The sequence below is a fragment of the Pseudochaenichthys georgianus genome, chromosome 22 (assembly GCF_902827115.2).
Source record: "Pseudochaenichthys georgianus chromosome 22, fPseGeo1.2, whole genome shotgun sequence".
Classification (NCBI taxonomy): domain Eukaryota; kingdom Metazoa; phylum Chordata; class Actinopteri; order Perciformes; family Channichthyidae; genus Pseudochaenichthys; species Pseudochaenichthys georgianus.
The window spans coordinates 5,120,130-5,264,308 of NC_047524.1; the positions used below are offsets into that span (position 1 = coordinate 5,120,130).

General features: G+C 40.6%; 7 protein-coding genes and 1 long non-coding RNA gene across 12 annotated transcripts; 6 read left to right on the forward strand and 2 right to left on the reverse strand.

Annotated features, from left to right (window-relative positions):
• Window positions 1–1,625: 1,625 nt before the first annotated feature.
• Window positions 1,626–14,481, forward strand: manba (mannosidase, beta A, lysosomal). Its single transcript, XM_034112022.2, has 17 exons — window positions 1,626–1,921; window positions 2,802–2,896; window positions 2,969–3,074; window positions 3,592–3,765; window positions 4,506–4,629; window positions 4,959–5,128; window positions 5,269–5,379; window positions 6,133–6,284; window positions 6,402–6,519; window positions 7,614–7,700; window positions 8,099–8,266; window positions 9,008–9,226; window positions 9,664–9,828; window positions 11,345–11,489; window positions 12,305–12,447; window positions 12,836–13,093; window positions 13,779–14,481. The coding sequence occupies exons 1-17, from the start codon at window positions 1,724–1,726 to the stop codon at window positions 14,001–14,003; spliced, it is 2,658 nt and encodes an 885-aa protein (XP_033967913.1). The 5' UTR covers window positions 1,626–1,723; the 3' UTR covers window positions 14,004–14,481.
• A 2,132-nt stretch (window positions 14,482–16,613) lies between these two features.
• slc39a8 (solute carrier family 39 member 8) lies at window positions 16,614–41,286 on the forward strand. Its single transcript, XM_034112252.2, has 8 exons — window positions 16,614–17,169; window positions 19,213–19,375; window positions 23,598–23,767; window positions 23,859–23,981; window positions 25,105–25,275; window positions 28,551–28,758; window positions 33,715–33,899; window positions 40,883–41,286. Exons 1-8 carry the CDS (start codon window positions 16,945–16,947, stop codon window positions 41,027–41,029), a joined length of 1,392 nt encoding a protein of 463 aa, XP_033968143.1. The 5' UTR covers window positions 16,614–16,944; the 3' UTR covers window positions 41,030–41,286.
• A 1,070-nt stretch (window positions 41,287–42,356) lies between these two features.
• Window positions 42,357–45,464, forward strand: LOC117468201 (probable N-acetyltransferase camello). Of its 2 annotated transcripts, none has more exons than XM_034112228.1 (2): window positions 42,357–42,497; window positions 44,114–45,464. In XM_034112228.1, exon 2 carries the CDS (start codon window positions 44,123–44,125, stop codon window positions 44,795–44,797), a length of 675 nt encoding a protein of 224 aa, XP_033968119.1. In that variant the 5' UTR covers window positions 42,357–42,497; window positions 44,114–44,122; the 3' UTR covers window positions 44,798–45,464. The 2 variants fall into 2 exon arrangements, with proteins under 2 accessions (XP_033968119.1, XP_033968118.1); XM_034112227.1 differs by having other exon boundaries at window positions 42,358–42,497; window positions 44,108–45,464.
• A 740-nt stretch (window positions 45,465–46,204) lies between these two features.
• On the forward strand, window positions 46,205–48,417 carry nat8 (N-acetyltransferase 8). 2 transcript variants are annotated; one of them, XM_034111160.2, is made up of 2 exons: window positions 46,205–46,389; window positions 47,156–48,417. In XM_034111160.2, exon 2 carries the CDS (start codon window positions 47,165–47,167, stop codon window positions 47,828–47,830), a length of 666 nt encoding a protein of 221 aa, XP_033967051.1. In that variant the 5' UTR covers window positions 46,205–46,389; window positions 47,156–47,164; the 3' UTR covers window positions 47,831–48,417. The 2 variants fall into 2 exon arrangements, with proteins under 2 accessions (XP_033967051.1, XP_033967052.1); XM_034111161.1 differs by lacking the exon at window positions 46,205–46,389 and adding an exon at window positions 46,400–46,532.
• On the reverse strand, window positions 47,874–51,135 carry LOC117467513 (uncharacterized). The gene is made up of 2 exons (XR_004554393.1): window positions 50,836–51,135; window positions 47,874–49,626 (listed from the first exon to the last, which is right to left on the reverse strand). It is a non-coding gene; the product is annotated as an uncharacterized lncRNA (long non-coding RNA).
• Window positions 51,136–52,647: 1,512 nt separating this feature from the next.
• On the forward strand, window positions 52,648–91,695 carry dctn1b (dynactin 1b). 2 transcript variants are annotated; one of them, XM_071207227.1, is made up of 31 exons: window positions 52,648–53,017; window positions 58,464–58,715; window positions 59,041–59,119; window positions 60,885–60,916; window positions 62,255–62,275; window positions 66,012–66,029; window positions 67,993–68,013; window positions 69,039–69,209; window positions 71,091–71,141; window positions 71,984–72,181; window positions 72,740–72,944; window positions 73,500–73,578; window positions 74,341–74,500; window positions 74,721–74,825; window positions 75,156–75,347; window positions 75,429–75,545; window positions 75,716–75,868; window positions 76,155–76,315; window positions 76,520–76,688; window positions 80,012–80,080; window positions 80,163–80,375; window positions 80,698–80,859; window positions 80,985–81,116; window positions 81,194–81,322; window positions 81,415–81,557; window positions 81,634–81,800; window positions 82,773–82,900; window positions 83,668–83,854; window positions 85,032–85,105; window positions 86,654–86,743; window positions 88,604–91,695. In XM_071207227.1, the coding sequence occupies exons 1-31, from the start codon at window positions 52,985–52,987 to the stop codon at window positions 88,739–88,741; spliced, it is 3,849 nt and encodes a 1,282-aa protein (XP_071063328.1). In that variant the 5' UTR covers window positions 52,648–52,984; the 3' UTR covers window positions 88,742–91,695. The 2 variants fall into 2 exon arrangements, with proteins under 2 accessions (XP_071063328.1, XP_033967050.1); XM_034111159.2 differs by lacking the exon at window positions 71,091–71,141.
• Window positions 91,696–91,745: 50 nt separating this feature from the next.
• Window positions 91,746–109,993, reverse strand: alms1 (ALMS1 centrosome and basal body associated protein). The gene is made up of 18 exons (XM_034111623.2): window positions 109,903–109,993; window positions 108,799–108,958; window positions 108,412–108,532; window positions 106,503–108,321; window positions 105,250–105,409; window positions 103,911–104,951; window positions 103,012–103,127; window positions 101,335–102,349; window positions 100,013–100,135; window positions 98,587–98,742; window positions 97,280–98,208; window positions 97,039–97,156; window positions 96,697–96,885; window positions 95,657–95,901; window positions 95,326–95,491; window positions 95,080–95,137; window positions 92,917–93,016; window positions 91,746–92,026 (listed from the first exon to the last, which is right to left on the reverse strand). Exons 1-18 carry the CDS (start codon window positions 109,915–109,917, stop codon window positions 91,982–91,984), a joined length of 6,576 nt encoding a protein of 2,191 aa, XP_033967514.1. The 5' UTR covers window positions 109,918–109,993; the 3' UTR covers window positions 91,746–91,981.
• Window positions 109,994–111,160: 1,167 nt separating this feature from the next.
• On the forward strand, window positions 111,161–131,129 carry LOC117467621 (uncharacterized). 2 transcript variants are annotated; one of them, XM_034111367.1, is made up of 18 exons: window positions 111,161–111,303; window positions 111,499–111,548; window positions 112,400–112,475; window positions 113,607–113,761; window positions 113,944–114,027; window positions 114,121–114,177; window positions 115,433–115,615; window positions 116,291–116,488; window positions 116,826–116,880; window positions 117,164–117,254; window positions 123,074–123,215; window positions 123,381–123,485; window positions 124,618–124,786; window positions 124,964–125,153; window positions 125,585–125,659; window positions 125,758–125,860; window positions 126,696–126,799; window positions 127,666–131,129. In XM_034111367.1, exons 1-18 carry the CDS (start codon window positions 111,276–111,278, stop codon window positions 127,799–127,801), a joined length of 2,001 nt encoding a protein of 666 aa, XP_033967258.1. In that variant the 5' UTR covers window positions 111,161–111,275; the 3' UTR covers window positions 127,802–131,129. The 2 variants fall into 2 exon arrangements, with proteins under 2 accessions (XP_033967258.1, XP_033967259.1); XM_034111368.1 differs by having other exon boundaries at window positions 124,618–124,729.
• Window positions 131,130–144,179: the final 13,050 nt, after the last annotated feature.

Genomic DNA, 144,179 nt, shown 5'->3' on the forward strand with positions numbered 1-144,179 from the left:
TCAGCTGTCTTACTTAATAAAACCTTGTTTTGGTGATTTCTTTTTATTTTATTTTAAATGTCTTGTAGGTCATTGCTTTTACGAAATAATGCCACTAACTAGTAGACAACTCAACAACTGCTTTGATGAAAATATAATTCAATGGTAGTGGGTTACTGTAACTGCATGTAAATAATCATTTGCAGGTACATTGGACAAAGATACACCTGTGTATTGATTTGTAAAAAGCAAGGAATGTCGGTACCATGAGATAAACGGGGCAACTGTGACCGGTTGCTTGCCAAATCGTGAGCCCACATTTATCTGTACTGCTAAGCCTTATATTGGCTTCCTAGCTTAGTCTTCATCAGCCAGCATCCTTGGTATCTGTTGTCCACTGAGTTGATTCTCACTAAGTAGTCAATATAAGGCTTAGTCCTCTTGCCAAATAGTGAGCCTGTGTTGTATTATAAATGGTTCTTAATGATTAATAAAGTTTTTACAACCTAATTCATAACTAATTCATTTATTAATTAGGTTGTGAACACTTTATAAATCATTAATAAGCTTTTAAGACATGAGATAAACGGGGCAACTGTGACCGGTTGCTTGCCAAATAGTAAGCCCACATTTATCTGTACTGCTAAGCCTTATATTGGCTACTTAGCTTACTTCATCAGCCAGCATCCTTGGTATCTGTTGTCCACTGAGTTGATTCTCGCTAAGTAGTCAATATAAGGCTTAGTCCTCTTGCCAAATAGTGAGTTTGTGTTGATGTATGAAAACTGTTAGAACTGGTTTATAAATGGTTCTTAATGATTAATAAAGTGTTTACAACCTAATTCATAGCCTAATTATAAACCCTTTATGAATCCTTTATAAGGGTAGTCTTATTGTAAAGTGGTACCGGAATTTCACTAGTGTCTCAAACGTCCCTTCTGTGATGGCCCTTGCATATTTGGTTTTATTTCCAGCAAAACTGATAGTGAAATAAAAATAACTGCAGATGGTGATTATTTATACAATGAATACACTCAAATCAACTATTAAATATAAAGATGTACTAAATGTTTACTACACACTTACAGAGAATGCCCATTTAAATTAATTGTAAATAAAAAATCCTATATTTTACGTTTTGACATAATGCCACAAGTGAGAAAAGAAAAATATTTTATGGGAATGCTATGACTCCCTACAACTCGCCTAAATATAAAAGTAAAACTTATTTTTTTAAGAGGTTTGGATTTGAAACTAAGAACAATCTTAGAATAAATCAACTTTTGTTTATTTATTACATATAGCCACATTTATGAAAACCCCACCTATAGAAATACAAATCTAAATGATGCAAAAATAATTGCTAATCAGTGTAAATGTAACATAATTAATGATTTCATGCATTTTTGAATGTCATTCATTTTAAAAACATGTGTGTAGTAATTGTTTATATTCATTATACACACATATGTCCGTTTACTGGGTTATTTTGTATTGATTTATTTTAGCTATATTTACAATTTGTTGTTATAAAGGTTTTTTACATGATTTAAACCTGGTTTGTTTTTTGTTAATTGTTCAATAAAGAAACTCTTGCGCCAAGACTTATGTCACCTGACTGCCACGAGGGGTCACATGACCAAGACGGAAACGGCTGTCAGGGAAACAAAAACAGAACCTTGATAGCACACTTTTGAAGAGTATTTCAGTGATTTACCATGACAAAAACAACAAAGAAAAAGCCATGACTCTGTGTGAGAACTGTAATTGTGTTTCCGGTTTTTTGTTGTGTTTATTGTTCGGAGTTTTACCCCGGGTTTATTCAGAAACGTTAAGTTTAAACGGTAAGTGGAGTCTTTCAAACTCCAATGGTTCCGTGTCGCTGCCTGCGGAAGTACCCGGATGTGTTCATTCAACGCTACAGAAACAGGGATACATCCAGGTCGGTTCATTATGTGATATACAATAAAGAAGTATTACTATTTCCAACTCCTGATTCAGAGATTTGATGCTGGTTTTCATGATAATTCCACTTAAATTGTGGATTTAAGTGCATTTACTTAAGTACACTTTTTGGATATTTTACTTTCTGCTTACTTCTCTAAATTATAGTAGCCTATACTATACTTAAATTGTAAAATTGAGGTCATTTAAATTTGAGGTAGATTATTATATTATATTATGTTATGATACTTAACAACAATTTAGTTGGAAATGTCCTACTTTATAATATTACTATATTATATTATGATATATCGCATGTTAAGCAGTTTGTGTACCCAACTACATCCCATTGGCTAATGTTACACTTTTACTTTATTTTTCCGACTTTTAGGATTAATACAGTTTCCTAGTATTTTTTTTGAGCGTTTAATGAAGTGGATTACTCTCAGGCCAAAAACAGATTCATTATTTCACAAAAGAAAGCCAAAAAATAATAATGCATTTAGGGAATATGTTTATTTTTAGTGTGCCGAGCAAAACTTTGCAGTGAAAACCTAAATTAAATCCAATAAAATACAACTTTTACAATCCAAAAAGGTTGTGTACAATCAAAAGGTGCTGATTAAGACTATGTTGGTCTGATGGTGAAGTTGTAATGTCATAATAAAGCAAAATAGAAATGAAAATACGGTACTCTACATGTCAAATAGACATCTAAGTATCTCAATATTTCTTAAATCCTGATTTACTGCTCTTTTCTTGGCATAAAAAATGTAAACAAATGCTGCTCTATCAGCAGCAGGTAAAACAAAACCAATACTTTTTAAAGTATTTAAAGTAATTTCTACCAGCTAAATGTTTTCCATACTTTCTTTTAGGATCCATATTTCAGGTTTAATGATGTGTCTTATCGATGGATTGCCTTTGACAACTGGAATTACACAACTACATTTACTGTTTCTACCCAGCTCAGGTCAGTAAAACATGTATATTTATAAAGTATTTTCTGTATCCTGTTCCTGACTCCTGTTTTCTGCATTCACAGATCCAAACAGAAGGTGCTGCTAGTCTTCGACGGCGTTGACACGATAGCATCGATATGGCTCAATGGGATTGGTGTCGGGGAGACAGACAACATGTTTCAGAGATATGTAAGTGTTAGAAAAACATCACTCGTCAGTCACCGGCTTGAGCTTCAATATCAGGATACATGTATTTATTATCCTTGCAAGAATGGAAGTAGTCATCACATACAGAGCTGCATGGGATAAATAGTTCCCTGAATAGTGTCCTTGACATGCACTCACAACATGCAGAATACCGGTTCAAAGCAGTATTCAATGTTTAGTTCAGATTAGCTAAAGCCTGCGTAAGCAATAAACATGACAGTCATATGCCTATCTCCATAGAGGCTGAATCATCATGTTAATCACATAGCTATCATATTCCTAAAACAGTCCTGACGGTCTTCCAGCTAATCATTCATCCTGTTACGTACACAGCTACGTAGGGTCTTTGTTATCATGTGCTACTCTGATATTAGAAGAGTACATTCAGTATTTTCCCAACATTAAGGTTAATAGGAAAATAAGCATTTGACTATGCACTGTGCAAATTTTCCTAAATGCATTATTTCAATCATGCAAACACGTCCGTTTCCTGGTGCAGGCCTTCTCAGTCAGAGACGTTCTGAAGGACGGGGATAACGTGCTGAAGGTGAGCTTCCTGTCTCCAGTTCTCTATGCGTCCGATCAGAGGAGAGCGCACTCTGCATACAGAGTTCCTCCGGACTGTCCTCCAGACGTGCAGCACGGGGAATGTCACGTCAACTTCATCAGAAAGGTGAGTTTACCTCCTGCAGCGTTTCACATCTCCTCTGGGAACCTGACAGTTAAACAACCAGAGTGATTACACAAACATTTTCATCCCAAAACAAAGGACATAGGGTGTTGATATGCTGCACAGATTGTACATTTTTTATGTAGGCTACATTAGTGAATAAATAAATGTGTAATTCTTTTAGACATCTGCATCTTAAAGCTTTTTTTTTTTTAACAATTTGCCGATTCTAGCAATACTGATTTTTATGGTGTAAGTGTTTTGTTACATTTCGCCTCAGTCATATTTTGGCCAAATTGAGATATCTGCCTAACTCTTGTTAGTCATCTCTTTGACTGAGGCATACAAAGATGGCGCCCCCATGAAAAACCGGGCTCGGCTGACCACAAGGGAAGCATTAGCTCTTCTCTTTGATTCAAGTGAGGAAGAAGACCGGTCAGGAAGTGAGAGGGACACCGGGCGACAGATTGAAGAATGAACGGGAGTTAAAGCTTCAAGGGCATCTCCTGATTCATGGGCAGAATTTCACTCTTTGTGAAAACCTTAAAATATGGCTTAGGCAATGATGCGACGAGGCTTACCATTTAGTTGTTTGAGTTTTACCCCTTCACTAAACACTGACCTTTATCGCAGCCCAACCAGAATGATCTCCGCATTGTCTTTTAACGAATGATCTAAGCATGCAGAACAAATCACTTCAATCTTTCACAATAATAACACATTTAGCCAATGTTTCTGTGAAGGCGCAGAGCTCCTTCAGTTGGGACTGGGGTCCCTCGTTCCCCACCATGGGTCTGTGGAGGGGGGTCCGTCTGGAGGCGTTTGACGTCCTGCAGCTCGTCCTGCTCTCTTCTGTTCCTCTTTACAGTACGTCTACCTTAACCACCAAACCTCTTGTTGGATAAAACCCTAAATACATAAAGAACTTATTATTAACGCATTTAAACAAACTACTAATAGTAGATGAACTACTTTATTCAAAAGTTTACAGCAATTCTGGACACAGAATCAGCACTTTTGAAACAGGGCTGAAACAGAGGATTATGGGATGCTGCAATGATCTGTTTGGTGTTTGGAGCCAAACACTTGAGAGACATGTTTTGTATCAATCTGAGAGCTATAATATATTGTTGAAAAAGAGTATAATAGTGTACCCTTTTAATTTATAGTCTATATATATATATATCTCTGTCTAGGTGTGAGCAGCTCTCAGTGGAGAGTCCATGTTGAGCTTCGTGTCGATGCGCTTCAGACGACAAACGGTACAATCTCGCTCTCCGTACCGGAGCTGGAGTCAGAGCAGATCTTCCAGATGCAGTTTCTCCGAGGAAGGACCAAGAAAAGCTTTGACTTACACGTCAACACGGTACTCCATACCAGAGTTCCCAACTGGTCCAGCCTATATAAATACTTGACAAAATACAGAGTTAAATCTGATAAGTAAAATCTGAAAATGTGTTTCTTAACACTTAGAAGTTTTAATGCTTTTTTCTTCTTTTCTCTCAGAGCAGCGAGGTGAAGCTGTGGTGGCCCAACGGACACGGTGGGCAGCCATCTTACCTCCTCACTGTGGGAGGCTTTCAGGACGGATTCACAATCCTGAACACAGAGACTAAGGTCAGAGTTCACCTTGCTCATGTGCTACAGTATTTAGACATTTAAGTGATACAGTGTACTCTGACAATTTTTCAGTAGTAGAATTGGCTGAAATTACTTGTTTGCCGAAATCTAAATCCCCAGATTCCTACACATTTTCACTCTGAATTATGAGCGAGATGGACCGTTTTTCATTTATTTGTAGTTGCTTAATTTGACATGAAACAGGAGATTAGTTTATACCCATGATGACTAGAAAAGTAATCAGGGTCAAAATTAGGTGTAGAGTTAGAGTCACAAACACTTATCTTAAAGTGCTTTCTTTACCTCACCATTAAAATGTAAGCTCTTCAATTTGAAATGTCTAAATCTTGGGTGTAACTTTTCTTGGAAGTTTTTGAAAAGTGACTGGAGACTTTTCAACCATTCTTCTTATTGTGGAACATCATCAATCAGTTTTAGTGTACTATATACCTAATGATGCTTTCCATAAAGGAAACACATTTTCTTATCCAAATTGAAATGCTACTTCCATGTTGTAAACTACATCTGGATGCTGAGATTCAAATTCTTGGCATATACATGTTATTATACATTTTTTTCGCTTGAGGTTTTCAGGACACAAGCTTAAAATCGTATTCAAATGTACATTTTCACACTTTCTCTCAAGATATTGCTGTCCCTTTTGTTTAAAGGATTGTCACATTTTCCACGGAGATTAAACTGAATTCCCAAATGTGAGTGTTTCTTGGTCTGACTGAACAACTCCTGCAGGTTTATTTCCGTACAGTTGAGCTCGTTCAGGAGCCGGTGGTCGGGTCTCCGGGCTTGAGCTTTTATTTCCGCATCAATGGAAAACCAATTTTCCTGAAAGGCTCCAACTGGATCCCTGCGCACTCCTTCCAGGACCGAGTCACCCCTGATGTGTGAGTTTAGTGAGAGCTTAATGCGCTCTCTATACTGTCATATTGCTCAACCCTAGATCACTCATTGTTGTATTGCCTGGTTCTTTGTACAGATTTGTCTCTGCTCCCTGTTTGCAGCTTAAGGAACTTGTTGCAGTCGGCCGTGGATGCCAACATGAATGCCCTCAGGGTGTGGGGGGGGGGAGTGTACGAGCAGGACCTTTTCTACAGCCTCTGTGATGAGATGGGCATCATGGTAACTCAAAAATAATATCAATGTTTCTTTATTTAAAGTGCAGCTATCATGCTATTTTTAAGCAATAGCATAGGTGTCAGATATATAAAAATATATAAAAAACATATCTATGAAGTGTTTTGCTCAAAATACCAAACAGATCACCCATTCTAGCCATGCCTCATATCCCTCTATTTCACTTCCTGTTTCAAAAGTGCTGATTTGGGGTATAAAGCTTTACAAAAAAGGAAATTTGATTTAAAAAAAGGAGGGGGCTGAGCTCATGCGGGAGATTCTACCGGCAGCTACTGTCTAAACTAAATACTGCCGTGATGAAACGCCATATCATGGATTATCAAGGATTCTCTCTGAAACAGTCTGGAGCTCAAAGGCTTTCTCTCTTACCGGTTATACCACAAGGTGAGTTCCTTTGTATTTCCTGCTTCTTCACACACATGCTCTCCAGTACAGGAGTGTTAGCGATGCTAATGTAAACACCGACCATATTACGTCCAAAACAGTCGGGCATTGTTTCTGATAGCAACGTCTCTGATAGGGCCGTGGGTGTAAAGCCAGCCTACATTTCCAATATTACGTCATATCGGACGCAAATCTGGATCAGCTCCGTTGTAGCCCCGTTTTTAGAGATTTGGGTACGGAGGAAAAGAGAGAGGGCTTTATTTTCTGACGCTGCGTGAGTTCCCCGACACACCGGGGACACATATGTATGTATGCAAGACATCAAAAAGTGCATTTTGCATGATAGGTCCCCTTTAATAATAATACTACCAGCAGAAATGTTAAAATCAGAAAATCACTGGGGCTTTTGGAACATTTGGTTTTAAAGCCAACAGTATATAAAGTAAACAAAAATTATATTTTATTTATTGATGGTATAAAATACATAGTTGGCTTTTATTAAGCAGTGTTTTAATTGTATCTTGCTATTTCATTTGTTTTTCTTAATAGGAAAAACAGATAGAACCTAACTCTATAACACCGTTAATAGTACATCTATAAGTAATGTTTAAGCACCACTATCACTCATGAACATCATGTTGTATAACAGATGGATATTTTTGTAGATATAGCATTTAGATGTGTTTTTATTTCAGGTTTGGCAGGACTTCATGTTTGCCTGTGCGATGTACCCGACTGACGAAGACTTCCTCCAGACAGTGAGAGAAGAAGTCCTCCATCAGGTGAGCGGCGTATTTATTTAACATCATTTCAGTTTCATTTATATTGAGCAATGAGTCTTTTCAATGTTAATTTGACCGTGATTCAAGTTTTGTAATTGAAATTAATTGTAATTTGATAATTTTTACATTCAGTTATATGCGGATCTATCTTTAGATTTGTTACTGTGATAGAAAGTATGGATGGAAATTGGCTAAAAACTGCATAAATCATCTCTTCACTCTTGAGAATAATATTTGTTATGCCTGGCCCTTGTTTTATAAGACTAAATAATAACAATCAAAACATATTTTACCAAAGCCAACAAAACGAATGCGACTAACAGCATCTGAAGGTAGCTGAAGCATCCTAAAAGTTGGTTAAAGGTTGTTGCTTTTGTCTTTGTGCTTTCACTCCTCAGGTTCAGCGACTAAAGTCTCATCCCTCTATCATCATTTGGAGCGGGAACAACGAGAACGAAGCGGCTCTGGCCACAAATTGGTTTGACATCCCAGAGGCCGAGAAACCGACATACCTGACTGATTATGTGAAGCTGTACGTGGATAACATAAGGGGGATCGTTCAGGAGGTGAGAGGCCAATCGAACGCCATTTATCCCGAAAATACTTTGATCGGAAAATAGCTGTTGACAACAAGGAGCACAATATGTTATTTGTGAAGTTGAATATAAAAAATATATACACAATAACTTTTTTCATGTTATATCCCACCATTATTTTCAGTCTGCCTCTAAACTCTTTACCGTCCTAAAAAGGCTCACAAAAACAAAGAATCAAAAAGTAGAATGTTCTATCTTATATGTATGCATTTTTTATATTCCTGCATCCAACTTCCACCATTTCGTCCTATTATTGTCTTCTTTGAGGTTTTATGTTAAAGGCTTGTGTAACCGTTAGCCAATCAGCAGCCAAGGTACCCCACCTTATCACCTGAATCTCCTCCTAGAGCACCATTGAGTTCTTTGTAACCAAATGTCTCTCAGAGGGGCGTGGGGAGGGGATCCTTATTTTAATCTAAAGTCACAGACAGAGAATCAGCACTTTGGAAACAGGGCTGAAACAGAGGGGATTATGGGTAATGCTGGAATGATCTGTTTGGTGTTTGGAGCCAAACACTTCAGAGACATGTTTTGTATATATCTGAGGCCTATAATACATTGATGAAAAACAGTGTAATAGGGGACCTTTAAGGTTATTGTATGTTTCCATATTGGAGGAGCCAGAGACTCTAAGCTATGAGAAAACAAGCCTTTGAATCCTTTTAGAACCCTTAAAAAACCCTTTAAGTGATTATTTAATTTCTGCTTCAGGAGGACCATAGTCGCCCGTTCCTCGTCTCTAGTCCCACAAACGGCTTTGAATCTGAGCAGGAGGGCTTTGTGGCGAAGAACCCGTACGACGCTCACTACGGAGACACACACTTCTACACGTACACGGAGGACTGCTTGGACTGGAGGACTTTCCCTCGGACGCGCTTCGCCTCTGAGTACGGCTACCAGTCCTGGCCCTCCTTCTCCACGCTGCAGCCGGTGACTGGGGAACCTTTAAAATTAATATTTAGCTTTTCTTCTTGGTTGTTTTATCAGTAGATTGTTATCTAAAAAAGGTATAATGAAAAAGAACGGAGAAATAGATTGAGAAATAGTACAGTTAAGTGTAAATAATCACTAGTTGAAAATAGTTTCAGAGATTATAAAGTCATAACTCTAGGAGAGAAACTGATTTTTTTATCTGAAATTACATTTACTGTTTTTGTGAATAAACCATATCACTTTAGTTGTGATGAGATTTATGTAATATGTATCTCAAACACGTGAGTTTTTTTTTCTTGTAAGCTATTAATTTAAAAGCAGAGACTATCCTAATTTCTATTTTTGTAAAATGTATGAATACATTTTTTCCTCAGAGATATTTTAAGTGTTTTTATTTTTTACATCGTCTAAAGTTTCCCTCTGTTTTTTCTTAGGTTTCTATAGAAGAAGACTGGAGCTACAACAGTCCTTTCTTCGAGCACCGTCAGCACCATGACAGTGGGAACCAGCAGATGTTGCTGCAGGCGTCTTTACACTTCAACCTGCCCAATGCCACCGACCCCCACCGACGCTTCACAGATACTCTCTACATCACTCAGGTACATCACATAGACCTCCCAACGTTTGATAAACAGGTTTAAGAAGTATTTAGATCCTTCACTAGAAATCCTTTTATCTCAAAATAGTCCAGTACAAGTAGAATTCCTGAATCCCCAATGTGACTTAAAGGTCCCCTATTATACTGTTTGTCATCAATATATTACAGGTCTCAGATATATATATATAAACATGTCTCTGAAGTATTTGGCTCCAAACACCAAACAGATCATTGCAGCATTACCCATAATCCCCTCTGTTTCAGCCCTGTTTCAAAAGTGCTGATTCTCTGTCTGTTACTTTAGATGAAAATAAGGAGCCCCTCCCCACGCCCCTCTGAGAGACATTTGGTTACAAAGAACACAATGGTGCTCTAGGAGGAGATTCAGGTGATAAGGGGGGGGGGGGGGGGGGGGGGTTACCTTACCTTGGCTGCTGATTGGCTAATGGTTACACAAGACAACACATCGTTATGACATCATAAAGTGGCCAAAATCTGATCAGCTCATTTTCAGACAGGTTTTTATAGAAATGGATCAGGACAAAAAGAGAGAGAATCTTTTTTCCTGAAACTTTTAGAGTCTCTTTCCACAGAGGGGACACATGTTGACGTAGAAGAGACATGAAGAAGAGGGGACACATGTTGATGTAGAAGAGACATGAAGAAGAGGGGACACATGTTGATGAAGAAGAGACATGAAGAAGAGGGGACACATGTTGATGTAGAGGAGACATGGAGAAGAGGGGACACATGTTGATGTAGAAGAGACATGAAGAAGAGGGGACACATGGTGATGTAGAAGAGACATGAAGAAGAGGGGACACATGTTGATGTAGAAGAGACATGAAGAAGAGGGGACACATGTTGATGAAGAAGAGACATGAAGAAGAGGGGACACATGTTGATGTAGAGGAGACATGGAGAAGAGGGGACACATGTTGATGTAGAAGAGACATGAAGAAGAGGGGACACATGTTGATGTAGAAGAGACATGAAGAAGAGGGGACACATGTTGATGTAGAAGATACATGGAGAAGAGGGGACACATGTTGATGTAGAGGAGACATGGAGAAGAGGGGACACATGTTGATGTAGAAGAGACGTGAAGAAGAGGGGACACATGTTGATGTAGAAGAGACATGAAGAAGAGAGGGACACATGTTGATGTAGAAGAGACATGAAGAAGAGAGGGACACATGTTGATGTAGAAGAGACATGAAGAAGAGGGGACACATGTTGATGTAGAAGAGACATGAAGAAGAGGGGACACATGTTGATGTAGAAGAGACATGAAGAAGAGGGGACACATGTTGATGTAGAAGAGACATGAAGAAGAGGGGACACATGTTGATGTAGAAGAGACATGAAAAAGTGGATTTTGAATAATAGGTGACCTTTAAGTAGAAGTAAAGTAAGTACACTTTTACGTGTAATTTACTTTGTCACTGTCCACCACTGCTGATTAACAGATCATTTTAAAAGTGTTTGATGTAGGTTTGATCGTGTTTCTTGTCCAGGTGATGCAGGCTCAGTGTGTGAAGGCGCAGACGGAGTTTTATCGGAGAAGTCGGAGCGAGATCCTCGAGGGCAAAGGAGGCACGATGGGCGCTCTCTACTGGCAGCTCAACGACGTCTGGCAGGCGCCTTCGTGGTCGTCCATCGGTGAGTGAAGCCGCACTACGCAGCAAACTTATAATAGTTTTAAATGTTTATTTTATATCGCTCTTCAATCGCTCTCAAGTTTCATACTGTTAACCTTTCACATTTTACTATTTTGCACATTTATGCACCATACTACTAATTGTAAAATGGCACAGATCTTTCAATTTTTTTATTAAATTGAACTGTACATTTCTCTTTTCAGTCATTTGTATTGTTTTAGTTTTCATTTCTTGTTTTTTTTTAACCAGGCAATATCTTTTCATTTGAGTTTTTCTTAAAGGATATCATTTTTAATTTATTTTAGTGTATTCAAATATTTTTCACAGCCCATTTTCACTCTAGTTTTAGTTTACAATAATAAGCCAACGCACAAGTTTTTGATGGCACCTTGTTATTAATTTATATTTTGAAGTTATTCATACTAATTTGAATAAAAAATAATAATAATATAATTGGTGATGAGCATTGCTAATCCTTAGTTTGATTAGACAGGGTTGTGTCAAAATATTTCATTTGAGGTAAATACCATTGTTATATATTAAAATATTGGATGTATTTGAAAAAGCAGTTTAAAAAAAGGTGTGTGTGTGTGTGTGTGTGTGTGTGTGTGTGTGTGTGTGTGTGTGTGTGTGTGTGTGTGTGTGTGTGTGTGTGTGTGTGTGTGTGTGTGTGTGTGTGTGTGTGTGTGTGTGTGTGTGTGTGTGTGTGTGTGTGTGTGTGTGTGTGTGTGTGTGTGTGTGTGTGTGTGTGTGTGTGTGTGTGTGTGTGTGTGTGTGTGTGTGTGTGTGTGTGTGTGTGTGTGTGTGTGTGTGTAGAGTTTGGTGGGAAGTGGAAGATGCTGCATTATTTTGCACAGAGCTTCTTCTCCGCCCTCCTGCCGGTCAGCTTCGAGGACGAAGGCATGCTGTTCATCTACGCCGTCTCCGACCTGAGTCACGACCTGAAGCTCAGCGCTGTGGTACGTTTCTTATTTAAACTCTGTCTTCACATTGCATTTACAACAACTGAACATGTATTCAGTGACACGAAACAGCTTCTAAGCTAATTGTTTTATCTATTCACAAAGGGTCAATAATGAGGGTTTAAAATCTAACTTAGTTCAAATATTTCAAAGCATGGCAACATGGAAAAAATATGCAATTCAAGAAACTGTAATTCTTCCCAGTCAGAAACAGGTTTATTACCAGGTAGGTTTACACGTACAAGGAATTTGACTTAAAAGTAAAACAAGAATTAAAAACACGGGTAGAGAACTAGAGATTTTTTTTTTTTTAATATATAACAGTATTGCAAACAATCTCTACTATTGAAAAAGTGTGTCATCTATCGATTATCTTGTCTCTCAGGTGTCGGTGTACGACTGGTCTGCTCTGGATCCGGTCTGCAGCCGGAGGTCCGACTCGCTCCTGATCCCCGGAGGAAGTGCGGCGGCCATTTTTAAGCAGCGAGTGGACCCCCTGCTGGGCGGATGCGGGCGCTGCAGCCGCCTCACCTGCCTGCTGGCCTTCCATCTGGAGGACAGCAGCGGGCAGCGCGGACCCACAAACCATCACTTCCTGAGCTCCCCTAAAGACGCTCAGGGGCTCCAGAGACCCAACATCACCGTAAGACTCCCTGCAACCTGGATTTTTTGTATTCACTAATTCCCGGATTATAAATAGTACAATAACTAAGGATTCATTTCTTATCTTTTAATCATTCTGTGATTCCATTTGTGTGAAAAATCACTATTACATAATGTCATCAGGAAGATACAAAAAATATATAAAATGCTTATTGTAATTACTTACCTTATCAGAGTTTAAAGATACATATTTTAAGCTTTGGTCACTTTGTGAGCTTGTGCAATTTTTTTTCCATGACATCTATTTGCTGACTATGGAAAAGAAAATATACGTGGTATCTCGCTTTTGTTAAAGCAGTGATAATTATAACTCTTTTCGAGCTGGGAGCACAAAGTAATTTGAACATTTCTTAAATATGTAGCATTCAAAAAGACAAAACTATCACAAAAAGAGCAACTCAAAATAAATTGCAAAAAGCCAGAACACAGATAAAGAGCTGAATAAAACGTACTTTCACTAAGTTTTCCAAAAGTAAAGCATTTGAAACTTAAAAATACACCTACAATTAGGTCTTTACAACACAGAGCTATACTGTGTTCAAAAGCAAGACCAGTTGTCAGACACAAAGGCAAAATGTGCTGTTTTGCGAGTAATTTTAATAGCCATTTCTACTGATACATCAGTCTCATGCTGTTATAAACTCCTTTTGTGTGTGTCCTTGCAGGCCTCAGTGCAGGCGGATAAAAGCCTCCTCACCGTCACGCTCCACTCCTCCGCTGTAGCTCCCTTCGTGTGGCTCGATGTCGGAAACATCCCGGGACGCTTCTCCTCTAACGGCTTCCTGATGCTCTCTGCAAACACCACGGTCAGTTTTAACGCCTGGCGCCCGACCAGCGCTGCAGAACTCTCCAAAGCACTCACCATCACTTCTTTAGCAGACGTTTACTGACCTGAGAGCAGCAAACAGACATGAGGAGGTGAACAGTATAAAAACATACCATGGACAAAGTTTTCAAAATATATTTTTATTCTAGAGGTGTCGCGAATCGGTATCGATGAGAAATGTGTCGTTTATAGACAACATGTAGTCTGAATTGGGTTATGTCTCATCCAGGGTGTTGTGTCCTGAAAACAGTTGTATTATTGCGTGTTTCCCATCTCTCAGAATAACAGAATGAAAAGTAAAAAAAAATGACTTATTTGATATACCGGTATTGACAATAGTCGTGATGTTTATAAGATGAGATGTTTATATTTTGATCATTTTATACATTGGATTTATTGTATAAAAAATCAAGTGATGATGATGATAATAACAAATATGAACATATTTGTGCAGTAATGGTTACAGACTCTCGTATTTTAAGTGTAATGTATTTGCCAAAAAAGAGACAAATGCACAATAAAATGTAAAAATGATAATTTCAATATAACTTTAATTGTATTTTATTTCTTCTAAATGGGTTTTCTTGGCCAACCTTGCTTGCCTTTTTTTCACACTATATTTCGTAATTTGAATTGGCCACTTACATGTGTACCGTTTGGCTGGCTTGCGTACTGGTGTAAAAACAAAAAAGGCCATGTTGTCTTACTCGTCCGGTTTGTAAAATATTAAGTTATAGTAATAATAACAGTACTAATACAAATCGTAGTTATAATAGGATCTGATTTATAGAATTGAACCCTCCTGTTATCCTAAGATTGACTTTACACCCTTTATCCTCTTGGGTCAATTTGACCCCAATAGTTTAAAACTCAAGACAATGATCATATTCCAGATGTTAACCAACATGTATGTCTCTGGTGCTTTAGTTATCTTAGTTGACTACCTAAATAACTATTTAAATAAAACATTACCCCAACCTTCCCCCCCACAGACCCCTTTATACATCCAGAATTCCTATTATGTGACTATCGAAAAATATATAAATCACCATAAAATCTCACGTACTGAAATAAAATGTTAAAGTAAGATTTTTTTGATGTTGTTAAAGGACCAATAACTAAAGCAGAGGGTAGTTTTTTTTTTGTACAATGATACATTTGTATGTAATAGTCACCTCAATATCATCCTACACAATCAACACAAATAGGCCTATGTGTAAAATGTTGATTTTTTTTTATGTTTTATACTACTAAAACAGCCTGGGGTCAAATTGACCCCAAGGAACACACAAAGCGTACAAAGTGCGTACAGGACATTTAAAAAAGATGTTCATGTTCACACACGGCGGCGTGCCGCTTCAACGCTTCTGCCCATTCACTTTGAATGGGGTGACGTCACGATTCGCCGAACTGCATTGTGGGAGAAAAGCGTAGCTTCTCTCGCGGCGCTCGCTGGAAAAGTAGAGCAATGTTCTACTTTTGCCGCCTCAACGGAGGCGTCAGCAAATCTGACAGTACAAGCGCTAGCCAATCAAACCGTCTGTATGTTGGGAGAGCCAGACCGCAGTTATTTCCCATGTCAAAAAATGGAGGAGAAAATGATCGTGGCGGTAGGGAATCACCCGGTACTATATGACCAGTCCCTCTTTACATACAGGGATACAAACCGGAGGAGCCAGGCATGGGGGGAGGGGGCAGAGACAGTGGGTGAAACTGGTAGGTTGTTGCCTGTTTTGGTGAGTTTGAATGGACAGCTAGCAAGCATAGACACAGTATATTTAGCAAGCATGGATGTAGCATGAATGCTTTGCTTTGTATGTCCGGGGCGGGACATTCATGTGATTGGTTGTTGGTCGCGTTGCTCGCGTTGACTCCCCAAGCTCAAGACACGCCCACCGCCAAGCGGCAACGCACGCCGCCGTGTGTAGGGGCCAAGTCCTCACTAAATTAGGAAAAGTCCTGAAATACTAAACAAAACAAATAATGTGAACCATTTGTTTAGATACGTTGAACATTGAATGGGGTCAAATTGACCCAAAGATAACAGGAGGGAACCCACTGTTTCTCAAAATGTTATCTAAGCAGGTATACTCCCTTAAAACCACAACACATGTTTGATAGTTTAAAACTTACATTACTTAATAGGGCGTGGTTTACAAACAACAACCTTCAATCTGAAAACACAAACAATTTATACTACAGTGCTACATTTTAAATGTGTAAAATCCATCAGTAAATTCATGGTTAACCAAATGTTTGCCATTGAATAAAGTAAACCCTGCTCTCTACTTCTACTCCCAGTTTTATTTTGCGGCTCTCTCGTGCAGTAACCATGATCTGCCTCCAGGGGGCGACACTGGCCTTTAATACCACCCTCACATGTCTCGTGTTTATACTTTTTTTCTTTCCAGCTGTTTCATAATTGAACTAACGGAGTCACAGCTGTACACCGAGTCACAGCCGTGTGTACTCTGCATGTCTCCTCCCAATTAATACTTTTGTGTTACCCTCTGCACACTCATCCACACCCACAGAACTACTTCCAAGCATGTGTGTGTGTGTGTGTGTGTGTGTGTGTGTGTGTGTGTGTGTGTGTGTGTGTGTGTGTGTGTGTGTGTGTGTGTGTGTGTGTGTGTGTGTGTGTGTGTGTGTGTGTGTGTGTGTGTGTGTGTGTGTGTGTGTGTGTGTCAGCACGTTGCATACCAAGTGAGAAAGTGAGCCACAAAAGAAGGCATTATGAGTGCACGCGGTCGGTCACCTCCATGTTTTTCCTGCATGGCTGTGCAGACTGATCTTTGAACCTGATCTCTGATAAATCACTCCGCGCACATCAGAGGAACTGCTTCTCCTAAAATAATGTAATCAGCGAGCAGGAAACGTAAAGGAGGAACCCTTTAAAGTCAGCCTCAGTGCCATGGATCTGTGGACCTCTGCTGGGACATCCTGAGTAAACGCAGCAGAAGGACTAGTTGTTTTACCTCAAGAAAACCCCTACAAACACAGAGATGTTTACTTTAACATGTTTTATCACGTGCATTTTGGTTTTTATACCGACGTGCCTCAGTAAAAAAGATGTTGGCCGGGATGGGAAGGTATTTCTGGAGAATATGTTACGGTATTATGGACAAAATAATTCAATTTCAACGGAAAATCTGGAGAATCTACTGCTTCTAATCTCAGACAGAAGAGCCGAGTTGATAACGGAAGGAAACCCGCTTGCAGGCGAAGAGGTGAGCGCAGAAACTATTTACATTTTATAAACAAATTAATGATCATTTACTAGAGAGTATTAAAGTTATTACATTGTTATGTAATAATATTAAAGGGAACTTTTTATGCTAGAAATTGCTCAAAAATGAACAACATAAGAAGAATGGCATGAAATACAAAGTTTATAACAAGTAATAATATCACCTAATCAAAATGGAATAACAATACTAGTTTAAACAAAGTGTAGTTAACACAAAACAAACTAAACTGGAAATGTATTTTATACTCTTTCTACATGTTCATATGTCTTATTTTTAAGGCCCTTCTAGGGAGAGGCATTATACAAAAGCTCTAAATAGTTTATATAATCTTTTCCATTTGATAATTGTTGTGCAATTCTTTATTTATTTTGCAGTTCTCCCCATCAAATAACGATTATCCTACTGTGTTGTGAAATGAACAGTGTGTTGACACAATTAGCAATTGGTAGGACATTGAGTTAATGAAATCAGCATTGTTATCATTGTTTCTGTTTAACGATGTGTGATTACTCAATAAATGATAAACTTGAGTAATCACCCATTGTTTAAAAAAAACAATCATGGCAACAATGCTGATGTAATCATCCTAATGATTTATGAATTGTCGATTACAACATAGGGATGCATAACAAAATGCAAGAGGAGTTTTATATATTTGGGTACATACAAAAAGTAGAAGTCAGTTACTAAAGTTTAGTTTTGAAATGTGTAAGTAAATATATAATAATTAAAACAAAGGTAGATTATCTGTGCATATAATTCGGACAACATCTTCTTTAAATGTATTTATCATCACATTTAAAACAAAAATATGAAGAATGCATATGAAAGAAGACGCAGAAACATTCAAAACAAATCAAGAAGGATTTTAGAGACAAAAGATGAAAACAATAAAATATGTACACAGGCTTCCAAAACTAAATCCAGTCGAAGCTTAATCTATAATGCACTTACAAAAACATGAACAAACAGTATACCACATTACTCAAGTGCAGTTTTAAATAATGATGAATAAATAATGTAAACGTGATGTAAACAAACACAAACTCCATTAACTGTGTGGATAATTATTTTTTGTATTTAACCAGATAAAAAGCATTGAAATAAAATCTCATTTACCATGCTGACCTGGCCAAGAAGGCAGCAACGTTTACACATTATAACACATAACACAGACATATAAAATACAGAGAACACAACTAAGAAAACAAAAGACGAAAAGCAGTCACTATTGTGCACATTAGGACAGTAAGAAAGGTGCACTACTTATTACTGCAAGAGCAGCTGGTGGTAAGGACTTCAGACAACTTCAATTTAAAACATGCTATTGAGACAAGTGCCGTCAGTTTTAGGCTAATATAATACAGCTGGCATCTACCACGAATAATCATTCTCAATATCAGAAATAAGAAGACTGATGCAAAACAAATGCACAATCAAATCAAAGCAGGAAGCATTTAAAGAGATACTTAAAAACCATGATAGATTATGTGTAATATATATCTGACAACACAAGGGAAATGTTTGTTCACAATTATTCTTCCACACTTGCCCTCGCTAACATTTCAGTAAATGAGCTAATGGATCATTTTAATGCAAATTAATTTAAATGTTATATGCAACACTAATATGGCCAGGATCTGTTGAATTTTCGGAATATTGGGTTGCAGATTAACATTTTCAAAAGGGGGGTTCGTTTAGCATGAAACACTTGAAATAACTAAAGGATCAGTTAAAAAAGAAAGTGAGGTCGAAGAAAACTATTTCTGCTAAACAGTTAGCAATGATTGAGAGTCGGACCCAAACATTTCAGATGTGTGTATCTCACACTGCACTGTAACTTTTAGTCATGTACCTTTTGTTTTATTATCTTTGCTTTTAAATGAGTGTTTTTAAATGCCATTTTATAATATGTTTCTTAATGTCTTTCATTTCTGTAAAGCACTTTGAATTGCCTAGTGTTGAAAGGTGCTATAATATAACTACACGTGCCTTGCCTAATGTCTGCTCTCTGTCCCTCAGTGTCAGTCTACAGAGCAGATTTTGTCTCACTTTGGCTTCAGCAATGAGAGCCAGCTGACGGTGGAGCATCTGGGGAGGATCTGCCCCGCGGTGCTGACCCAGGTCCTGCTGCCCTCCTGCCCCTACACCGGCTCCACGACGCCGCTGCCCCAAGACTACTCCGGTGAGCCGCTTCATCGCAATGTTTGTTTATCTGTGGAGACTCCAGCAGCTCAGATAATTCTCAGAGTTCATCAGGGTTTGTTGTAGAGACTTGGAAGTTTAACGTACAATATTTGTTTTTGTGCCACAAGAGGGCTCTTAATAAGAGCAATGACAACAGACAGTGTTACGCCAAATGGGATTACTTTGTTACGGAAGAGGATTAGGGCCACATGAAACATTTTTTTGGAGGAGAGAAAAGTCAGAATTCTGACTTTTTTCTCAGAACAAAAAACAATATATATTTTTTTCAAATCCTCCAAAAATGGTTTTCATGTGGCCCCAATCCTCTTCCGTACTTTATTGATCATAGTTCAGGATCTTTTTTTGCCAGGAGCAGAATGACCTGCAGAGCACTCCTCTTCAATAAAGTACTCATGCCTGTTAAGTCAAGCTGATAAAAACAATAAATAAAGATGTTTCCCTGGTGGACACTGGGTAAAGCAGCTACGAGTTAAAGGTTATAACGTTAGCTTAGCTTGTATCTTTAATAACTTAATATCCAGATCAAACTGGATAAAAAGTCAATTTATGTCCATAAGTCGACTTTTTAATCCAGTTTTATACCACATTTTGTACATTTGTTGCTTTTAAACTTAACTTAATTTTGAGTCTTCCGACATCTGGATATTAAGTTATTAAAGATACAAGCTAAGCTAACGTTATAACCTTTAACTTGTAGCTGCTTTACCCAGTGTCCACCAGGGAAACATCTTATTGTTTCTTTGATTATTTAATACAATATTAACAGTAAACAAAATCGTAGTGACCTTTTGAAAAGATTACCAATACTCTTTATAAAGAGGTGATACTGAAGGTAACTTTGTCTTAGAACAGTGACTTGACTTGGTAGCTTGAGACTTGATGGCTATTGTTGTACTTTTGTATTTTTACTCGACACATTGACACCTCCACCAAAGCCATCTCACAGTGTTAACCAAAGCAAAACATTATCAGAGTATCCACTCCTACATTTTATGGGTTCTTCCTTGGCCCATGTTTCATCCTGTCACTAAGTTTTTTGAAACCCGGCCGATAGTTTATCCAAAATGCTGCTGATAAACAAACTGTACCATAGATATAACTTCCATGGCGGAGGTAATTATGATAATATTATTACAGACCCAGCAATATTAAAGCAATAACATGTAGCTCCACCTTTACCAGCATTAAAGTGATGGACACATTAATACCTCAATCATTATAATACAATAATAAACATTATTCAAAAAAAATTGCCATTCTGCTTAACCACTACTTTCCGTACTCAAACACTATTGTATGCTGATAGCAGTACTACAGTTAATAAAGAGTTGAATGCAGAACTTTTACCTGTAACAGAGAACTCTTAACACTACTTTTACAAATAATACTTCGACCACCAAAGACAAAAATAATGCCTTCCATGCCAGTTAAATATTAGTTTTTTTTATAATATTATGCTATTCAAAATGGATTTATGTATCAATAATTATGCATATCAAATGTTCAACATGCACTTTTTTGTGTTTTATTAAAAAGAATAACTGGCTTAGTGACTGGTAATCTGTTTCAACGCCAATCAGAACGTTTTTAAATTGAAAGTATACCCTTTGTTTTAAGTAAATTATAATGGTAACTAAAAAGGCATTTGGGGGGTTCCTTTTGTGCGGATTTGAACCTTTTCTCAGGTCGTCACTTTTTATCATCTCCTTCTTATCTCTCTCCTCTCATGACTTTTAATAAACAAAAACCACAGTCATTTACTGTGAAGCTATGTAACGCTTAAACCAGTGGTTCTCAACTGGTCAAATTGGTCAGGCCACTTTTTACTTGGTCAATAAATCGCGACCCAACATTTTGAAGCACTCAAGTCTATTCAACAAAAAAACGTGCTGTACGCTTTTCAGCATACAATATTAATAAAAGTGAAGTACAGTGCGATATCCCTTATATCCCTTCACAGAGCTAAAGTATGCTTTTAAAAAAGGTTTAATGAGATGATGGAATCAAAGTTGAACTATATACACTGAACAAAAATATAAACGCAACACTTTTGTTTTTTCTCCCATTTTTCATGAGATGAACTCAAAGATCTAAAACATTTTCTATATACACAAAATAACCATTTCTCTCAAATATTGTTCAAAAATCTGTCATAGTGAGCACTTCTCCTTTGCCGAGATAATCCATCCCACCTCACAGGTGTGGCATATCAAGATGCTGATTAGAGAGCATGATCATTGCACAGGTGTGCCTTAGAATGGCCACAATAAAAGGCCACTCTGAAACGTGCATTTTTGCTTTATTGTGGGGGTAAAAATGCACGTTTCTGAGTGGCCTTTTATTGTGGCCATTGTGGCTCACTATCACAGACTTTTTCAGATTTGTGAACAATATTTGAGAGAAATGGTTATTTTGTGTATATAGAAAATGTTTTAGATCTTTGAGTTCATCTCATGAAAAATGGGAGCAAAAACAAAAGTGTTGCGTTTATATTTTTGTTCAGTGTAAAAAGACACACATGCTGAAAACGGGGGGGATTCTCCCCCAGGAGATTTTTAGAAATACTAACATAAACTATGCATTCTGGTACACTCTGAGAAGAAAATAAATAAATCTATGACTACCCGACATGTTAATAATATGTTATGCTATTGTTTGTTTTTCACTTTGTTCTGACATCTTGCTGCGAGAAGAGTAAAGAGGAGATAGTCTGTGTGACTTACTTTAAATTGTGGGTAAGGGTAGATAGCCCCCATTGTTCTGTGACCTGTCAATCATCAAACCGGTGGTCATATTTCATTATGTGTTCATTTTTATCTGAAGTTGTACCCATGGATGTATAAAGAATAGTTCTACCGCTAAATTATTCTCCGTGGGGACTTCCGGCAACAATCTTGATTCTGATTGGCCAGAAGACTCGAAAAAACATCAGCAAAGATATTTTATTGAGAAGATGATCACTACGTGACAGAAGTTTTCAAAACCGTTTATGGTCTCCGGTACTTCCAGTCCAACGCCGACTGCATGCACAGCGTTAGAAAATCGGGCCTTCAAAATAAAAGTTTGACTTTCCCCCCCCCATTTATTTTTATTTTTCTTCACTCACACATCCGCGACCCACTTTTGGGTCGCGACCCACCAGTTGAGAACCACTGGCTTAAACAATGTCCTGGACTGACTCAGAGCCGCTGACCGTCAAATGCTCCTCCTCCTCCTCCTCCTCCTCCTCCTCCTCCTCACTGCTGTTGACAGTTGCAACCATCTGTGACTGTTGTTCAGTCAGTGTGTTGATATTGATGCACGCTGTGAGCAGAATTTCTCCTCTGCAAATAAATAAAGAGTTCCTTCGTGTGCTAGAAATCCTTGGAAACACCTCCATCTTAATTTGGTGTTTTCAAGGTTTGAAAAGTGCTTAGATTCTTTATAAAAGGCAGAAACCCCCTACATTGAGGTTACTATTGCAATGCTCATTCAGGGCTTGCTCGTGCCACTGTTTCTGGGGTTTCAAAACAAGTCAGACTGGCCTAATAACATAGAGTTACTTATTGAAAGGCTTCTTTTTGGCAACTTTGGGCACTTATGGATAAGCATGCATCATGTTTAACACCACACACACACACACACACACACACACACACACACACACACACACACACACACACACACACACACACACACACACACACACACACACACACACACACACACACACACACACACACACACACACACACACACACACACACACACACACACACACACACTGATACCTATTGCAATGAAGGGCAACGCAATGACACAAACATACTGGCCAGTAGGAGCCATGGCTGCGCTGTTTTGTAGACTTTAATGAGCGTCTGTTTGCACTTTACGGTTTTGAGCATGCAGTCAGACCAGGTTTTCGCAATTTCTACAGCATCGATCAAATCATGTCATGCAGGGCACCGACTGGACCGTATGCAATATACAAGCCAGACATGAAGTACATCGGTCCAAGGGTTGGCAAGATAATCAAAACTCAGATACACACACCCCAAACATATATATACACACACAGAGACGTCTGTCAATATAGTATGTTATACTATGTGTTTTCCTTTAAATTGCCACCCTTCTTATACTGTATGTCCTTCACATGTTTGAAAATGCTTGAAAATAGCTGTTAAATAACTGTTGATCCATGATGTGTGCCCTGACAGTGTGGGGTTACGGGTTTCTGGCCGTCACTGTGATCAACCTGGCGTCTCTGCTCGGCCTCTTCCTGGTCCCCTTCACCAAGAAGCCATATTTCCCCAAACTGCTGACCTACTTTGTCGGCCTCGCCATCGGGACGCTCTTCTCCAACGCTGTGCTGCAGCTCATACCCGAGGTTAGTAACAGGTGGAACTAACACGATGTTTTTGTGATAATTAAAGGGAGATTATTGTGTGTGCCACTAACGTTTTTCTGTTAATCCACAGGCGCTTGGTTTTGATCCCAAATTGGATAACTATGTGGAGAACGCAGTTGGAATATTTGGAGGCTTTTATCTCCTGTTCGTTGTGGAGAAGGTATTGAAAATGGCTCTCAGGGTAGACGATGAGGTAAGATCACATCTGTGTCTCTGAAGTTGTTGTGTGTCTCTTCATTTTGTGTCAACACCTGATTTGTATGTGTCTCTTTGAGTGACATTTTGTAGGGCAGCGGGGGCAGCCAGGACTCTTTGGGCACATTCCCAAATTCATATCTCTTTTTTTCTTTACGCATGTGCCATGTCCTGGAGCAGACTTCTGATACACATTATTTTTCCTGTTGCTGATAATCCATCATTGTAATTTATTGCAGAGTGATATCCTGTTTTGCAGTTGTCCAATGTCCATTAAGTCATCTTGTGTATTAGCTCTATAGGATGCCACGTAATGACTACAGGGAGGAAATTACACTTGGAAGTCATGCATATATTTTAGATCACTTGCAGGGTCATGAAAACAAAAGTCAAACTTTGTGACCTTGTAAGATGTGGCACATACTCCTAACATTACCCTTCAACCAGGGGTGTTCTAACTTTTTGAAAGGGGACCAGATTAAATAATGTAAAAATAAGTTTAGCTAGCTGCCTCTCATCATATGGGTTATTTTAAAAGATTTACTAAGGTTCTTTCTTTAGCAGTTTAACAGTCCTTCAATCAATAGTTTAATAGCCTATCCTAGCATTTCCTGTACATATAAGGTTTGAAGAGGAATTGCTTCTTTGAAAACACCTTTTTAAAAAGGGACAATGAACGATAATCAACACTCAAACAAATGTACCACAACTTAGTCCGGCATCCTATAGTAATAAACACAAATGTAGGACATTAAGGAAACATAAAAAGCTTTTTCGTGAAAGTTGACAAAGTCAGTGAGATTTCAATTGTAGAATAAAGTTAAACAGTGTGAAAGTCACATTTTATAACAATTCGCTTCCACACATATTCACACATTCACAATGACATTCTTGAAAAAAGCTATATGTCAAACATTAAAGCTAAGACTCAGTTAGCTTAGCTTTGAATAAAACCTTGCAGTAGTAGGAACTTTTAATCTTCACTGTAAATACTTCATGTGTTGAAATGATGTGGTCTTTAAGTATTGCATTGCGGACAATCTTGAATGATCTCCTCAGCTTACTTTAAACCTATCTAATGTTGTTCCTCAGCTGACTTACTTTGTCTCTCTTGTCGTTAGCATGGCCACAGCCACTTCACTCCTGCTGATCCTCCTCAAGAAAACTTTCTCCAGAACGGGGATTTACCGGAGAAAAAGGACTCCATTGTTCTGACCAGCGTCAACACCATCGCCACCGACAAGAGCAACCCGAACGCTGAGCCTGTGAACACAAGCATGACGGCCTCTCAGGTACCAGATCAATAACGCACCTGCCTCATCTCACAGCTAAAGGACACATATAATGTGTAGAAGAAGAAGGAATACATGAAGTGTATCCCATAGGGGAAATTCAGATTCATTTAACATTTCTTATTGAGAAAATCTAAAAACAACTAGACCTATGTTATGGATTTATTAACACAGTTTTCCAACCCAAAAATGTTTCATTTGAATCTGGTCTCCTGCCTGCAAGAAGCCCTCATAAATGTACTTTTTATTGCATTTTAAGCCATATTTTACCAGACACTTTTTAGATCTTGGTGGATTTGTATCTCTATATCTTGATCTGATAAAGAATTGTAGGTTTAAGAATGTCAGAGAAACTAGCTGAGCAATCGTTAGCCTTTAGCTCACGGTAGTAATAATAATAATAATAATAATAATAATGCATTTTATTTATGGGCGCCTTTCAAAGCTCTCAAGGACACCTTACAGAGCATAATTAAAGAAGAGCACACAGTAATACAAGACTTAAAAAATACTTAAAAAACAGAGACTTAAAAACAACAATCAGTTTAGCAGAGATTAAGAAATGGAATACGCCAGGTACACTAGAAAGACAGATTTAAAGTGTTATACTGCTTTATTTACGAGTTTTAATTGTTTAGATCAGCAGTTTGTTTTGGAGAAGGGGAGATCTCGGTGGATCATTTTGCTTTAAAACTGACTGCAATGAAGTCAATGGAGGCTACCAAACTCCGTCCTCTGTTACTGTTTTTATTGAAAGGGCCACGCAGTTCAGATGGGGTTATTACACTCTTAATTCCCACCTCTTTGGCAATCAATCTCTTTCTGCATACATTGCAAACCAACCCTCACGGCTATCACCCTCAAACTCAATGATCTTTAGTCTAATGAGCAGCTACGTCTTATAATAAACGTGTCCAAACGGTGAGTGTTTCCTGACATCTTATCTTAGGTAATTAATAGAGATTTACTATCCACCTCTGTCCGCTGTCACAGATACACCTGACAGGAATGAATCATGGACTATAGATGCAGCACATGCATTAACACATCTTATCATTAGGTGTCCCTGTCCTTCACCTACAAAAGGGTCACTCAATGAGACAAGTAGCTCCTGAAAGAGTTGAAAGGGAACTCAGAAAGTACAAAGGGAACTATAAAGAGGAACAAAATGTGCAAAAAGAGACACAAAGCAAACACTGAAAGACTCACAATTACCACAAAGAGGTACGACTGAATTACAAAGAGACACACAATGTCTACATAGAGAACATGTGACTACAAAGACACACTAAACAACTACAAAGAGACAAAGAACAGCTATATAAGACACTAAAATGACTCCAAAGATAAACAAAATGGCAAAGATTTACAGAGATACAAAATAACTACTATTTATTAGTGTAAGTCTTGGTCTTGTCCATTAGTTCCAGCTTCGCAGTATTTTATCGAGCTGTTATCAGTGACAGGGGGGCGATTAGACTGCTGTTAATATTTAACACTGAAATCTCCCGTGTCATATGGAGGCTCTGAAGGATCAAAAACCTAAACAAACAGAAGTGCTGGTGGCACAGAGGGACGAAGGTTTTAGATCCTTCTCCTCTTGCTAAATGCAGGGATTGTCTGTCTGGAGCACAAAGACTCCTTGTTTGTCTCGCTGGCTGATAAAAGGACCGTCTTGTCGCCACAGAGTATTTTTAACCAAGACCCAGAACCTCTGTTTATGTCCGCTCATTCTCCGGTTTCACATAAAAAACACTGAGGCCATTATATTTGTCATCGAAGAGTTCCTTAGCAAATGCTGCACATTTATAAATATGTTTCCTGTAATGTCATTTATTGGTATCTGATACATTTTGTGAATCCAAGAGGGGGACACATTTACATTTTTGGCATTCATGATGATTAGCTCATTGGTACTCAACCTGGGGGTCAGGAGATCATTCCTGAGGGTCGCCAGAGAGAAAACATTGAATTAAACCAATAAATAAAATGGGATTTTGGAATGGAAATGGGCTTTCATAATACGTTGCATTTACTGTAATAATATTTACCAGAAAGCCAGCAATCTGAACCACTATAGCACCACCATGGGGTTTACTGGGAAATGTCTCCATAAATATTGGATGGATTCCCACTCAACTTTGAACAGACATTCATGTCCCACTTAGTAAAAGAACATTGTTTGCCATTGCATTGAGGTCCATTGTTTGACCTGGCCCACAAATCAATTCAGGTAAAGGTCGGACCGCCTGGTTGGAGCTGAATGAGTGAACTTTAATCAGTTAAAGGTGGGGTAGGTAATTTTGGAGAAACCAGCTCGAGTGCGCTAGAATTTGAAAATACACAACCGGAAGAAACCTGCCACTTCCTCACAGAGCCCCTCCTCCAACACACACGAACGCGCACATGACCAATGAGGGCGCGAGATAAGTTTGTGCACAGATGGAAGGCTGACAGGCAGGTAGGCCATCCAGTTACTTTAGCCGGGCCGGCTCAAATGATTGGTCGTGCTTTTTACAGTGCTACGGCTTCCACAGATGACATTTTGTTATGGATTTTTTGTCAAAGCACTTCAGATATTCATTGCTATCGGGATGTTAAGAGCATTCCATGGAATATAACAAAAACTGTATCTCGAGCCGGTTTCTCAAACCTACCTACCCCACCTTTAAAGGATGTCAGGTGTCTTGAAATACGTCTCCATTAGGCTACATTGCACGCCAACATTATTCTGCCATACATAGGTTTGTTGAATAGGCTGCATGTGAGTTTTACTTCAATAAACAGTTATTTTTGTTTATTGGGGTTATGTGCAGATGTTGCACGCCAAAAGGATAAACTTTGCACACTTAAGATCAACGATCTTTTACTTTTTTGGTTATTAAATGTCAAAAAAACACTTGGCTTTTCATATTTAGGTTCTTGTAAGTTCTTGAATATAAGCCTACCTGTAATAATGTCATCATAATGTATAACCTTACTTAACTAAATGCTGTGATGTCTAAGCAATAACAACCAACCAGTTTCATAAGAATAACACAACAAATTAAGAGACACTTCTAAAATAACAGTGGAAGATCTGTGAGTTTCGTTGGGACATGAAGTAAAACTTGATAATATCCTTACATTTGTGGAGGATTTGAGCTGTATTTTCACCATAGATATTGTTGTTTGTCTTTGTGGCTCCCTAAATTGACATTTGTTTGCATGTCACTCTTCTTCTCTAAATTCAAATGATAGTCGTGTGTTTTTAACCTGATTTATTCCTCTTGCAGGACATCCAGGTATCAGGCGTGATGTGCCACTGGCTGCGAGGAACTCGTGTCTCCAGCATCAAGACGGTGGCGTGGATGATCACTCTGAGCGACGCGGTGCACAACTTCATCGACGGCCTGGCTATCGGCGCCTCGTTCACCGTGTCCATCCTGGCGGGCTTCAGTACGTCCACCGCCATCGTGTGCGAGGAGTTCCCCCACGAGCTCGGTAAGGATGTTATCCTGTTCATATTACGCCAGGGTAATATTACTCCAACACAGAATTCAAATGTCTAATTCTGGTGGAGATCCCAAACTTACTGAAGCTCCAAGGCAGGGGTGTCCAAATCTTTTTCATCGAGGGCCACATACAGACAAATATACGAAGGGCTGGGCCACTCAGAGGTATATTGTCTGATAAGTTCAGTTATAAGTTAGCAAAATCAATCAAATATAGGTCAATGATGCTTGATACTTAAAAATGCCTTAAAAAAAAAACAGCCTACATCACAGCTGTCCATTTATTTTGTTACAAAAAGTGTTCAGCTCAAAACAGAAGCCTCAGACTGATTATAATAAGGGGAATAGGAAGGCAAGGCAAGGCAAGTTTATTTATATAGCCCCTTTCAGCACCAGGCAATTCAAGGTGCTTTACAAAAATGAAAGACATTCAGATAAAGGCATTTAAAAACAGTAAAAGATAATAAAAGAAACATTAAAACAAAAACAAAAAAAAGAAAAACATTAAGAGAAAATACATGGATAAAAGTTACAGCGCAGTCTAAGATATGAATAGTTCAATTAAAATCAGCGACAAACAGAAAAGTCTTCAGCCTGGATTTAAAAGTAGTCAGAGTTGCAGCGGACCTGCAGGTTTCTGGGACTTTGTTCCAGATATTTGGAGCATAATAACTGAACGCTGCTTTACCATGTTTAGTTCTGACTCTGGGGACAGAAAGCTGACCAGTCCCTGAAGACCTGAGAGATCTGGATGGTTCATAATTTAGCAGGAGGTCAGAAATGTAATTTGGGCCTAAACCATTCAGTGCTTTATAAACCAGCAGCAGTATTTTGAAATCTATTCTTTGACACACAGGAAGCCAGTGTAAAGACTTCAGAACTGGAGTGATGTGATCCACTTTCTTAGCGGCGTTCTGAATCAGCTGCAGTTTTCTAATAGATTTTTTAGTGAGACCTGTGAAGACACCATTGCAGTAGTCGAGTCTACTGAAGATAAAAGCATGGACAAGTTTTTCCAAATCCTGCTGTGACATTAGTCTTTTAATCCTAGATATATTCTTTAGGTGATAGTAGGCTGATTTAGTAACTGTTTTAATGTGACTGTTGAAACTCAGGTCAGAGTCCATGACTACACCTAGATTTCTGGCTTTATCTGTTGTTTTGAACATTGCAGACTGAAGCTCAGCGCTCACTTTTATACGTTCTGACTTTGCTCTAAAAACCATTACCTCAGTTTTATCTTTGTTTAATTGGAGAAAGTTCTGACACATCCAGTCATTGATTTGTTCAATGCACTTACTCAGTGTTTGAATTGGAGCATAGTCTCCTGGTGAAATTGTCATGTAGATTTGTGTGTCATCTGCATAGCTATGGTAACTTATTTTGTTGTTCTTCATTATCTGAGCCAGTGGTAGCATGTAGATGTTAAAGAGAAGAGGCCCCAAGATGGAGCCTTGAGGAACCCCACATGTCATATTTGTCAACTCAGATGTGTATGTACCTATAGAAACAAAGTTGTTTCTGTCATTTAAGTAGGATTCAAACCAATTTTAGAACTGTTTCCGAAAGTCCCACCCATCTTTCCAGTCGGTCTAGTAATATGCTGTGGTCAACAGTGTCAAACGCAGCACTGAGATCTAATAATACTAACACTGAAGTTCTGCCACTGTCTGTGTTTAAGTGGATGTCATTAAAGACCTTTACAAGAGTAGTCTGAGTGCTGTGGTTTGGACGAAAGCCTGACTGGAACACATCGAAACAGTTATTTAAATGCAAGAAATTACTCAACTGTTGAAAAACCACTTTTTCAATGTTCTTACCTAGAAATGGGAGGTTTGATATGGGCCTGTAATTGTTCATTACTGAAGCATCTAGATTATTCTTTTTTAAGAGCGGTTGAATGACCGCAGTTTTCAGGGCCTGTGGAAAAATACCTGAGTGAAGAGATTTGTTTACTATATGAAGTAGATCTGAGGCCATGCAAGGCAAAACATCTTTGAAAAATCCTGTTGGAATAATATCAAGGCAGCAGGAGGAGGATTTCAGAAGTTGTATAATGTCCTCTAGGTTTTTATCATTAATCTGATGGAATTGTGTCATGATGTCTGAATTGATGTTAAGTGGACACAGAGACAACACATTTGCTGTTCCTGATGCAGAGGCACTGACTGCTTGTCTGATTTTCTGAATTTTGTCAGTGAAAAAGGAGGCAAAATCATTGCACGCCCTGGTGGATAGAAATTCAGAGGCTACTGACACTGGGGGGTTAGTTAGTCTGTCGACGGTAGCAAACAAGGCACGTGCGTTGTTTTTGTTTTTGGTAATGATGTCAGAGAAGAACGATTGTCGTGCGTTTTTCAATTCCAAATCATAAAGGCCAAGTCTCTCTTTATAGATTTCAAAGTGAACCTGGAGATTTGTTTTTCGCCACCTGCGTTCAGCTTTTCGACATTCTCTTTTTTCTGTTTTCACGGTCATGGGCTTTCTCCATGGAGATATTTTCTTCCCAGACACTTCCCTTACCTTAGTTGGAGCAATGGCATCTATAACATTTTTAATTTTTGAATTAAAATGATCTACTAGCTCATTTACTGAGATGTTAGCAGGGGCAAGTGTGGAAGAAAAATTCTGAGTAAACATTTCCCTAGTATTTTCAGTTAAATATCGCTTTGTGGTTACCTCTTTTTGAACATTTTTGTGAACAGAAATAGAGCTCTCAAAGAAAACACAGGAATGGTCAGAGAGTGCAACATCAGTCACCACAACCTTAGAGATATTCAGACCCTTTGAGATAATTAAGTCCAGAGTGTGCCCCTTATTGTGCGTGGGCTCCGTCACATGCTGAGTCAGTCCATAGCTATCAAGAACACAAAACAGTTCTTTTGCCCCTCTGTCCTGGGGGTTGTCAACATGGATGTTAAAATCACCAACAATGACGAGACGGTCAAAGTCAATACACACTATAGACAGCAGTTCAGTAAAGTCATCAAAAAAGCTTGCACAGTATTTGGGTGGCCTATAGATATTTAGGAACAGAGCTCGAGAGGAGCATTTCAGCTGAAGGGCCACATATTCAAAAGAATCAAAGTTTCCATACGATGTCTTCCTGCATTGAAGGGAATCATTGAACAGAACTCCAACCCCTTTCTTATGCATTCTTTCCTGACTCATAAAACTAAAGTTGGGAGGGGTTGAGTCGATAAGAACAGCTGCACTGTTATTTTGTTCAATCCAAGTTTCTGTTAAAAACATAAAATCGAGATTGTGCTCAGTGATAAAATCATTGATTAAAAATGTTTTTCCTGACATTTAATAAAGCTAGTTTAAGTTTGTTAAACACACTATCAGTCAGGTTTTTTGTAACAAGCTGTGGCTGACATGGAATCACTGCTAAATTAGATAAACTCACACAAACGTTTGAGCACTTCCTGTATCTAAGATGATTCACCGCTCTTAATCTATTACCTATCAACACAGATATCGGCAAAGCTATAGGCAGGCAGGGCCCCGGCATGTCCTGGAAAGAGTTGAGTGCCATACGCCCTTGAGCCTGGACCCATCACATATCAGTAAGAGTTTGTTGCGTTTTGTACACACACATCCTTATCAGGAGACGGGGGAGATGGTGCGGGGGTAAAGGACATGCTGCCAGGGGGGGAGGTGGCTGACGTAGGCGCGGCGATGAAGACGGGGGAGATGGTGCGCGTCTCTGCGGTGATTTTGGTGGGCGTCGTTGAGGAGCGGGGGTAAAGGACATGCTGCCAGCCCTGCGTATCGCCTTAGTTTGGTCTTTGAAATCCAGGAAGGAATCGGTGCCAGCCCTCTGTATCTCCTTCATGTGTTCAACGATCTCCAGGATGGTGGGCGAGGGTGAAAGGGTGAACGGAGTATCCTCAAAGGGGGGTGACGGGCGGTGGGGACTCCTCCGTGTGTGGAGACTCCTCCGTGTGTCTCATATGTCTCCCATAATCAGAACATTTCTCAGGCGGGTGCAGTGATAATTCTTCAGGGTTTTCTGAGCGATGTGTTGTGTCTTTCTCCTGTTTTGAGGAAGGGTTTATTTCAAGCTTGTTATGCAAATAAATTATCAATTTACAAAATGTTTCCAACTTTAATTGACTGAATTTATTTGAAAAGTTGACTTATTACTTACATGAATACTACTGTGTACTATATGTGTACATATATATTGAAGAAGTACAATATAAGTTTCATTTGTGGCACATATTCCATTATACTTTTCGAATTTGCTGACGGCCGATTCCAAATGGGCCGCGGGCCGCATTTGGCCTCCGGGCCGTAGTTTGGACACCCCTGCTCGAAGGGATGAGAAAATAGAATTCTCGTAATCCATTTTTTGGAAAGTCTCAAGGTTTTAACATATTAATCACAATGCCAAGCTGGAATAGTTTTCAGTACAACAAATCATTCTGTGAAACAGGGTCTTATCAAACAAACAACAGGAAAACTGGATTTCAGCGGATTAAAAGCAGATTATGTCTTTTCACACAAAGGAAAAGGACTATTAGTGAATGTATGATCTCTATTGACCTCTACTGACACAATGCAGCATTGCACCAAAATCACCAAAATCTTCTATGTGTTTTCAACTTCAAACATTTAATAAACTAAAAATAGAAATGTAATCCAATACAACTTTCATTATTGTAACCAATGTATTACAAAACCGTCTAATTTATGTCTGAAATTCCTCCCCTTTTAATGTAAATATGCTGGACAAGACTACAAATCAAACACTATTGTATTGCATTGCATGTCATTGTACAGATGTTTTCAGAGAGATTTCAAGAGATGAGCAAACTGGATGCATTAAGGCGGTGAAGAAATATGTAGAGATGATCTGAATTAAAAGTCTTATCAGTTCAAATGTGTTTGTGTTGTGCAGAAATGTCCATAACAACCCTGTGTTTTGTTCCGTCTGCAGGTGACTTTGTGATCCTGCTGAACGCTGGTATGACCGTCCCACAGGCCATTTTCTTCAACATGCTGTCTGCGGTGTCGTGTTACATCGGGCTCGGGTTCGGCATCTTGCTCGGGAGCAACTTTGCCCCCAATGCAATCTTTGCCATCGCGGGAGGAATGTTTCTGTACATTGCTCTGGCAGACATGGTGAGTCACATGATCCCACGTGAGGTCACTCCACACCTGCAGACTGCAGCTCGGTTTTTGCATTTTTACATATACACATTTTTTTATGGTGTTATTTAGAGCTACTTTATATGTCTGTTTTTGTCAACAGGTCACATTTAAAGCCAAGACTAACAGTCTATTAGTCCATCTCGCCCCCCCTCTATGTGCTGCCCAATGCCCTTCCATCCTTACTAGTTATTTTAAGCATCTATAGTTGATATTTTCTGATATTAACCATGTATCAAATGCAGTGGCGAGCCGTCAGGGCCCTCTAGGCCCTCTGATTAAAAAAATGTAATATATTTTTTTAGTTATATTTTTCATTAGTTTTACCAAAATAACTAGATTTAATTGTATTCAAAATAACATTTGTAAAGAAATAAATCCTTCGAATCTGCCTATTCAGTTTCTGTTGGAATGTGAAGGGTTAAATGAAAGAAGCTCGTCTCTGCGAGTTACTGTGAAGAGAGGAGCTGTTGGACGTCCAGGCGGTCCAGCTATGAATTCACAGAGGGCCCAGCTATATTAACTGAACGAGAGAGTAATGTCAAATGACAGTACAATTGACAAATCATATCTTCCCTCTAAATGGGTGGATGTTATTATCGCGGACTTTATGACAAGTTCCGCCAGCTGTGAAATGTTCTTGTTTCCATAGCAACAACAACTTCCTGTCAGCAGCGTTTACTCGCCTTCAAAATAAAAGCATGCCAAATTACACTTAAGACATACAACTGCAACGTAACAAACACAATGCAATATCCTTTTCAAATTCAAAGAACACTGTAGCGGCGATCGCTCATCAAAACAAAGCCACTCATGGAGGTTAGCAGCCAGAGTTCCCAACGCGTGTTGTGGTGAAGGATGAGGTCCACCATGACGTAATTTGTAATGCTTTATTTCTTTATAAAATGTTAAAAGGTTCTTTTAGGCCTATCTAAAATCTTGGTTAACATATCACAATCACGCACACTGTCAACACGGTTGAAAAACGTGTGGCTTCCTCTCTAACCTCTCATCCCCACTGATCACCTGTGCCCACATATATCTTGATTACCTCCCGTGCTCCCAGGTGCGCAGATTAGATGACGCGTTCACACACACACACACAAATTGGCTCCAACACACCGGCCCCTAATTGTGACTGTATAATAAAGTGACAATTACACCAAAACACTAGTGGAGTCAATTATTAATAAAGAGCACGAGTGTCTCAGTCCATACTGTCAGTCAAAAAGGGTCCCAAAAAAGGAAAAAGTAATCCGAACATAGGGATCTATGTCAGTTATTCATTCAGCTTCCTGGAGAAGGCAGATCTTGGTGACTGGTCATTCCAGTATACTGCATTTTGTCTGGACTTTAACAGACTGCACCAGTCCATGTGCGTCAGGAAAAGTCTGCAGTATTTTCCCTAGCAACCAAGATCCACGGGGAGCAGTAGAGTCTGCAATGATGACGATGTCTCCTGTGACGAAACTCCTCTTCTCCTTTGTCCACCGTTGACGTTCCTGTAACAGTGGCAAGTACTCCCGGATCCATCTGCGCCAAAAGAGATCTGCCAGGAACTGACCTTGCTTCCAACGTTGTTTGGTGTACAGGTCGCCTCTCTCAAACAGTCCAGGAGGTAGAGCAGGTTTTCCTTTCTGACCATACGAATGATCCTCTCCCATACTCCTTATCATGTGGTTTGTTGTAGTCTGTCCATCCTTGACAATGATGGCGTTCACTGTCGCCTCACCTTTGACCTCTGTGTCTTCCAGTTGCTGTTCAGGCACTCTTTCTGCATAGCCCTTTTGTATGACAGCGCCCAGAAAGTTGACATACTCCTCGTTCAATGTTGCATTTTTCTTGACTTTCCTTTTAAGACACAGAGCCCTTTGCTCAGCAACATGACGATTGTTTGGCATTGAAACTTTCTCTTCTCTGAAAGGTAGTTTCAGACTGTAATGTCCATCAGTGAGGTTGGCGGAACTTTTCATGATTTCCAAAATCTTAACATCTTCTCTGGACATTTCTGGCTGTTCGTCAACTGATCTCTCATTGAAGTCGTGGTTGTATTGCTTCACCAGCATTTCCTCCAAGCTGGTCAATGATATGTGATTGACTGCAATGGTGGGACAGCTGTTTACAATTTGGCGGTCTCCTCTCAGCAGTCCATTGACAACCCACCCTAGCAGGGTTCTGACAGCATAAGGTCCATCATCATTGCTGTTCACCACCTCCCATGGTTCCATGAGTTTTGAGACATTAGCTCCAATTAGCAGCTCCACGTCAGCGTCAATGACAGGAAGTTTCACAGAGTTTAAGTGGGGCCATGCACTTAACTCTTCCTGTTTTGGAATGTTGTCACGAGTCACAGGCATTACAGTTTGTGTGAACACATCAGGTAGCTCATAGTAATTGTTACTGTTGAGTGCAGCCACCTCCAACCCAGAAATGATGTGACTACCCACAAGCTTTTCCTGATTCATTGTTCTCAACAGGAATTTGGATTTTCTTCCTGTCATCTTAAGCTCCCTCATCAGTCGCTCTGAGCAAAAGGTGGCCGTGCTACCAGGATCTAGGAAGGCATAAGTGTGTATCACTGTGCTGCCGTTTGTAGCCTTGATCTGAATGGGCACAATGGGCAAGGCACACTCCTGTCCTCCAGCCCCAATATGGCCACATGTTTTGGTAGAAACTTTGTGATCCTCTGTTGATGTTTCGTGCTGTATGTCCTCTGATGAGACTTCCTTTCTCTGTGAATGGATGTGGAGGATAGTGGGATGTTTTAAATCACACACTTGGCAGTACAGGCGGCTGCGGCAGTCCTTACTCATGTGTCCAACAGCTAAACAACCAAAACAAGCACCCTTTTCTTTCAGAAAACTAATTTTCTCTGTGTGCATCATCCTCTCCATTTTGTAGCATGTCTCCAACTTGTGATCCTCTTCACACAGCAGACAAGATATCCTTCTTGGCCTATACGGTAGGCTATTCTCCTTTTGCTTTTCAGGTGCAGTTCCACGATTGACAGCTTCAACAGAAGTAGCAAAACTGCTTCCTTTCTGGCGGCTGCGAGGCTGGGATATGTTGTTTCCACTTATGTATTTTGGTGAAGAGATGGACGTGTCTTGAATGTTTCCAAACAGTGGATCAGAGGCAATAGATACTTGTCGCTCAACAAACTTGACAATATCGCTGAAACTTGCTTGACGATGTTGCCTCTCCTGTAGCTCGTAAGCAAGGTTTCTCCATCTTTCCCTCATTTTATAGGGCAACTTTAAGATAATCGCCCGCATGTTAGTTGGCATATTCATCTCTGACATGTAGCTTATGTCCTCCATGGCATTGCAGCAAACACGGAGAAACAAAGAAAAAGCTTGCAAAGCTTTAGCATCCTCTGCTTTCACTGGTGTCCATCCAAGCGCTTGCTCCATGTATGCAGTGGCTATTATTTGTTGATTTCCAAAGCGTTCTCTCAAAAGTGTCTTTGCTCTTTGGTATCCCCTGTCGGGTGGCATGTGTTGACAGCTTTTAACCAGTTCTTTGGGTTGTCCCTTGGTGTATTGTTCCAAAAAGTATAGGCAATCAACATTGGTAGCAGTCTTTGCTTCCACTCCATGTTCAAATGCTCGTATGAATGCACTATACTCCAAAGGATCTCCATCAAAGGTTGGTATTTCTCTTGGTGGCAGTGACAATGTTAACTGTTGCTGCACCAACAGAGCTGTGATATCATTTTGCCTTTGCATGATGTTGATAATGTTGCCTTGATTCACGTTACTTTGCACTGAACCCGTATGTTGGTTGGTTTCCTGCACCAAATGTGTGTCAAGATCATGAGTGACTTGTGTGGCAGAGAATGTCTGCTGACATACTTGAGATGACGTGGGATTGAGTTCATCGGCTTTAGATCCATTTCCTTCTGGTATTGTTGTGGCTGTGAATGCCTCCATTGGCAATAGAGTGTTACTGCCACCTGCTGGTGGATGATGCAACTGCTGGTTTGAATCTTTGGGGCGCGCACCCATTGACAGAGCAAAGTTCTTATCCTCTTCTGTAGGATTATGGTACTGCAAGTTTGCATCGTTGTGCAGAGTCTCCACTGACACTACCGCTCTGTTGCCCCCTTTTGGTGAGGGGTTGAACTGACCTTCTGAACCTTGTGGGATGAATTCTGTAGCAGAGGGTCTAAGAGAGAGTTTCCTTTTGGCTCTGTCTAGATATGAATTCATTCCATTTGAATCAGCCCTTGAGCTTTGAACCTCAGATCCTCTGTACCTGAGCACATTGGCCTTTGCTGTATAGGCAGCAATTCCACTTTGCAATTCAAGCCACTCCTTGCGTTGTCTGATCTGCTCCTCTTCACACTCCAGTGCATGTTTTTCTTTGAGGATAGCCGCCATAGCACTGAGAGCAGCCGCTTCAGCCTCCGCCTTGATACATGCAGACGAGATGGATGACATGTTGGACCTGTGGCTGGAGCGACCAGCTGATGTGCACGTTCTTCCGGTTACATTAGAAACGCTGTCATTTGGACAGATATCATCAATTACCACAGTTTTGGTTGCAGCATTGACATTTACCACATCATCATCATTTGAATGTGTAAATTGCTCCTTTGTAGTTTGCAACCACCTTTTCATTGTATTCATCATTTCTCGATTGCCGTGCATTCGTGTTTCAAACCATTCATTTTGTTTTATAACTTCATCCTCTGGTATTAATGGTTTCAGGGACTCATGCAACTCATTTAATTCGATAATTGTTTTCACAAAAATGTCACACATGGATTCCACCTCAGACACATTTTGGCTTGAAAGTATCAATTGTTCAACATCCTTTGTTAATTTATGCAGTTTCTTTATCCTTGAATTCCTTTCATGTTGAATTGAAGTTATTTTTAATTCCAATGCTTTAACAGTGAGTTGAGGCTGTCTTTTACCGAGCCCACTCCCTGTATCACTTTGAGTGGCAGGCGCTTTAGGCCGACTCCCCTCTTGGCTCATTTTGACAGTAACGCAGCAGCTGCGTGAGGTTTTATTTTAGAATTGTCGCAGGATTTACCTTTACCCTGATATGAGAAGGTCTTTCACAGCTTGCAACAATTCTTAACGATCCTACCGTGGTTCCTCGTGGCTTTCACCGCGTTCACATGTCAGCAATCATCTGGAGCTGTGTGGGAACGCAGCAGCTCCTTCTTCCGTCCAAGATCCTCCGATTCATTCATTGGAGCCTGTTTTTCAACAAATGTAGCGGCGATCGCTCATCAAAACAAAGCCACTCATGGAGGTTAGCAGCCAGAGTTCCCAACGCGTGTTGTGGTGAAGGATGAGGTCCACCATGACGTAATTTGTAATGCTTTATTTCTTTATAAAATGTTAAAAGGTTCTTTTAGGCCTATCTAAAATCTTGGTTAACATATCACAATCACGCACACTGTCAACACGGTCAACACGGTTGAAAAACGTGTGTCTTCCTCTCTAACCTCTCATCCCCACTGATCACCTGTGCCCACATATATCTTGATTACCTCCCGTGCTCCCAGGTGCGCAGATTAGATGACGCGTTCACACACACACACACACAAATTGGCTCCAACAAACACAAATTGGGTTATTTACAGGTGTTGTTTTGTGTGGTAGAGGGTCGCTTTCATTGATGCGTTTTGCACCCCGTGCTGTTGTTTTGATATTCCGCTGAAGTATACGCTGTGACGTAATAACTCGAGGGAAGGGGTGCGGGTCAGAGGGCCTAGGTATAAAAATCACGGCTCGCCACTGATCAAATGCATGCATGTCAAATGTGCTGCTTGATTGGCAGTCTCTCTCAGCTTAACACAGTGTTTTAGTGACTTTTGTGTTATAGTTTTGTGGAAATATCAGCAGAAATATTGGACTTTCTATCATAGTGTCTGGCCAATGTGATTTCAACTTTCCAGGGCAATAAAATAGGCTTATAGATCAATGTTGTGTTTACAATTTGTTATGCTGACCCCAAGTGGCCAAGGAAAAGGCTCAGCAATGCTCAGTGTTAGAGTTCTTAAAAAGAATAAAAACATAGATTTATAAAATTAAAGTGTTAATATAAAAGAAATTGAAAAATAGGTTTGTTCTTAACTTGTTAAGTAGCGTGACACCATCAAAGGTATTTTTACGGTAACAGTGAACACAGAGGAATAACTCCTAGCAGGATAAATGTATTCTTAGTGTCTTTTGATTGGATTCTTTGAAAAATGTCATAAAAACATGACCTCTTGTTGTAGGCCGAACCTGCAATTTGTAACCTGTTAAGCCCCAAGGACCCCTCTATTGGCTCTAGCGGTTAAAAAGAGATGTCAATCATCAAAATCGACCAAGGGGGGCCAGAGATAGGTCAAATCCACCCAAATGACCCCAGAAGTGTTTTTTCTTTGCTAAACCTCTCTAAAAAGGTCAAATTTCACTTGTTTTGCATCAATCTTGATACAGGGTACTTATTATATGTTATAGTTTGGATTCCTAAAGCTTTTAGTCCCATCATTCAAGGGTGGTTTTCACTATAAGTAAAATGTACACAATAATTTTTTTTTTTTTACTATGTTCAATCTGAATTGACTTTAAAATAAAAAAAATCTATATTGATTCTGACTTTTCTACATCCAACTCACAGGTTTATCATTGCTTAGAGAAAAAAGATTATTAATGTACCCCTTTTTAGAAGTAAAGTTATGGTCATTTGTTCTGGGAATGTCATTTTCGAGCCTGAGACCTGAAAAACAGGTTCGGGGCTTAACAGGTTAAACCAGTTTTGTCCTCACACTGTAATAGATATATCAGATGTTAAAAACATCCATGTTTCTTTCCCCTTTTATTCATGTCAACAAATTAATAATTCTAGGCACACAAATCCCACTTCCTGTTTTTATATTATTACCTCCCATTATATGATCAATAAGGCTATGGTCATTTCTGATATCTGATTTCGTTTTTTCGCCTCAGTTTCCGGAGATGGAGAAAATTTCACGGGAACAGAAGGGGACTTCCAACAAGATCATCTTCTTCATCATCCAGAACGTGGGGCTGCTGAGCGGCTTCACCATCATCCTGCTCATCACCATGTACGCAGGGGAAATCAACCTGGGCTAGAGAGAGACTAAGGAATAAAAACTGGAAAGAAAAAATTCAATAAATAATGTGCTGCTTCTATTTCTGCTCACTCGGCTGGGCAGGAAAGTAAATGTTTTTTACGAACAAAACCAAAATGGAAAAAAAAAGCTTTTATATCTTTTGAAGTAAGTGGAACATTAGCTCCATCAAAAGGGAAATATGTACAATCATTATGTATGAACTCTAGTCAAATTGTGTATTTTTGAGGAGACAATAAATTATTTTTTTAGTCTTCATATGGCGTACAATAATTGTGTTTATTGTTTCTCATGGCTGTAGTGTTTGACCTCCGAGTTGGTTCTTTTTCCTGTAAGATTTTAAAATAAAGTTAGTATTTCTACGTCAAAAAATCTCCTATATGTTTCCATAGGCTCCAAGTATTAACCTGGTCGCTCTACATCAAAGGTTGCCTTTTCATGCAATTTATTTTAAATGAAAATAAATGTGTCCGCCTTCAGGGTTGTATTGCTTTGACAGTTTCTCTCAGTGGCTCTTTGATAACTGCAATAATATCTAACATGAAACGCCACAAATACAAAAGTTAATTAAAACATTTGACCTATGTTACCCCACTCTATGTATTCTGTAAACATGTTTACCTTTACATTGTTATGTATGACACCCATTTAATGTTGTAATAATAGCAACTTAATCTTACTTATATTTACTTTTAAATATTGTGTGGGTTTAGGTAGACCTGCAACTAATGTTTTATTTATCTACTAATTATTTGTAAGGCTAATTATTTGATCAGTTCAGAAAATGTTGAAAAATATTCATCCTTGTGACCAGTTGAGAAACACTGTTGTGGATAGTCATTAGCCATCTCTTTTAGCAAGAGTTTCTTTAGTTAAATCCAATAAATACTTTCCTATTTATGTAATGCCAACAACATAGTATGATCCTTAAATATAGTAAGGCAAACATAGCACCAGTGTCAATCAATTATTTAAAGTCACTCCATAAATGGCTGGGATTCGGTAACGTGTTGTAATTATATTTGCATCTCTTTTATAAAAACTAAATTATACAATCAGCTGGTCTGCAAGCCGCAGCCAATCCACAGGAAAGGAAGTGGTACAAGCTGCGTTCAATTGACACCGCAGAGCTCGTATTTATCCATATTAAATTGGAAAATGATGAGCCGCCCGGTAGAAAAAAACAATTTATCCTAGACGTAATCCCGCTTCGGATATTTAAAAGATGTCTATATTATAGTGATAATAGTTCCAACATGTATATGGCAAAATAGGTGTCAATTATGAAAACGAGAATCGCATACTAGAATGAAGGCAGTTGATTTTCCCATTCGGCTGCTGTACGGTGAATGCAGCATATCGTAGTTGGGGAAGTAGGAGACAAATGAAAAGAGACGCGATTGACTTCTGGAAACTTTTCTGATTTGTTCACACTAACCCTGCCTTCAACAAGGATTACAATAAACACGGCGAGTCATGTTTAATAATCCTATTTGTTTCGGGATAAATGAAATGAAGTCATATCAAATCCGTGGTAGCTCTGTGAAGCTACATGATGCTAGCTGCTGTTAGCTTATCAGAGGATTTAAAGTGTTTGAAATGGGTCATGATTAAGGTTTTTCAAGTTTGTTTGATCCGATCCACGTAGGCATTCAGCATCTGCATTAACATTATAGTTAATGAAGATGCTGAAGGCCTATGTGTTAAAGCTGTTTGGCTTTTCGTTAAAACCGTTATAAAATGACTCGCATGACATTTGAGATGATTATTCGTTCTGATGGTTCTGATTGATTATTGAGTTTGTTAAATGCAAAATAAGCACACATGTTACACTGCCTTGCATTCATTACTGCATAATGTCTAAATAAAGTGGTGTAAAGTAACAAAATAGATTTACCCAAGTAGTGTACTTTGAAATATAAACAACACGTACAATGGACTTTAGTAGCACCTGGAATAAATACACAAGCTACCCTGCAGTATACAAAGTCATTACAACTAGCTGCACCTTTACCAGCTATAATAATAAACACACAAATGCAACAATAATTATAATCAAAGCATATAATATATATTTTTCCGAAATGGGCCAATCTGCATAATGACTACTTTTACTTGTCTATTAGAATATAATTGGGAGGGGTCTGCATGGTCACACATGCAGAGCACACAGTGACATTTGTTCTCTGCATTTAACCCATACTAGTACCAGGAATAGTGGGCAGCTATTGTACTCCCGGGGAGCATATTGAGTGAGGGTTGCTCAATGGCACCACGGCAGGGCCCAGGAGGTGAACTGGGACCTCTCCAAGTAGCAGTCCACACTCCATATTGTAGGTCTGGTCGGGGACTTGAACCGGTGACCCAGTGGCTCACAGTCCAAGCCCCTACTGACTGAGCCACTGCCGGACAGAATAATTGTAGAATAATACAATCTTTTAGGTACAGTTTTGTGATCATGAGGTTTTATTTACTGCAGTGGAGAAAGAACACAACATTACATGTTAGACGCTTTTATCCAAAGCGACTTACATACTCAATACTGTGGGCAATGGGACACAACGACATGCTGACCGCAGTGGGACTTGAACTTGCTATCCTCTGATTCGAAGATCAGCGCATTAACCCACTGCGCCACAGGCCTCCAACACATAACAAACAACAAACAACAAACGCTTGTATTATCTCTGACAAAGACTGACCTTCTTGAGAGGATTACAGTAAACAACATGATAGATAAAAGGTGTGGGGCTGGGCTGATTTTCTAGTGCTAGTATTTCTTTTTCTGGGTGTAACACATTTTTGATTAATCAACATAGGATTGCATTGCGATGGGAAATATCTGCAAAACCAATAATCTCAAGTAGTCCAAGGTACAAATAAAAAAAAAAAGTAAACGCAAAGACGAGATTTAATCTACAATTTAGACTTTTTTCTATTCTCACCCATCATGTCTTGCTTTCTTTAAAAAAAGAAGGCCCAAGTGATGTATTGATTAAATATATGATTGCAAAACAAATTTTTCTTGTCATTTGTCATATTTTCCACCTCTCACATTCTAACCTGGACTTGTTTTCAGAATCAGGGCTGAGCCATGGCGAATATTCAGATCCGGAAGTATCGGGACGAAGACTCGGAGGCGGTGAGGGACACCTACACCATGGGCATGAGCGAGCATGTGCCCTCCTCCTTCATGCACATGCTGAAACAGCCACCGACCCAAATGGTGCTCATGTGCATTTTTTGCGCCCTCATCACCAGCTCCAAGTCCTTCCTGTTACCCATCCTGGCCGTCACCCTGGTCCTGGCTGGGGCCCGCCAGTTGGTCGTCAACGTGTTCAACAGACAGATCGACACCTCACTCAGTAATGACCTGAAAAACATCAGCGAGACCTACCTGAAGCAGAAAGACTCGTGTTTTTGGGTGGCTGAAGTCGATGGAGTGGTGGTCGGCATGGTGGCTTGCCTTCCTGCTGAGAATGCGCCTGCGTGTTTGGAGTTGAAACGCATGTCTGTGCGCCGCACTCACCGCAGGATGGGCATCGCTAAGGCTCTGTGTCGGACAGTCGCTGAATTTACTCGTGAACGAGGTTTTGCAGCTGTTTTGCTGGTCACCTCTGTGGTGGCTACAGACGCTCAGAAGCTGTATGAGGACATGGGCTACAAGAAGATACGAGAGATTGTTATTCCTGAGCTTGCTGGCAAAATCATGAACTTCATTCTAATAGAGTACAGACTGGATTTACAGAGAGAGGGGAAAAGTGAATGAGGCGTTATTTAGCTGAAACCCTAAGGAACCATTCATTTATGCAGTTTCTATACTTACATTTTCACAGTATGCATTGCCTCTAAAGGGATTGTCCCGATTGTTTGAAGTTGGGTTGTAGGAAGTACAGTTTAGCCCTTTTGGTCTGGAACTGAAGACGTTAAATCAATGTATGCCTCGCCAAAGCCACCAGACTTTATTTCCAACAAAACGGTTCAATTTCAGTTTTTGCAAATGGAGTCAAAAATAGATGCCGGAGAGCATGATGGGGCATGAACATATAAAAAATATAACATTCCTTTAAACTGATATTGATACTTTAAGTGGCTCAATTACCTTTTTCTGAAGCCCCTGATCACAGCAGTACATTGCTTAATAACCAGGCTAAGCCAAGCTATCGCTTTAGGTCAACAACACATGGATAACAGTATCTACATAAGGAACTGTTTACCCCACACACGCGTAGTAAAGGTTAGCCATGTTTTCTTTTGTTGCAAACACACACGGGACAGATTGATCATTAATCCTTTCTTTTTAATGGTTGACTGAATGTTCGTGATGATGATGTTTTGTGTTGATTAAGCTACTTGAAAGTCATTTTTTATTATTTAATTTTGTAAATGATTTCCTTTCTACCTGATATTTACAATAAACTGATCGATAAACATAATTCTACAATTTGTAGCATTTGTTTAAATGTATTTTGTGTTACTGTTAGGGGTTCTATTTTTTCCTAAACTATTTCTCGAGCTAACATATTTTCTTGCTGAAACCACTGTGTTATTGTTATCCGATATATTTGCAATACATATTAGGTGTTTGTAAATCTGTGGACACTAAGGTGCTTCACATACATGAGCGTTTAAATAAATGAGTTAAGCTGTGGGTATGGTTTAAGATTATAATACTTTAGCATACTTCCCATTCTTATCATATCAACAACATAACTGTTGGGAGCATGTTGTATTGCCGTAGTTGAACTGTGTGTACTTAAGTTCAACAGCATTGCTCTGACATAGTATTGTATAAGCATGTATGTGCTATGTGTACTTTAAACCAGGAATATGAATGTGATCAGGAAACTATTTCCCAGTTGTTCCCTTTGAAACAAAGCCCTGCTGCAGCTTAACGTTTTATTTTCTTTCATCCCATTTGTGATACATAAGAGAGTGAAGCACATGTTCAGCCAAACAGTATTTTCGTTGTGAGAGCTAGAGAAAGTTTGTAGTGACCACAAGATGCTTTCAAGTGACACCCACGAGCTCTTTTTGTATCTATATCCTTTTTTAAATTATATGCAGCCTAGTAGGAAAATAACTTCACCCCAGATTTAATGTCGGTTTGTATGTTTTGACGGATGTGTGTTTGGAGGTGATAGTAGTATTAACAATTATATGGTAAAATGGATGTTTAAGAAAACGAGAATCTCATACTAGGATGACGGGATTTAGATTTTCCCATGTTGCTGCTGTACAGTGAATGCAGCATATCCTTGTTGGGGAAGTAGGAGACGCATGAGACGACTTCCTGAAACTGTTCTGTTCCCTTCACCCAATCCACTAACCCTGACTTCAACAAGAATTGAAATAAACACGGTGAGTCTTGTTTAATAACCCCGTTTATTTAATCGACAGCAAATTAAATTAAATCAAATCAAATCCGTGGTAGCTCTTTGATGCTAGCCCTGATGCTAGCTGCTGTTAGATAATCAGAGGAATTCAAGTCTTTACGTTGAACGGTACGTATGATTTTATTATTTTTTTGACATGCATATTGAATGCCTATGTGTTACAGTTGTTTGCAAATATACCTGTCTTTTCGTTTAAACCCGTTATAAACTGACTCACGTGACATTTGAGCTGTTGTGTTTACATTTCACTTCCGCATTGATCATTATTCATTTGGATTGATTCATGTTAAAATGGATAATAAACTCAAATCCCACACTCCACTTTGACTAGATGCAGAGATCGAAGAGTTACTCAGATTATGAATGAAGTAAAAATGCTGTATTCAAAGTGGTACTTAAGTCAAAGTAAAAAGGTATTAGCATCAAATTATACTTAAAGTACTCTTTCTGCAGAATAGCTTAAATTATTGTATGATAGTTATTGATTAATGTTCAACACTTCAATGTTGCACTTGGTAAAGGTGGGGTTTATTCCTTATTGGTCCATATTCGATATATTATACTTGATAAGTCATTGTAAATATCTGCATTATGCATTGCTTCCCTGTAGAAAAGGCAGGCTTCAGCACAATGTGATACTGAAAAGAAACAAAGCAAATGTATTACCGTGACTGATTTATCTTGTCAATATTTTGTAACCTCTGACATTTTGATTTCCTGTTATAAATCAGGGCTGAGCCATGGCCAGTTTTCAGATCCGGAAGTATCGGGACGAGGACTCGGAGGCGGTGAGGGACATCTTCACCATGGGGATGAGCGAGCATGTGCCCTCCTCCTTCATGCACATGCTGAAACAGCCACCGACCCAAATGGTGCTCATGTGCCTGTTCTGCGCCCTCATCACCAGCTCCAAGTCCTTCCTGTTACCCATCCTGGCCGTCACCCTGGTCCTGGCTGGGGCCCGCCAGTTGGTCGTCTACATGTTTAATAAATACATCGACACCTCACTCAGTAAGGACCTCAATAACATCAGCGAAACCTACCTGAAGCAGAAAGACTCGTGTTTTTGGGTGGCTGAAGTCGATGGAGTGGTGGTCGGCACGGTGGCTTGCCTTCCTGCTGAGAATGCGCCTGCGTGTTTGGAGTTGAAACGCATGTCTGTACGCCGCAGTCACCGCAGGATGGGCATCGCTAAGGCTCTGTGTCGGACAGTCGCTGAATTTACTCGTGAACGAGGTTTTGCAGCCGTTTTGCTGGTCACCTCTGTGGTGCAGACAGACGCTCGGAAGCTGTATGAGGACATGGGCTACAAGAAGATACGAGAGTTTGTTGTTCCTGAGCTTCCTGCCAAAATCATGAACTTCACTCTGATGGAGTACAGGCTGGATTTACAGAGAGAGGGGTAAAGTGAATGAGTTGTTAATTAAATTAGACACAAAGACTATAACATTTTAGGGTTAAGGAACCGTCCATTTATCCAGTTGCAATATTTACATTTTGCCAGCATTCATTGGCTGTAAAGGGACAGTCATGATCGTTTAAAGTTGGGTTGTAGGAAGTACAGTATAGCCCTTTTGAACTTGTAACTGAAGATGTTATATCATTGTATGCTTTTCCCAAAGCCACCAGACTTTATTTAAAAATCAAACATATTACTGTTACATTTCAGTTATTGTCAATAGAGCCTGGTTGAAAGACTCCAGATCACTGATTCGGTTCTCCGTCTAAAAGCATGATAAAGCAATGCGAATATTTTAAATCAAGCAAAACAAATATTTCAACTTAATTGCTTGGAAACCAGGCTGGCACCAAACTATCCCTTTAGGTCGATAAACCACAGGCAACAGTATCCACATAAAGAACAGTTTAACATACACAGGTTAATAACATGTTAGTATGTTGAATAAGCTACTTGAAAGTAATTGTATTATTTAATTTTCTAAATGATTTATTTTTACATGATACTTATAGAATAAACTAATGGATAAACATACTTTGAGTACAATGTCTATCATTTGTTTCTTTTGTTTTTTTGTATTACTATTAGGGATGCCATATCCTCCTGGACTTATTCAGGCTCACACATTTTGCCTGAATTGTTGTGTTATTGTTAAATGTTCTAATTGCAATAGAGATCAGGTGTTTGTTAATCTGTGAACACTAAGGGGCTTCAGATAAATGAGCGTTGAAATACATTTTAAGCCCCATGTCTGGTTTTAGGACTTTAATATTTTAGCATACTTTACATTATTTTCACATCAAACATTAACATTTAGCTGGAGGAAGCATTGCAGTATTTATACTTCATGTACTTTAGTTCAGCAGCATTGCTCTCTGGCATAGTATTTTATATGCATGTGCAATGTGTATTTGTTACCAGGAATAGGAGTGTGATCAGGGAACTATTTCCCAGCTGCCCTGCAGCTTAACATTTTCATTTTCCGTCACCACATGTGTGTTGCTAGAGTTATAAAGTGAGTGAAGCACCTGTTCAGCCAAACAGGAAGAACAAGTATTTTCTTTGTGAGAGCCAGAGAAAGTTTGTTATGACCACAGGCCATGGACAAATCAGATATTTATGGATCTAAGTAACATTTGTCAAAAGCCCCACAGACACACTCACATACAACAACTGTGCATACACAGGTGTTCTAGCTGAATTGTCATTCATTTCCACTTTTGATTTAGTTTGTTATGCTTGCTCTCTATTTTGTTGTAAATGTTTTACTTTCCATTTTTTAGGGGGTGAATATTTGGATGTGTGCATTTCCCCTCGCTACTCCTCAATTCCCTTTTTTCTTACCTCGTAATTTTTCGAGTTTATATACATACATAATAACAGCAAAAGAAAAACTCCTCAAGGAAACATGATTTAAAGAAGGAATGGCCCTTAATAACAACAACATCATAATAAACTTAAAAACGTGCTTCACAACAATTCAAAACTAATAATACTATATAAATGTACTCAATTATTTGCACTAGACATTGAGTCGTAGAATGTGTCTATAACAACTTCCCATCTTTGAAATACTCACCAGTGAATGCAATAATACATTTAAACATCTTTATAGTCCAATACCAGTAATACAACTCTCCCCGGGCTCCTCTGTGAGTGAGGCGGGCCAGTCAGGCGGCAGCTCGGCCACCTCAGCTCGGATGTGTCTGGTGGTCTGGTCAGACCTCCATGGATGGATGTAGCCTGGACGGGACGAAGCTGAACGGTTAGCCGGATTTTTTCACACAAACAGGTAAGATTTAGCTCTAACATGTCATCTGGTGAATGGGAAATACTTTCAAAACACATTTAAATACATGTTTAGAAATATATACGTGTGTGTCTTGTTACATTTAACTCGAGTTAAGAGGTTCTGTGTGAGAATGCCATCCGAAGCTAACGGTTGCTATTGCTAGCAGTTGGCCAGGGAGTGTCCTCCCAACTGACAGCTGACAGCACCAAACATCAGCCAAAAACGAGGATTTAAGAACCAGTCGCAGCCGATAAAATACATTATTTGATTATCTAAAAGACTGAAATAGAATAACTACATTATTCCATAAATAACTACATTATTCCAAATAATGATAAAGCTTTGGCTGTGGTGGGTTATTGAGACACGTGGATCATGTTTTCCAGCACTAATTGGTATGATTTAGGCTTTATTCTCGTTTTAATTAACTAACCCTTGATAGTTTTCTCCTAATTTCTCATTCAATTTGGGTAATCTGTCGGTAGAAAAAGTCATGTCAGGCTGCAGCCACACCCATGCTGTGATTTATGAATATCCCAACAGTCATAGGTTATTAAATAATTCAATATTGGTGTTATTCGGTTGATTTATTTTAATAATACTTCATCATTTTTTTTAAATAAATGACTAAAATAGCAGTAAATTGGTCAGTGAGGTAGTGGGATATATGTGGATATATGGTCTCCTAGCTTTGATCTCACTAGATGGCACTACATTATTTACTCTCACATTAGTCGTTTCTATTTATAGTTTTCTTTTGTTGAAAGTACAGTTACATTTGAGCACTTTCATGCTATTTTGATACACATTTGAAGTGCAGGAATAACCAGGCTCTACTCCTGTTTTCAGTGGATGACCTATTTCTCCTGTCTGCATAGTGTTGAGACCAGGCTGAATATCATTAGCATGCATGTGAGAGGAAGACCAGCATATATTTTTCATTTAATTAATAGTTTAAAGCATTTATCAGGTATAACAACAGATATTTAAGGATTTGCTACTTAGAAATATTTTAGTCATTTGAAAAAAGTAAACTGAAAAAAGATAATTTTTATATAACAAAAATATGCAGCCCTGAATGAAACTCCCCTTTCCTTCATGAGCCCTGACACAGCAGTTTGCATTTCAGTCCATGATTCAACTATAACAAATTAACTTACCAAACTTTAGTCATATCTCCTCTAAATAGTCTCCTTGACACCAGCTTCCAGGGCGTCCACTTGCTCTTCTATACCTTTCTTAGTGACGTCCATTTGTTCCTGCTGGACCTGCAGACCAGAGGTTCAGTTTGGTCGTGACGCTCCTCCGAAAAATCCCCCAAACCTTCCTGTGCTCTGAAAAAACTCACAGCATCAAAAGCTTTTCGATGCTGTTGTGAGAAGCCATGTCTTTGCTAGTTCTTTGGTTTTTGGCTGCTGGTTGTCTCCGTATTATTCCTTCAGTGGGAGATAAGGGCTCCCCCTCTCTCCCCTCTCTACCTCCCACAAATCCCTGACACCCCCTCTGTCGTCATTGGCAGAAAAGGGTGCAAAGAGACTGCAGAGGCTTGTTTTGTGTCCCTAAACATCCTCAACTCTCCTAAATCTCAGGCTGTATTTTGTACACTTAAGTCATTTTCCATACTCTAAATGCACGTTTGAGACTTTTGTTAATGCTCTGAAGCCACAAAATACTGCCTCATAATACTGTCCTCATTAGATATATTATTAGGTAATGACTTGTAGACTCATCGATAAGTTGATTTAAATAGTCATTCTGCATTAAAACATAAAACAATAATTTACTGACTATAGATTTACAAGTGTTTTCTGGTAAATTGCAGCCCTAATGTTGACATGTAGTTACCCTGATGATCTATGTTTTGTTGCTAAGCTTTGTGAGCATTATTTGGAAATATCTTCCCCTCCTCAAGGCTGTGTCTCTTTGATCCTGATTCTGAAATGCAGACTCTTATCCAACATCTCTTACTAGCGTGCAGGTTGAAGGCTTTTACACAGAAACCCCTGCAGAGTTTGCTTCCATTGCAGAAAGATGACGGCACAGAAACAGAGAGTTTAAAAAAAGGTCCAGCCATGCGGTTCGCTGATAAAAGCTGATAAAGGAGAGTTAATCCGTCAGGCGGAGCCATAATGCTTACAGTGTGCTGCATAACAGAGCATCACCTGGGCCCTTTGTGTGCAGCCACAATGACACAGCCTCAGATTGAATTGAACTGGCTCACCCCCCCCACCCCCGGATTCAAAAACGCTTACCGTCTGTGTTTTGTTTTGTACTTCTCCCCCCTTTCCCTTTTCCCCCACGATTTGAGCAGGAATAAGAAAGTGTTTTTTAAGACGAACTGCAGTGTTAGGACACATCTGGGCTCTTTAAATATATTTCTTTGCTGCATTCTTGAAGGAGTGTTTTTTTGTTGACTGTTTGCCCCAAAAACCGTAGTGATTATAAATGATATCATTTGGTACTTTATTGAATTCAAACAAAGAACAACTTAAGTCATGCATGGGACTAAAGACTACAGAAAGACTTTAATTATTTGCCTGTCTGAGGTATTTTTGTGTCCCTAAGCAACCTCAACTGTACACAACTTTTTAAAATCTGAGTCTGTATTTTTTATATATAAGCATTTTACCAGACTTAATATGCAGTTTTGACATGCTTCCCAAATCCTTATGTCCCTAATGAGTGTCCTCCACCAACAAAAATATTTGTTGATGATATTTTTCATCTGACGGATCATAATAAGTATGATTATCATAGCATATATTTTCATGATTTACCCTGGACTTTGATCATCCACACAACGTCACTGGAGATGCATGGTGATAATGACTGTCAGGTTTATTCTGAGAGTTTTATAGAGGTGTATTTGCAGGCTTTAGGACCCAGTAGCTCAGTCTACTGAGCCCCCCCCCCCCCCTCCCCCTCCAGCAGGAGCCAGCGCAGACACTAGCGCAGCGCAGTGCTACCTCTCAGCTGATGCACTCACAGCAGAGCAGCCTGGATGTTATTCCCCCCCTTCATCTCTGTTTGCCTCTGGTCCATTCATCATCAGAGGGGTGGATCATCCCCCGTCTTCCCCTCCAGAAACTTTAGCCCAAAGAAAGCTCCTGCAGGCTTTTTTCTTGGTTGCAGAGAGGAGGGCCGGGGGAGTTTGTTGTGAGGATCAGGAGAGAGAGGGATGATGTGATTCTGTGCAGAGACGAAGAGGAAGAGAGACGCTCCCCCACACCCCTCTCATAGACCCCCTATCTGTCTGGCTCTTCCCAATAACCCTCCTTCAGTCGAGACAGGCGTTTTTTTGGGGGAATCATGTCACAGACTAGGAGGAACACGTACACCCGGGTGAGTGTGTACAAGGTGTTTATACAAGGTGAAGGAATGACCATTGTTTCTGTTGGATTTGTTTCACTCTGTCATCAGCTTCATGGTGGGTTTTCTACTTTGAATAGAAAGGGTTTCTAATCCATTCCACCGCTGCATTCCTCCCTCTGAATTGTCGCCTCTTTGTTCGGCTCCTCTGGCTTAGGTTCTGTGACGCCTTGTGTCTGTAAAGTAGGAGTTGGTGATGTGTGGCAGGCAGGTAACAGGACCACAAGGCTTTTTGTTATCATTAGACACACAATGAGCCTGAGAGGACTTCCTGTTTCGTCCTGCAGCTTTCCTGTCTCTGGGAGGCATGACATCAGAGCTTAAACAGGTCTTTCATACTCTTTTATTCTTAAAATCACAGAAAATTCCTCACTTATCAAGAATAGAGCCCTTAAATGTATTTTTTTATTTTACAATAAAAGGGTATATTTGTGCTGCTTTTTTAAGTAATGTTGAACTGTAGTAATATTGTTCAGCTAGTATTTGATTTAATCATGAACCGTTGAGGTGACATGTATTCGATATGTTTATTTCCCCTTATCTTGTGTCATTTGGTTTCGTTATCTTCAAGTTAGAGATGGGCAAAATAAACCTAGCAGTGGAATTAATCACAACAAATAGAAACATTTCTGGTTATACACGGCTATGTGTGCAGGCATTCTCACACAGGGAAAGTAAAAAGATTGAGACAATAGTTTGATTTAATTTAATTTGAGTCCCGGTTATAAATCAAATACTGAGTGCTTACGTGAAAAATAAAAGTGCAGTCTTCTAATGATGTTCCTTCAAAATATTAAACATTATCTGACACATCTTTTGTTAGTATGCGCTTCTTATCATTTTAAATAACGCTATTGTGTATCACACTACTTAGAGATGTGATTTAATCACAAAACAATATAATTAAAAGATGATCATATTGGATCACCCTAATTTAGTCTGCATTACAAGGTCCATTCAAAAGTTTCATAGCTTTCTGAAGCTTAGTTTTGGAGCTTTTGAGATACCAAAGCCATCCGATTTCTCAGCACCTCCATCATAGCATGAGTTACAGTGCAGTAAATGAAGCTGTATCTCTGCTTTTTAATCCTCTTCTTTTATTATTGTAGTCAGTATGAGCTCGCGTGTTTTAAGAGTAGAGTGGCACTAAATAATTCAGCCTGTCCTCCTCGGGTCGGCCCGGCCTCCACATGGCAAACGGGTCAGAGAAATGACGGAAACACTCTGCAGGCTTCACTACAGATTGATAGCAAAGCATGACTTTAAAGAAGTCCAGAACTGAAAGCTCAATGGACGGTTGAGTGCAGATTGCTCACAGGTGCAGGTGAAGCCTTCCTGAAGTACCGTAAAGCAAAGACTCCTGCCTCGGTGAAGCATTTGAATAGAAGTTACAGCTTTATTAAAAGATCTTGAGTGTGACATGGCAACGGCTTCACAAAGACTCAAGGACTCTTTGACTGCACACTTGTCAAAACTCTCATATTTGTTATGAACTATAAGCTAGGTTGATTAGACGTTAAGCAATCATTGGGATTCAGGATTTGCTTAGCTGTCACTGCCAAGGCACCTTTATTTATAGAGCACATTAAAGGCTTTAATAGAAAACATTTATATCATTGAGACGTAGTAAATGTTGAATTATACTTGGTTTTATTTGTAAATAGTAAGGAATGAGAGAAACAGCTAAAACAATATAATTTAATCTCTTAATAAAAATACCTAATGTAGTTTCCCACAACGATATAAATATGGATATGTTTCTTTATATTCATAGATCAACTTGAGGGAGTTGAGGAGATATGACATTAGACCTTCAATATTTTCAAAACAGATTTCTACAGATTGCAGGTTAGCATTGTTGAAAACATTTAGGATAATGGGAGTTCACAATAAAGCAAAAATGTCTAGTTGTTTTTAGACATTTGAATGCAGAAACGTTCCATAATATAGAAAGAAATATTGTATCTCTGAGCAGAAAGTGAAAATGTGCTCCCCATATCACTGAGAATATCTTTCTATATTCATGAATGTATTTTTATCAGTAAATCCGTTGTTCACAATTAGTTTGAGAAATGTAAATCATTGCGAAATGCCTCTTAAGAAGTGACGACATCTTTGAGCTTATGTTTAAAAAGCAGTGAAACAAAGCAGTCTTTATTCCACATTCCACCTTTACTTATCTCAGACTTAATGGTCTCACTGTGTGCAACACGGACGGCTGACCTGTATGTTTAACAGATATTTGACTTTGATATATTCTTCCTCCTTTACAATATATAATGGCCTTGGTTTTTTGTATCATTAGAAGTCTTGGTTTCAGTCCAAAAACCAAAGATATTCACTCGCTGAGATAGTGTTTGCGTTTAACAATTACTTTGATGATTAATCAATTAGCACAATTTACTATCTAACTGCTTATTTACAACTGTAAATACACAACTTTTATTTAAAAAAATTAAAAAGGGCTTGTTTTAAATTAATATTGGCTGATATGTTTTAAAACTTACCATTGTTAATAGTGGCAACAGCGTCAAAAACCAAAGGAAATAAAATAAACTAAGTTGTCAACAAGTTTAATAACTGAGACTTAAAGTAGCTTGGACCACAGAAACCTGCAGTGGATGAAACAGATTTAAATTACATTACATTGCATTTAGCTGACGCTTTTATCCAAAGTCACTTACAATAAGTGCATTCGACCAAGAAGATACAAACTTGAAGAAAACAGAATCATATAAGTACATCAGGTTTCATGGAGCCAAAACATTTCAAGTGCTACTCAACAGGCTATAGATAAGCCAGTCCTTTATTAGTATATAAGTGCTTTGTTAGTAATTCTATCGCTCGAAGTGGAGTCGAAAGAGATGAGTTTTTAGTCTGCGCCGGAAGGTGTGTAAGCTATCTGCTGTCCTGATGTCAATGGGGAGCTCATTCCACCATTTTGGAGCCAGGATAGCAAACCGACGTGTTTTTGCTGATGGGAACTTGGGTCACCCTCGCAGTGCGGGTGCAGCGAGCCGTTTGGCTGATGCAGAGCGGAGCGCACATGCTGGGGTGTACGGTTTAATCATGTCCTGGATGTAGGAAGGGCCAGATCCATTCGCAGCATGGTACGCAAGTACCATTGTCTTGAAGTGGATTCTAGTAGTTACCGGAAGCCAGTGGAGGGAGCGGAGGAGAGGCGTGGTGTGGGAGAATTTAGGATCGTTGAAGACCAGGCGAGCCGCTGCATTCTGGATGAGCTGCAGAGGTCGGATAGCATGCAGGTAGACCAGCCAGGAGGGAGTTGCAGTAGTCTAGGCGTGAGATGACGAGAGCCTGGATCGTGGGACGTATCCTCCTGATGTTGTAAAGCGTGTATCTGCAGCAGTGGGTTGTTGCAGCGATGTTTGCAGTGAAGGACAGTTTGTTATCTAGGATCACTCCCAGATTCCTTGCAGTCTGAGTCGGGGAAACAACAGAGGGGCCGATGTTGATTGTTAGGTCAAGAGTGGGACAATCTTTTCCCGGAAGGAAAAGCAGTTCAGTCTTGTCAAGTTTGAGCTTGAGGTGGTGAGCAGACATCCACTGAGAGATGTCAGCTGAGATGCGTGCGACGACCTGGGTCTCTGAGCGGGGAAAGGACTAAATTAATTGGGTGTCGTCAGCGTAGCAGTGGTATGAAAAACCATGCGGGCTAATAACAGATCCGAGCGAGTTTCTGTACAGGGAGAAGAGGAGGGGACCAAGAACAGAGCTCTGAGGGACCCCTGTAGTTAATTGACAAGGGTCGGACTCGGACCCTCTCCAAGTTACCCTGTAGGTGCGGTCTTTGAGGTATGAGGTGAGGAGGGAAAGTGCAGAGCTTGAAACTCCAAGTTCTTGGAGAGTGTGAAGGAGGATCTGATGATTGACCGTATCGAATGCAGCAGACAGGTCCAACAGGATGATGACAGAGGAGAGGGAGGCTGCTTTAGCAGTTCCTCAGAGACAGCAAGGAGAGCAGTTTCTGTGGAGTGGCCTGCCTTGAAACCAGACTGGTGCGGATCAAGACGGTTGTTCTGATGGAGATAACAGGAGAGTTGTTTAAAGACAGCACGTTCAAGTGTTTTAGACAGGAACGGGAGGAGAGAGACAGGCCTGTAGTTTATAACATCAGACGGGTTGAGAGTGGGTTTCTTTAGGAGAGCTCTTGCCTCCTTGAGACTGTTTGGAAAGTGACCAGAAGTTAGAGAAGTGTTGATGAAATGGGTGAGAAACGGTAGAATATCAGGAGCGATAGTCTGAAGGAGGTTTGAGGGGATAGGGTCCAGATTTAAAGACTGTATTTATAATGTAAAGATTATAATTGTTGATATGTGAAACCCCCTTGATGTTGCTGTTGTTTGAGTCATCGTCCTGCTTTCTGTCTGATCTTGTTGAAGTGACTCTGCAGAACAGAGACAGTTTACAGTGAAGTGAAGGAGAGTCAGAGCAGAGTAATAATATCTGCTCCTCTCTTCTGCTGAGTCACCATCACTTCTGGGACACCACACTGTAAAGTGGGTTATGCAGGATTATTTGATTTCAAAATAATGCAGCTTGTGCTCAAACGTTTTTATGTGTGGTTTGTTTTCCATGCAGCCGAATTGCTGTATGAAACCTCAGGTGATTGTTGCCTTGGTGTTATCAGAAAAGCTTGAAAACAGTAGCAGTGTTTGCCTTGACATTTAGAGTCCTGCTCGGCTCAGCGGGACTGAAAGCCGCTCCTTTTGAAATACCCTGCCAATATCTCCTGAGAGTTGATGCACTGTAGTCATTGTGGTTACATACGGGCAGTTTTGGTATTCCTCGTACTATTAAGCATTCTGCAAAGGCCATCTCTTATCCCATTCATGTTCAGGGTCAAAAAGACCGTCATTACTTTTTTCTTTGTGCTTTGAGCTGCCCACCCAACCTTTTTATCCAAAATGCAATGATCCTGCAGAGCAACAGAAGACTTTATACAACTGGTTTCACAGGCAGAGGAGAATCAGAAACAAGTAAACCTACAATTATAGAATATTAATAGAATTGGAGGGATGAACCCTTTAATGGTCACACATGCAGAGCACACAGTGAAATGTGTTCTCTGCTTTTAACCCACCCTAGTACTAGGAGTCTAGTACTAGGAGCAGTGGGCAGCTATTGTACAGCGCCCGGGGAGTGGGGGGGATGGGGGGTTGTCCGGTGCCTTGCTCAAGGGCACCACAGCAGGGCCCAGGAGGGGAACTGGGACCTCTCCAAGTAGCAGTCCACACTCCATATTTAGGTCTGTTCGGGGACCCTACGGCTGCCAGTCCAAGCCCCTACTGACTGAGCCACTGCCGGAATATTTAGTAGAGTACCCCCGTTTTAAATGTACAAAACGTGATTATGTGAGAATAATTCCTGTTTAAACACTATCTGTGTCTCCACGCAGACCACCAGCAGCGGCAGCAGCAGGATGAGCTCGGACGGGGGCGGGCGGCCCATCAAAGTGGGCTCCCTGGTGGAGGTGATCGGGAAGGGGCAGCGCGGCGCGGTGGCGTACATCGGCAACACACTGTTCGCCTCCGGAAAATGGGTGGGGGTCATCCTGGACGAAGCTAAGGGCAAGAACGACGGCACGGTGCAGGGCAAGCGCTACTTCACCTGCGGGGAGAACCGAGGGATATTCGTGAGACAATCACAGGTAATAAATGCCTAAAGCCCAGAGATAGAAGCCCCCCCCCCATCTTTCTATGGTTTAGTTTCTTACTTTGTGAGATTGTGATTTTTGTTTTTATTTGACGCAGTGTGGGGGTTGATGTTTCCCTCAAGAAAGTTAAATGGATACACCCCAAATATATTTAGGTTTTAAATATTGATTGCCAGGAACTAATTTGGGGCAAAACCAAAAGCATTTCTTCTTTGATCTCCTTTGTCGCAGCTTCTCTTGCTCGCTTTGATAGTTTAGAGTAAAAGTCTGTCTGTCTGTCTGTCTGTCTGTCTGTCTGTCTGTCTGTCTGTCTGTCCAGATCCAGCTGTTTGATGATGGAGCCGACACGACGTCTCCAGAGACGCCTGAGCCCGGCACCGGCAAGATTCCCAAACGAGGTGAGCGGACTCACGTTGAGATGATTACAAGTGTGTCCTTTTTGTCCTCATTTACTTGTATTGATTATTATCCTGCAGGGATTTTTTTAACATAACAAAATAAAGAAATATGCTAAAACTAAATATAATTATGTCTGACCTTTCCGAAATGGAGGTTGTCTAGGTGACCTGAACACTCACAACATTAAACAAACAGGGAAGTTCTGCGATGTGAGAGCACTGAGGAAAGCATATTTCCTTGTTTGACATTAAGCCGGTACACAGGTGGAAGGGTTGAAGGGAAGGGATTTGATTACTTACAATATGACTATCCTTTTTTCCAAAATGTTTTTCGACCGTGGATAAAAGGCAATATCTAATGCTATCTTTCAGTTCATTTAGAAGAAATCAACAGGCACAAATAGACAAAGTTAATAAAGTAAAAAACACACACATGTTCCATCAAGCTGAAAGAACGAAGACATGTTTAGGAAGAAAAATAGCACAAACTCGTCACAATTAACCAGGGAATGGAAAACACTGTATTTAGCGTCTAGTGTCTCTCCTGAATAAAAACAGTATGAACTGAGGCGCTGACACCTTTTCTAACTGACAGGCCACTGGTTTGATCATTTATAACTGGTTTGGACTGGTTTGAACAATGCATTTTTTTTAGATTCAAGATTCAAGGCTTTTATTGTCATTCGTACATAGCTACAGTAGTTATGTCGATGGAAATCTTAGGTCCCAGGCTCTTCCAACAGTGCAACACAATAAAACATTCTGTGCAAGTCCTGGTTAGATTAAAGTTATGAAGTATTTGAAACATACATTTCAATCATTACAAACTTTTTTAGCTTTACAAATAAGTACAGTAACAGCTCAGCCTGTGCAACAAAATGCTTTCATTTCATAAGAGATGTGGAACAACCGTGTGCAGAGTTGGTGCCACACTCTGTTTGAGGCTCAACGTGAAACCAGAGCCTGTATTGAGATCTTTACTGAAGCACATTTATATTTCAGGCCTTTAGCAGAACTCGACACCCTGTGAGTTACAGCGGGCGAACACCAGGGGTTTCACTGCCTTGCTTAAAGGGAAAGTTCCCCAATGTTCATGTCCAATCAGTGTTCATGGTAAATGTAGTCCACTGAAGCCATCAAAGCCAAGTGCTCGTTATATTGACGTCTCTCTTTGATTCCAACAAGAAAATGATTTGCTTTAACTTTCCACTTCTGGTCACCAATATTTGTTGTCGTCCTCTCGAGGATAGAGCTTCTGTTTCCATGGTAATGCCTCTTTGTTGCATCATTAAAACAGGGGGGGTGATGGTGCAGAGTATTTAGTTTAGTAACCTGCTGCCGCAGAGAGAGGAAACACACAGCAGTATTTTGGGAAACATCAATAGTTTTTTTAACTAACACTGGTATTTAAAATTATGAAAATTATATTGAGAAAAGTAAAAAGTAATGGCTGTGATAAAAACAATAGGCAATAGTTTTCCCTGGTTAAATGTTTTTTTTTCAAATATATAACTTACTTAGCAGTAGTTGGTACATTTATTAAAAACTTTTTGTCAGTACAATATTTTAACCAAATATCTGTTGCTTCCTGGTTTCTAACAGTATTGGGGTTAAACCCTGTGGTGCAAAGCCAATACATCATGTTGACCTTAAACTGTAATCTGTGAATACCAGGATGTTTGTGGAACTTTATACCTTGTAGAAAATAATTAACGAAAACACGTCACTCACTTTCTTTGTTTTTCTTTCTTTTTAATGTCCTCAGAGATCCTGGAGACGCCCAAGTCCACCAAACTGGTGAGTCAAAGTTCACTCCTGCAGGAAGTCAGGAGCAGATATGGCAGCACACACCTGTACACCTGTACGCACACACACACACCTGGACACACACACACGGACGGACACACCTGGACTCACACGCCTGGACTCATACCCGAGACACGGCTGGACACACAAACTCTAAAATATTACCACACCTGCTCTGCTGTTTTAAAAACTGAGAATTCACTCTTTCTCACACCTTCCTTTCACAGGCTGATGTTGTAGAAGCTGTGTAAAATTGACAATCTGCAACTTAGAAGTAGTAATTTGCAGTACAAAGGGGTAATATGTTGCCTACACGTACTTAATTAAGTAACCAAATAAAGAAATACTATAAATGATTAGCTTTTCTTTTATACATGCCTGTACAAGTGTGTTGAATAATCTCTGCTCCTAATGATAAAGAGATTGGAAACACACAGTTGCAAATTAGATTTAAAAGACTTAAATAATTCCTGAAATTGTGGGTTAAACCAAACAAAACCAAATAAGTTTTCATGTCGGTCCAGCAGAGGGCGATGTTTACTCATAGATATCTTCACTGTAGTCATACATATACAGATTATTTATTTAGTGAAACAAGAGCTCCCCTGAGATTAGTTGAACCTTTACATTAAGAACAATGCAGCGACTGGATTGTTTATTAATAATAATGGGTTTAATTTATAAAGCACTTCATATTTGACTTCAAATCCCGAAGTGCTAAAATATGAATTCCTCTGTTATAACTCTGATTGAATCAGGGCCAACACCTTACACAGAAATCTCACATAAATAATTCCTAAAAATTGAAAGCTGTCGTCACTTTATTTTTTTTATGTTAAAATGCAAAGTGCAACAAAAAAATGCTTGGAATATGGAGTTATTTTCTTTTACATTTTTAACAGAGAGGTTTAAAAACATTGCCTTAGACATTATGATGGACATATTTGATTTGACGTTTTACAGATCAAACAATAAATCAAATAAATATCGTAACACAACTGCATTGTTAAAACTGAGCTCTATACATTTTTCAAATCTTTGCAATAACGGCATTAAACAGTGTCTTATATACCATATTACTATTTGAATAACAAAGCAATCGTGTTTGAAACATTGTAAATACGATGTTTTTTACGTGCAGTTTGAACGATATGAACTGAATGAAAGTGGAAGTTAAATGAGGAGGAGAGAAATGATGAAGGTCTTTCATCCACTAACGAAGAGCACCGACGACGACCCCTTCACTTCCAGCATGACACACTCTTGACCTTTAACCTCACCCCTTCATTCCTTCCTCACTTCCTTCCCTCCTTTCCTCCGACCACGCAGCGAGGAGTGAAACTCAAAAAGGTGTTGCATGTTTCTCTAACCTCTGTTCAGTGTAATGTAATGACTGTGTCTCTGAATGGCCTCGCTGCTGCATGACGACCGGGCGTACTCGCCTCATTTTACCCATGATCCCTTGCAGCTCACTGTACCGTTGTCCCTGGTCTTGTTTTTCAGCCACTCTGTGTTTATGTAAGCGTAAAGATAAGTGTGTGAACGGCTCATACATTGTGTTTGTCTGCTTTCCGTTCAATTGTTAAAGCATGCTGGAGTCATGGCAGCCGGTGTCATACTTGATTGATTACCAGGAAACGTACTAAATGTCGTAGTTTGTCGTATCGGTAGAAGCAAAACTATGGATTTATTTGTGCTGAACATTTCCTTAAAACATTTATTACACACAAACCTTTGGACTCAGAGGGACTTAAAATGTATAAAATCCCAGTTCTCCAGGTTCTCTATCCTGGTCCTTTTTCATGAATCTCGGTGGAAAGATAACATCTTTTGAAATGAAAAACATTTTCTAATTATGCAAGTATGCCATCAAGAAGAAACCGAACTGCGTAGAACAGCAGTGTTATACTTGTTACACTTAAAATGATTCACTTCAAAGTATACACAATATTGTATTCTATGAGTTCAGAAGAATGTTTCTCAAGCTGAACACACATGGAAGAAGACACCATGCAGAAGTGATCTACATACTAATACAAATTGTGACTTTAACATTTAATGAGCCACACATGAACTCATCATCCGATCCATGCCGACCGCCCGATGCTCTTTTAAAAGTCATCGTCCGCTGAGTCGTACATGCAGGGAAATGTCAGACCCCCCCCCCCCCCCCCCCCCCTGCCAGAGCTGCTGCAGAGCATTGATTTCCTGTCCGCTCCACTTTATCGTCTCCTGACTTCCAACCTCAGGAGCTCAGATCAGTCTCCACAGGGAGGCTCGAATGTTCTTTCTTTTCCAGGTGAAACCGAAGGGTTGAACTCAGAAGGGATTCAGAACAGGCTGGAAAATGCAAAGAATAGATGACATTTACAGACAAGCAGAAATGTGCCATACAAAATGAACTCTCTCAAAGATAGTTTTTTGATTAACTTTCCATTTTTTTCTATATAATTGCTATGTATTATTCGTTTGGTTACTATATCTAATTTATTGTTTTTCTATACTTACTTTTTTAATCATGTTTTTGTTATCTACTATTGATTTTAATATTATATTATTCATGTCCCTCAGTTATACAAGTACCAATAAAGAAAATACTTTTGCAAGAAGAACAAGAAAAATATGAAATATAGAAAAATGATAATAAAACGATTCATATTACATTTAGAAAATACTAAATATATTAATTAATAACTAATTTAAGAATAAAATATGTAAAAGAACCAATGTGAAATAATTGTATACATTTATAAAGCCCAAATCATTAGTATTAATTGTTATAAATCCTATTTTCAGTTCTATTGGGTCTCTTATAGAAAATTCAATTTCAAATACATTTCTCCAGAAACATTTGTATTTCACTTTCCATGATCAGAGATGTTCTCAACCACAGTTTGTTGATGCTGAAAGTAAGATTATCTTGGTGGACAAAGTGAGTTCTTCTTATGATTTATGTGCCTGCACTGCGGTCGTATGCAATAAAGTTTTTCCGCTTGACAGCAGAGTATCTGAACTTCACGCCTTCTCAAGTTTCCCCGCGTCCGATCAAAGGAGGTCACCGCTTTGCTTCGTCAGTTCATCGTGATGGTGATGCTGTGTAAATGCTTCCTGCGCAGTCATTTTATCCGTGCGTGTGTGTGTGTGTGTGTGTGTGTGTGTGTGTGTGTGTGTGTGTGTGTGTTGGGAAAGCAGCAACTCGATACCTCCGCTGAACACATCCCATCCTCCTCTCTGCCTGCGCCTCTGTCTCCCTGCATCACTTCGGCTCAGAGCAGCACTTAGCCTGTGAGAAAGGATTAATATTTCATCAGGACAAACGTCTCTGTGCTGCTCTGTAATGGAGATACAAAAACACTCTTATTTCTACCCCAGCCCCCGAGGTTCTGCTTCTCGTAGTAATATTTTCTTCAATATAATCTTGCATGTTACAACCTGCATTTTATGTATAAGCTCAAAAAACCTAATCACAGCCATTTCAAATTACTTTCTGTCCATTTTTAGGCGTACAAAGTATTTTTGGCTTTAAAAAAGTAGCCTGATTAGAGGACAGTTAATCAGAGTATTCCCTCTGGATGAATCCGCTTACATCGACTCGCTCCTCCTCCTGTTAGTGCAGAGATTAGTGGAGCCGGAGAAGAGCCTACGATAGATTTCTTACACAAAAAACCCTTCTAACTAAAATCAGTATTCTATCTAAAGCTCAGGACCACTGCTTGTTTGAATCTTAATAGTCGATGTGATGATACTGCTGGATCTTTTAAGCCATTTTGCAAGGATTCATTGTGTTATCTTTTATTAGAAGACATAACCAGTATAGAGGAATACATAAGTACTCAGATATTGTTCATGTCACTATACTCTGTTACAAATGACATTACTGCAGTTTAAAGCCTAGTAAAATAAAAGTACTATTTGCACAAAACATACTTACTATAAGATTATGCAGATTGGCCCATTTTAGATTCATAAATATTATACTTTTGCATTATATTTGTAGATGCATTAATATGTTAATCACTTTAATGTTGTAGCTGGCAATACATGTGTCATGATGCAAGTAGCAGACGTTTTATTTTTGAAATGTACATTCCAAGCACACCATCCTATAAAGTAATACAAATAGTTAAATCATGTTAATGTTACTTTTTGTAAATGTGATTGAACATATTTTATATTAAATGGGGATATCATATCTTCTCATATCAATTGTAGCCGCCTTAATCAAATTCCTAGCATGGCACACGTTGTAATATAAACAAATCAATTTAACACCGTAACATGTTTAAATCTCCATCCCTGGTAAAAACAAAAACATTTCTTAAAACCTCTTTAGTTTGTGACACAGATCACGTGTCCTCATTGTTTTTGTCCGCCTCATTTGAATAATCAGCCCATAAGCAGGCACTTCTACTGTTGCTAGGTGACAAGAGAGACTTGCATCAGCGATGCTGCTCATTTTTCTCCCTCACTTCCTCCGTCTCACCTCCTCCCCTCCTGTCTGTCCCCGTCACACATCGTCTCACCCCTCCCTCCCTCTTCCTCTCCCTGTCTGTGCAGTGATGAGAGAGAGGGAGGGAGGGAGGGAGGAGGCTGCTGCTCAGTGATGTAATGCAGGAACAGGAGCTCGGCTGACAAATCACAATAAGCAGAGAGAGAGAGAAAATAGGGAGGAGGGAGTTGAGGGGAGTGAGGCGTCTCCTGTGAGCAGTAGCAGGTCGGAGGCTGTCGGCAGAAAGATGTCCGAGGCGTAATCAGAGCAGAGAGGAAAAAGGGAGGCGAGGGCTCCGGTACATGGACTATGAGACGGGGGACATAAAGGAGGACGAGAGCAGGAGGACGGAGGAAGGGAGGGGGAGTCTGGGAAAAAATCTCTGCGGCCATTTGCACCACTGCAGCTTCCCGGCCTGAGAGTCTGTCTGTCTGTCTGTCTGTCTGTCTGTCTGTCTGTCTGTCTGTCTGTCTGTCTGTCTGTCTGTGGATCGAGCATCTCTACCTGTTTTACCAGCTTCCTCTGAGTGTGTGTGTGTGTGTGTGTGTTTCCTGGTAACTGTGTGTGTCTTCTTCTCTTGCAAATATGATGAGACAGACTCCTGCACCCCGGAAGGTACAGAACTCAACCTGATCGTCCTCATCTGTTGGGATGTTGTTGTTATTGTCATCCATGCATTTGATTTTATTGGCAGTGCTGCTGCTTGGAAGTTTCTGTTATTCCCTTCTTTTTTTGGGTGGGAATTCCCCTTTTTTTAATTCCCTCTTAAATCATATTGTATACCACCCCCATTGTGGGAGTAGTACCTGCAGCTTGCTCTTTTTTAAAATATTTTTGTTAGCTCTGATTTTTGATCATGCATTTGTATTTGTGTGCAGAAGCTTTTTTATATCTTCAGTTGTGTTTGCCTGCACAGGAGCTCCTGTCTTTTATTTGGTCTCATCTTGCAGAAGCCTTCCAAAGTGTCTTTTTAAAAACATGTTTGTTCTTGTATCAGAGGAGAATGACATGATTTCACAGTTGGTAGCAGATCTAGCAAACAGTCTGATGTGATTTCAGGCAGGTTTGGTATCTTTAGCATGCCGCTATGGCTTAAGAGGCTGTCAGCTCTTATTTGGTACAGCTGTTAGCTCTGGGCTAATTTCTGCTGAATGGTCCGGCTCTAATCCAATAAAGAACGATAACTGCTAGCCACAACGGTGCCGTGCCCGAGCCGAAGCACAGAGAAGTGGAGGCAAGAGAGGAGAGTGAAGGACTTCAGATCATAATGTAGGAGAACTGAAGTGTCTGCACAGACCTGGGTTACAATGTGTTGGTGTGAGATAATAACATTATGAAGTCCTATGTCGAGAAAAAAATATATATTTTAAATTATGACTTTTTTGCTGAACAAAACGAAATATTTATTTATTATGTAAGATTTAAATCCATAAATCCATCCAAGTTTTTCTGTCAAGACCAATGTTATTTGAAAAATAATCACAACAAAGCTAATGTTTCATTGGTACACATTCATTTTATTTGACTTATTTTACATTATTTACTCAGGAAGTTACATTGACATCTCATTGAGAGTAAGATAAATGAAACATTTGAATGAACTGCACAAATGTTCAGAAGGATTGGGTAAAATAAGAAAGAAATCAACATACTGTAAATTAAATAACGTTTTCAAATTTAAAATAAATTATAATAACAAGGACATTTCCTTCGGGTTAAACTAAACACATATTTCCAAATGTGTCTCTGTTTTACTATAACTGTTACAAAATTACTGTAATTCATTTCACGATTTATTTTAGGAAATAATAAGGGCATTAATAATAATATTACAATATCCAAAGTACAAGACAAGTCAGTCACGATGTTGATAATGTTGTCATATTGTTATATTACCTAGCTTTAAAACATAATCTTTAAATATAAGTTTAAAATCAACAGCTCATTTAATCCAAACCAACTGTTTCATACTACTAAAGACTGGATATAATATCGCGGCAAAACGCTTGATGATTAACAGATATAATAAAAAACAAAACGAGGAAAAAAACGAGTTAAAAAGCAACAAGAAAATACATGTTGTTGTCCTTTATGCCTAGCTCTCATTAAACAAAGTAACCCAGATCTGCAGGACTGAAACTAGTGGATATTTCTCAGCACGTTGCTATGTTGCAGGATAACAAGCTATTATCCAGCGAGTGCATCAGAATTGAGCCTCATCTGTGCGCGACACAAAGCAGTCATTTAGGTCACGGCGGCCGTGCCAGTCACAGCGATGTTGTTGCAGTCACGTGGGAGGAAGAGATGAGGCCCTGCAGACCGGCGAGCACAAGAGGGATGCAGAGCAGAAACAAAACAGAGCAGAGATCTGTAGCGATGGTGCTCAATAATGAACTCATTGTGCTGCTTTGTATTCAGTTCCATGCATCCATCTTGTGTTTCTGTGTGTGATTTCTGGTTAAATATCTGCCTTGAATCACTAACCCTGCGTGTCTGTTTTCCTTCCCTTCCCTCCTCTCCTTCTATCCTCCTCTGCTGACCCTTTGACCTTTTTCCTCTTCCTCCTCTTCCTCTTCAGACCATGGTCAGAAGGCCCAAGGTGAGCCCGGTCCTCAAAGTCCGCAGGGCTTTTCTATCACTTTGAATTAAAGGCTGGGCAATATGTTATATTATATTGATGTCACTCACAATATAAGACTAAATATGTTTTTCAGAATTTTGGATATCGTATTAACCTTAATAAGCAAATTGCTGTATTTTCCTGCTTTTAATATGGTGTTATTTTCAATTTTTTATTATTTGTCTTGCGTCACAAAGTCATTATATCCACAATACTGATGATTATTTGTTTTTTCAAACAATATTGTTACCATATTTGGTCAAAGATATTGCTTCATTTGATATAATCCATATTGCCCAGCCCTAGTTTGAATAATGTATATCATGTGTGCTTGTTGTTTCACTTCATGCAGCAGTGTGTATGTTTGTGCGAGTGTTGCAGAGACAGCAGCGACAACACATCACCAGCCATGATTCACAACCTTATTTCAGTCAACAGCACCAATATCTTTGAACTTGCATATTGCTTTTCTTTTGATTTGTTGTCCATTTCCTCTTCTTCACATTTTTATTGACCGCACAAACACTGTTTCGTGTCTCCAAAAACAGACAGCAGGTGTAATTACTGTTGCTTTTGTTCAGTCCTTATTTATGTTGTTTATGTGTTTATGAGCAGTTTGAAGCATATTAACTTGCTTTGTTTGCTTTTCTAATATTATTTTCAGTTTAATCATGAGCATTTCTTTATTACTTGTCTTTTTTTTCATTGCTTATGATCACAATTTAGATCCTAAATAAGTACTTAATCCAGGACATTATCCACATGCCAGTAACTTATCATCGAACAGACATTCATACCCAGTGAATTTTACTATATTTTTGATTATATTTCATGTTTGTTCTAGTTCTCTACCTGTGTTTTTAATTCTTGTTTTACTTTTATGTATGCACCACGACCCCAAGTCAAATTCCTCGTATGTGTAAACCTACCTGGTGATAAACCTGATTGTGAAGTTTTTTTTTTAAAGGCTCTTTCTCTTGATTTCTCCCCCCTGGTCTCTGCAGCAGCCCACCCGCCCCACCACAGGGAAGGGGGCTGCGTCCGGCTCGGCCTCGGCCTCTGCGGGGGAGATGAGCAGCAGCGAGCCCAGCACGCCAGCCCAAACCCCTCTGGCTGCTCCGGTCATCCCCACCCTCCACTCCCCTGGAAACCCCCCGCCACCGGCCCCCAGCAAGGTCAGTCACAATGTAGAAGCTGCAACACAGAAAATCGTCTATGCAATTAACATAGAACAAGGTGCATCAACCAGCAACTGAGCAAATACTTAAAAGTCTCTATGCTGTAACTCAAGATTCAAGGCTTTTATTGTCATGTGTACATAGCTACAGTGCAGTTATGACAATGACAGTGCAACACAACAAAACAGATAATAGTGCAAGTAAATACAAATAAAATAGAATATAATAGAAATAGTGCAGAATATACAAGTAATTGGAATATTGATATATATATAAGTTGCAAACAGATGAATGTAATTGCTTACAGGTTAGATTATTTAAAATGTTCACATCGGAAACAGGTGACTAATGCCAGCTTTGAGGAAACATTTTACCAAATATTTATCAAGAATAGTAAGGAGGGCACATGAGACTGTTTTTGTAACATACCACACATCAGTGTGTTAAATAAGCCAGGAGCAGAAGAGCTGGATTTAAATCAGATGTGACATTTCCTTTGCTATGCACAGCTGTCAGTTTGTATTGTTGTCATAACATTTATTTTTAAATCACAAATGAGGTGCAAGCAAAGAACAAATTAAACATAACATTTATTCCAGTGTGATAAAATGAATAACACACTATTTGGTTATAGTTCATAATGTAGCATCAGTCATTTAGTTACATAAACCATCCATGCAATGTTTTTGTACTGTTTTTTTCTGTTCATGCTCAAAGGTGGCTGGAGTGTATCCCAGCATCAAAGTCAACTTTAATGTCAATCTTTCAGGTTGTGTGTACAGACAGAGAGATCGAAATAACGTTTCCAACAATCCCGAATACAATAATACAAATATACAATATATATATATATATATATACAAATATGTATACAATATGTATATCCTATATAAACACAATTAACAGACACATTTACACATATGCAAATACTAATAATACAAATAATGAACTTGGGCTAAGTGGTATTATGACACCTACAGACACATTAAGATAAAAACACAACAACAATCAATATATACAAAATAACAGTCACTTCAATATTAATTGTCATCACTGGGTATGAGGCAGGGTAAATCCTGCACACTTTGAGAGTCCCCTACAGGGTTTATTTACTGTTTAAATAATAATGTATCATAAAAAACTGAAATTGAAATTGAAACACATTTCAAGATTTAGATCATGGTGAATACAAACTCTGTCCTCAGTACAGCAGTCTGCAGTGAGATCGTAGTAGCAATGAATTAAAGTGTACTGAAAGAATACAGTATGAGTTATAGTCGTAATAGAAAATGTCAAATGCCATGTCATTTGTGCTGTTTACACATTTTAAGAAGTCAAATGATAATTTTTTTTGATTTCGGACACTTTTCTTTCTGCATCTGAACTTTATAGATCTGAACGTAGCCTATTAGGATTTAAGTCACCCATACATTTATATTATGAGTGCATTTGACAAGTGTGTTAAGGTGACTAAAATCATTGACAGATATTCAATTATCTGCATAGATTTAGATATTGCAGACAAATAAAACTAACAAATAAAAAAAGACGTGGGCCCAGGATTGATCTCTGAGGGACACCACATTCATCACTCACTTATGAAAGTGTCTGCAGATCAGCTCAATGTGAGGCTGCTGCTTCTCAGAAATGAAACTAAGCAGACCATGGTGGTTTATGTCAGTTAAGCTTCACCTAGATGTCCGAATGTTATTAATTGAATCCTGCAAAACTTTATTGTCTGTGAACTTTCCGTTAGTCCTAAACTGCGCACAGGTTGAATCGCAGAGGATAGAGAGAAGCAACATGTGGTTGAAGTTAATGTCACGGGTTATCACTTATCCACTTCAAAGTCAACTTCACTCTGGTGTTACATTTCAGGTGGTGATCCATATTTTATCCCCTCAGGAGGATGTTCCTATGGAAACAGAGGTGCAGTCATGTGGCGTGATGTTTTTTTTTTTGCACTTGATATTAAAGTTGTTGTTTTTTCTCACTAACATTTTGACAAGCTGTCAAAGGTGTGACTGCCTGTCTTTAATTGATGTGTGATATGGCTCTGTTCACAGGCTGGATTTCTGTATTGGAGGTTTAAATTTAGATAGTGTGAATGTGTCACACTCGATGAGGCATGTGTGTGTTTTGTCGCCGACTTTTCCCTTTCTACAGGTGGAGTCACTGCATGGCAAGGGAAATTAAAGCGTCCTTACACATAAAAAGATGAAAGCTGTACCTTAAAGTTGAAGCTTTACACTTGTAGCAAAAAGCCTACATTTTGTGCAACAGGTGAAAAGTCTAAATTGTTCTGATAGGGATTTTGTTTAAGAGGTTAAGGAGGTGGAGGGGTCTATCAATACAAGGGTTGTTGGTTTGATCCCTGGCCCCTGTAAAGCAGGGCAAGGTACTGAAACCCAATAACCCAATGTGACTCCTTGTGTGGAAGCATCTGCATGTGTGTGTGAATGCTGACAAGTTGTACAAAAGCTTTGAGTAGTTGCTAAGACAAGAAACATACATATTGTAAATATACACCATTTAAGATATTATTTCTCCCCAAGTAAAGGATTTATTTCCAACAAATATCTCATATTATTCCTGTTTTCAGAAGATAAATATATATATATACAAATAAGCCAAGATATTTTTGTCTGAAAGTGTTTTCACTTTTTTAAATGTGTGATTACTTATTGAGTCTTTCCTTTCCTTCCCCTTTGCCCTCTTCCTTTATACCTCTTCCCATCCTCCACGCTGCGTCTCCTCTCCTCTGTCTCCAGGAGGAGGAGGCGCTGCGTCTGCAGGTGAAGGACCTCGAAGAGAAGCTGGAGACGCTGAAGATGAAGAGGACGGAGGACAAGGCCAAGCTGAAGGAGCTGGAGAAGCACAAGATCCAGCTGGAGCAGCTGCAGGAGTGGAAGACCAAGATGCAGGAGCAGCAGGCCGAGCTGCAGAAACACCTGAAGGAGGCCAAGAGGGTGAGGAGCAACGGGGGGGGGGGTTAATGTGGTGTAATGTGCAGGAGGAGGATGGAGAGGCTGTTTGTAACATGCATCCACTAAATGTCAACAAAGGTGAAGTCAAGATGATAAAATCAAAGCTGTGAAGCAGATCTTGAAATATATATTTTTAGATCTCCTCCTCAGTGCTCACAGATACGTATTATTTATAACGTAAATGGAACTAAAACAATTGAATTTAATTCTGTTTTAACCAGATGAGAACTAGTGAAATATATTAAATCCAGATCTTTTTCTGGTTTCGCTTCAAATGGTTTTGTTATTAAGTTTTCCATCTGAGAAAAATGACTGGTCAAACTGGAGGATAATTCTTTTAAACTTTAATGAGATAAACCCACTATTTCTTTTGAAGATTATTTTCTCCTTAAGGCAGAATGGAAACCCCACCCAAACAGCAGCAGGAAAATAAATAAAATAATTAATTTAAATGAGAAATTAACTTATTAAGAACCACAGAAAAGGGCAATCATCTCAATAAAACCCACATTATAATCATACATAATCTTCTGTGTGTAGGAGGCTAAAGAAGCCCAGGAGGCGAAGGAGCACTACATGGAGGAGATGTCGGACACGGCAGATGCGATCGAGATGGCGACGCTGGATAAGGAGATGGCGGAGGAGCGGGCGGAGTCTCTGCAGCTGGAGGTCGACTCCATGAAGGAGAAAGTGGAGGAGCTCACCATGGACCTGGAGATCCTCAAACACGAGATCGAGGAGAAAGGTAGGGATGACAATAAAACATGTTTTATTGTAAACATTAAGACTCTGTAGCACATTCTCAACCCTGCGTGACGAATTAGAGAATATTCAAGTTCTTGTCTTGTAAATTAACCCCTTTAATCTCAGATAAATGTATTTTTGTTTCTTGAGGATGTGCCATTTTTATTTCAAAGGTTTTTGGCCGTAGATTTGTGGGGTATTTCTTGTAAATGTACCCATTTAATCTTGGATAAGTATTTACTTTTTCTTGTATGTGCAATGTGCAATTTATTAAGAGAATAAATACATTTGGAAATCTAAATTAGTGATTTTCTTCACCTAAATTCACCTTTTTAATATCAGAGAATATTCCAGTTTTCTCTCAAAAATGTGATCTTTCTTGCAAATTAACCACTTCAATTTCAAAGAATGTTTTTTGGATCCTCTTGGAAGTGTCATTTGGTGGATGTAAACTCAAATGTGTTGTTGGTGTGTTTAATCGCTGCAGAAACAAAAGGAAGAGTGTTATATATGTAGACTGTGGAGCTCAGATGTGTTTCTGGGGTTTCCCTCACAGGTTCGGATGGAGCGGCCTCCAGTTACCATGTGAGGCAGCTGGAGGAGCAGAACGGCCGACTGAAGGAGGCTCTGGTCAGGTGGGTGTGCTGATACCATCATTTTAATTGCTTTTATGACCCACTATACTATGACTTTTTCATGGAGAAAATGACTATAACTTTAAGACATTAACTGGACATATATGACTTTTATTTGTTGAAAAACATACGTGCTTTAATATAACTTCTTTCCATGGACCTGGAGATCCTGAAGTATTAGCAGAAAAATATTGTAGTCTTTGGGCACCTATGAGTTATATTGACTGTTCACCCTGCAAGAAAGCCACTTATTATATTCATGTATTTATTTGAACAAGGACCATGCATACAAATATATTAATTAAGAGATGATTCATGCCAGATTTGAGCCAATAGTTACTTTCCATCTGCAGTGCTTATTGTGGTTTGACCATCTAGCTTAACTACAGAACTCCATATATACATATAAAACATATACTCCTATTTGATATACACTTCCACCATCAACATGATAAAGACCCAGTCTTAACAAACAAGAAATACAGGAAAACAAAACGGCTCTAACTCAGTATATTAACCACGTTTAACGTAAAGGAAATATGTTGAATATAAATAACCATACATCGTATATAACTTCTAATACAGTTCATCGTCCTTAAACAAACACAAAAATACAATTTATATAATGTGTATAAAGGCGACATTTTGTATGTCCTCTGTGTTTTTAAAACGTCACATGTTCAGTTTTTGTTTCTTAAAATCAATTGATGATTTAAAGATTGGGTCCACATGTCGATGGTTTTCTTTCCCGCTGTGTTTCAGGATGAGAGACCTGTCGTCGTCGGAGAAGCAGGAACATCTGAAGTTGCAGAAGCAGATGGAGAAGAAAAACGTGGAGCTGGACGCCCTGAGGGGCCAGAAGGAGAATCTGCAGGAGGAGAGGACGGCCGCGGAGAAGACCATCGACGAGCTCAAAGAACAGGTCGGCGTTTTTATATCTGCAGGACGCCAGAATCTGCCTCTGTACTGACCGTCACTTTGACTATTAGACAGAAATAGATATACCGTATTTATTATGAGTCATTTCCAGGAAATCAATGGTAATGGAAACGTTTAAAGCAGATGTTTCCATACTGATATATGATGCCGAAGAGGCAAATAGTTCTTCCCTCTCTGATGATGATAATGAGCTCTGGTTTCAGGTGGATGCGGCTCTGGGGGCGGAGGAGATGGTGGAGATGCTGACGGAGAGGAACCTGGACCTGGAGGAGAAGGTCCGGGAGCTGAGAGAGACCGTCACCGACCTGGTGAGAGAAACACATCAGTTCATTTAGACCAGGGTGATCCAATTTATTATTACTGGAAAAGATACATTGGTGTATTTGAAAAATGAAAAATCACTGTATGGGACCTGGGATTAGAGATTAGTATTATTTGTACTATGTTATTACTTTTTGTTTGTTGACATACTATACTATGACTTTTTTAAACTACAACCTTAATATATATACATACATCTATTTAAAAAGGCCACATACAGAATAATAAAGAAACCCACAGAACTCAGGTCATCTCCAGAAGAGAATGTAGTTATTAATTCCAACTTTTTGTCCCTGCTTGTTGTTTCCTGTCGTCAGGAAGCCATAAACGAGATGAACGACGAGCTGCAGGAAAACGCCCGGGAGACGGAGCTGGAGCTGAGGGAGATGTTGGATCTGGGAACGGCGAAAATCAGAGAGTCGGAGAAACACGTTGAAGCGGCGCAGGAGACCGTGGCCGATTACCAGCAGACCATCAAGAAGTACCGTGAGCTCACGGCACACCTGCAGGTAGAGGGAACGTTTCAAATCAAGGCATAACGTTTAAATATGTGTTTCTGTGTAAATATTCTTCTTCCTCTGTTTCTGCAGGAGGTGAACAGGGAGCTGACCAGCCAGCAGGAAGCCTCCGCCGAGCTGCAGCAGCAACCGGCCCCAGAGATGTTTGATTTCAAGATTAAGTTTGCAGAGACGAAGGCCTACGCCAAGGTCAGCTCTGTTGTCTGAATAATGAAACAATAGATCAGCCTGAATATCCTGTTCCATCCCTTTTTATCTCTAACTGTGCTTGTGTATCCATTATGCAGGATCTGTATATTATTTTAAATGTCTGTATCCTGAGTTTTAAACACATGCTCTCTGTGTTGTGTTGTCTTTAGGCCATTGAGATGGAGCTGAGGAAGATGGAGGTGGGTCAGGCTAACAGACACGTCTCTCTGCTGACCTCCTTCATGCCCGAGTCCTTCCTGCGTCACGGAGGGGATCACGACTGCATCCTGGTGCTGCTGCTCATTCCCAGACTCATCTGCAAGGTAAACACGCCACAGCTCACTCAGCAACATACATGAGGAACGTGCTAGAGTAAGCATGGTCCTGATTTATTTGAAAGAAAAAACGATCTTATCGATCCCAATCGGAAAAACAGGCCATTGTTATAGGAGGTGTTAAATATTGACAAAAACTCACTTCCTACAAGAAACTAATTATTATTATCTGAGATTAAAATCACATAATTGCTGCAAATAGTAAATTACCTGTGTGTGTGTGTGTGTGTGTGTGTGTGCGTGTGCGTGTGTGTGTGTGTGTGCATGTGCGCAGGCGGAGCTGATCAGCAGGCAGGCGCAGGAGAAGTTCGATCTGAACGAGAGCTCTGCGCAGCTGGCCGGGCTGAAGGGAGCGGCCGGAGAGCAGCTGAGCTTCGCTGGAGGACTGGTCTACTCTCTCAGTCTGCTGCAGGCCACGCTGCACAAATACGAGCAGTACGTATGAACAGAAATGCACAGAGAGTCTAAGCACAGAGAGATGACGAACAAGATATCAATGCTTGATTCCACTTTATGCGTCTATATTTGTAAACTCCCCATTTTGAGAAATGTCTTTCCTTCTGTGCAGTTTTTTATGTGGAATTCTCTGCTGGAATATACAGATGTATTAAATGTAACTATCAATACTGTGTGTGTCAGGGCTCTGGCTCAGTGCGGTGTGGATGTCTATAAGAAGATCGGCACTCTGTACCCGGAGATGAGCGTCCACGAGCGCTCTCTGGACTTCCTGATCGACCTGCTGCACAAAGACCAGCTGGATGAGACCGTCAACGTGGAGCAGCTCACCAAGGCCATCAAATACTATCAGGTATTCTCTCATATATATACACACACACACACACACACACACTAAGGTCTAGGGGACCTGGAGACAATAACGTACAACCAATAAGTATGAGAGAGTCAGAGTAAAGGTTGACAAAAGGTTTATTCCTTGTAACCTATCAGATAATACATTTTAAACAGAAACTCTGTTTGTGAGGAGGAGGAGGAGTCAAAGGATTGTGCCAAACAAAAGAAACAAGCATAACAAAACCAGGCCTACCTCTACAACTATCCTTTGAAACCAAACTCAAACAAAAACCCTCACTAACTAACTACAAAGAATTTGACAAAACAATATACAGGGGTGGCAACAATCCGCTTACCTAGTGTGTCTAAACAATAGTTAGCTCGGTGGTGAGAAATGTACAGGGTACCCCAGACTTACCTAACTCCTCCACCTCTCAACACACACACATTAGCAAAGTTCAGATTATTCAAATAGCTTTAGTTGCTAAGCACAGCCGTGTTCCTTCCTCAGCAACAGGCCCAGAGTGAGAGAGAGAAGACTTCCTGGGTGCCTCCTTTATGGTCGGCCCTGGTTGCTGATAGGCCAGCTGAGGGTGAGAGGATCCAATCAGCCATCAGACTCAGGTGCACAGGCAGATACTGATCAGCTGCTGATTAGCTGTGCAGAAGACAGGGAGAAGAGAGAAACACAGGAGGGAAGGAAAACCACACATGTACAGCCTGCCTGGCACGTAACACCCCCACACATATAAATCCAAACAGTATGTTTGGCCCTGACAATGAACCTTCTATTTACATAGCACGAGATAGTGCATCGGCAAGAACATTATCGGACCCCTTTTTATGGCTTATGTCAAGGTTGTAGTTCTGGACAATCAACGACCAACGCATAAGGCGTTGATTGTGGTTGTACATCCTTGAAAGAAAAACCAGCGGATTGTGATCAGTGTATACCTTAATAGGTTTTACACTGGAGCCAAGATACACCTCAAAGTGCTGCAAGGCAAACAATAGAGCTAAAGCTTCTTTCTCAATAGTAGAGTACTTCAACTGATGTTTGTTGAACTTTCGGGAGAAGTAGCTCACGGGGTGATCGATAGCCTGTGCATCTTCTTGTAGAAGAACAGCCCCTGTCCCAACTCCACTGGCATCGACCTCGAGCTTGAATGGCTTCGAAAAGTCTGGTGCAGAAAGAACAGGACTACAACACAGAATACCTTTTAGGCTCTCAAATGACTGCTGACACTCACCGGACCAAACGAAAGACTTTGAGGGACTGGTCAACGTAGTGAGTGGGGCCGCCACCGATGAGAAGTTTCTGCAGAAACGGCGATAGTACCCTGCCATTCCTAGGAAGCGGCGAAGTTCCCTCCTGGTGGATGGCACTGGGAGGGAGGCAATTGCCCTGATCTTTGCATCAGCAGGGCACACCTTCCCCCGACCAACCTGCTGACCAAGGTAGAGAACGGTACCTTTTCCAAACTCACATTTGGCAAGGTTAAGCGTTAGGGATGCGGCCGACAAGCACTTAAAAACTTCTCTTAAGGTAGACATGTGGCTAGACCAGTGCGGTAGCAATTCTCTCAAAAGCACAAAAATATGAGTCAACCTCTGACTCTCTAAAAGTTGGCACTAAAGCAATATTTTTACTAACATCAAAACTCTTTGTATGAGAGACTGTATGTGAAGGTCTTGACCTCTCAAATGTCTGCTCTGAAGAGATTCTCAGGGCATCAACTTCAAGCCGCTTTAACGTGATTTCTTTCTCAGCTTCTATCTCTAACTTGCGAATCTGCAGCCTGTGTTCATAGTCCGCTCTACGCTCCTTTTCCTGGCCCTCCATCTGAAGACGGACAAGACGAACTTTTAGTTTGGCATCACTACTTGCACCTAAGCTACCCGGAGAGAAAGCCTCAAACCTAGGAAGCGTTGCAGGAGGAGCTTGAGGACTAAACTTGTCAACTCTAGGTGTAGCTAATACTCTTTCCTTATCATCTTCAATAGACACCTCAGCCCTAGGCTGAGTTGACATGCTTGGGATTACAAGAATCTTTAACTCCTCTAGTTTTTGCAGGATTTTCTCTCTTATCTCTTTTTTTACTTTATACTTGTCTACTGAAATGTTAAAGTGAGCTGCGATACATAACATGTCATCTTTGCGACAGGAATACAACGTATCAACACTTGGACTTTCAATAAAGTCCTGTAAGTCAAAACCCATTTTTCAGCCAATGTACAACACCTACAATGACTTCTCAATTATTGGTTGTTTTTATTTCAGGAAAATAGATATCCCGGACGAGCCCCCATTTGTTACGTCCCCACTAAGGTCTAGGGGACCTGGAGACAATAACGTACAACCAATAAGTATGAGAGAGTCAGAGTAAAGGTTGACAAAAGGTTTATTCCTTGTAACCTATCAGATAATACATTTTAAACAGAAACTCTGTTTGTGAGGAGGAGGAGGAGTCAAAGGATTGTGCCAAACAAAAGAAACAAGCATAACAAAACCAGGCCTACCTCTACAACTATCCTTTGAAACCAAACTCAAACAAAAACCCTCACTAACTAACTACAAAGAATTTGACAAAACAATATACAGGGGTGGCAACAATCCGCTTACCTAGTGTGTCTAAACAATAGTTAGCTCGGTGGTGAGAAATGTACAGGGTACCCCAGACTTACCTAACTCCTCCACCTCTCAACACACACACATTAGCAAAGTTCAGATTATTCAAATAGCTTTAGTTGCTAAGCACAGCCGTGTTCCTTCCTCAGCAACAGGCCCAGAGTGAGAGAGAGAAGACTTCCTGGGTGCCTCCTTTATGGTCGGCCCTGGTTGCTGATAGGCCAGCTGAGGGTGAGAGGATCCAATCAGCCATCAGACTCAGGTGCACAGGCAGATACTGATCAGCTGCTGATTAGCTGTGCAGAAGACAGGGAGAAGAGAGAAACACAGGAGGGAAGGAAAACCACACATGTACAGCCTGCCTGGCACGTAACACACACACACACACACACACACACACACACACACACACACACACACACACACACACACACACACACACACACACACACACACACACACACACACACACACACACACACACACACACACACACACACACACACACACACACACACACACACACACACACACACACACACACACACACACACACACACACACACACACAGGGGTGGGCGTGGAAAGATTTGAATTATCCTGCATGTTCCTTCTTGTAAAAGCTTTAAAAAAACGACTGGTTTTCTTTGAACTCTCATATAACCCAACGTGAATTTCTACTTATTCCTACCAAATGTGTCCCTTCTCAGCACCTGTACAGCATCCACCTGGCGGATCAGAGCGAGGACTGCACCATGATGCTGGCTGATCACATCCGAGTGAGTACAACACATAGATAAGATCATAATAATATCTATATAATGTCCGTGTGTCTAACTGCTTCCTTTGCGTCCCCTTCAGTTTACCCAGAGTGCTTTGGACTGCATGTCGGTGGAGGTGGGGCGCCTGCGGGCGTTCTTGCACGCGGGCCAGGAGAAGTCGGGCCTGGCGGTGCTGCTGAAGGACCTCGAGACGTCCTGCAGCGACACCCGGCAGTTCTGCAAGAAGATCCGCCGCAGGATGCCGGGCACCGACGCGCCGGGGATACCGGCAGCACTCAGCTTTGGACAACAGGTAACCACGGAAACCAAACACTCAACCTCGTGCAGAACGGTACATTTTTAATGACAAACTATTTTTATCACATTTAGCTTTTTTTATGACACTTACTTTTTTTTTCTTTTTTCATTTATGACACTTTTTTGTGACATTTTATTTCTTTGTCCCTTTTTGCATAATGACTTTCTCTATGACACTTCAAAGCTTACATTGGTGTAATAATTTTTTGTTGTTGCAAATGACCAATAACAATTCTAGATTATTTTTTAATTTAGTTTTAAAGTTATGTAAAAGCTCTATAAATTAGTTTGACTAAACTAAGTGGTGTTGTGGTCAGGTGTGCGACACGCTGTCAGACTGCAGGAAGCACCTGACCTGGGTGGTGGCGGTGCTGCAGGAGGTGGCAGCAGCCGGAGCTCAGATGGTGTCTCCTCTCGGGGAGCAGGAGGGACTCGCTGCCCTCAAACTGGAGGACGTGGCCTTCAAGGCCGGAGAGCAGGTATTCAAAATGTGGAATAGCAGTTATTGCTAATGAAATGTCTTTTCAGATGTTTCTTTAATACCTTTAGCGCAGATTCAAAGTAAGGAGTCTTCTGGAGAAATGACCATCACCGGTATTTTCAGATCTATGGCTCTCAGGGAGTTAACCCCTACGATAGTCTGCGGCAGTCCTGTGGCATGGTCATAGCCACCATGAACAAGATGGCCACCGCCATGCAGGAGGGAGAATACGACTCGGAGAGGCCTCAGAACAAGGTGTGTGTCAGGGAGCAGCTCTTTGTTTCACACCTCAGCATGAATGGAGCATGAGCTGATGTTTCTCTGTTTTTCAGAATCCTCCTCCTGTGGATCTGCGGGCGGCCGCTCTTCGGGCTGAGATCACCGACGCTGAAGGTCTCGGCATGAAGCTGGAGGACAGAGAGACGGTCATCAAAGAGCTGAAGAAGTCTCTGAAGATCAAGGTAAACACACCGAGAATAAAAACCCGTTGACTGTGGAACACTCTTATTTATATTCTGATTTTAAATGCATGACACCCTGTGTGTGTGTTCAGGGTGAGGAGCTGAGCGAGGCCAGCGTGCGGCTCAGTCTGCTGGAGAAGAAGCTCGACAGTTCGTCCAAAGACGCAGACGAGCGCGTTGAAAAGATTCAGACTCGACTGGACGAGGCCCAGACGCTGCTGAAGAAGAAAGAGAAGTGAGACCTTGGACCTCAGACAGGACGTCGTGTTTTATAACAGATCCTCAGCTGAGCGATGTTTCTTTATCTGCAGGGAGTTCGAGGAGACGATGGACGCTCTGCAGGCCGACATCGACCAGCTGGAGGCAGAGAAGGCGGAGCTAAAGCAGAGAATCGGCAGCCAATCAAAGGTCGGCCCCGACGGGCTGAGAGGAGCCTCGCCCTCAGGGATCGCTTCCATCGTCAGCGGAGGGGCCGGAGGTGAGAGACAGAGAAAACATGTTGTCATATTTTTATTATTTTATAGTTAATTTTGATCTTTTAGCTGTTTTTTTGTAAAGAATAGGGCTGAACAAATTATCCACATTTTATCCAAATTACAATGTGGTATTCAAACTGCAGGAAGCACAATATGTTGTGTTTAAATGTCATTTTGATGAAGTGTTGTGGAGCTGCAGAGATATCCCTTCCTACAAATCTACAGACAAATCAAAACATTTTAATATCTTTTTAAATGATGATGAGAATTATGATTATTCCTCTAATATCAATATTTGAAGTCCTCTTTTTCACCCTAACAACCATTGACCTCAACTTTCTCTTCCTAATCTCTTCCCTTCCCTCCTGCAGAGGAACAAAAAGGTATCTCCTGCTGTTACTGGCTGCTGTTGTTCATCCCGCATGCTATTCTCTCTCAGACTGTGCATGGTTTGATGGATGTGAAATACTACATGCATAATCTATTCAGGGAAAGCAAATCATTTTGATCCTTTTTAAAAAAAAAAAAAACGTTGAAGGGTTTTAGAAATCTAATAAGAAAAAGAATAAAAGCTAAATCTAAGCTTTTTTTCCACGCTCCAGCCTTTTCTTCATACACAACGAAGTCCAAGTTTGACGAAGTTTGATCGAGGAATGAGCATTATGTCATATTTCTTAATGTCTTTCATTTTTTGTAAAGCACTTTGAATTGCCTTGTGTTGAAAAGTGCTATATAAATAAACTTGCCTTGCCTATTTAAAAAAAAAAAAGTCTAAAATCGTGTTGAACACTGGTATTAAACAGTTAATACAAGTTTTTAGGTGTAACTGATCTATTAATATGATATTCATCCCATTATTCTGCATCCTCCAGCATGAACATCCCCTGCTATATGGTCACAGTGAATATTTACAAAAATGTTGTAAGCTGTTTTTCATTTAAACTGAGAATACAAACGTGTCTCTCGCTCCGCAGCGAACATGATGTCGGCCGTCGGCTCGGCTTCAGGTCTGCAGGTGGTCGACTCCCCGCTGCTGAGTCAGCAGATCGACGCTCAGAGACTCTGCATCAAACACCTGAAGAACGAAAACAACAGGCTGAAGGTACAACACCACTCTCTACATATTTACATGACATGACATTTCAATCTCAGTCACATTTACTTTAAAGGTCACCTATTGTGCAAAATCCACTTCTTCGTGTCTCTTCTACATCAACATGTGTCCCCTCTTCTTCATGTCTCTTCTACATCAACATGTGTCCCCTCTTCTTCATGTCTCTTCTACATCAACATGTGTCCCCTCTTCTTCATGTCTCTTCTACATCAACATGTGTCCCCTCTTCTTCATGTCTCTTCTACATCAACATGTGTCCCCTCTTCTTCATGTCTCTTCTACATCAACATGTGTCCCCTCTTCTTCATGTCTCTTCTACATCAACATGTGTCCCCTCTTCTTTATGTCTCTTCTACATCAACATGTGTCCCCTCTGTGGAAAGAGACTCTGAAAGTTTCAGGAACAAAGATTCTCTCTCTTTTTGTCCTGATCCATTTCTATAAAAACCTGTCTGAAAATGAGCTGATCAGATTTTGGCCACTTTATGTCATAACGATGTTTTGTCTTGTGTAACCATTAGCCAATCACCAACCGAGGTGTTCACCTCTTTGTGTTCAGTGCCGTGTGTCTGGCAAATAAAGATCCCCTCAAAAGTAAGGGTTTATTTCATTTTAAGGATGAGCACCAAGCAACATCTCCAGGTGCTCCTTTGAGAACCAGGGCAAAAAAGTTATGTGCACCCCTGGGAGGGGACCTTTAAGCATTTAGCTATTGTTACATGAGGATTTACTGTGTCCACATGTGCCCCCTGCAGGCGGAGAAGATGCGCGCCCAGCTGGCCTCTCTGCCCCCCCTCCACGTTACCAAACTCCCCTGTGGAGAGGGAGGTCGCCCTGAGGTTCTCTCCAGCGCACTGTACCGCAAAACAGACCAGCTGCTGGAGACTCTGCTGCAGATGAGCGCCAACGTGAAGGTGGTGGACATCACCGGGAAGTCTCCAGGTACACAATTGAAAACATCGTTCCTGTCCACAACAGTTTTACAATTAAAGTTAGATTCACCCTTAAGAAATCCAGATGAGAGAAATTAAATAATGAGTTAAATGTTGACAGACAGAGATAGACAGACTGCAGAGTGCTTCAATCCACCTGTTCCTGTGCTTTTTTGTATTGTGTGCATTAAAAACCTGAGGAGAAACAGCAGTAGCTTGCGAAAGCTTTTTTTCTTGGTTGAGGTGGAAGGAAAATAAATGAAGTAACATTTATACAGATTTAGGGAATAAATGCTGACATGTCATCTGATGAGGTCAACATACAGACACCAACCCATATTTAATATTTCATTTGAGTTTTATACATCTTCCACTGGTGCCAGTTCATTACGATACCTTGTTTGACCCTTTTCTTCTGTAATGCTATATTGGGTTTATATCCAGGGTCTATGCAGGACTCCTGAAGTCAGATGTAAGGCCTTTTTTAAGACCCTTTTCATACATTTTAAGACCTCATCGCCACTTTGAGTTTTAACCGGTTACCTTGGCGACACACTTTACCTCACATTGACTATATACAGTATTGATTGTCCTTCCTCCTTATCTTCCAACCATTTGGACGCAGTCTTGCATTTCCCCATAAAGATGTTGCTTAACAACCGGAGTAAACGGACCTTCGCGCTATCAAGCAGTGAGCGCGCCATGTCCTGTTCAGATGACATCAAATCCAACGGGATGCCATCAATAAACTCCACAGAATCACACTACACACCTACGCAGTGACTACATTCAGGCAGACTGTGGAATACAACCTCTTTGGACCATTGATATACTTATTGAAAACAAGCTACAAAATGTAATACCTTGGAAAATGCCGTTTAAAACTTTTTAATAGCCTTAATTTTCGTTAAATTGATTTATCAACTTTTAATACTTTTTAAGACCCCGCGGACCCCCTGGTATTGTATGGATGAAATAACTCCTTATAATAGTAGTGGATAGAAACAAACATTTACAATTCGTAAAGCTGGAAACCTGGCTACTGACAGACCTGAGTGCAGTGGTACTTTTGTGAGATTGTTAGTCGCTTCTTTATAAAAAAAGAAGTATAATCACGTTTTGAAAGCAGTTTCAAACCGTGTAACTCCCTGCATGAATAACACATATTTTTTGTATTTGTCCTGCAGTGACACCTGGTGCTCAGCTGCTGGAACAAACGGCTAGATTACAATCACTGAGCGACACTCTGGGCAGACTGAAGGTAAACACAGTGATAGAAAAAACGAAAATCCACAGAATTTAAAATAAACTTTCATTCAGATCAAAGCAAAGTACTGTGACTGCCGGTCTGAAAGTCTTAGACGATATTAAGGCTGCTTTGGATAACAAATCTGTATGTGTTGCATTGTTTATTGACCTAGCCAAAGCATTTGACACTGTAGATCACCACATTATGTCTAATGTTATGTTGATGTCTCGTTTCGGTCATAATGCCATTTGCTGGTTTCAGAGTTATCTAACCGACCGTACTCAATGCGTCAGGTCGGGTAGTACTGTCTCTGACCCTGTCACCTTGAAGAAGGGAGTTCCACAGGGCTCTATTTTGGGGCCTTTGCTCTTTTTATTATATGTAAACAATATTTGTAATCAGATGCAATTTTCTACCTATCATATGTATGCTGATTACACTATTGTATACTCATATGCTCCTTCTCTGGATATGGCCGTTTCCAATTTAAAATCTGACTTTATCACGCTGCAGCATGCACTTCTTGATTCCAAACTGCTTTTGAACAGTAAGAAAACCAAAGCAATGCTTTTTGCTCCCAAGTCAGCGTCCTCTTGCCTCTCCATTGACACCCTTGATGGCGTCTCTGTTGAGTTTTTCGATACCTACAAATATCTGGGCTTTTGGTTGGACAGTAATCTCAACTTCAAACACCACATTGAAGTTCTAACTAAGAAATTGAAATTCACTCTTGGCTTCCTTTACAGACTTAAATGTTGTTTTTCAACTTCATCCCGTAAAAGGTTGGTCTCTGGTTTATTCCTGTCCCAGCTGGACTACGGTGATACCATGTATAGATTTGCCTGTCCCACTGTTTTGGCCAAACTTGACCCACTCTACCATGCTGCACTGTGTTATATATCAAATGCACCCTATAGGACTCATCATTGCAAACTGTAAAGCCAAACTGGATGGTCCTCACTTACTATGCGTAGGATGCAGCATTGGTTTTTATTAATGTATAAAGCCATTTTAGGAAAGCTTCCACTGTACATATGTGCCAGATTTGCTCCAGTTTGTGACTCTTACAACCTCAGATCCAGTGCCTGGATACGGTTCCAGGTTCCTGCCGTGCGGACTGAAGCTGGGAAAAGGAGTCTTTTTTATTATGGTCCTTGGTCTTGGAATGACCTTCAATCACGCCTCAAACTGAGGGCACTTGTCTCAATAGCATGTTTTAAATTGAAGTTGTCTGAAGTCCTTGCCACCAGCTGCTCTTGCAGTAATAAGTAGTGCACCTTTCTTACCGTCCTTGTGTGCACAATGTAGTGACTGCTTTTTTTGTCTTTTGTTTTCTTAGTTATGTTCTCTGTATTTTATATGTTTGTGTTATGTGTAACGTTGCTACCTTCTTGGCCAGGTCAGCATTGCAAATGAGATTCTATCTCAATGCTTTTATCTGGTTAAATAAAAAAAATTCAAACAGGAGAATATATTACTGTAAATAGAGTACATGCCTCCACCCTTCATTGACTCCCCCGACAGGCTGGTTAAGGTGAATCTTCCTCTCTTTTCTCTCAGGATGAAGTAGCAGAGCACGTCGTCCACCAGCAGCCTGGAGCTCGGGTCTCGTCTGATTTCGCGACGTTCCCCTCAACTTTGTTTGTAAAAGTAAGAGCTGCAGACGCACCGCAACACTTGTTGTTATTTAGCATTTGGTCTGGCGTTGGGATTCATAAAGGAGCGTTAACCAAAGCCTTAAGACGTCACAGTGACTATTTTAAAGCTGTATCATCAATACCCAGTGTTTTTGACAACAATCTCAAATATAGAAAATATACAACGCTTCTCCACCTGGTATTTCTTTGTTAATAGAGCACCGTTAGAGGTCTTAAAGGTCACCTATTGTGCAAAATCCTCTTCTTCATGTCTTTCATACATCAACATGTGTCCCCTCTTCTTCATGTCTCTTCTTCATCAACGTGTGTCCCCTCTTCTTCATGTCTCTTCTTCATCAACGTGTGTCCCCTCTTCTTCATGTCTCTTCTTCATCAACATGTGTCCCCTCTTCTTCATGTCTCTTCTTCTTCATCAACATGTGTCCCCTCTTCTTCATGTCTCTTCTTCATCAACATGTGTCCCCTCTTCTTCATGTCTCTTCTTCATCAACATGTGTCCCCTCTTCTTCATGTCTCTTCTTCATCAACATGTGTCCCCTCTTCTTCATGTCTCTTCTTCATCAACATGTGTCCCCTCTTCTTCATGTCTCTTCTACATCAACATGTGTCCCCTCTTCTTCATGTCTCTTCTACATCAACATGTGTCCCCTCTTCTTCATGTCTCTTCTTCTTCATCAACGTGTGTCCCCTCTTCTTCATGTCTCTTCTTCATCAACATGTGTCCCCTCTTCTTCATGTCTCTTCTTCATCAACATGTGTCCCCTCTTCTTCATGTCTCTTCTACATCAACACGTGTCCCCTCTTCTTCATGTCTCTTCTACATCAACACGTGTCCCCTCTTCTTCATGTCTCTTCTACATCAACACGTGTCCCCTCTTCTTCATGTCTCTTCTACATCAACATGTGTCCCCTCTTCTTCACGTCTCTTCTACATCAACATGTGTCCCCTCTTCTTCATGTCTCTTCTTCATCAACACGTGTCTCCACTTCTTCATGTCTCTTCTACATCAACACGTGTCCCCTCTTCTTCATGTCTCTTCTTCATCAACGTGTGTCCCCTCTTCTTCATGTCTCTTCTACATAAACGTGTGTCCCCTCTTCTTCATGTCTCTTCTTCATCAACGTGTGTCCCCTCTTCTTCATGTCTCTTCTTCATCAACGTGTGTCCCCTCTTCTTCATGTCTCTTCTTCATCAACATGTGTCTCCTCTTCTTCATGTCTCTTCTACATCAACATGTGTCCCCTTTTCTTCATGTCTCTTCTACATCAACATGTGTCCCCTCTTCTTCATGTGTCCCCTCTTCTTCATGTCTCTTCTACATCAACATGTGTCCCCTCTGTGGAAAGATTCTGAAAGTTTCAGGAAAAAAGATTCTCTCTCTTTTTGTCCTGATCCATTTCTATAAAAACCTGTCTGAAAATGAGCTGATCATATTTTGGCCACTTGATGATGTCATAACGATGTTTTGTCTTGTGTAACCATTAGCCAATCAGCAACCAAGGTAACCCCCCCCCCCCCTTATCACCTGAATCTCCTCCTAGAGCACCATCGTGTTCTTTGTAACCAAATGTCTCTCAGAGGGGCGTGGGGGGGGGCTCCTTATTTTCATCTGAAGTCACAGACAGAGAATCAGCACTTTGGAAACAGGGCTGAAACAGAGGGGATTATGGGTAATGCTGCAATGATCTTTTTTTTGGAGCCAAACACTTCAGAGACATGTTCTGTATCTGAGAGCTGTCATATATTGATGAAAAACAGTATAATAGGAGACCTCTAAAGTACAGAGTCAGGTAGGCTGAAGTTAAAGGATCTCACCTCTCTTCTCCACTCTGAATGTTTCCCTCTCTCCAGGCGAAGGAGGAGCGGCAGGGCGACACGGTGCTGGTGGGCCGGGTCATGGTGCCGTGTTCCCGCGGTCAGGAGCAGGTGCACCGCCTCGTCCTGTCGCAGACTCAGCTGCATCGAGTTCACAGTCTGCTGCGCACCTGAGCTCCACCTGCTGCTGCTGCACCCTGCCTGCTGCACCCCCCCCCCCTCCCCCGCTGAGACCAGGGTCCACTGCAGGGCCAACAGGGGAGAAACCAGGAGGTACTTCAAGAGGAGAGAATCTTTATCTTCTGTGAAAAGCACGCTGATCTGTGACAGTGTGACGGCTAGTCTGAGACCAGCTTGATTATAATTTGAATATAGTCATTCGCCTATTTCTGCTTTTTAAAAGGGACTTGTCTTTTATGACGGTGAGCTGAATGTCATTGGGTTTTTGACAGTTGGTCAAAAAAAAAAATCGGAAGAAGCCGATAAAGATTTTTGGTAAATTACATTTTTCTCAATTTATCAACAAAACGATTAACCGAGAAAATGATCTTGTAAACTACCAGTTTCTGAAAATGTTCAAACTAAATCGGCTTAAAATTCAGAAAACATGTCATATTAGCTTTAAAGAGTGATATTACCACAAATATCGTCTTTGCCAAATAAAAAATGAAAACAGTTTCAGTCGGTTCAGATCCTTCCGTCATTGGTCTCGATCCAATATCAGATCTGACTGAATGTTTCCCGAAGTGACTCTTTTATCAAACTGCTCTCTGACTGCTGCCGGGCAAACTGAAACTGGCTCACGACTACAGATTATTGTACCTGCGCTGCTGCATGCTGCCCAGACTCACGGAGTTTCTTTGTTGCGTCGAATATTTATGAGCCTCCCGTTTGGCCCGGTGTGGATCCTGCACGGTGTCGTTTATATCATTCAGCCAAAACACCGGATGTTGCTCCATGTTTCTGTGTTACAGCTGCACCGTATTATGTTGTAAACTTTTAATCACTTGTGTGCTCCATTTTTATAACTTTACTGTCTAAAGGGAAGAAGGAAATGGTAAATAATAGATATGAAGTCGTTGATATTTTACTTTTATCAAAGACACGTTTTGCACATAACAGGAAAAACAATAAAGGAAAACAAATCCTGCACGTTGAATTGATTTAGATGCAACTTTATTTTACATTAGAATTACAGTTACATGCAACGACAGACATTGTTGTATTTCCCTCTGTGGTTTGATTTAAACCTTGTGGACTGCATATAATTTAAAAAAGATTATTTAAAGGGATTAAATGTTGAAAATCATTGTAATGTTTATCTAAAAGCATTATATGGCTTCAATTATTCAGTATGTATTACACTTGTGGTGTAAATTCCAGCGGGTCGCTTCTTTTACACGCTCTGTGAAAAAAGACACGCTGGTTGTAGAGAGGCGAAGTCCCGCCCATCTACTTCCGCCCCATGGGACCTTATTTCGGAAAAATTATGTATTGAAGTCGATGGAGAGAGAAAGATGATCTAACGATCCCGTTTGAATTGTGCCACGAATTACACATATGATGTTTGTCAATTAAAAAAAATGGGGAATGGGCCAAGGTCCCATGGTGCTCCCCCGGAAGGGACTTCGCCTCTCTATTGGTACATTTACCGAATTACAAAAGAAAAGTCCAGGGTTGCGTTCCGATAATCCAAAAATCAGCTCCTAAATTCGAACCCTATCGTCTATTCCTTGACCTCTGAGTGAAACGTCACGGGGTTAAGGGATAGTGGACAGGAGAATTCAAAAGGACTTAGGAGAAGAGACTGCGGTACTTTAGAGAATCCGAATGCACTTTCACTATCCGACTTCATGAATGTGCGTCTGCTGCTGTGGGGGAACTATGGAAACCAGTTTTCTATACAGCGGACTACAACATGGATGTTTAATAAGAACGAGGGACTACTGTGAACTCATCTAGAGACTCTGCACCGTGCTCTGATGCTGCTGCTTTGCTTTATGAACGTGGACAACAGAGAAACATATTCTTCATGACCAAAGTTGGAATTGAAATAAAAACCCTCTCCCTCCGGTCCACATTAATACCAATGATCCCAATACGTATGATTGTATGAAAATATCTTAAAATCAATACAAATGTATTTATTATAAACGTTAGTCCTTAACATCTATCACTGTGTACATCACCATTCAAACATCTTTTAAAAGTTGAACAAACCCCACACAGCTCAGTGAAGACTGAAATGTTGACTTTATTTGATCATTTCAGTAAAAACTAACGTTCATATTTCTCTTTTTGATTATAATACTGATGAACGTTAAAAACAAAGCACTTTGGCAACTTACCACATACGTTTTAAAATGCTTAATAAGCACCGTAACTCTCATGATATCATTTCTCGGTCATAATCGGTTGTTTCCGTGAACGGCCGACTGTTGAGTGACGGCAAATGCTGCGGCTGCAAGGCATTGTGGGGCAGCATTTTCTCCTCTCCTTTCGTTTAGGGAGGTCCAGTGGTTCCTAAGCTAAAGGAGGTTATAAAGGAAGTTTGAAACCTCCTTTCCTTTCATTTAGAGAATTGGAACGGCACTTATCATGGCTGCCACTGACGTACTTCCGGGTCATTTCACTCCGTTAGGAAGGTTCCTAAGCTAAATGGACTATTAGAACGCAACCCAGAAATGTGTACGGTACCTTTTGTTCTGCTGACTTCCTGTTGCCGCTTCAAGCTTCCGAGCCTCGTGGTAAAGAGCGGTCACCTGCCTTATGATGTTTGATTTATTCAACGCAAAACTACATCACTGCCAAAGAATCAGTTTCATCACATTTGCCATGGCTTATTTTTTTAAACAAAGGCTTTTAGGTTATTAATCCATGCTAATTATTTAAATGATTTGATAGAGTATTCATGTTTACATTGTTTTGTCATGACTTGAAGATGTATGTGACTATTTAACGAATGGGCGTAGTGCATCTACTTAGCTGCAGTGTCAGAGGGAAAATGCAGACTTTTTAATTTATGTATTCATCTTGTTATTTATGTGTGAATCTGCCGCTTGTCTGACCTGTTCCTCGTGTGGCTTCCTGCACAACAGATAACCGATCAATAAAGACATTAAAGCCAACTAACCTTTGTCATCCTTCACTTCAATCAAAACAAGGAATCCTGGGAGTTTTAAATAATCTGGTTTATTTTTGTTGCAACAAACACACTTTAAAATGTGATCCAATTAAGACATATCACTGGTTTGTAAAGTAGGAAAAAGTTAAAATATTTCCTTACTTTTTTGTACATAATCTTTCAAATGTCAGCTATAAAATGTGATCTCAAATAAATATAAAAGTTAGTAGTCACAAAATTGTGAAAAAAGTTCATATCACTGATTTTATCTACAGTAAAAAGGCGTTTGATCACCGCCACGCTGTTCTTCTGCCCAGGACATGGTTAGTGATTCTCTGAAAGACAAACAAAGATATGACTTAATTTAACCCTTAGATGCACGAGTGCCTGGACCCTACACTCTTCCATAAGTGGGTCGAAAAGGTCCCGTATTAGAATAATGTGTTTTTATGCACTTGTATAATATTTTGGTTCACACTAGAAATATTTTAGATTTAATTTTTCACTATTTATAATTGTAGACATTTTTTTTACATTTAGAAAAAAAACGTTTTGAGCATATCGGTGCAAAGATCTCCGCTATTCTGAGACCCTCACGGTATTCCAGTCCCTTTTCAAAACTCATCTCTTCTCCTCTTGTCTACTCATAGCCCCCCCCCCCCCCCATCAATCCATGCCGGTTGATCAAGTTTGATAGTCCTATACCCCCCACCCTAACCTCTTATATTGTAAAGCGATTTTGAGTCCTTGAAAAGCCCTATAAAATTATAATGTATTATTATTATTAATATTATTATACTGACAGGTATCAGATCTTGCTGTGTGAAATAATCTTCCTGAGAGCTGTCCCTTGTGATGTCGTCTGTGTGGTCTACAGTGAATGTATTCCCAACAGCATCTTTGACCCACTTATGGAAGCTTGGGGTAGAAATACAAAAACTACAATTTCTTAAAATGTAAATACAACATTTGAATGGCATGATATCCAAAACATGTTTTTTGAGGAATAGCTGGAATATGAAATTATACACATTTTTAATTACAAAGATACTTCACCAGGTAAAAAAAGACCCACTTGTGCATCCAAGGGTTGACTATTACTAACAAATACAAGGTTTGACCCAAAACAGCTCACAAGATGTATTTCTGCTGGTCAGCACGTCTGGCAGCCACTTGTATATAAAACCATCTGTTAAAGTAAACGTGTCAGCAGTTTGTGTTTCACCTTGTTGAAGAACTGAGCGTTCAGACGGTACGATCGATACTCCACTCGTCTCCTCTCCTCCTCTCTCATCCTCTGCACCTCCGGGAGCGACTCATAAATCCTGAAAAGACACGGTGACAGGACTTTAAGTTATAGAAGCCCAATAAAAAACTAACTGGATTTGTGAACACTTAAGAATCAGAATCCCTTTATTAGTCCCACGGAGGGGAAATGTGCGTAGTTACAGCAGGAAAAAGAGCCACTGACAGCTTAATGTTAAATATGCGACATACATTTTATAAAAAACTAAGTTATGATTAGGATTGCAAAATTCCGGGAATTTTCAAAGATGGAAACTTTCCACGGGAATTAATGGGAATTTTCAAATTTGAAGGTTGGCTCTTCATAAGGAACTTGGGGAAAGTATATTTTAGCATAATCTTGACTAAAACAAACAGATGCCATTCAAGTACACTTGAATATCCATGCCATAGCACACTGCTTACTGCATGGCTATTGAGACCACACAAAGGCTCACACATGTGAGAGTGGAAAAACTGGTTGGCATTCGGCAAACCTAAGACTCTCTGAGCCGGACACAGAGCCATCCTCAACCAGGCCGGACAGTGACACTGAAGAGGAAGACTCGAGGTTTGGATGTTGATGAGGCCCAGGAAGAGCCCGTTGACTGAAAGGGTTTAGCAAAAATGCAGAGGAGTGCTTGAAGGAAGATGTGCATTTTGAATGGGACTTTGTGGGGAGTGGGGTTGGGGGGGATGAGTAACATTTAACTCAACAGTCCTGTTTTCGTTCTTCAATGAAACTAATTGTTCAATAAAACAATTTAAAACATTTTTATTTTATTTTTTCTGTTTAAATGTCGATGCATCGAATATTTCCAAAATTCCCCAGCTTAACTTTCCATGGAAACTTTCCGCCCCTTTGCAACCCTAGTTATGATTAGGGATGGGTACCGGGCCCCGGTATTAAACGGGCCCCGGGGCTGAATTATTAAAGACCGTGGTACCGTTAAGCTCCGACGTTATCGGTCTTTTTATCGGTACTGGAGACATGTACAAAAGATATATCATATGTATTATTGCTACACAAACATTATATTGCAGTCTTAGTTTCGCCAACTCCGTTTCTAATACGCAAACATGCGGTTATTTTTAGTATTTTTGATCTTTCCAATCCAGACGAGAGATCTCTCTCCCCCGCCTGCTTGGGAGGGGAGGGGGGGGGGCAGTTTACACACACACACACACACACACACACACACACACACACACACACACACACACACACACACACCCACACACACACACACACACACACACACACACACACACACACACACACACACACACACACACACACACACACACACACACACACACACACACACACACACACACACACACACACACACACACACACACACACACACACACACACACACACACACACACACACACACACACACACACAGGAGATGGCGGAGAGAACTAAGCGCTCTGAGGTGTGGTTAAATGTTACCCGTCTCCAGGTGGAAAATGCTCGTTACCAAAAGTGCAATCAGAGTTTAGCATGTAAGGGCGGTAACACGAGCAATTTGTCTAAACATTTATCAAAAGTGCTCCACATCCAGACGGAGGAATGCACCGGGTTTGACTGTCTTTCCAGCAGCTCTGTAGCCCCGTCCACGAGTACCGTTTTCACGTCAGGTGTTCTGTATGCTAGCAGCAACACACGGAGTTAACTCAAACATGGGTTAATGATTAGAGGAAACTGAGTTATTTATTTAGTTTCAGCTATTCTGTTTACAGTTCTGTCATCAGATTATTTAATACGATTTGTTAAAACACTTGTTTCTTTTGATGTGAAATATTATGCATTTAATTTAAATAAAAAGCAATGTTAGTTTTTGTTGTGGGGGGGGGGCTGTGCTGGTTGTGTAGTCTGACCGCTGCAGACTATAGAAGAACGTTTAAGCAATCTTAAAGACACGAGTAACATGTTTAAATATTTGTATGTGGTATAAACTGGAAAAATATCTTGATAGTTGTGGCCATTTTCTTCTTGTCCTTAGTATTGATTCTAAAGTATTGGAAAGTATTGATACTATTTGTTGAAAGAATAATGAATCCTACATAATTTCTATTTTATTTCAAAAGATCTTACTGTTTGGATCTCTGAATCATCTCCTTCCTGGGAACGGCTCTCCTGAGCAGAGCGGCGCCTGGACAACAGAAAGATCCATTTTAAAATCACGTGTAGAAACTTAAACAACTGTAACTAAAGAAAGTACTTTTGGAACAATGATGTTATATTAAATATGCTCTGGATAGATACACATATTTAGATTTCAAACTCAAAACGAGCAATACTGGAGTTAAGTACACTAAGAATAGATTATTTGTGGAGTACCTTTGGGCCTCAGCAGCCTCCCTCTGCCTCCGGTCCAGCTGAAGACATCGTCTCTCTCTCTGATGAAGACTTCCTGTCGCTTCCTGTCCTCCGCCTGCAGAGCCAGACACTTCACCCTCCGCCTGGACTGAGAGATGAAGTCCGGACGCCGCATCTCCAGAGCTTCCTGTAAGACGAACATTAATGCTTTAAATCACAAAAGGGGCCGACTCCTCTCTTTGGCGCTGCACCATTTCTCCCTTGAGGTTCTAACGCAATTATATTTGTTCCTCAAGTTTATAATGTCTTTGGCTAAAAGCTCTTGAAAAGTCTAAAGTCTTGTTATACCAACCTGGAGAGAGATGCGTGCCAGACCAGAGGATATTGTTTTGGTTCTACGCTCTAAGTCGTGTTCAGCATGATGTCTGTTTCCCTCCTCGTGGATTTGTCTCTGTCGCAGCGGTTCTCTCCATGGATGCATTTTGCTGTGCGGTTCAAACCAGGCGCTGCTCTGCCTGCTCGTCTCCTCCTCCTCTGGTCGGTTCTCCTTCCTCCCCTCTGACCTCAGGTCCTCAGCAGCGATGAACCACGAGACACCTGCAGAGGGCACAGGTGATTCAAACCATCCAAATCAATACAAGGATTCCATTGTATTCAGGCATAGAACTATTTATTACACAGCTTTGTCGAGTATTCAATACTGCTCTCAGTTTATATGTTGCTATAGGCGCGTTCAAACCGCAGTACTTTTCCCATTTTAGTTCTGATATAGTTCCGAAATGAGCCGGAACTCAAATTAGTTATGCTAGAGAGCAGGTACTTTCGTGGGGGAAAAAGGTTCCTATGTCTGATTGGCTGGGCGGATTGCAAACCACGCCCCGTAAAACTCCCAATAAGTTTTGTGAAGCTGCCATTTTATTATCCTAGCATTAGCATTAGCATTAGCCCAGCGCAGAAACGCAGAGAGACTAACTTATGGCAACACAAAATAAAACATGGGAGCGGTGGAGATGAGGAGGTGTCGGCGTTCTGGCGATTTACTCGGAGGGCTTCAGTAGAAGCTGCTGGGACTCCCAGCAGCTTCTACTGAAGCCAGTCCCCAACTCCGGGGACTTCCGGCCGGGGACTTTGGGTGGCAGTATACGCCGTGAAGTGGTTTGCGGCCTGCCAGTAAACCCAAAGCAGAAGAAGAAGAAGTGACGTCAGCGGCTTCATTTGCCTAACCCACCCCCAGGGACTTTTTCTGATGTGAACGCGATCTGTACTTAGTTCATGAGAACTAAAGAGTTCTCATGAACCTTCGTGGGAAAAGTACTGCGGTGTGAAAGCGCCTATTAAAGACCATGTCGCTGCACATTTCTTCACTAAACACACGTAAACAGACATTCCTACCTTCGGGGTAGCTCTTCGGCGGGCTTCTCTTGCTCTTCCTCTGTTTTTGTGATCCCTGACTCCTCCCACCTCCTCCTCCTCTATCTAAGCTGGATGAGGAAGATGTTCGGGCTTCACCAGGGGAAGGGAAAGTGGTTCCAACATCTCTGGTGTGTCGTGGAGTCCCATTGCTGACTATCTCTAGGTCACCTGAGGAAAGAGAGTTAGGGCTGTCCTGAGTGGTTTGAAGACACACTGTTGGGAAAATACTGAATGATAAATACATGTATCCTGATATTGAAGCTCAAGCCGGTGACCGGTGATATACAAAACAAGTGTAGAAAAGCCTCTTGCTGCACTGACCTGTCTGGATGCCTCTGCTCACGACTCTAACAGCCTTCTTGGCTGCCAGGGTCCTGGAGGGGCCGCGGGGGGAGGGCAGGGTGTACGTGCTGGTGGAAGACGCAGAATCAGGAGCAACCTGAAGACCAATGCAGTTACAAATGAGATCCAATCGAATGGTGACAACCAAACAAAGCTCTCGATGTATAAACATGTATTCTTATACATCTGTCATTAAATGAGCCCTACTATATGCCCTTACTGTGGACTCGTCGGTGCCGGTGGTCTCTGACAGCGTGGTGATGTGAGGCGGCTCTCTGCCCCCCCCTCTCCTCGGCTCCCTCCCTTCTTTCTGCTTGTCGATGGCGCTGTACAGTCTCCTGAGGCCGGAGCTCGTCTTCAGGCTTTGGACTCGGTGTGCCCCGAAGGCCCGGACCAGCCGCGCCGTGTCCACAGTGGACATGGAGCCTGAGCCGGACATGGAGGACAGCGCCTCTGACTCGTCTCTGTCGGCAGGACACAGGTGGGGACTCTGGGAGGAGCTGCAGGTGAAGGAGTCCTCCTCTGCAGGAACAGAAGTGTCCTCCACCTGCAGACTCTGTGTCCAGGCCTGACGGAGGACTGGAGGTTCACCTTCAACCTTTCTGCCTCCTCTGAGCTCACTACCTACTCCGACGTCCTTTGTTCTTTCTTTCCCTGAAGCATCTTCTCTGCTTCTTCCTTGCTCTCCGTCCTGCAGTCCTGACATGTTGTTCCCCCTCGTGCTGTGGATGAGACGGGACAGGCGTTCGAGGCGCTGCAGCAGCGAAGCCTCTCTCTCGCTGATCGGTCGGGACTCCTCCGGGCTCCAGCGGTCACAGAAACTCTCCCACAGCTGGTCCAGAGTGCTGCTGCTCTGCGGGGCAGCGGGGGGGCGGAGGTGAGAGTCCCTCCTCTCCGGGGCGCCCTCCCCTCCTCTCTGAGGGACAGAGCTGGTGGTGAGGTGATGGAGCGCCGTGTCGGAGTCCACGTCCACAACATCAGGCTGAAATCTCACACGGTTCTGCTCCGGCTGAGCGCAACTGGGGAACTGCAGGGGGCTCGTCCCCTGGTCTCTCAGCCTGGGGGGGGCAGCTGCTGCTGCTGTTGCCTGGGGAGACGGCTTCGGAGTTTGAGTCTCCCTTGTTTGTGAAGGTCCATTAGCTGATACACCTGAGAAGAGAGAGAGATGACGCATTAGGGAAATACACTACAAACAATACATGTATGTATCCTCAGTGTACAAACAAACAGTCAAAACAAAGCTGTAAAAAAAGCAAATTTGATAAATTGTTATAATAAATGTTAGTTTTATCTTTAGGTTTGTAAAAAGTAAAAGGAGCTATAATGTTTTCTGGATGCATCCTAATATATAGCAAATTCTTGCTCACTACATTTCTCAACACTTTTCAAAAAGGTTTTTTGTCTGCATTGCCAAACACAGTTAGTACATAAACACTTTGTTGATTTGTAGTTAGTTAGTAGATGATGGACAGACGGCAAGCGGTTACACAATACAACTCAATGTGTGCATGTTTGTGCTCAGCTCACCTCGGTGTCTGAGCTCCTGCATCTTGACGCCTCCTGGCTTCGGCCTCCGGCTGTAGATCCCCTCTGAGTGTCTGATGGGAACTCCTCGCTCCACTCCAGCGTCTCTGCGTCCGAGGACGTCACTGCTGAAGCGGGGGGGCACAGCGTCGTCTGAGCCTGGTCAGAATTTAAAAATGTTTTGTTAAAGGTGAAAGTGAAAGGCACTGATTCATCACATAGACATCGCTGCATGAGAAATGACCAACATCCTTGTTTCCAGCCAGTATTGAACAGAAGTGGTGGATAAGGCGTGTTCAGCGCCCTCTCCCTCGGTCTCTCTGCTGGCGCCCCGCTCGGCCTTTGTCTCACTCAGCCCCTGAACATGAATAATCAATGCTCTGCCTGGTGTAGGTTACAATGGAGCAGCTGCTCCCCATACAGGCACCATGTGAGCACCTCCTTCAGTGCAAAATGTAAACCCTCTGAATTTAATACATTCCTTCATTATTTGAAGTCAGTATTATGTTGAAGTCAGTTGTGAGATGCAAAAGCTGTCTTCAGTCCTCTTTGGTAAATGTATTTATTAGGGATGCTCCGATCGATCGGCTGATATTCACTCTCTGCCGATCGATCGGTGCTCTCTATAAATGCCGATCGGGAGAGCCGATCACATGACGGCAAAACAAGCTCGCCAAAATGGCTTCACCGGTCTGGCAGTATTTTAAGGTGTCCGAAAAAGACAGTAAAATAGCGGCAACGTGTCTGAGCAGAAATCCTGCAGCTCCGCCCGCTGTGACGGACCGGTGAGCGGAGCGAAACACACAAGAGTTAGACCTAACACACTTAGCTATTGTATCTACCTCTGAACAAGCTAAACTAGTTATACATATGTTTATTCTTCTCTGTCGGGTCACTCATTACTGGATCAGTGAGCTGCATGAGATACTGACGGGCTGTCAGGAGAGAGAGAGCGGGAGAGAGGTTCCCCCGTGTTATTCTCCAAAGTGAATGTAAACTTGAATAATGTACTTCATTTGAATGTAATAATTAAGTTGGTTGTTGTTTGTGGAAGCGCCAGTGAATGAGCATTAACTGAGTTTAAAACATCACTTTAAATGGAAGATCCCCATAGGCCCCGCCCACTCGATCGGATCGGTATCGGCCGATAGCATCCCTAGTATTTCTCATGTGCTTGTGGTCCACTGGTTTGTGCTATTGTATTATCCATTAGATCTCTTTTAGTATTTTACAACATTCCTAATGCATTTGCTTTGGTAACCCTAAAGTGCCTAATCCAGGGTTCACTTTAGAAAGAGGAATGGTCCACAAATTACCAACAATTAAATTGGTGGACATAGAAAGTGATTTAGAATCTTTGAAGTGAATGGTTTCCATGCACTGAACATGGTGTTTAAATGTGAACTAAGCTGCTAAATGATGAGCGTACCTGTGTGGGAGCTCTCCATGGTGGTTTCAGAGGGTTCGATGGAGGAGACGTCAGCTTCGGTCTGCGGGATGTAGAACAGCTCCTCACTGCCACGAGGTTTGTACGGCAACAGCACAGGCACGGCTGTAAAGGGAGAAGGAAAATACAATCATCGTTACCGGCTACAGATCATTCAGAATAAATCCATAAATATACAATTATTTCTCAAGTCGGTCAATATGTTTTCATCCATCTTCTAGTTTAGAACTTTTTCCTCATTTATCGTTGGATAAACAGCAGAGTGAAGAGTGAGGTATTGTTCTGTAAAGCTATTGAATTACTTGGCTAAAGAGCAATAAATAACATAAAGTCAGTCTTTATCAAATGGTAGGGCGGCAAGGCTTTGTGTATTTGTGTGAAATACGAAAAACACATGCAGAATAAATGGTATTTAGGTTCATGCACTTAATGCGGTCCCAAATTTCACAAGCGCAAAAGAAGAACAGGAAGAAATTACAATTAGCATAAACATGAGTGTAACACATACGTCACTTCCGGGAAAAAAATACGGCTCCGCCCACTTTTGGGGGAAAACAAAGCTGTCACTTGAAAGGCGGTCATTACAAATTCTGAAGTTTTTGCCAATCCGATCAAAAATGGAAGCAAACCGTGGATTTGTGGATCTTCAAAGAGCCTGGTCACGATGGCCAGTCAGGCAAACATTACATTAAATCATTTGAAATCGACGATCGGGCTCGATATATGGTTAAACATAGCAGTTGGCGATTGATGTCCATAGATGAAAGTAACATATAAGTCACTTTACGGCCCGCCCACCTTTGGGGGAAACCAACGCTGTCATTTGAACGGCGATCGAGCCTGAAGCCACAGAGCTCTTCTTTTACTGTCCTTTGTTCTTAGAGGAAGTCGAGAAACACTGAACTCTGGATTTGTTCTAATGTTTGAGGAGCAATAAACGACACAGCAGCTTTTTGGCTGATAAAACTATTATTTTCCGCCTCGCTCATGAGAGTAACAGCTGGCGAAATTAAGGCCTCGCCTACTGATTTTAATTTAACCATATATCGAGACCGATCGTCGATTTCAAATGATTTAATGTAATATTTGCCTGACTGGCCTTCGTGACCGGGCTCTTTGAAGATCCACACATCCACGGTTTTCTTACATTTCTGATCGGATTGGCAAAAACTTCAGAATTTGTATTGACCGCCGTTCAAATGACAGCGTTGTTTTCCCCCAAAAGTGGGCGGGGCCGTAATTTTCGCCCGGAAGTGAAGTAGGTGTTACTCTCATCTAATACATATATGTTACAACAAGCCTACCTGGCGATACAGTGGGCAAAGCTCTCTGCGACACAACGCTTCTTGGTGCGAAGGATTGTGTGGATGTGGAGGCCTTCCCTCCCTGAGGCACAGAGGTTGTAAACAGGGTGGAGGTGTCGGCTCTCTCTGGCCCTCGCTGTGTGTCGTACCACTCTGGAGGACTGCACAGACCCACATCGGGACTGCTGGCAGCAGATGAGGAGGGTCTGAGGGGAACAAACTCTTTCTGAGGCAGCTTCACAACAGCGTCAGTGTGACTGGAGCGGACATCTTTGGCTTTGGGGGACAGAGTGAGATGGACATGTGAGACGTGACCGGTCCTGTCTCGAGACTCAGACGTGGATGAACCTGGGGCATGTTCATGTTCCTGATCAACATCAGGAGCAGGGCTGATCTGGACGGATAGTTCTTCATCCTGCCTGACACCCTGTGTGTTCCCCTCTTTGGCATCCTCTTGACTTATACCCCGTGAGGGTGGGGGAGGTTCTTCAAACTGGCCTCCTACAGCGTCTTCCCTCTTCCGATTCGCTGGCACTGACCGAGATGTTAGGTTATTGCTCGTATCAAACACCAATGCTGTCGACTTATCTTCCTTATCCATCGGAGGGAGCTGAATGTTAGCTTTGGGAAATGGGACTGCTCCTGTGGAGAGCTCAGCCAGGTGGAGCAGCCCTGGTGCTGGACTGAGAGGAGGTGCAGGCGACGTGGAGGGAGAGAGAGAGGTGGAGCGTCTACGTGTGGCGATGGTGATGGAGGTGAGGGCTTGAGGGCTTTTCCTAGGTAGAGTTACTCCTTCTTTGGCAGCGATCGCATTTATCTGAGCTTCTAGATCTGGGCGGAGGAGGCTTTGAAGCGGCAAGCTGGAGTAAGAGAGGTCTGTGTGGAGGCCCGGCAGCAGCTGTTTGTTAGCAACACCTGGTGGAGGGAGTGTGGCTGCTTTCTGAAGTGGATCCGGCTCCCTGAACACTTGAATACTGGACGCTGCACTGCTCTCTGTGTCTGTGCTGCCCTGACTCTGGAAGGAGAAGAAGAACAGTCTGTCAAACTGTGAGATGAAGCAGGATCCTAGACTGTATCCTGAGAAGTAACTCTAGGGGCGGACAACAAATAGATACTCAATGTATTACGGCTTGTTCTATGTGAGATATTGCAAAAGATTACATTGTGAACATCCAGTCAAAATTGTCCCTTATATTTGTTCTTTCTGCTTTGGTCTCATCAAGACATTCTGAGGCTGAAATGAAGACCCTGGTAATGATCACACAAAGGGGTTCAATCAAACCGTTATGATGTTTTTGAGAATATATGAAAAATAGATATAAAGACATAGAAAACATATTATTCATAAGCCTAGCCTTGATGATTTGAATCCACCACAAACATCCAAAGATAAACATTTTCACAGCAAAGTCTTAACTGGCGACGAAAGAAAAATGCAGGTATCCAAAGCATGCATGTTGTGAAACGCCATGCCTGCAACACACCAATTACCTGAAGCACGTGACCTGAACTGTACGGCGATGGTAGGCAGACATCAACATCACAACAAAAAGGTTTCACAGTTGACATTTTTTAACAGGAAATATGTGATGAACTAAACCTTTGTCATTGTAAATAGTCAGTGTTAAAGTAAAAAATAGTTCCGACTGGCTAAAGGGATCATCGGCATTGGTTTACCTTCGTGGGGTTTTTTAACAGCAGATCTCTCTTGATCTCCTCAATCCGCCTCCTATCTTCTTTATCCAACACGAGAGGCTCACACTGCTGCCCTGAGATCTTCAGCTTTATCCACTCTGCAACATGGAAACATGTATTTATTGATTTCATTCTATTACTATAATCATATTACACTTTATTAATAGAGCAATTAAAAAACAAGTTTCACAGGGCTTTAGATGGAAGAAATGAGGCAGACAACTTTAATGATGATGATTTAAAACAGTGAACACAAAAAGGGAGAAAAATACACAAGTAAAAAAAGTAATAATATATAATAATATAAATATATGATCAAATATGAAGTTAGGATTGTGTCTTCGTGAATTTTTTTTTTTAAAGAAATGACATAACGAATATAATTGATAATCAAAGCTCCAAAATACACTCAAAAAAATAAGTATTTTATGCGTCTGCAGAAGATTGGTTACCGTACTTTTCGGACTATAAGCCGCGACTTCTTCCCCCATTTTTGTTGTACAGCTAACGGCCACTAGGGAACCTCCTAAATCTATGGATTTTACAGGTACAATTAACCACCTTTAACGCTATGGGCTCTATGACCGGTCCGCGCCCGCCACCTTTAAGCGGCGGGCTCCAGCAGGAAAAGCTGGAGGCCGGAAAAGAGTGAGACAGGTAGCGCGCCAAAGTAAAAGTGGAACCGAGAGACAGAACGAGAACAAGACAGACGGACAATTTAGCTGTTGCGGCTTATATGCAGGTGCGCTTTATAGTCCGAAAAGTACGGTATATTTACGTAAGATTGTATTATTGCGAAAAGTTTATTTGGATATATATTTAGATTTTTCCACTATGAAAGGTTTTCCCTCTGGAGATGAACAACGCATGAATCCTCTTACCCAAAGCTTTGCTCTCCTCATTGTCAGTGAGGCTGGCTGTACTGGACACCATGGTGGCCGGAGACTCATTCTGCAGTAACTGCGCCACTCTGACCGCCAGCAAGCTCTCACTGCTGCCGTCGCTCATCACTCCCTGATCGCTGTTCTCCAGAGCAGGCGGGGGGGAGCTGCTCTGTATAGGACCTTCCAGAGAAGCCTGCATTTCCTCCTCTGTGTCTGTAGTAGTAGAGGTGAGCTGTAGACTCAGAGCTGGTGAAGGTGGTTGTGGTGGGACGGTGTTGTCGACGGGGGCAGCGCTGCAGCCCTCCGGCTCTGCACGTCGGGCTGATTGGGAGAGGACGAGGGATCCTGCACCTCTACCAACATCCTGTGGCCTCCTGTACGCACCTGTGGAAGTAAGAGCTTGTGTGGACGGATAATTGGGCTGCCCCGATGAAGTCTCTCGACCAATAGAGTTTTCTCTCAGTCTCTCTGAGGTCAGCATGGAGTCGGATGCAGACCTGGCCCACAGCGGGGAGAATCGAGCTCTGGGATCCTCAGTAACTGAGGAGGAAGAGTCCTGGAGGGGGCTGGGTGTCTTCCTCAGTGAGAGAAAGATGTTATCATCAGAGAGCAAACGGGGCACTGCAGTGGGGGCAGAGGATTCTACAGAAGACCCAGAAGACACCATGTTCCCCGCCTGAGAGAGGAGTTTACGGATTTCCATCAAGGCTTTAGAGCTAACCATGGAATCTTCGGCGCTTTGCTCCAAACTTCGGCTCGTTTGCAAGGGAGACACCAAGTCTGAATCCGTACTCTTGGTAGCTAAGGAGAGGTCAGAGTCGTACCTGTCTCCGAGTGTTATGGTGTTCTGGCTGCTGGTTAAGCTGCTGTCCATGTGCTGTTGCGGGCTGGAAGGGTAGGAGTCTTCATCCGGCAGGGAGGAGGGAGCCAGTCTGCGTTCACTCTCACCGAGACTGCCCAGGCTCAACGGGATGGATATACTGGAGTCCACTGACAGAATGCTGCACCTGGAAAACTCTCCTTTATGGGGACTGCCACCTGAAAATACAAAAACCGGCAACATGAGGACAAAATACCAACCTTTTTCTAGACAACATGGTCTTGAAGACTATGTTTGAAATAAAAATAATACCCGTTACATCTATGTTTTAATAGTTTTCTTCTTGGTAGAGCACTATAGAAAAAACGTTCCTTAAACTAACAACCAGCCCAATGCTAAAGTGGACTCGAAGGTTAAACATGATGTATTCTGATTTAAATAGGTATTGGTAAGATTTTAAGGGCACAATGTAAATGATTCTCTTGTGTTGTTAATGTTAGTATGTTTTTTAGGTACCTTCAGAGGGTAAGGGGCTCTTGGTTGGTGTTCCAATAGATCCTTTAATCGTACAGAGATCAGTGGGAGAGAACTCCGGCTCTCTGATTGGCCCTCTTGGTGCAAATGGAGTTAAAATAGTTGAGGGAGACTGGTCAATACCCAGGTTACGGAGATACAACTGAAGGAAAAAACAAATACAGAAGACATCAGGATAAGGAATACAAATATACATGTTTGTGTTTGTGGTACATGGCCTAAATCAGTGGTTCTCAACTGGTCCGGCCTCGGGACCCACTTTTTTCTTTGTCAATAAATCGCGTCCCGGAATTTTGAACCACTCAAATGTATTCAACAAAAAATCGTGCTGTAATATATATATACGCTTTTCAGCATACGACATTAATGAAAGTGAAGTACAGTGCATATATCCCTTCTATCCCTTCACAGAACTAAAGTATGCTTTTAAAAAAGGTTTATTGAGATGATGGAATCAAAGCTGAACTGTATAACATAAAAAGGCACACATGCTGAAAACCCAACCCCAGAAGGGGGATCTTGGGGGATTCTCCCCCAGGAGATTTTTAGAAAAATAAATTTTAATAATATTTAATACCATTGTTTGTTTTTCACTTTGACAGCTGAACTTGCTGCTCCCCACAGAGAGAAGAGTAAAGAGGAGATAGTCTGTGTGAATTACTTTAAATTGTGGGTAAGGGTAGATAGCTCCCATTGTTCTGTGATCTGTCAATCATCAGACCGGGGGTCATATTTCATGATGTGTTCATTTTTATCTGAAGTTGTACCCATGGATGTATAAAGAAGAGTTCTACCGCTAAGTTATTCTCCGTGGGGACTTCCGGCAACAATCTTGATTCTGATTGGCCAGAAGACTCGAAAAAACATCAGCAAAGACGTTTTATTGAGAAGATGATCACTACGTGACAGAAGTTTTGAAAACCGTTTGTGGTCTCCGGTACTTCCAGTCCAACGCCGACTGCATGCACAGCGTTAGAAAATCGGGCCTTCAAAATAAAAGTTTGACTTTTTTGAAGAAAAAGAAAAGAAAAATAAACATCTGCGACCCACTTGAAACGGGTCCGCGACCCACCAGTTGAGAACCACTGGCCTAAATACAACTGTATTCACAATAAATCAACTGCAAAATCTTCTAAAATATATATTTTTAAATGCATACATTTAGTGAAATTTGATAAAAAAAAAATGTTGGGCTATGTTTCTTGATATAGGATTGTTTTTAGTTTTATAATCACCGGAATTCGTTGTTCGATGTCTATCTCTCGTTGCCTTGCCATCGGTGGTGGTGTAGACATTTTCGAAGTCCAGTACGGAGCGTAGTTATCAACCTCCAGACTGACAACAGAAGATGCTCCGATGGACGTTGCTAATTTAACTCCACTGGTGTAACTTTCTTGGGAACTTGAGAGTGTCAAATCGTGATCAAGAGACACGTCGCTGAACTGACCGAGGCTGATGCGAGGCGGGGGCTGAACTGCAGGTCTTTTACTCTGCTGATCTTTCTGCACCGACATGACAATGGTGCTTAGAGAGGAGTGGGACTGAGACCTGCCAAAGGGTGATGCAGAAGTTCTTGTTGCAGAGTTATCTTGGTCTCTGGGAGCCCTGCCCACGGCCTCCCCTCTCCTTGGAGAAGTGGAGCCAGAGGGAGCCTTGGAGGAGCTCTGTGTGACCTCCTGATGGGCAGCAATTGGCTGTAACCTCCCCGCCTGCTGACTCAGGATGAGATTCAAGGGTTCAGATACTGCTTCGTAAGCGTTCTGTTTAGGAGAGACGCTGGAAAATCCTTGCAGTGCCAAGCTATCAAACAGTGCTGCATTGCCTGAACTCTGATTTGCCCTCCAGGCGTCTACTTTCTGCATGTAGTTGAGACTTGGGAGAGACTGGACTTCAGCAGAGGTGGTTTCCCCTCTGCTCTGATTTGTTGTTTTAGGGGGATCAGTTGCAGGAACAGCTGGCTGCGGAGAGATCCCTGTGTTTGACTGGGAAGAGTTCTCTATGTTAGATTCTATGGCAGAGAGTTGCCCTAATTTAGCCTTGACACTGGATTTGGATGGGGCTTTAAACACCCCTGGAGTGGATTGAGATTGTGGAATGAAACCCAGGTAGGACCCATCAATCCCTGTGTGGTTCCCAGAGAGCCAGAGGTCTTGTTCTCTGTGGCCGCGCTCAAAGCCGGCTGAAAACGCTCCTGTCCACTGCAGGCCACCAACATGAGTTCTGATGGCACTTGGCTTGACTTCAGAAGCCCCTGTGGGAAATGGTGTGAGAGATATGACGGGTGGTGTAGAACTTTTACGCTGTTGGTTTTTAAATTCATGTTCTCGACTGCTGCGCCTCTCTACCTCAGACAGCAACTCTCTGTGTAACTCTTCACTGCTGTCATCGGGTTTAGTGCTGCGGAGCCCCATGGTTATGTTGCTTTCCTCCGATGACAATGTCTGTGATTGGTCAGGGAATAAGCCTCTGTCAGGTTGTTTGGACTGCTGCTGGGGAAGAGAAGCTTCACCTGGAGGACCTTCTCTTTTACCCATGCTTTGCTCAAAGCCTGGTTTGCAAACTTGAATGCTTTTAGAATCTTCTGCAAAAGATAAAGCCACCTTCACAGAGGTCTCAGAGGAAGAGGAAAGAGCACTACTACTGCTTTGCATGCCAATATCTTTCTCAAGGAGCTCTAGAAGATGCTGGGCAGGAACATCTTTACTCAGAAAGGATATGTCATATTGAGCAGCCTCTCCTACTGGCGTGTCTGGAGGGTCAGTTTGAGTCCCTGAGTCTTCCTCTCTTCTATCTGAATCATCACTGGATGGTACTCCCCTTCTGTAAGTGGTTGCAATCGCTGGTGGGTGCACTTTTTCCTCTCGTCTGCCTTCGTCTCCTGGAGATAAGCTGTGTTGGGACAGAGAGCAGCAGCTGCTCACTCCCTCTCCAGACAGGTTGGTAGCCTGGTCTAAAGGGTACTGGGACAGGGAGCCGCGCTCGGAGGCTTGAGAGGTGTGATCCTGGAGAGGAACGTGAAACCTCTCTGATGCCACAGAGATGTCGGGCAACGCCCTTTAAAAAGTAAACAAATACAATTAGATAACTGAACATTCAAATACAATGTTGTAGAGTATTATGTCCACAAAACCTATTGTTGTTTACCTTAAAGGGGCAAATTCACTGTCACTTTGTTGGAATAAAGAATATTCAGTGAAGTTTTGTTCCACTCCAGAGTGTGCAGGCAACAGGGAGAGGGATGGAGACAGGTTGCTGTCCTGAAATTCTGATGATACAGAAAATGCTGAATGTTATTCACAGGCATCATAAACACATTTACTTTACTTGACAGCTTTCCTATTACCATGAGATCCACATGTGTTGAATTCTCATTATTATTTAAGTAGTGCCGAACATTTGTTGGTAGATGCCTCAATTTGTTTTAGACAGTTGGGGGAAAAAGACAGAGTTCCAGAAACACAGACTGTTCTACATCACCTTATCCCATTCAACATTTAATATGACAGAAAATATGTATTTACCGAGACATACCTGGCTCAAACGAGCGCTGCCATCGCTGTTGAAGCTCCCAGCTATCCGTGTCCAGCCTGGGCTGCCTCTGCCTCTGAGCTCCCGGCTGGTTTATGGATGTTTGTCCAACAGACTGAATTGTATCTTCATCTGCTGGCAACCGAGCAGAAGCCGTCACCTTCTGTAAAACCAAGTCACAACAAAGTAATAACTGAAACTGGCCTCTTGTGCCATTTAACAAAGCTGAGTAACCCTGTGTGTAAATTGAAAAGATTCTCAGGAGAAAATTACATCAATTTAATTTAATACAGCAGCCTTTAAACTCAGGAAAAAGACAACCCACCATTCTCTGATTTAAAGGTATATTATTTGACTTAATATAAAATATTTGGATTTCTTAAATACGCTTTCGTTCGTAAATACTTCAAGTGTTTTTCAATTATTTGACACGGCTCCGATAACAACAGCAATTCCCATAATCTATCTGAGAATTTGTGAACAGTTATACTGCCTGTTTGGCTGCAGATCATCTGGCCTCTTTAAACTGTCAGATTTGTCAGTAAAGAGACCTATTATTACCAGATGTCTGAAATGGCTATCAAATGCTGCTAAAGGGAAGTCAATTCGGTAAAACCCACCTTTGTAGCAATTGTAACAGATGCCAATGTGTTACCTTTTCAATTATATTTACCTAGATTCTCTCAAATATCATATACCAGATAGTTAAGAAGCTCCGAATAAAGTTAGCTAAGCGCAACAGGTTGCTGTTAGCTTAAGGAGAGACACATGACTACTGTATCTATAATCTGCAAACCTTTTCTTAACAATAGCCCTTTGCAAATGAGCCTACATGCTACAACTATTGGCTACTAAGAATGCAAACACAATATTTTGTCTGACAAGGTCGATTAAACTGAGTAACGTTGTCTGAGAGGTCTGTTAGCGGGCTGATACATTAGCTAACAACGTAGCCAAGCGGTTAGCAGTTAGCAAGCTATTACCAACGGCCAGCGTCGGGTAAACGCTAGCCAGATTCAACCAGGTTAAAGCGAACCAAACCGCGATACAATATGCTGCACAATAACACATTCAGAGGAGAAAAGGGGTAAAACTGAGACAAATTACATCTCGAGGCTCCATGTTGTTGTTGTTATTGTTGTTGTTGACAGTCCTCCAGTGAGCGCACTCCCTCCTGTTTGTATCCAAGGAGCCAGCGTTGCTAGGACATGTGGAGGACAACTCGAAAACCCGGAAACTCGCGCGGGAAGAGGACAGAGGGCGCGAGAATTGATTTGAATTCAAGAACGGCATTAAAGAAGAAGAAAAAAACGTAACTTATTCAGAATGGAAATTGGTTGAAAGGCAAATATAATATAAAATGCCACTGGATATTTGTTGGTGCTTTTGTTTAGTTTCTCTCTATATCATCGTTTCTAAAAGAAAAAGTTATTTGTTCAAGTATCACCTAAAATGACTTTTTTATGGCAAAAAAAAACGCATTAACCCAGGCCTCCATAACAGGTTAATCCACCCATTAAGAGTAGACAAGCAAAGCTTTATTTGTGAGTCATTAATTAACTCTAGCGATGTAACACTCCCCAAATAGTTTAGAATAAATACAATTACCATAAACACATGTTATTATCCAATTAGATTTAAATTAAATACAGTTGATAGAAATATAAAACTATATTTTTGTATTTGTATTGCAGCAACACTGTATGTGCCCTGCAAGATATCACTAGATACAAAATACGATCACATTCACTGATATGATGGAGTCAGTTCATTGAATGCAAAACAGCTTATAGATAGATCTGCAGCTAGTCTAGATAGGCTGGTCTAATACTACCTTTAAAAAGATAGGAATAGGTTTGTAGGCTAATTATATCGCAGATGTAAATTCTTCCCTGGCTTGATTGATTTGTTTCTTCGTCTCTGATTTGTTTCTTCATCTCCGACTGTAGTTGATATTTTTCAAGATTCAAAGTCCATTGTAATGTATTGCCAATACAAAGTTGCAGGCTCATCCAACAATGCTTACACTAAAACACATTAATATTACATTATTATAATATAATAATAATAATAATAATAGTAAGAAGAAAGAGAACTTGATTCAAATCTAAGGTTTATGAATTATTGTATAGTATGTACCAGTCTGTTTTACTTTTTACAGGTCCTTTGATGCTTTGCTCTCAGGCAGATTCGCAGGCAGCACGTTGCATTCAAAGGACGCCTACTTTGCCATGATTGACAGGTCAATCATCCAATCACAGCCCTGAACCACAACATACTGAAATCATCACCATTTGATTGGTGTAGGCTGTTGGAGGCTGGTTGCAGCCTCTAAGGTTAAAGGCAGGGGGAAAAGTGCCCGTATCAAACGCGGAAAGGGAAAGAAAACAGTCAGAACCAAAACTGTACATTTTACCTTCAACGAGAAATACCTTCAGACACAGTCGCGAGAAAATACGTCAAAGACACACTCTATCACCATGCCAAAAAAGAAAGACATTGTTAGAGGTATCATTAAAGTAGTGATTGTCATTTGTTTCATATTCCTCGCTAAGTTTCATTTACTGAGAACAGTGAAGTGTTTAGTTAGCTTACTAGCTAGCTAGCTAGCTACGTTATGACGATGGACTGTAACAACGTGAACAATGATGTTTAGAAACGTGTTTTATACGTATTTGATTATAACACTTTTCTATATTTCAGGTGCTCCTGTATCTCGAATCCGAGAAAACTCAAGACTCATGCACACTCATGTGAGTATGATTTAGGCACCTGGAAACTTCTATTGTTCCTATCATTTTGGCATAACAGGTTTTGCTAATTTTAAGTGTGTCATGGAAACAGTGTTACCTTACCTTTCACAAACAATCATTTGAATATGAGCTGCCACCTTTGAGAGCATTTTACCACAACAATCAGATAACATGTACTTTAGTGCAGCCTTCACAAAGGATAACTCTACAGTTTATCACATGTTACTAAATACATATAAACTTAGGGCATTTAGTCTCAATGAATAACTTAAAATATCATAGCTCTGTTGTATATTAACAATAATGTCACAAACAATGTAAATGTATCAGGGATTACATTGTGTATTAAAGCAGTAAAGTGTTAACACATATGCACAGAAGTAGGGCATGTTACGAACAGTCACTCAAAACAGTGTTTGCTCTATTTAATGTAAAATAAATACTGATAATGTGTTCTTGTTTTGCTGTCAAACTAAACTAACTAAACAACCATACCTAATCCTAGTCAATTTACAGTAATGGATAGAAAAGAAGCATCATGTCTTCACATTTGAGAAGCAATGACTAGACAACATTTTGCTAGGAAAATGACTTTTTATTTGAGTAACTGTAAAATTGTAGTTAAAGCTGATTTTCTTAGGGGGGTTATTCCTCGGTTACTTTATTAGTTTTATCTACCAGCTATTGTGATGACTGCAAAAAAATGTACTTCCCACCCTGCAAAATAAAGCAAGGGTTACACAGTACGTTACTTTCAGCAATGTTTAGTTTATACTTTTGCGAGGTATACGATCATTATTGCGTCTAACGCTTGGATGCATTATAAGTGTCTGATCTTTTCCTCATCTCAGGAAACTATGGTGGATTTCATCAATGGACGCCATCCTCAAGACTCAATTTTAGATGTCTTCACCTCTGGCTTATTAGGTAAGGCAATTTCTCAACTACAGATGATTTCAACCTGATGATTGAGAAGAGAACTGGAAAATGAAACTCAGCCCAGTATTACTGGATTGACAAACCGTATCAACCTAGTTTTGTGATACAACAAATATCTGAATACATAATAATAATAAAAAGTATTAGGTAATGTAAGCTGCGTACAGTATACTCGTAAGTGATTAGGTTATATGTCTTCTTAAACCTTTTGTCTTACTTATTTGGTCAACATTGTTTTAAACCCACAAGGTAATGCAACAATATTTCCATTAGGCAAATAGACACCACTTTTATTGACTACATAGTGTCATGATAAGTCACCAGCAGAACAAGAAATCCTGTGTGTATATATAGATATAGACAAATATAAGGGTGTGGACGGTTAGCTTCTTTTTGTCTGTAGACAGCAGATTGTATCCTGTTTAATATTTAACTGTTCCCTACTGCATGTTTGCCTGTAATAAATGCATAACGGCATCTTCAGTGCGTGACATCTCACGGGTACCGAGAGTATTTCCAGTGAGTTCGGACTAACTGAACAGTGTGTCGATCTGATGTACAGATATGATCTGAAGTTCATATGGAGACGAGGCTATAGAGACAAAGCAACGCAATATCTGCGGATAACTATGCACATTTTCACTCCTTACTAGAAGGCAGTACAGTGTCAACATATTTCAAATGAAAAGTGACTGACACAATTGTGTAACCAATACAAAAATGAAAGAAATAGAAGTTCCAACCCCAGGCTCTCTTTTTCACACAACTGGCCAATTATTGCTTAAACTGGGCATCAATGTCAGATTATCAGTTTCATAAAGCTACAAACCGCCAAAACCACCGCAGCTGATAACAGAAGCTCTGAGGGGGGGGGTGTTTAGCCAAAGTATGCAATCTTTAGTAGACTGTTTGGTCTAACGACATTATTCACCAAGCTCTTTCAGACTGAGAAGAGGGAATGGCCAAGTTCTGAAGTTCATACAAGTACTACTATATGTTGTGACTTAGTTGGCACCATGCTCCATCAAGATCAGACTTTTTAAAGATCGGTTATATTCTTTGTTCTGAATTAATATGCTGCTTGTTTACACTTTGTTTGTTTGTGTCTGAATCTCCCAGGTTTAGATTTTTTAAGGACGTTTGAGGGAGATTTGGACGATGACCTCATATATACTGATGATGACGATGATGAAGATGATGATAGCTTTTATACACGCACTGTTTCTCACAGGTCTTTAGAACCACATCCACGAATTAAGCAACTCAGTGAAGAGGTATTCTCCTTCTGTTTGACTTTTGGAAGCGAAACTAAAAAGCTTGCTTTTATGATGTGTCCCTGGTTTGTGACTTGATGTAGCTTTCAGGCTGACTCATGTCCTTTCACTTCAGGGGAATTTCATTTACATTTTCTGACTTCATGCTCCACATAAAGACTCATAACTTGATGTTTTTCTAGGAGGCTGATAAACATGCAAAGGAATTGATAGAAGATGAGGAAAAGCGTAAGGACAAAACTGAGAGGAACAAGCGTAAGAAATTGGTAAGTGTCTGTAAATTAATTCTGATTTAATATTTTCAATGTTTCTTCTTATTTACTTTTTTGACGCTTCCACTTTTCTATTTTCTTTTTCAGCGTAAAAAACAAAAGAAACTGTTAGAAAAGGAAAATGCAGTTAAAGACAATTTACCTGTAAGTCTTCTCTTTTTTCTGTGAATACAATAAAGTTACATTATATCTCTTGAACTATAACCCCAGGGTGTCCGCGGGGTCTTAAAAAGTATTCTTTCACACACAGTGACGTCACGAGCTACCCACAATGCAACACGCGCCATATATATATATATATATATATATATATATATATAAATACGCCATTTTCCTGGAGGTGCAAATATCCTGGAGGTGCTAATATAAACAGCTAGCTAACGTAGCCAGGCAGAGCGCACTAGGTTTTTTTTCTGAATTAACGACCAAAGAAATCGCTGCATGTCTTCGGATTACATCTCTGGACTTGAGGGGTGTGCTCTAGGTCGTTACCAGCGTAAACTAGAGCTGTGTGGGTTGTCCGATTGCCCTTACAGACTGCCTGCAGATGTATGGAAAAACCACCCTCGAAAGTGGCCTTCGTCAATTTTGGCTGCATCTACGTCTAATTTCTGGAAACGCCAGGTGAATACCCCACTTGTCACAATAATATTATCATGCCATTGCATATATGTGGTATTTTAGAGTTGACTAGATATTGATTAAGGCAATAGACTATGATATTCAGTACAGGAAGCTTAGCAACACCTAGACGGTGTACGGCTAAACCCTTGGCCTGCTTGCACCTCGCGTAAAACGGCGGATACCGGAAGTACGGTGTCGCCCTCGGCCCAATACCCGTGTGTGTGAAAGAATTAAAAGTTGATAAATCAATTTAGCGAAAATTAAGGCTATTACAAAGTATTAAACAGCATTTCCCAAGGTATTACATTTTGTAGCTTGTTTTCAATAAGTATATAAATGGTCCAAAGAGGTTGTGTTCTACAGTCTGCCTGAATGTAGTCATTGCGTAGGTGTGTAGTGTGATTCTGTGTAGTTTATTTATGGCATCCCGTTGGATTAGACGTCATCTGAACAGAACATCGCACGCTCACTGCTTGATAGCGCGAAGGTCCATTTATGCCGGTTGCTAAACAACATCGTTATGGTTAGCGTCCAAATGGTTGGAAGATAAGGAGGAAGGACAATCAATACTGTATATAGTCAATGTGAGGTAAAGTGTGTCGCCAAGGTAACCGGTTAAAACTCGAAGTTGCGATGAGGTCTTAAAATGTATGGAAAGGGTCTTAAAAAAGGTCTTAAAAGGTCTTACATGTGACTTCAGGATTCCTGCATATACCCTGAATCCAGACATTAAGGCATTTTCAGATCCTGATATCTTTGATGTTATTGTTTCCAGGAGGAAGAACAAGGGAAGTCAGACTCCTCAGAAAATCCGAAAGACAATCCTGTTTATGAAAATAATGCAGAAGCAAGAGAATCACACAATGGCACTGTGGCGGCTGGATATGAAGAGAACAGTTGTAATAATGAAGAGGGAAATCTCGAGGAGACGATTACAGAAGAAGAAAAAAAGCAAATGGTTTGTGGACATTCATTTTTAAATTACCGTTTGCACTAGCAGAAAAGTACTTCAGAAGTAATATCTGACCAGTGATGGCACAGGTGAATAAATCGAAGGTGAAAATAAACCTCAAGAAGGACAACACTATGAAAAGTCCTATTTCGTAATAATATCACACCGTCATGATGTTTTAAGGTGTTTTTAACGAGTGTTAAGTTTCCAGAAAGCAAACGGTTTTACTTCAAGATTGCTTATCAGTCACGTTTTTTTGCTTTTGAAAGAGTCCACATTTACCCAGAATTCAAAGCAAATGAGTCCTACTTAAGACAATCCAGAACTAGACATGTTTGTGCAGTGGATGAGTTTATAGATAATAATAATAAATTATATTTATATAGCGCTTTTCTCTAACTCAAAGATGCTTTAAAGTCGGGGGGAGGGTGGACATAAGATAAACAGAAAGGGCAGTCATTGAAGTTGATTGAAGCGGGACTGGAACAAGGTGAGGGAGGGAGTTCCAGAGCTTCGGGGCTGCCACAGAGAAGGCTCTGTCCCCAAAGCTCCTGATCTGTAAAGTCTGATATAGTTTGATCTGAGCTATTGCCATCAGTATTGTTAACATTGTAGTTTGTTTGTGTTTGATCATCTTTAAACCACTACCTTGTGTTTCATTATCTTTTGTCGGATTTGCAGGATTTGAATATAAATAATTCCCACGCTTCTACGACGAACTCGGCGCCCGAGGTATTGTGTAATAAGAGGCCTGCCAGAGAGAGAAAAAAGAAAAACACTAAATTACCTGAAGTCCAGCCGTCTGAGGAGGAAAAAACTAAAATTGTGGCGCAACCTGAAGTTCAAGAGAAGGAGGAGAAATATGAACCAAATACAGAGGTGAATACTGAATTTATAATTATTTAAGGCTTAATCTTAATCATGACTCTCAAACTGATATTTTCCGACACATGAAAACACATCCGACACATTTTTAAACTTTATGGTAATGGTTATTATCATAATAATAAGTAATCAGTTAAGAGCGTCTGTTCCTATATTTCCTATTCATGTATAATATGTGCTTCATCTTCCCCTATTCAATTGTTTGTATTTATTTTTTAATCTAATTGTAATTGACATCCATAAACAATGATATGAATGTACCCTTACCTGGTTGTCATCAGTGTTTCCTGTGGTGCTTGGAGACTAATGCGCAGACTCTTAACTTTACCAGAAACAAATGGATCCTATTGCAGAAGAGTTGGCAAAAAGGAGCAGAGAGCTTGCTGGTAAGAATTAACATCGAGACTTTCCAATTATAAAATACACACTGTTTTCACACACGTGTGTAAAATAATATGTACACATGACCAAATATGTATATATGTTCATTTTAATTCATTTCTTATTTTATAGTTATTTATCATTTTAATTTGTTATCCTTAAATTGTATTAATCTGTGTGGTCCTGTTTTGCAATCTTACCCAGTTGCTGTCAAACTGCTGAATTTCCCCACAGGGATTAATAAAGGAGCATCTCCTCTCACTAAAGGTGTCCGCTCTCTCCCTGCAGGTATGGGAAATCGTATGGCTGCCTCCAGTCAGTACGAGATGGCCGTGAAATGCTTTACAGATGCCATTAAATACAACCCAAAGGAATTTAAGTAAGATATTTAACTTAAAGGTCACCTATTATGGAGAATCCACTTCTTCATGTCTCTTCTACATCAACATGTGTCCCCTCTTCTTCATGTCTCTTCTACATCAACATGTGTCCCCTCTTCTTCATGTCTCTTCTACATCAACATGTGTCCCCTCTTCTTCATGTCTCTTCTACATCAACATGTGTCTCCTCTTCTTCATGTCTCTTCTACATCAACATGTGTCCCCTCTTCTTCATGTCTCTTCTACATCACCATGTGTCCCCTCTTCTTCATGTCTCTTCTACATCAACATGTGTCCCCTCTTCTTCATGTCTCTTCTACATCACCATGTGTCCCCTCTTCTTCATGTCTCTTCTACATCAACATGTGTCCCCTCTTCTTCATGTCTCTTCTACATCAACATGTGTCCCCTCTTCTTCATGTCTCTTCTACATCACCATGTGTCCCCTCTTCTTCATGTCTCTTCTACATCAACATGTGTCCCCTCTTCTTCATGTCTCTTCTACATCACCATGTGTCCCCTCTTCTTCATGTCTCTTCTACATCAACATGTGTCCCCTCTTCTTCATGTCTCTTCTACATCAACATGTGTCCCCTCTTCTTCATGTCTCTTCTACATCACCATGTGTCCCCTCTTCTTCATGTCTCTTCTACATCACCATGTGTCCCCTCTTCTTCATGTCTCTTCTACATCAACATGTGTCCCCTCTTCTTCATGTCTCTTCTACATCACCATGTGTCCCCTCTTCTTCATGTCTCTTCTACATCAACATGTGTCCCCTCTTCTTCATGTCTCTTCTACATCAACATGTGTCCCCTCTTCTTCATGTCTCTTCTACATCACCATGTGTCCCCTCTTCTTCATGTCTCTTCTACATCACCATGTGTCCCCTCTTCTTCATGTCTCTTCTACATCAACATGTGTCCCCTCTTCTTCATGTCTCTTCTACATCACCATGTGTCCCCTCTTCTTCATGTCTCTTCTACATCAACATGTGTCCCCTCTTCTTCATGTCTCTTCTACATCAACATGTGTCCCCTCTTCTTCATGTCTCTTCTACATCACCATGTGTCCCCTCTTCTTCATGTCTCTTCTACATCAACATGTGTCCCCTCTTCTTCATGTCTCTTCTACATCAACACGTGTCCCCTCTTCTTCATGTCTCTTCTACATCAACATGTGTCCCCTCTTCTCCATGTCTCTTCTACATCAACATGTGTCCCCTCTTCTTCATGTCTCTTTGTGACGGGGTTCTATTTGTCCGTTGAAAACATAGGCTTAGTCGGATGATTTAAGCTCCAAAACTTTATTTATAACGGCAACAAAAGAATATATACTGTTTGATAAAAGTTAAACAGTATAACTTAAATAAACAAAATCAAAGTTACCAAATTTGGTTGTCTATTACTCATGGAGTAAACACATTCTAACTGTTGCCTTCACTGCAACAATCTCCCGAATGATTCTTCCAGGGCCAACACCGTCCCCCTTGTACCCATAGCCCCTCCCCACAGGCTTACCGTCAACCGGTTACACAATTATCTCCAAACCACATTCAACATAAATGTAATTTCCTCAAACATGAGGAAACTATCTGACCCAAACATACACAGGTTAACTACGTCTTAACAGTCATTCCCCATAATTAATAAACACAAAATAAATAATAAATTACATCCTATTTAAATCACGGAAGTGATGCGCCTCCGTCTTTTCCACCTTCCCTTTGCTGGGGAGACGGCGGTGAAACTCCGCCCGCCGCTCCCCACGTAAGTATGGTGTAATATAGTTACATGTATGTTGAAATAATTGTAGACTCACAAGCGTGCACTTGTGGTCACGCTACAGAAAGGAAGGGGGAAAGGTGGACGTTTTAGTGATGATTTAACCTGATTTAGTGACGAACGGAAGAGAGCAGGAAATGTTTGGTGTGTGTGTGTGTCGCCGCTACGGCTGTCAGTGGTGGAGTCAGTCACTCTGTGATCCGCTCCGTCACACTCTTCTACATCAACATGTGTCCCCTCTTCTTCATGTCTCTTCTACATCAACATGTGTCCCCTCTTCTTCATGTCTCTTCTACATCAACATGTGTCCCCTCTTCTTCATGTCTCTTCTACATCAACATGTGTCCCCTCTTCTTCATGTCTCTTCTACATCAACATGTGTCCCCTCTTCTTCATGTCTCTTCTACATCAACATGTGTCCCCTCTTCTCCATGTCTCTTCTACATCAACATGTGTCCCCTCTTCTTCATGTCTCTTCTACATCAACATGTGTCCCCTCTTCTTCATGTCTCTTCTACATCAACATGTGTCCCCTCTTCTCCATGTCTCTTCTACATCAACATGTGTCCCCTCTTCTTCATGTCTCTTCTACATCAACATGTGTCCCCTCTTCTTCATGTCTCTTCTACATCAACATGTGTCCCCTCTTCTTCATGTCTCTTCTACATCAACATGTGTCCCCTCTTCTTCATGTCTCTTCTACATCAACATGTGTCCCCTCTTCTTCATGTCTCTTCTACATCAACATGTGTCCCCTCTTCTCCATGTCTCTTCTACATCAACATGTGTCCCCTCTTCTTCATGTCTCTTCTACATCAACATGTGTCCCCTCTTCTTCATGTCTCTTCTACATCAACATGTGTCCCCTCTTCTCCATGTCTCTTCTACATCAACATGTGTCCCCTCTTCTTCATGTCTCTTCTACATCAACATGTGTCCCCTCTTCTTCATGTCTCTTCTACATCAACATGTGTCCCCTCTTCTTCATGTCTCTTCTACATCAACATGTGTCCCCTCTTCTTCATGTCTCTTCTACATCAACATGTGTCCCCTCTTCTTCATGTCTCTTCTACATCAACATGTGTCCCCTCTTCTCCATGTCTCTTCTACATCAACATGTGTCCCCTCTTCTTCATGTCTCTTCTACATCAACATGTGTCCCCTCTTCTCCATGTCTCTTCTACATCAACATGTGTCCCCTCTTCTCCATGTCTCTTCTACATCAACATGTGTCCCCTCTTCTCCATGTCTCTTCTACATCAACATGTGTCCCCTCTTCTTCATGTCTCTTCTACATCAACATGTGTCCCCTCTTCTTCATGTCTCTTCTACATCAACATGTGTCCCCCTCTTCTCCATGTCTCTTCTACATCAACATGTGTCCCCTCTTCTCCATGTCTCTTCTACATCAACATGTGTCCCCTCTTCTTCATGTCTCTTCTACATCAACATGTGTCCCCTCTTCTCCATGTCTCTTCTACATCAACATGTGTCCCCTCTTCTCCATGTCTCTTCTACATCAACATGTGTCCCCTCTTCTTCATGTCTCTTCTACATCAACATGTGTCCCCTCTTCTTCATGTCTCTTCTACATCAACATGTGTCCCCTCTTCTCCATGTCTCTTCGACATCAACATGTGTCCCCTCTTCTCCATGTCTCTTCTACATCAACATGTGTCCCCTCTTCTTCATGTCTCTTCTACATCAACATGTGTCCCCTCTTCTTCATGTCTCTTCTACATCAACATGTGTCCCCTCTTCTTCATGTCTCTTCTACATCAACATGTGTCCCCTCTTCTTCATGTCTCTTCTACATCAACATGTGTCCCCTCTTCTTCCATGTCTCTTCTACATCAACATGTGTCCCCTCTTCTCCATGTCTCTTCTACATCAACATGTGTCCCCTCTTCTTCATGTCTCTTCTACATCAACATGTGTCCCCTCTTCTTCATGTCTCTTCTACATCAACATGTGTCCCCTCTTCTTCATGTCTCTTCTACATCAACATGTGTCCCCTCTTCTCCATGTCTCTTCTACATCAACATGTGTCCCCTCTTCTCCATGTCTCTTCTACATCAACATGTGTCCCCTCTTCTCCATGTCTCTTCTACATCAACATGTGTCCCCTCTTCTTCATGTCTCTTCTACATCAACATGTGTCCCCTCTTCTCCATGTCTCTTCTACATCAACATGTGTCCCCTCTTCTCCATGTCTCTTCTACATCAACATGTGTCCCCTCTTCTTCATGTCTCTTCTACATCAACATGTGTCCCCTCTTCTTCATGTCTCTTCTACATCAACATGTGTCCCCTCTTCTTCATGTCTCTTCTACATCAACATGTGTCCCCTCTTCTTCATGTCTCTTCTACATCAACATGTGTCCCCTCTTCTTCATGTCTCTTCTACATCAACATGTGTCCCCTCTTCTTCATGTCTCTTCTACATCAACATGTGTCCCCTCTTCTTCATGTCTCTTCTACATCAACATGTGTCCCCTCTTCTTCATGTCTCTTCTACATCAACATGTGTCCCCTCTTCTCCATGTCTCTTCTACATCAACATGTGTCCCCTCTTCTCCATGTCTCTTCTACATCAACATGTGTCCCCTCTTCTTCATGTCTCTTCTACATCAACATGTGTCCTCTCTTCTACATCAACATGTGTCCCCTCTTCTTCATGTCTCTTCTACATCAACATGTGTCCCCTCTTCTCCATGTCTCTTCTACATCAACATGTGTCCCCTCTTCTCCATGTCTCTTCTACATCAACATGTGTCCCCTCTTCTTCATGTCTCTTCTACATCAACATGTGTCCCCTCTTCTTCATGTCTCTTCTACATCAACATGTGTCCCCTCTTCTCCATGTCTCTTCTACATCAACATGTGTCCCCTCTTCTCCATGTCTCTTCTACATCAACATGTGTCCCCTCTTCTTCATGTCTCTTCTACATCAACATGTGTCCCCTCTTCTTCATGTCTCTTCTACATCAACACGTGTCCCCTCTTCTTCATGTCTCTTCTACATCAACACGTGTCCCCTCTTCTCCATGTCTCTTCTACATCAACACGTGTCCCCTCTTCTCCATGTCTCTTCTACATCAACACGTGTCCCCTCTTCTCCATGTCTCTTCTACATCAACACGTGTCCCCTCTTCTCCATGTCTCTTCTACATCAACACGTGTCCCCTCTTCTTCATGTCTCTTCTACATCAACACGTGTCCCCTCTTCTTCATGTCTCTTCTACATCAACATGTGTCCCCTCTTCTTCATGTCTCTTCTACATCAACATGTGTCCCCTCTTCTTCATGTCTCTTCTACATCAACATGTGTCCCCTCTTCTTCATGTCTCTTCTACATCAACATGTGTCCCCTCTTCTTCATGTCTCTTCTACATCAACATGTGTCCCCTCTTCTTCATGTCTCTTCTACATCAACATGTGTCCCCTCTTCTTCATGTCTCTTCTACATCAACATGTGTCCCCTCTTCTTCATGTCTCTTCTACATCAACATGTGTCCCCTCTGTGGAAAGAGACTGAACGTTTCAGGAAAAAAGATTCTCTCTCTTTTTGATCCATTTCTATAAAAACCTGTCTGAAAATGAGCTGATCAGATTTTGGCCACTTTATGATGTCATAACGATGTTTTGTCTTGTGTAACCATTAGCCAATCAGCAACCAAGGTAAACCCCCCCCCCCCCCCCCCTTATCACCTGAATCTCCTCCTAGAGCACCATTGAGTTCTTTGTAACCAAATATCTCTCAGAGGGGCGTGGGGAGGGGCTCCTTATTTTCATCTAAAGTAACAGACAGAGAATCAGCACTTTGGAAACAGGGCTGAAACAGAGGGGATTATGGGTAATGCTGAAATGATCTGTTTGGTGGTTGGAGCCAAACACTTCAGAGGCATGTTTTGTATATATCTGAGATATAATATATTGATGAAAAACAGTGTAATAGGAGACCTTTTTAAATTGTCTTCTCCACACAGGAGCAGTTATTGTTAATAATCATTAATTACATTACTCTGTTTCAGGTTATTTGGTAATCGGTCCCTGTGTTTTGAGAGAATGCAGCAGTATGAAAACGCTCTCCAGGATGCTGACCTCGCTCTCTCCATGGAGCCAAACTGGATAAAAGGTTTATTTAGGAAAGGGAAAGCTCTGTGTGGGCTCAAGGTGAATACTGCGCCAGTTCCCCCTGATGACACTCGGCTTCCACATACTCTCAATGATTCCCTTTTTTAATGTGATGTTTCTCTTCCTGTTGTTCAACTGGAAGTTATGCATTTTATTTAGATTTGAAACACTTACTCATAGCTGATTCCTCCACTTCTCCTCCAGAGATACTACGAGGCCTCGCTGATCTATAAGGAGGTGTTGAATCTGGAAAGTTCGAGCGCTGAAGCCACGCAGGAGCTGAAGCGAGCGCAGACGCTGCACCTGATGGTAGGGGAGGCTCAGGTTTACAAGAATTCACATGGTCAAATGTCCACAGTAAAAGAGACTCGCTGAATCTGGGTGCTGCATATCTGACAGAATTATTCCACAAAAACGAACTAACCCAATTACTATTAAAATGTCCTTAATCAATCTTTCAAGAGTCAGATGGAAGAAGGATTATAGGAATGATAATGGATGAAGTGATCATTTCTCCAATTGGGGTCATTTTAACGTTTGTTTTAAATTGACTTTGGCGCAGCATTAGAAAAGTCTTGAATTGCCTTACGCTGTACAAACCCTGTTGATTGAACATGAATATACAGTTTGAGTTTAGATGCTTTTCTCTGCTCGTTTTAGTTATAAATTCAAAATAAACGTGGTTATGTATCAGCCATCCACTGCTTTAATGGGGACCTATCATGCAAAATGCACTTTTTGATGTCTTTTATACATAAATATGTGTCCTTGGTGTGTCAGGGAACTCACGCAGCGTCAGAAAATAAAACCCTCTCTCTTTTCCTCCGTACCCAAATCTCTAAAAACGGGGCTACAACGGAGCTGATCCAGATTTGCGTCCGATATGACGTAATATCGGAAATGTAGGCTGGCTTTACCCACGGCCCTATCAGAAACGTTGCTATCAGAAACAATGCCCGACTGTTTTGGACGTAATATGGTCGGTGTTTACATTAGCATCGCTAACACTCAGAGCTAACCTGTACTGGAGAGCATGTGTGTGAAGAAGCAGGAAGTAAAAAGGAACTCACCTTGTGGTATAACCGGCAAGAGAGAAAGCCTTTGAGCTCCAAACTGTTTCAGAGAGAATCCATGATAATCCATGATATGGCGTTTCATCACGGCAGCATTTAGTTTAGACAGTAGCTGCCGGGTCCCGCATGAGCTCAGACCCCTCCTTTTATAAGCTTTATTCCCCAAATCAGCACTTTTGAAACAGGAAGTGAAATAGAGGGATATGAGGCATGGCTAGAATGGGTGATCTGTTTGGTATTTTGAGCAAAACACTTCATAGACATGTTTTTTTATATATTTTTTTTATATATCTGAGACCTATGCTATTGCCTAAAAATAGCATGATAGGTGACCTTTTAAAGCTTGTTTTTGTGTCTCCATTCTTCAGGAGATGGGCTTCAGCTGGGCGCAGAGCTCCGAGGCGCTGAGGACACACGGCACGTTGGAGGAAGCTGTGGAAGCTCTGTTCGGAGGGGAAGACGGTAAACTCTGTCCTGGAGGTAAACGTCAGGAAATGTTTCCCACAGCTGGAAAACAACTGTCACTACATTGTTCTGGTATTTAATACACTACAGAATATACAGTTATACACATGTTTACATATTTATTTTAGTATACATTTTTACTTCTTTATGTTAATATAAATATTTCAATTTCATTCTAAAACTATCACTTAATCCAATTAACCCTGGGGATAAAAATGATTTGATCGACTCACCGTTGTCTCTGTTCAGATGTCGGGGCCAGTCGGGAGGACTTCGAGCCCCCTGTGGTGCAGGAGGAAGACAACGATGATGAGGGCGACTGGACCGTCCTCCAGGCAAGCCGTCCCAGAATGCAACAGGTCAAGGAGTCTGATGCTTTTGGCCACAGCAGATCCAATTCTCAGTCGCCTACGCCTCATTCCAGGAATGCAATGAAACCGTAAGACTGTTTATCATTAACATGTTAACATGCTGAAGGAAGTTAACGTGGTTAGTGTCCTTCCCTGTGTCTGTTTTACCGGTACTTTTCTGGTTATTGGTGTTTATTTTGTGCCTTGCTGTCAACAATTTCTCAATTTTTTTTTAATAAAATAAAAGTCAGAACATAATTTAAGTAATTTTTCTACGAGGTTTTTAAATTTAAATATTATTATTATTAGGATTCATAATGCCTGACACTAATATTTTTTGATTACTGCCCTTTTTCCATTGTATTTGTGTAATGATATACGTTTTACATTATTAAAATGTATATTATTAAGTTATTATAAATGTTTATATTGATTTTTAGATTTGGGTTTTCAGGATATTTTTGCTGACCCATAGTGCAACATCATTTACAATTGTTACTCTCTTCTGTTTTGTATACAGAGATCTTATGTCTGTTTGGGTGGGATCCTTGGCTCCGACTGTCACCTACTCCACCCTGCACGAGCTCTTCAGCCGGTAGGGACCCACCGTCTCCCTCAGCATTTCATTTAGCCCCGCAGCGATGATAACGTCTTCATCTCATGATCTCACACTCTCTCCCGTCTCGCCCTCAGAGCGGGGACGGTGTACAGCATCAAGATGCTCCTGGAGCAGCAGTGTGCCTTTGTGAACTACGCCAAAAGAGAAGACTGCGATCGAGCTATCCAGTGTATCAATGTATGTCACTTTTTGATTGATCCTTTATTGAGGTATATAGCTAATGTGTCACTGATGAAGCAGCAGAATAAGCTCATGTCGTGACTCATTTTGTGATACCTCTTGTTGTAAACCGTAATCTTTATTTAGAGAGTAGAATGACCTTTCTGCTGCAGACAGTCAAAGTGTCCTTCAAAGTGTTTATCACATTGAACATTGACCTGAATCTCAAGCCAAAAAATTAAGGACTTGTTTTAGCAGGGAGGAGCGATTTAGGATTTATCAGAGATCAAGATCAAATGGGCAGCAATAAGTTGATTGAGTACACTCTCATGAGGGAAGTGTTTCTTGCCTGTCTTAATGAAGCAACACCACTAGCTGTTTCTTAACATGTATGCTAAACTCTTTTTGGCGACCTTGAGTGCCTTGAAAGGCGCCTATATAAAATAAATGAATTATTATTATTTTAGTGTGTTTTAAGCACCTTGTGGTGATATAAATGTTTCTATCATCTGATGGTTATGTATGACTTTAAAATATAATTGCAGGTTCCCAAAGACAATTATATATTTTTATTTACATGTATATCGTTTTTTATTATTATTCTTATGTATATAAAGATGCAAAATGTAGCAGGTTGTACAATCATCTAAAGAAAAGCTTAGATTTTCTGCAATTAAAACATTGACTGCCAACTTTTTTCTTTTTTAAAGTCAGTGTGCTTCTCTAAAACTCCAGCATCGTTTTCTCATTACACAAATCAACGCTGACATCAACCTTTTCAGTCGTTTGTCATTGTCTTTTTGAAGCTGTGTGTGTGTGTGTTGGGCTAACCGTGTTGAATGTGTGTCTTCAGGGCCTGGTGGTAGAGGGCGCTCCGCTCTCTGTGAGATATCCCAACAGATTCACTGGGCTCGGGGCTCCCAGATCAGTGGCCTCTGACCCCTACACACGCCCCGGGTAAGAGCACGCTGCTATTCTCCCTCACATCGATAACTTCACTCTTTAGTTACAACTTTAGATTTTGACCTAATCGAGTGTAATAAAAAGTCGTAACATATTTTATGTTTATATATTCTGCTTGAAGCTTGTTTTTATGATCAGCTGCAGATAAAGGCGTGGCTACTCTGATATTTCTAGTTTTGTACGATTTGCATAATTAAAATTCCACTGGTGGCTGCGTAAGATTATTTCAGACCTCATGGGATCCTTATTATTATTATTTTGTATTTTATTATATATGTTGCATTGTTGGAGGAGCTCAGGTCAGAATAATTTCATTGCCATTTCTACAGCTTTGTGGATATGACAATAAAACCTTAAAACATTTCCAATAACTCAGCATTTGAGCATTGTCAAATCCAAAAGTCACCAATTATTCAATAAAGATAGATAATAGGATGTCTTTACTCTTGGAAATGATTAAATCTATTGAAATATCCTGCTTCACACTATTTGAATTGGTGGTCAGTCTTTCAGAAACAACCTGTTTACTGGAGTCAGAGTTTTCTCATTGAAGGTCTAGCAGCTGTTGAATAGCACCATGAATTACTTTTAAAGATGGATTTTAGTCTGATCACCTTATTAAATATGACCACAGCCATTCAAAGATTATTTCTTAATCTCAAAATAAGCTTTGTACAAAAATAATAAGTATTGTTAAGTTCATATTTGCTTATTTTTTTACAATAGTTGTATTGGTGAAAAGAAACCCTGTCTTTGCAGACCATCTGATCCTCATGATTACTTGGATTAAAACGTTCCATCCCTTACTCAATGAACTTGAACATGAATCGGCTGTATTTAAATATTCTTTCCTCTTGTAGCCTGTTCAAGAAGGAGTGTTTCTTCTGGAGGACCTCGGGCTGCACGAGGCAGGACTGCACCTTCAAACATCTCCCCGGGAACAAGAACGTCGACAAGGACAAGTTCACCAGCAGACTGGGGAACTTTAACATGTAGGAAATCAAACATGACAAGCATGCATTGATTCCTTTGACTTTGGACACAATGGTGGTGCCACACCTGGGCTGACTTTAGTCGCCTCTGGTTCCTCTTGGTTTTGGTTGTAAAAAAAAAAAAAAAAGACTCCGAGACTGCACCATGAAGGCCCACCATTGTTGTACAAATGCAAAGGACACCAAGCTAAATATACTACTGCATCATAGTAATAATTAATGTACATCAAGCTTTGAGCATTCCTTTTGCAGTAGGACTTTTTCAGGGATTATTTGTGATTAATCTGTTGAAAGATTGTGTTAAAAGACTTGATTTTAAGTTGCTGCTTTGCTTTGTTTTAAAATGAACAGATGTTCCTGTTGTTTCTTCAGTGACCACTAGATGGCACTGTTACATTTTACCTCTCAGCTACCAACACTTTAATTGTAAAGGCTGTGATAGAAGTAGTTAAGCTGTCAGCACATTTAATGCGCCATGTTTGATTTTGAAGCTGCTCTGTCATTTTGATGGCTGGGTTTGTTTTATGTGTTTGCTGATTATTATGTCATTATTGTTTATGTTTTGCCATATCGGTTGGAGAAGTACAGTGATGTTTGGACATAAAAACGTGCCTTTTTAGTAGCACTTTAGCTGCAGTTTATCATGGGGAAAACAGAGGGAATTAAAGCCTCAACCTTATTTAAATGTCTTGTCATATATTAAGTGAGATAGAGAAAAGAAAGACCTGGACTTAATAGCAAGAATAACATAGTCAGCCCTTATGTACAGTAATAATTTGTGAGCAGGTTATTGAAGCCTCAGCATGTTACTCTGAGTCATTTGGGATATCAGTGAGTTCAGAGGAAGTTTTTCTCCGCCCCACCACACCACTAAAACATCAGATTAATCCCTCCAGCAGCTGTGGATCCTCTTGCAGCGTCCTTGAGCGGGAGGCTTGTCTCAGGTCAGCCTGAGTTAGAGTAAAGTGCCAGTTAAACGCTTTGAAAAGTAACTATTGTCCCTGAGATGTTATCTGCAGCGAGGTTATTCTAAGCCTCAAATGCCTCCCCTGCCTTGTGTCCTCTCCGATAATGTGGGAGGGATTTTTGTGGATTCCTCCCGTAATGCCCGGCATGTTTTTGTTATTTGCCTCGAGCCGTTCAAAGTCACTTTTGTGACTATGCAATGTTTGGGGTGTGAGTTACACAATTCTCCCAAAGAGCTGAACCTAAGAACGAGGTAGAAAAGCGCTTAGTGCTGACCTCACAGCTGTACTCCTGGGCATTAATTGGCTGATGGTGGCATACCTCACATACCCCCTCTGATCTGTGTGAGATTGAAAGGCCTGTAATACTAATAACATGAACTCTGGTTGAACCCGTAGAAAGCACAGACATAAAATGGGTCTATATTTAATCGTCTTGGTCCGCTTAGCTCTGCCCTCGCTAGAAAACCTGTTTAAAGGCAGATGCAACTGATAAGAGGTTAGCGTTCATCAACATCCCGCAACTCCCGAGGCCATGCACAAAGCTGATCCCGTAACTAAAGCAAACATCGGGAAGAGTAAGTGCATCTTGTTAAAAGGCTGCCTGGTTTGTAGAGCTTCCAACAGATTCCTCTCTCCCCCCCAGCAGCAGGAAACAGAACCAGCAGACATGACATGTTGCTCTCCCACTCCTCTGTGGTCTCTGATATATAGCTATGCAGCAACAACAACAAAGATCCTCCTCCCTCTGCAGAGAAGTTTTGAGTTTTGTGCATTGCCTTTAGCGCAGGGATTCATAATCACATTTTTATTCTAGTTCCATACTTTTTCTCCGCTGGTAAATAAACTATTAATGTGACATGAGGGAGAAGCGGACTGCGTATCAAACGTCTGATTGGTTTCTCTCTGCAGCTTCATAACCCTCCCTGCAGGCCGCTGCTGTTTGCTTGTACTCGTTTTAAAGGAATGGCACTTCAGACAAACCAGTGTGTATTTTGGAGCAACTTATTTGTTGTTTATTTACAACAAATTCTCGCAGGAACATTTACACAGGCAGAAAACCTATTCACTAATTCAGCTTGTTTTGATGGTTGTGGTTCCTTTATAAACTCCAACAGGTTTTGGTTTATTTGAATGCAGACATTTCTGCCTGATGTCTGGTCTGTGCTTTAATGTTGGTGCTGTGCAATAGTCAAGATTCAGCAATATTCAAAAGTCTGATTTAAAGACACAACTTAATGCTGTTAACAAATGTGTTCACAAGGTGTTCTGTGTTGAAATCTGAAAGATTTGTAACACTTGTATTTATTAAGGAATAATTGCAGTTATAGAGAAATGTTCAAAACCTACTTTATTTTTCAGGAGACTTAAGACTTGTTGAGTAAAAGTTAACTATGCCAAAACCAAACAGAATAGTTTGAGTCCTGATATATATAAAAAATTCTATATATATAATTTTCCTCAATTATAAATAATTTGCAAGCTCAAGTTTTTGTGTTGAGTTTTGTTTGCACTTTAAATTCTGTCCGAAATCTCTTGTATAAACATCCAGATGGTGTCGAAAAAGTGCCTCCATAGTATTTTTTTTTTTGTGTTGATGATGTGTCATTTGGACCAAACTATTGTGTCTGCAGATTGTAATGTGCATAATATCTGAGATCAACAAGATGTTATGATGGTGGACTCACACAATAGATGGGGGGGGGGGGCATCTGCTTCCCTGCAGCTTCTCCTCAACCCTTTTGCAGGATTCCTTTGTTGCTCTGTGAAATGAATACAGTAATTGTCACAATGAAAAATTGACCTTCCCTTTAATCTAGACAGAGGGCCCCTTAACAAGTTAAAATAGCGAAAACCCAATTAGGGAATTGATTGCTTGCTTTCATTTTCCTCATTTGCATCAGGGTCATATATAGCGGAAGATAAATGAATGTCTATTCTTTTGTCCACATTGTCATTCCTGGTGGTGCAGTATCTATTGCTAAGAAATGAGCGGGAGAGAAGTCTTTTGTCTACCCTCTTCCACACCAACTCATCTCTGATAATCTGCTGTTGAACACAGAAAGAAAGGTTTACAGAAGACTCATGAATCCTCCCTCTTTCACACTGATGGGCAAATACATTAAGGTAATTTGATAATTGGATGTATCTTTTCACATCTATTCATTACACTGATCAAACTCAACTTGTAGAGACTTCAAGGAAATGTTTCTTGTTCTCAGCACATCTTATTAGACGGACACAATCAACAACCTATTATATAATGTCTGTCTCCCAAAACTTTACTTGTACTCTACCAATTCTGTAGCACCCTGTTGGTTCCTGCAACGTTTTGCTATTATTAAAAAGATTACATTTCTCCATAAAGGGGCTATTGTGGTTTTTCAGCAGCTTTTGGAAATGAAGTATAAAATGCATATGGGACTATTTCAGCTGTGGATGAATACACATGTGGTACACAGTATTTAGACAGTAGGAGGCCAGAAGGTCATAACAAAGCTTTTTAAGTTCCTCTCCATTGCTCTATGGATTGATGTGGATGTGTTCTTGTTGAAACTGAGCTAAGCAAGCTTTAACGTACAGTTAATCAGACATGTTAAAATAGTAAGGTTATTGTTACTGTGTCACAGTTTGAAACGCTGTTTAAAGTTGAAATTGGGTTAGGGTATTCTTGCCCTGCTGATAGTTGTTGTCCCTTTTTTACATATTGATGACAGTACATTTAGATTATTTCAACCCAATAGTTAAGAGAACATGTTTTTTAAAGCATGCAGCCACACATTACATTTTGTCTTAAAGAAGAAGCCTCCATCCTGCGTCAATGTTCCAGTTGATGTGATGTTTATCGGTACACAACTCAATCAGTCCAGTGCCCTGTTAATAAATAACATCTCACCCAGTGCAAACGTGTGACTCTTTAATATGTTTTATTAATAGATTTTGAGCAACATTGGAGCGTTTTTATAACGTTGGTTTTGGTCTTGAGAAATACATAAAAGATCCTAACTGCTTCATGATGGTTTGAATTATGGCCAGCAGTAATGTGATGATTAGAATAGTAAAGCGTTAAGATAGAAAACACTCGTATGAAACCTTTTTTCATTTATCAATGTTCAATAAAACGGCCTAATGTATATTCCTGTTTCCTTACCTCAGAATAAATTATGAAAGCGTGCAGGTTTGTATGCGTATACGTGCATGTTTATGTCCGCCCACAGACACTGCGGGGCGACAGGGAGGATAATGACATTGACTCCCTTTGTCGTCTCCTCTGATAAATGGCAGTTTAAAGGTTGAATCTCACATCTCTTTCATCTCCTGCGACGTGCATGGGCACAAATCCTGGGCGCTGTCACTTTATTTTGGTCTTTGTCTCCATGATCGATTGAGAAATGGTCTGTAAGGGAGCGAAGTGTCATTAACGTGATTAGAGGCTTGTAAACAAAGAAGACCTTTGGGTGTTCTGCAGAGCTGGGAATGCCTCCACCTGTGTTTCCTTCAAGCATTTACTTAATGGGGAAAGAAATCTGTGTCCAGTGTAATCATTACAACCTGCAGCCAGTGGGGAAAGTAACCAAGTACTGTACATTTCAATACTTGGGTAAATATTGTACCTTTTACGACACTAAATGTATTTCACAGCTTTACTTACAAGTAACTTTTAAGATAAAGATTTTACACAACGGATAATATAACAAGCTTTTAAAAATTCAACATATTTTTAAAGACCAAACCAATGACTTTCAACATTTGTGGCTTCTGATGTCTTACATAAAGCAGAGTCTCCGGCTTATATATATAGATATATACATTTTTCCATCTAAACTTTTCATGTCAATCATAATCCAATATCTCACAAAAATATCAAAGATTATGGAAAAGTCTCAACACTTTTATATATAACTGTCAATATCATCACCCAAAACAATACTTATACTACGTGTTGCTGCTAATACTTGTAATGTATGTTTATATTGCTTTATTGGTACTTTAACTTTAAATGAAGAACCTTCCACCCCTGCCTGCAGCCAGGTTGTATTTCATCTTGTTATCGACCCACATATCTGGACGTAACATGTTCAAGGCCATGACAAATGTCAAGGCCGTAAATCCTCTCATTGTTGCCTCAAGGAGTTTGACTTCCAATAATTGATGCCCACTTCCATACATCACCGGTGTTCATTCCTGCAGAGCTGTTAATGCTAAATCTCACGTGGGCCTCTTCCACACATTGTCCAGTGTCGTTTTGTGTCGCTCATTTTTCAACAGAACCAGATTAACCTCCACAACATCGAACTAAATAATGTCACCATCAATCTGCGGGTTAATCTTTGGGCTGTAATTTATAACAGGAGACACTTGTAATACAAACATTGCACTCCAGGTGTTTAACCAAACTTCCTGTACAAATAAAACCTGCTTCCTTTAAATACAGATAATTCTAACTAGCATGTCAGCTTCGTTGAAGTTTATGGTGTCTGGAAATATAATTCTCTGCCATGTTTTTGGCACTAAAGATTCAAGATTTAAAGGCTTTACTATTATATGTGCAAAAGCTTCAGTGATGTAGTTGGAAATTAAAATATTCTCCTCCAACAGTGCAGCAAAGACATTGCAAAAAACATATTGTGGCAAACACTGGAATGCAAAATGTAACTGTAGAGTTAAATAAAAGTCTTGTATATTGAGATAGGCTACTATATAAATAACTATGTGGACTATCAACAGATACGTGTTACAAACATAAGTAAGTGGTGACAGTATGCAGAGCTGCTACGGCATCAACAGTGTCAAATGTATCTCCGTTGTTGAACCACATTGCAACAGCGAGTTTGATTGTTTAAACACCTTGTGTACGAGGGAGACAAGGCGGTGTTTAGCACACATTTAAGAAGCACTTGGAGGCTGTTTATCTGTTATAGAGGCTGTGTAGCAAACCAGGATGTCTGGGACGATTTAAGACTTCCTCTTTGCTCGCCTGCTTGCTCTCCCTGTTTGAAAATGCTGCAGAGGATCCATCTATTCCTCCCGTTTGTAATTAAGCTCCCTGGGGGGCTCGGGCGCACCATGTGAAGACGCCTTAGCACCAGAGCGATTCATTACCTCGGAAATGTGAGCTTTTGTTCTGTTTTCAGCGGAGCCCCATTAATCTTGGGCTGCCTCCTGGCATGAAGGCCAGGTAGGCCTACTGCTTAGGTAATTACAGTTAATCATCGTTCAGACGTGCACATGGTTCCTCAGAGGCTTCCATGCAGGGTCAAATCCACCTCTTGTTTACCCCCCTTGCTACTGTACGCGTGTCCCAGTTGCACCACAAAGACGCCTAATTTCGGTAACCGAACCGCGAGCGTTTTTGGTAATTGTGTCCAGGAAGATTTGGCACCAGTTGTGCAGCAGCCTCCCTGCTGCACAAACAAGTGAAACATCCCAGCGCCAACCCCCCACCACTCCAAACATTTACACTATCCAGCTGTCCATGCTGCACGGGTACTCGAGCCTACTGTTCACCTGCCGTTCATGATTGCCATTAATGGACAGATTACAAGATGGATGATTTTCAGACGCAACAAGCAGAAACAGACCATCTGTATCTGGGCAGAGATGGATAACTTCATCACTCCTTCTGAAAACATGAAGAGCTTTGATGGTTGAAATGTCTATAGGCTACTTAGAACTAAAACAAAAATATACTACCCCTTGAGCTGAGAATTAGTACGGAAGAGGATTAGGGCCACATGAATACTTTTTTGGGGAGGATTTAAAAAAAAAAAATTGTTCTGAGAAAAAAGTCAGAATTCTGACTTTAATCTCAGAATTCTGACTTTCTGAATCTGAAAGCCACAAGAAATATTGAAATAGGCTGGATTCACAATGACACTAACACAACCAAACAAGTAAGGGCAAAACAAGGAGGTGGCACTAGAAAATTAAACTATCAACTAATGCTAGTTTGAATGAAATCCTTGAAAGAGGAAAGACACTATTTTTTCCTGATGGAATATCACCTAAAGGACCTGAATCAGAGTTCGACTTTGAGGTGTGGGATTGTAAACAAAACTGCCTTACAGCTGAAACGTGCCCTTCAATTAGCACAATGTACGAAACTGTGCAAATGACAATGTTGCGATTTTACATTGCCACAAAGCCAAAACCTTCTGCAAACGCTGACAGCGACACAGTTGAAGAGACTTCTGAGTTTAATCTTGTCTCGGGTGAAAATGACGACCACACAGATGTCATTATTGTTTTGGACGACACACAGCGAAACATTTCTAGTGATCCTGAAATCACCTTTTGTCCTCATTTCGGCATCGAGGAAGATGAAGAAGAAGCCACACTCATATTTGAGAATGTTCCTGTCCCCGCCAGTCCACTTGAGGCAGAGAAACAACTAACAATCACTGTCCATCATGCAAACACCCTAGCTGACATGATTACTGCCTTTTCTGATGCAGAGATTTTAAACAAATCATTGAATGTGAGGCGCATTCTCCCAGACAACAAGGAAGAAGCAGGCAGTGGTTCTGGGGTACTGAGGGATGCACACTTGGGACAACAGTTAAAGTGCCCTTCATTCGCCATGATTTTCCTGCTGAAACATGGAAGGCAATTGGAAGAATCCTTTTGAAAGGTTACCTAGATTGTGAATATTTCCCAAACAAACTTGCACTGCCGTTCCTTGAACAGGTGCTGTTTGATCATGTGTACAGTGACCTCAAAGCAGATTTTATGCAACTTGTGAGCAGCCAAGAACGTGAAGTTTTGATGCAAGCGCTGACTGATTTCACTGCAGTTGACACTGATGACCTTTTGGAGGTTCTCGACAGCTATGGCTGTAGAAGGAAAGTCAGCGCAGAGAATCTTCCTAAAATAATTGAAGAAATTGCCCACAAAGAGATGGTCCAAAAACCGATGTTCGTTATTGACTGCTGGAGGGAGATTAACCATCAACATCTCAACCTCAGTCCAGAGGCACTGACTAAGTTGTTGTCTGACCTGCAACCCACCACAAAAAGTCTGCAAACTACTGAAATGTGATGTTGATTTGACTACAAACCAAAAGGAGGTAGCAAATCATCTGAAAAGATTCATCAGAGAGCTAGATGAGAGTAGACTTCAGACGTTTCTACGGTTCTGCACAGGAACTGATCTCATCGTGACCGACAGCATCTACGTGGGATTTGAGAAAATGATAGAGTTCACAAGAAGACTGATTGCACACACATGTGGGAATATTCTGCACACAGCTGACAGCTATGAGAACGTCCCAGATTTACGTTCAGAATTCAAAGCAGTTCTTGAGAGCAATGTGTGGGTTATGGACATTGTTTAGACTCCAACAACAATAACCAAACCAATCCAAACTGTGAAGAGTTTTTCATGTTCGAAGTAGTTGTGCAGAATTGCAAGTAATGGTGTGCTATAGATACTGTATATTTGGATATATATTATTTCCTTTTAACATTGAAATGTAAGTTAAGGTTACATTGTGAATGAAATGTATTTTCTTACACCACATTTGTATGCAGGCCTTCGATTGAATGTTGATAAAGTTTCATATTCTTATGGGTATAAAGTGATTGATAGTATATATCTTATAGTAATTCATATTTTACACTAATGTGAGAAAAGTAATTAGTCATTTGGCATTAAAAACAATGATAAAATAATTGCTAATTACAAGACAAACATTTAAGGAATACATGAAATACCATTGACTATGATTTTTATTGATACATTTTTGACTAAATAATTACTTATTTTTTGAACAGTATTTTGTGTTTTGCATAATGACATGTATGCTACATGTACCCTTAATCAAATACTTGTCGTCGTATTTCATCTCGTAACAGGATGTATAGATCAGCTGCAGCAAATGGATCTGCTGGATCATCCCATCCGTTTTCCGCCATGAGTAGACAATACAGTTCAAAAACAGTTTCATCGCTCGGAAACTGGCCTTTGGGAGTACACTCTTCCAGACACACATTGACCTCCTCCATGGCAATAGGTTTGAGTCTATCCTCAGCACTGTGCAACTCTGGGAATGAGTACATAATCACTGGCCGACCGGATGTTGTGTCATCAGTTGATCTTGGTCTGATTTTGTGGGAATTCCAGGTGTTGACCACTTCATCGAGTCCATCCTGCATAGAAGAAAAGCACAGTAAATGTAGACGACACATGTCTTAAGAAGCTTTCGGACATAACTTCTACCTGTCTAGATGGAGGCTGAGGTTGCTGCAATGTCCACGAACATAGTGAATTATAATATTATTATTACTCATACTACTTTTATTAATGACTAATCTCAGAAATAAATAAAATATTTTACCTGAACAAGATTAAGGTAACAGAATTGGATAAGACTTTTGTCCAAAAAGTCTCCTGTGAAGTGCTCATCTTCCTGGAGAGTTTGGAACAGGTTCATCCAGAACTGCGCACTCTGTTTGCGGAGTATACCCCACCATCCTTCAATGCGCTGGTTTGCCGTGCTTCTTCCATAAAGGATACTTCTCTCCCCAGCAAAACTGTCTGGGTGGTTCCTTCGCAAAAACATCTGCATTTCTTCAACAGAAACATTTTCCGTGCCCCTGTCTGCACGAATCCTCTCTGGACATCCACCTATACATGAAACTGTTTTGATAAAGTAACTTGCAACTACTTTAGGATCACTGCTTGTGGTATACTACTACTACTTTTAAATCCAGGCTGAAGACTTTTCTTTTTGTCGCTGCTTTTAATTGAACTATTTATATCTTAAACTGCACTGTAACTTTTATCCATGTATTTTGTCTTTTAATGTTTATTTTATTAGCTTTTCTTTTTTAATGCTTAATGTCTTTCATTTTTTGTAAAGCACTTTGAATTGCCTTGTGTTGAAAAGTGCTATATAAATAAACTTGCCTTGCCTTGCCTATAGGCCTCCATCCATAACACATAGCGGCTAAAACCATCTATACAGCCGTTGATGGCAATGCCATAGGGCTTTAGTTTATCATAACCATCCATGTGCCAAAGTGCATTTGGCCCTCTGCATCTGTACCGACGTCTTCTCAAGCGGTGGGCTCGTCTTAATTCCACACCTTGTGGATCAACCATTTTGATGATGCGTCTTATGCTATCTTGTGACACAACAAGGCCCTGTTGAATTGCACGGAGATGAAGCCAACGGTATCCCTGCATCTGTCCATTGGTCATGATCTCATGCTGTACAAAAGCTAGCACTTCCTCCAAGTCAGACTGGTTCTTCCTCCTGAACAGGTTACGTCTTTTACAAATTCTCTTTAATGTTCGGACACTAATTACAATGTGATTAGTGTGTGCCAAAATAGCAAGTATTTCTTTGTTACTTAGGGAAAGTCTGAAGTATAGTTTAATTAAGTCATCCAAATCTGGCTCTGCAGGCATTGTTGTGAGCAGTGCAGCAAACTGATGTAATGCAGAATATAAAGAGGACAATTTGGTATTCGTAGGAGGGGTTGTAATATGGCATATTGAAGTTGAATTTTACATCAGACAATAACGTTGCTTTTAATCTGCAAAAAAGAAAAGAAAATACATTGTTTAAATATTGTAAGGTTAAGACTCTTCTTCCTATTTTACACAGTATATGCTCAGTAAAAGTGTCCATTACGGAGTACTGATCTTATTTATCAGGAACACTTGTCTTACTCCATTCTAGACGAGATGATGTTTGAGATGTTGATAATTTTGATGGTTAATAGCCTTCTGATTGTCAGCTAGCTGCTAGCTGCCTTGTTAAACACACTTAATGAAATCTCTACAGAAACATGAAAACCATGTTGTTTAGTCGCCACTGTTCCAACAAGCACACACTTGCGTGTCAACGAACTAAACCATTATTTACTGAATTAGATGGGGGGAGGGGAAGCCATAGCATATAAGCTAATGCACTTGCTGCTAGCTCATCAATGTCTGCATTTCACATACATATTCAAATGCCTTTTCGTTGTTTTTACGAACGCCCAAAACACACTTATATATTTATAACTCACCTTTTGTTCTTCCATTTGCAATATGGTTTCCTCTTGGACCCCTCTGGCGCGCAGAAATTCACTCACGTCCTCCACTGTTGCCTACTGCAAGTCTCTCACTGAAGCTGGTTCTACAGTTACCAGTATTTCTGACTTTTTTCTCCCAAAGAATTATTATTTTTTTGTTCTGAGAAAAAAGTCAGAATTCTGAGATTAAAGTCAGAATTCTGACTTTTTTCTCAGAACAATTTTTTTCTTTTTTAAATCCTCCCAAAAAAATGATTTATGTGGCCCTAATCCTCTTCCGTGAATTAGCAACAGCTATTATATTTGATTAAATGTTTAATTAGTTTGGATGGATCGCCCTTTCATTAACCCAAGACTGACTTTATCTCTAAAGTTGTCATAACATTTACATTTTCATCAAAAGTCTACGATTCAATGCACTGCCATGAAAATGGGTCCGGACATTATTAACTTTAATTCTTTGAGTAGTTATTTTAACTACTGCCATCACCAGGTCTTTTTCATTTAAATTGTTTCAATACTATGGTGGAATATCCGCAAAACGATATATCCATCAACCATGTTGTTGTAGCCTACTTTAATGCTATTAGCTAACACGCTAAATGAAACTTACACCTGTTAAACAGCATGTTAGCATTGTTAGCTTAAACGTGTTAGCAGTATTCAACATTCATAGAAGAGAAACAGGGCTGTATCAACTCTTAACAAGACAAAGACCACGTTGTGCACTGAAAGGAGGAAATGTGCCAGAAATACCCGAAGGGTCAAAACTCTTAAATTGATTTTTAAATGTTCGTGCAAACTGGTTGTTTAAGACAAAACCATATAAACATAATTCTAACAGTTCATTATTTACTGTACGCAATCAAGAAAACCTGTTCAAATGTGCTCTGAATTGAGAAATGCTTATATAATTTTGTAATGATTTTTTTACGACAATACCCTTAAGCTGTGTTTCCCACAGGACCATCCAGCAGTCAGTCATCCATTCAGCAGATTCAGATGCAAAACACACACCTTCCATCTGGCGAAACTGTGAAGACTCTTGATCAGCTCTCTGTGGCACATTCCTCTGAAGACCATCCACAAGCTCTCGGGTATTGATTAACATTTAAGATATGAGCAAAGAAAAGAATCAATGTGTGCTGTCCTATTAGCACAACGTGCCCTTAGCGGTTTGTTGTTTGTAATTTGAATGGAGATAAGCCCATCGCTTAAAGGCTGCTGCAGATATTGAGATAGTTGTAGTCGGGTTGACCTCCTTCAAGGGGAACAAAAGCTAACTACTGTTGTTTGCTTTACTTGAGAAAACAGAGATCACAATGATGGCAAAGTATGCGTAAGACCTTTGGGTCCCGTCTTTGAGAAATTAGGAATCTGTTATCTGATGTCTAAAGGTTTGTTTCACCCTTAAGGGCTGTGTGAACTAAAGAGGGAGAGGCTGAAATGGTCACAGTGTCATCATCAGTGCTGCATTGGAAATTATCGTAATCTTTTTTTTCTATAAATAAACCTTAAGTAAGAACCAATCGCTTTGTGAATGAGTGCCGCAGACCGGTCATTGAAGTCTGAATACAATATTTAAGCGTAATTGCCAGAAAAGTTAACGTTAGACTATCAAATAACCACCTCATGGATATGTATAAACTCCCGACAATGCTCATTTAGCCACTTTTTAGCAACCCCTTTTTTTTGTATATGTTAAGGTTTTAAAGATAGGTATTGATCGAATTGAGGAATATTTGAATCATACAATTATTTTGATTATATATATTATATTTTAAGGATATTGGCGCAATATGTTCTTCCAGTGACGAGAGGAGGGAACACGTTTAGCCTCACCGATTGTTTGCTTTTACCTTTGTGTCCTCTTCACGGCTGCTGCCACCTTAAACCGCACACCTGTCCCTTTGTGTGACATTTCCCCCCAACACACAAACTCACACACACACACACACACACACACACACACACACACACACACACACACACACACACACACACACACACACACACACACACACACACACACACACACACACACACACACACACACACACACACACACACACACACACACACACACACACACACACACACACACACACACACACACACACACACACACACACACACACACATCCTCAGGGGGTTTCTGCCCAGTCATTTGGCACATTTTTGATGTTGAATAAAAAAAAAAGACAAAATGAGAGAGAGAGAGAGAGAGAGAGGGAGGAGTGAGGAGGGAGCAATCTAAGCTTTCCACTTCAGTGAAAGGCACTCTTTGTTGAGCACTCCTCTGCAAAACCCCCCTCTACTCAACCCTCCCTTCGTATCCACCCGTCATCCCCCTCCCGTCCCTTCAAAAGCCCGGGTGGATTTTTCATTAAATGCTATCAGAAATGTGACTGGTCCTATTCATGGGCAGATGGCGGGCTGGAGACCAATACCTTCACTGGAGACTGACAGGAATCTGGGCTGTAGGTGAAGGACCTGACAGAGACAGCAAATCGGTTTTCCCAAGCTTTATTATTGTGTTTCCAAAAACGCTTGATATATTACTTTGGACAAATATGTCCTCGCTCTGATTTTCTCCAAGTCAGACCCCTTTGTCTGCCGAGAAAAGAAAAACAACCTCACATTTGTTCAATTCAAAAGGGCAGCTCAGAGTTTTCTCCCTCTGTTCTCCAAGTAACACCTCCTTGTGCTGATTTTTTTAAAAGCTACTTAAAGAGTTAAGAGCACTTTGCCTAAACAAAACAGGCACTGTTCCCCCAGACAAACAAGGTGACCAGATCCATGCGCTGTTCATTTCTCACCAAAGGACAGAGATGAACCTCTCATATTGTTAGAGAGCGGTCGATTATGTCACGGGACAAAGGGAAGGCATCGGGTTGGAAGAAAACACAAACAATCATTTCCGCAACAGCAATTTAATCCTCTGGCGTTAAAACCTGACACAAAGTGGACAAAGGCGAGGAGGCTGGCACAAATGAACCTCTGAATCTGAAGATTAAGCAGAAAAAACTAAAAGAGGATCCTTTGTGTAAAAAGGCCCTTTATCTGCTTTTGAAGTCTGTGAGACCTGCCAGCCTCTCTTTGTAGGCGGCCCCCATGTCCCACAGCAAACCACCACCTCACTTTCATCTGCCCGTCATCTTAGGGGGCAATTAATGCCATTCAGGTCCACCCATACACAGAGAGAGGGTGGGGGGAGAAAGGTGGTGGGAAGGCTCATCTACTTGTTGAAGCAGGGACTTAACAACAGTTTAGTGTAGCCTAATTTGGTGCATATAAGGCGAGTGTCATTCCTTGATCTGATCAAATTCAGCACCGCTCTCCTCTCCCGGTATTATTTATATTTGATTGGCTGTGGAGGCAGGCGGCGTGGAAAGCAGCCAGGCTGTTGCTTAATGAACATTTCACTGCCTCCAAACAATAAGCCTCCCATGATAGCGCTATGAATAACGTCCCTGCAATAACTCCCGACTCACACTTGATAAAGCTGCATGTGAGGAGAGAGCCTCGGGTTTTATCATTGACCTTTTCGCTCCACGCTGTAGTTCCTTTACTCCGGGGACTCCCACTGTTTCTCCTTCGCTGCTCTAATACAGTGGCCTCGGCGTCTGCGTCTGCGAGAGGCAGGGGAAATAAAGCCTCCATTTGCATTACGTAATTTCATGCATTATTCAGAGCTTCGGAAGAATCATTTCACCTCGACAACTCCTCAGAGGGCAGTGAGGAGATAACTGCTAGTGACAAGACGGGCTCATGAAATGCAGAGTGACTTAACCACCCAATCTGCAGATATTACCCCGGCATGAATTGGAAGTAGACACCAGCACACTCACACATATGCGCACTTCATACATAAAGTACACACTCGCTGCTATATTTTTTTCATCACTGAGGGCGAACAAGTGCTATCAGATGCAAATTGTGACAGTGTATCTGTTTTCTGCTCCACTGAAAGGATTTTAAAAGACACAGATGAGTAGTCCTGTAGTATTGATGCGCCTTTTTATTCCTCACACAAAAGATTTTAAATTCAGATATACTGTTTAGCTAATGATGTTCTATTTCTGCTTGTGCTTGCTTTTCTCAATGCAGCTCTCTGCAGCCTGTTGTGTCCTAGTGCTGTGGAAACTGTAAAAATGTGATTTTAATGTGATGGTCGGTCTTTTGTTGTAAATGGGTTGATTTAGATGAAAGAAGAACTTACAGCAGCAGTTTTTTCACTGAGTGGGAAGTGATATCAGATGCAAATGATGATGGTATATTTGCTTTATGATGCTCCTTATTACTTTGAGTAGTGCTGAGGAGTTATTTTATTGTTATAGTCTGTCTTTTTTGTGGTGCATCAGTTGAAAGCAGAACTCGCAGCAGCAGCTATTTTATCGAGGGGTAACAAGTTATATCAGATGCCATTTTTGATGCTTTTGCTATTTCAAAACGATTTTTTAAAAAGCACCGATGAGTAGAGCTGCTGTACGGGTATTGGAGTTGATTTGGCTTTTTCTTCCACACAAAATATAACAAATCTAGATACTGTTTAGACAATGTTTTATTTCTGCTTGTGCTTGCTTTTCTCAATGCAGCGCTTCTGTGGACTAAGTTGTCAGTCAAAACAGTGAAAATGTAAAGATGTTATGGTAATGATCTGTCTTTTTTAATGGGCTACATAAGTTGGGAAGCAGAAGTGGAAGCGAGTTTATCACAAGACCGGCCAATTAGTGCACCAAACAGCTGCAGTATAGCATATAAGCTGCATAGCAGGGCTGCTCATAGCAACTGGACATTGTTTCTTTATTGTGCAAGGCTCACAACAACAACAACACAATCTGAAAGAGACCACAGCTCCAATGGTGTTGCCGTTGTTATCGCCGCCGACTGAGAAATGAAGCTTTTTTTTTTTTTAAACTCTAATCATAGACAATGGATTGTATTTAATTAAAAGCCAGATAATGGTGTGTGCATTTCATTACCATAGATAACTAGGCATATTTAGATGAGGGATGAGGTGCTCATAAGGCGCCAGTTGGTAGCCATGGTAACCTGGATCTTGGCAAACAAAAGAGTCGGAGGGAAATGTTTGCTATGGGATGGAAAGAAAAGGGGGAAACAGTGAAAAGAGGGAAGGAGGCAGACCGAGGGGAACTGCAGTGCTTGTAAAAAAAAGTCCAACGCCAAAGCAACGTGTGCAAGTTTCTGCCCTGGTGACCATAGTGATCTTTCTTTGTTCTTCAGGGGAGAAATATTTATTTGAAATTCTTATCTTCTTGTTACACATATTCCAAAAATGTATTTAAAAAAGTTTTTTTCCCCATAAAAAGGAGTTAGACATTTCTATTGATGGACAGCAATCCTACACACTAAGTCAAAGTGGTGCCAA

Bases quoted from the DNA above. Each gene is read 5' to 3' on its own strand.
- dctn1b (XM_071207227.1), top strand. From the start codon at position 52,985: ATGTCACAGACTAGGAGGAACACGTACACCCGG. The intron at 76,689-80,011 runs GTATTCTCTCAT...GTCCCTTCTCAG, and splicing joins AGGCCATCAAATACTATCAG to CACCTGTACAGCATCCACCT. The intron at 80,081-80,162 runs GTGAGTACAACA...CGTCCCCTTCAG, and splicing joins TGCTGGCTGATCACATCCGA to TTTACCCAGAGTGCTTTGGA.
- LOC117467621 (XM_034111367.1), top strand. From the start codon at position 111,276: ATGCCAAAAAAGAAAGACATTGTTAGAG. The intron at 124,787-124,963 runs GTATTTAATACA...GTCTCTGTTCAG, and splicing joins ACTGTCACTACATTGTTCTG to ATGTCGGGGCCAGTCGGGAG. The intron at 126,800-127,665 runs GTAAGAGCACGC...TTCCTCTTGTAG, and splicing joins GACCCCTACACACGCCCCGG to CCTGTTCAAGAAGGAGTGTT.
- LOC117468201 (XM_034112228.1), top strand. From the start codon at position 44,123: ATGGCGAATATTCAGATCCGGAAGTATCGGGACGAAGACTCGGAGGCG.
- nat8 (XM_034111160.2), top strand. From the start codon at position 47,165: ATGGCCAGTTTTCAGATCCGGAAGTATCGGGACGAGGACTCGGAGGCG.
- slc39a8 (XM_034112252.2), top strand. From the start codon at position 16,945: ATGTTTACTTTAACATGTTTTATCACGTGCATTTTGGTTTTTATACCG. The intron at 17,170-19,212 runs GTGAGCGCAGAA...TCTGTCCCTCAG, and splicing joins ACCCGCTTGCAGGCGAAGAG to TGTCAGTCTACAGAGCAGAT. The intron at 33,900-40,882 runs GTGAGTCACATG...TTTTCGCCTCAG, and splicing joins ACATTGCTCTGGCAGACATG to TTTCCGGAGATGGAGAAAAT.
- alms1 (XM_034111623.2), bottom strand. The intron at 108,533-108,798 runs GTATGTCTCGGT...CTGTATCATCAG, and splicing joins GCAGCGCTCGTTTGAGCCAG to AATTTCAGGACAGCAACCTG. The intron at 103,128-103,910 runs GTAAGAGGATTC...TCCATGTTGCAG, and splicing joins TGAGGAGAGCAAAGCTTTGG to AGTGGATAAAGCTGAAGATC.
- manba (XM_034112022.2), top strand. From the start codon at position 1,724: ATGACTCTGTGTGAGAACTGTAATTGTGTTTCCGGTTTTTTGTTGTGT. The intron at 5,129-5,268 runs GTACTCCATACC...CTTTTCTCTCAG, and splicing joins TTGACTTACACGTCAACACG to AGCAGCGAGGTGAAGCTGTG. The intron at 7,701-8,098 runs GTGAGCGGCGTA...TTCACTCCTCAG, and splicing joins GAGAAGAAGTCCTCCATCAG to GTTCAGCGACTAAAGTCTCA.